General features: G+C 45.3%; 2 protein-coding genes across 7 annotated transcripts; one reads left to right on the top strand and one right to left on the bottom strand.

Moving 5' to 3' along the window:
• Positions 1–8,155: 8,155 nt before the first annotated feature.
• Positions 8,156–43,777, top strand: PIWIL1 (piwi like RNA-mediated gene silencing 1). The gene is made up of 20 exons (XM_068989999.1): positions 8,156–8,233; positions 8,574–8,685; positions 17,826–17,951; positions 18,454–18,668; positions 19,036–19,157; positions 20,205–20,285; positions 21,489–21,686; positions 22,180–22,291; positions 28,417–28,543; positions 28,766–28,883; positions 29,808–29,922; positions 31,193–31,380; positions 31,747–31,819; positions 33,565–33,765; positions 33,871–33,974; positions 35,665–35,735; positions 35,913–36,066; positions 41,092–41,217; positions 43,350–43,497; positions 43,661–43,777. Exons 1-20 carry the CDS (start codon positions 8,156–8,158, stop codon positions 43,775–43,777), a joined length of 2,586 nt encoding a protein of 861 aa, XP_068846100.1.
• Positions 43,778–57,228: 13,451 nt separating this feature from the next.
• RIMBP2 (RIMS binding protein 2) lies at positions 57,229–134,970 on the bottom strand. 6 transcript variants are annotated; one of them, XM_068989945.1, is made up of 19 exons: positions 134,869–134,970; positions 127,167–127,217; positions 113,570–113,774; positions 108,726–108,871; positions 106,884–106,960; positions 101,575–101,684; positions 97,918–98,730; positions 92,895–93,046; positions 91,461–91,922; positions 90,300–90,443; positions 87,135–87,293; positions 83,633–84,340; positions 81,981–82,098; positions 78,436–78,617; positions 77,130–77,298; positions 70,836–70,939; positions 67,038–67,109; positions 59,617–59,751; positions 57,313–57,501 (listed from the first exon to the last, which is right to left on the bottom strand). In XM_068989945.1, exons 1-19 carry the CDS (start codon positions 134,968–134,970, stop codon positions 57,313–57,315), a joined length of 4,098 nt encoding a protein of 1,365 aa, XP_068846046.1. The 6 variants fall into 6 exon arrangements, with proteins under 6 accessions (XP_068846050.1, XP_068846046.1, XP_068846048.1 ...); XM_068989946.1 differs by lacking the exon at positions 57,313–57,501 and adding an exon at positions 59,096–59,122; XM_068989949.1 differs by lacking the exons at positions 57,313–57,501; positions 83,633–84,340 and adding an exon at positions 57,229–57,255.
• Positions 134,971–144,179: the final 9,209 nt, after the last annotated feature.

The raw sequence follows: 144,179 nt of genomic DNA, 5'->3' as shown, positions 1-144,179 counted from the left end.
ATCAAAACATGTATGCTACCATATGTGAAATAGATGATTAGTCCAAGTTTGACATATGAAACAGGGCACTCAAAGTCGGTGCACTGGGACAACCCTGAGAGATGGGATGGGGAAGGAGGTGGGAGGGGGCTTCAGGATGGGGGACACGTACATCCATGGCTTATTCATGTCAATGTATGGCAAAAACCATTACAATATTGAAAAGTAATTAGCCTCCAATTAAAATTAATTAATTAATTTAAAAAAGAGCCTGCATGTTGCAACTAAGACCCAACATGGATAAACAAATATTTTTCAAAGTTATGCTTAAATAAACTCAATCTTCACCCATCGCCCTTACCTTTCAACAAACATTCGGAAGTATTCAATGTGTGTGTGTGTGTGTGTGTGTGTGTGTGTGTGTGTGTGTGTATCTTGGGACACACATCCACTTTTCCATTCTGCACCTCTGATTAGATCAGTATTTAAGGAGATGGGGAGAAGCTGGATAGCTCTGTAGGAAAACAGAAATAGAAAACCAAGGTAAATATGAAGCATGAGATAACTGATTTAGGAAATTACAATTAAGGAATACATGGTAACTTACTCTGCATTTTTTTTTTCTTTTTCAAAGGCTTCATCCATTGCTTTACCTACAAAACTTGGATTAAGATTTTAAAGAGGTTTTATAATCTTGGAATGAAAGGAACTAGGTCAAAATGTGCTCTGATTATTTGGTTTCCAGGTTTAAAATTTTCAGAAGCTGATGGGTTACAGAGTATGATCAAAACTCATCCATGAAGGATTCTGAACTCTCGATGATTGGGCAACTTTCCTCTCCAGCCAGCAGCTCCTACCACCACCTACTAAGACCATGTTACCTAAACTAGTTTTAGGTTAGTTTTGTACCTAAACGAACTTGAGATTTTTTTTCCTTCATTGTGTTTCCTTCCACTGGAAAGCTCTTCAGAGCAACTGTCATGAACTCAATGGCTATGGACTGAACAGAAATCCACAAAGGTTCCTGTTTCTCTGTAAAAACATTAGACACATCCTTTGGTGGATGAAAGGATTAAAAAAAAAAAGGTCTGTCTGTACTACAGAATACTATTCAGCCATTAAAAGGAAGTAAGCTCTGACATGTGTTACAATGTACATGGGTGAACCTTGAAAACAGCTGCTGAGTGAAAGAAGCCAGACACAAAGGACCGCGTATGATTCCATTTATATGGAATGAACTAACTAGATAAATAGATTGAAACAGAAAGTAGATTTGTGCCGGTCAGGAGTTCGGAAGATGGAGGGGAGGAATGGGGAGTCATTGCTTAATAGGAATGGGACTTAATTTTGGGGTGATGAAAATGTTCCAGAACTAGATAGAGGGGGCGGTTTCCCAGCACTGTGAATGTACAAAATGCCAGTCAATTCTTTGCTGTGAAATGGTCAACTTTACGTTATGTGTATTTCCTTTTAGTGAAACAAAACAAGCAACCACAGTGAATCTGGGACCTCATTCCGCTTGGTAAGGACAGCCTGGGACCCAGAAGTCACTGACCTTTTCAGGTATGGTGTTTACGCTCCTGTTTGCCGAAGCATCGGCTTCTCTTCCTATTTGGTGATCGGCCCACTTCTGCAGTCTAGCTGGCCTGGGCTTAGTATCAACAATAAGAGGATAGAGTATATTGTATTCATAGCAGCTAGCAGGGTGCATTGACCACTGAGGACGTTTGGTTTTTATTGTCACTCAACGTCTAGAGCCTGGTCTGTCCCTTCAGCTGTCCCTCCTCTACGTGTCCCATCACTTCTGCTGGCCCAACTGCAATTCCCTGCCCAGGCCCTGTCCATGTTTTGCAAACTCCATTCAAGGCTTTAACAGCAAAATTTCCCTAAGGCATCTCCCAAACCACCCTCCCTCCAACACTCAGATCACTTTCCCCACCCTATTCACTTTCAGTGTTGGTTTGCCCCTCCTTGACCCAGTTCCTGGAATGAGAATGTACATCCACGTGGTTTCCAGTCTCCAGAGTCAGGCACATATATCATCGCTCCCCAAAACTGATGCCACTGGGGCCCTGATCCTGTGGTCAACACAGGAACTTAAAACAATGTTTCCCTGACCTCTCTCTCTTAGTAGCTTTTCTTTCCAAATTGTAGGTAAGATTTGTGAGATGTGATGTTTGAGACATCAGAAGAAAGACGGGTTTTGCCCCCGTCCCGCTGTATCACAGCTTTTTTAGAAACCAATTACATTGCACATGCCAAGATGCTCGGTGATATTTCAGGCAAACACTGTATCTTCAGAAGTTCCAAGGACGGACTTCCCTGGTGGCACAGTGGTTAAAAAAAAACCCACCTTGCAATGCAGGGAAAGTGAGTTCAATCCCTGGTCAGGGAACTAAGGTTCCACATGCTGTGGAGCAACTAAGCACACGAGCTGCAACTACTGAAGCGGGCACCCTCTTGAATCCATGCGACACAACCAGAGAGTCCCTGCACCACAACAAAGATCCCATGTGCTGCAACTATGACCCAGTGCGGCCAAACAAATATAAATAAATAAGAATAGTTTAAAAACTATGAAAAAAAAAGTTCCAAGGCATACCAGGTATATAGAGACTTATACCCTCTAATGTTAGTTTGTGATATTTTTCTACCCTACCTTGAGTTGATGCTCTAAAGATAGATTTCTTGTTCTATTGCTCCATCTGCTGGCAAAATTTCACAGAACAGCTTTCTACTAACATTTTAAGTCTTTCCTAGGAAAGGAGAAGGGCATGACAAAGGATGAGATGGTTGGATGGCATCACCGACTCAACGGACGTGGGTTTGGGTGGACTCCGGGAGTCGGTGATGGACACGGAGGCCTGGTGTGCTGCTGTTTATGGGGTTTCAAAGAGTCGGACATGGCTGAGCGATTGAACTGACCTGAGTAAAGTTCAAATTCATACTGTATTCCAAATTGAGCCATAAAAAAATAAAAGCGAAAACCTTTAAAGGCTATTTTCCCCCAAACTGCTTCTCACTTCAAGTGCCTTTCTCATGAATTATTTAACTGTGGGAGATGTCAAGATCACAGATCTTTTTTCAAATTTTTCAAACTCCTCTGAGCATAAGAATCACCTGGTGTCACTTGTTGAAAGAAAATTCCTTGCTTCCATCCCAGGAAGCAAGATTCCTGGGCTCTTGACTCTACAGAATCAAGATTACCTGGGAATGTGTGTTTTCTGAACCACCACCACTGCCCCCCAGTGAATTTTTACAATTAAGCTACCATGAGAAACATTGAAATCTAGCCTGTTCCTTTCAGTGCACAGATGAAGCTGTGGGGCTGTGGACTTGGGGAGGTGGCCTGGGGAGACTGCAGCCTTCTCCAACCCCCATCCCGACTCTGACGGAAGTATACATTCTTGAGAAGGAATAAGAAAGTGTTTATTGTATAAAAGTCCCATTAAAGCCAGTCCCTAGAAGCACTCCCCTTTGTTTTTGTTCAATTAAGTCATGTCCAACTCTTTGCGACCCCATGGACTGCAACATGCCAGGCTTCCCTGTCCTTCACTGTCTCCCAGAGTTTGCTCAAACTCATATCCATTGAGTCAGTGATGCCATCCAACCATCTCATCCTCTGTTGCTTCCTTCTCCTCCTGCCCTCAATCTTTCTAGGGTCTTTTCCAGTGAGTTGGCTCTTCAAATCAGGTGGTCAAAATATTGGAGCTTCAGCATAAGTCCTTCCACTGAATATTCAGGGTTGATTTCCTTAAAGATGGACTGGTTTGATCTTGCTGTCCAAGGGACTCTCACAAGTCCCTCTACACCCCACTATAAGGAAGTTACGGAATTGATACTGGACTTAACTAGTCACATGGTCACCATCCGTCTCACTTTCCAGCCTGACAAATAATTCCACTCTATTTTACAACATGTAGTTTTAACTGTTTTAGTTTTGTCCAGTGAGGAAATGAATTTCTATTGAGGGCATGGAGCTCACTGTCTCTGCTATCAATGCAGACATTGGACCAGTTATATGAACATGTTCTGCAATTTGTCAGGCATGTAAATTAGTGGGTCCCACCTATGAACCTACAGATCCGGAAGCTCTAGTGGTGGGAGCAGTGCGATCCGTGGTTTTAACCAGCTCTCCAGGTGACCCTGATGCAGAACAAGTTTGAGAACCACTCTCCTCCATGGGAACACGCATGCACTCAGCACCCAAGTTGTTGATCTGGAATGTTATATGTGTAGGTACACAGCCAGCCACCTGGCGTTCCAGCTCGAGAATGCAGTTTTATCTCTTTGGAGGCAAAATTCAAATCTCATTTATTTGATAAATGAAATAGCTTATTTTAAGAGACCAACCCAAGAGTAAATTTCTTCTTCTTTTTTTTAACAGCAGGGCGCTCAAAACACACCTGGTTACAATTTCAGTTTCTCAGTGGCATGTTGAGTGCACAGCCCGGCTTCACGAGCAGGAATAAATCAAGACCACTGCAATCTTTGCTAACTGCTCATCACAGGTGTTATAGGTACAACTCAGGCAAGGTGTGGGCGGGGTCTGGGCGGGGCTTGTCTGGCCCAGCCTCCTTCTGCACCCTGCCGAAACTGCCATTCCCTGGCAGCCAATCAGTACCTAGCACGGGCCGCTGCCCGCCATGCCGTTAGCTCGGTTGCCACGTGCAGAGCAATTTACTTCTTGAAGTCAGTGTCCATCCGCCCTGAAAAAAGAGGACCCTTCCCATTCCCATTGGCTCCCAGGCCCTTCAATCGCCCAGAGTGGACATCGAGGTAAGAGCAAACCCAGCAGCTCTGCGGGGTCGAGAGGCACAGGGGTCCGTCTGGGCCGGCATCGTGACTCGAAGTCCCAAGTCCCGGCGCGGAGGAATCTGATGTGAGAAAACCGTTGCCTGCGCCGCGGTAACTGTTAGTGAGGCGCAGGCGTCCGCTAGCTTGGGGAGGTTGCGAGTGCGTAGCTGCAGACCAGCACCGCACGGTTTTTAGCCTCGGGCTCCAGCCTGCGTGCCTGTGGCAAGGCACCCTCCACCGCGGTCCTTTAGCCTGTGCTGAGTCCTGTATTGAGGTGTCCTCTGCCGTCAGTGGGCGCGGGTGGGGGCGGGGAAGACAGCGGGATCGGGAGAAGGACTGGGGACCGCGGCGGGCAGCCTTGGGGCACGGGAGGATCGGCTGCATGTTTGGGGTAGACACTAGTGTCTTTGCCCCTGGGGTGGGTATCCACTTGACCTGGATGTCCTTTGTAGCTGGTGGGTGCCTTTGAGCACCAGCTCAGTTTCTCACCTCCAGGTGATGGGAGTGGCTTGTGGTCCAGCCTGGGGGATGTTGAAGTGGGGAGGACACAGCTGAGTCCAGCTCATATGCAGTGGACCCGGGTGTGGGATTGACCCGCGCTGTCTGGCTTTGACGCTGTGGGTAATGGGCTCCAGGGCCCTCAGGCTCAGCTATCATCAGAACCACCTGCAGTGAACAGGGTTTCTGTCTGGGGACTGGAAGTGGGACCCCCATTCCAATCTGCATTTCAATAGGGTGCTAGGTGTTGCCAGTCCAGGAGTACGCTCTGAGAACTACTGCAGTAATTTTTTTAAAAAAATCCCTTATTGGGGGTGGCAGTTCAGCTTATTACTAGGTTTTTACGACATACGCACATAGACACTGCTGGGTTGCCATGCTTTGGGCTTAGGTGCAAAGGACTAGACTGATTAGCAGCCGTGTCTAGAGGAGCTCTTGAATAGTGTGTGTGAGAGGGAGGAGGAACTGCTTACCCATGAGATGTGGTAGTTGCTGTAATACACATGCAACAACTTGGTACAGGAAGGTGGAAGAGATGGCCTTTGGGCTGATCCTTAAAGGATAAGCTGAATTCTTCCATTTCAGAGAGGAGAGTAAGGTGCTTTAGCAAAGGATGTGTGTGCCCTGGGACAGAGTGCATCAAGGAATTTATCATAGCTGGTGCGTGGAGGAAAGTAGTGTTTGCTGGAGTCTAAAGCAGAGATCTCCAGATTTGATTCAGTTGACCATCAGTAAGAGACTTGGGCATATATGCCTGTGTGCTCCATGCGTGAGTTATGTATGTATGCGTGCATGCTTAGCTGCTCAATCATGTCAGACTCTGCGACCCCATGGACTGTAGCCCACCAGGTTCTTCTGCCGGGATTATCCCGGCTAGAATACTGAAGTGGGTTGCCATTTCGTCCTCTAGGGGATTTTCCTGACCCAGGGATCAAACCCACGTCTCCTGGGGCTCCTGCATTGGCAGGCGAATTCTTCACTGCTGAGCCACCTGGGAAGGCCCAAGTTATGTATGTATAACAATTATCATAATATACATAACGTAAATTCAGAATACTTTATAATGGCATTAAAATTAGTTCTAATATGCTGGTTTCTCAGCAGATTATATTGTGTAACCTGCTTTGGACATTGCTGATTAGATCATTAAAGTTTTTACAGACACGTGAGCTAATGTATTTTTAGTCCTTTAGTGTTTGATAAAGAGGTCTTTAAAAGTGTAGTGTCATTAGATTTGTCTTCCTAGGAAGATTTCCATGGAACAAAAATGTTTAGAAGCTGAGAAAACTCAGAAAAGGCTTATCCTGACTTAAAGCGGAATGATTTAATTGTAAATAGTGTCATAATCTGCCTCTCTTTAGAACCTTAGGTAGTCTCTGTGAATTGAATGTCAAATCCAAGCTCATTACCCTTCAGTCACAATGGGCGTCTTTTAGTCCTGCAGACGAGCCAAGCTCTCAACACATAGTCACGAGCTATTCACTCTTGTCTAAAGAGTGGTCCCAATGCTGCTGCTAAGTCACTTCAGTCGTATCCGACTTTGTGCGACCCCATAGGCAGCCCACCAGGCTCCCCCATCCCTGGGATTCTCCAGGCAAGAACACTGGAATGGGTTGCCATTTCCTTCTCCAATGCATGACAGTGAAAAGTGAAAGTGAAGTCGCTCAGTTGTGTCTGACCCTCAGTGACCCCATGGACTGCAGCCTTCCAGGCTCCTCTGTCCATGGGATTTTCCAGGCAAGAGTACTGGAGTGGGATGCCATTGCTTTCTCCAAGTGGTCCCACCTAACGTTCCTATTCCGAGTCCTCCTGCATCTCAGTTTAAATGTTAGCTTTGTTGCAGACAGACCTCTTCAGTATGTAAATTAGTTCCTGCTCTCCTCTTTGTAAGAACATTCTTCTTTGTTCCTCGTTAAACTTCAATATTTGTAGTTGTGATTTTTTTTCTGCCGTTTCCACAAGGGTTCACATGTGTTGAATGCTCATGGTATGCCAGGCACTTTGTGCTCTATGTGTGTTCGCATTGAGTTGTTCTCAGTTGACCTGTGTGGTATAGGTTGTTATTGGCTATTTTACAAATAAAGACATGAGTCACAGGTTACGTGATTTGCTTCACAGATTATGTGAAGAAGAGCCAGTCTGGCTCTGACAATAACCTGATGATACTGCTTTCTATGCTATAGTTGGGAGTGACTTGGTGGAGAATCTTTTATACATGTTAATATATTTGATGCCTGACAGATCCTGGCTTACATTAGGTACTCATTTGCAGGGTGCTGTTGAAAAAATGTGGGGGAATTGTTGATCATATGTGGTAGGAGCAGTAAAGGAGTAGTTTGGAGATGAATGACTCTGTTTCCTTAGAGACAGAGTGGATGCCACGCATCAAGAATGAAATTATGGGACATAAATGATGTGGTTTAAAAAAAAAGATTAAGCTACATGCAATTGTGGAATGATCCAGGAAGACATAGTAGTGTATGTATGTATAATAATTACTTAAAGGGCCTGGCATAAAGTTTACCATAAGAGTCCTCTTTCATAGATTACATATCTAGATGTGAAAGAACTATTCACCAATATCTTAAGACTTTTTATAATTAATTCAATTGAAAGATGACATATTACATGAAAATAAGTCTTCTACTTCAGTGCTGTCACCTAGCACAGGAGCACTTAAGTTTTGCTGAAGGTGGGGATATTGTCTTAAGAGGCAATATTGGATAGTGCTTTAAGAGGCTAGGAAACTCTGTGATTACCCAGGAGCTTATTTTAGAATCTTAACCAAATCAGTTTAAAGATAGTGTTGTAGAAACACTCAAATATAATTGCAAACATTGAATGTTGTCTTCATGATTATTTCCTCTTAAGAAAAAGGAAAATGACTGGGAGAGCCAGAGCCAGAGCAAGAGGAAGGGCTCGTGGTCAGGAGATGGTGCAGCATGTGGGCGCCTCTGCGGTGAGTGTGCCACTCTTTTCTAACTGCAGGGAGAGTCCTTGAGAAACAAACTGGCTAAGGCTTCAACAGCTTAGGCTGTCAAATTAAATTTAAAATCTGTGTCCTGTGAAGGAGGTAGGAACTGAACAAGGAAAATCGTGTTCTATGTCCTGAGGGGTATTGGAAGCTGGTTCTTGACTTCACTTGGTAACCCTTTTTGAAGAAATTTCTTCATGATATTTGATTAATTTAGATCAGTTTTGGTTGAATGCCTTAGATTTGTTTGACTAGTTATTTCCTCTGATGTCTGTGACCTCTTGACACAAAAAGAATGCTGTTCTTTATTTGCATATAACTGCAGAGTCAGCAGCCTGGTTACATTCAGCCTCGATCTCAGCAGCCACCAGCAGAGGGGGAATTAGTTGGCCGTGGACGACAGAGAGGAACAGTAGGAGCAACAGCGAAGTCACAAGGTGAGGGGAGAGGGAAAGGGCTTCTGTGTGTGTGTCTGTGCGCTTGTAGCAATAGATGGGGAGCAATTACCAAAATTCTGTTTAAAGAAAAAGGAGTCCCAGCATCTCCCTGAGGCTGTGCAGCCTGCCATTGATTGCAGTGCCTCAGGATTTCTTTTCTTGGCAACAAAAAAGAGCAAACACTAGAGCCCCACACGAGCTTTTACAAAGCAGGTAAATTCTAAAATGATTATAAATGTGCTTATTATGCATTAATCAATTTAGAACATTCTCTTGGCTTCTTTAGTGGTTTTATCAAAGCTGTTTGTAACTTTGACTTAATAAAATATATTTTCACGTGTGTGGTATTGGTTCATCCTGTTTCTCAGATGGAGAAACTGAGGTCAAAGTTGTGGCAGCCAGTAGAGTCAGAACACTGGTTCTGATTCCAAAAATTGTGCTTTTTCCCTGCATCATTGCAAAAGCTAATTTTTTTGGATGCTTGGTATAAGATTTTAATAGTTACTAAGTTTGGTTTTAGAATTGGAAAATAAAACAAACTCATATATATACGTAGAGAATTAATGTGTTAACAGTGGCTTTTAAAACCCTGGGATTGCCATGGGAAATGGGCAATAAAAGTGTTGATGCAAATGGAAAACTTGAGAACAAAGTTGGTTCCTTGCTTTATGCCTTGCAACACAATATGACCAAATATTTAGTCATCACAGATGAAACCCATGAAATTTAGAAAACATAGATAAATCTAAGATGAACTTGAAGTGGTACGAATTGAACTCTGACAGATACTATCAGTGTCAAGAGACAACTTGGAAACTTACTGAAATTAGAGAACAGCTCATCTTTCTGATACACAGAGCAGTCTTATGAATCTGTGATGGGAAAGTGGACAAAGGAAAGCACAAATCATTGAGAAGTGCAAAGGGCAGTGAAAATGCTAAGCCTTACCATTAAGTTTAAATTGAACTGGAGCATTTTTTAATCTGGTTATTCTCCATTTTATTTTTTGCCAGTTGTGGCAATTTTAAAACGGGAACTTGTGCTCCATGGAGGATTGTACTAAATTTTGGATGGTGTTTGTAATGTGCGGCAGCATTACACTTTTAGTAGCAGTTATGTTCGTGGTAATTTATCCAGACACTGAATAAGTACATGATTGTGTAAGACTGTTAACTACATTCAAGACCTCAACACTGGAAAAACCTATTCGGTAAGGGTAAAACCCTCTGTACTTTAATAACAATGGAGTACCAATTAGCCATTTTCAAGAATGTAAAAACTTGACTGAAATGAAAACAAGTTGTAAAACAGCTTTGTATTTTTAGTAAATATGTGTTATTGTTGGTCAGTTGCTAAGTTGTGTTTGACTCTTTTTGACCCCATGGACTATAGCCCGCAGGCTCTTCGGTCAACAGGATTTTTCAGGCAAGAATACTGGAGTGGGTTGCTGTTTCAGGGATTGAACCCGCTTTTCCTGCATTTCCTGTATTGCAGGCAGATTCTGAGCCACTGGGGAAGCCCCAGTGGGCTACATGATGTTTTAATTTTTAAGGTCCTTGATTACAGTTCATTCATGGGAATCTCCGACTCAGTGGACATGGGTTTGGGTGAACTCTGGGAGTTGGTAATGGACAGGGAGGCCTGACGTGCTGCGGTTCATGGGGTTGCAGAGTCGGACATGACTGAGCGGCTGAACTGAACTGATTGAATCACTTTCCTCAATCTTTTTTTAAAAAATTACCTATTTAATCCAAAAAGTGAACAGGGAGATATAATCTATTCTATTAGAATAAATATGTCACATTAAATTATAAATGTTTCTGATAATAGAAACATAAGGTTGCATGAGTTTCAAATATATAAGCCAAGTAAGAATTCGGTATCCAGCATTATAGCAGGATATATCTCCTCCAACTAAATACCTGTAATGTGCTATATTTTTAAAATACCTTTTGAAATTATCTGATCTGGCAAGATAGTTGGAAAATCTTCAGAGGCCAAAAATGACAAGACTGGGAATCAGTCTTCCCAATCCAGAGTGGGAATCAAGTGCTGAAACCAGTGACTCCAAAAAACACCTCCAGGTCACTTGCTATTTTCCCTAAACATTCTCTGTATTGATCTTCACTAATACATTTTTTTTTTTAACAATGACTCATGAATTTAAATTTAATTCTATGAAACTCAGTTCCCTACCTATATAAAGGTATATGCTTTTAAAGATAAGGGCCATTTTGAGGACTCAGTGATACTCAGGGTAATGCAAAGCCCTGTTTTACCATCTTTCCCAGCTCTTGTAAGTATTACATCTGAGAAGTGCTTCTCACAGTAAACATTCAAGTATCCACTGTGTTTTAGAAATTAAAATGACAGCCTTAACAGATTTACCACTAACGAGACATTGAGACCTTGAGTTTTCACTCTGTAAAGTGGGATATGGTGACATGAGAGGACTCTTAAATAGCATGTCCTGATTTGTGTTTTTAATAAATCATTCTGGCAGCTGCATGGAAGGGGAGCAAAGTTTCCAGTTGTATCCCTTTTTTAAAAAGTTATTTATTTAATTAGAGGCTAATTACAATATTGTGGTTTTTACCATACATTGACATGAATCAAGCTCTATACAGTCAGCAAAAACAAGATTGGGAGCTAACTGTGGCTCAGATCATGAGCTCCTTATTGCCAAGTTCAGACTTAAATGGAAGAAAGTAGGGAAAACCACTAGACCATTCAGGTATGACCTAAATCAAATTCCTTATGATTATACAGTGGAAGTGAGAAATAGATTTAAGGGACTAGATCTGATAGATAGAGTGCCTGATGAACTATGGTTGGAGGTTCGTGACATTGTACAAGAGACAGGAATCAAGACCATCCCCATGTAAAAGAAATGCAAAAAAGCAAAATAGCTGTCTGGAGAGGCCTTACAAATAGCTGTGAAAAGAAGAGAAGTGAGAAGCAAAGGAGAAAAGGAAAGATATAAGCATCTGAATGCAGAGTTCCAAAGAATAGCAAGAAGAGATAAGAAAGCCTTCCTCAGTGATCAGTGCAAAGAAATAGAGGAAAACAACAGAATGGGGAAGACTAAAGATCTCTTCCAAGAAAATCAGAGATACCAAGGGAACATTTCATGCAAAGATGGGCTCGATAAAGGACAGAAATGGTATGGACCTAACAGAAGCAGAAGATATTAAGAAGAGGTGGCAAGAATACACAGAAGAACTGTACAAAAAAGATCTTCATGACCAAGATAATCACGATGGTGTAATCACTCACCTAGAGCCAGACATCCTGGAATGTGAAGTCAAGTGGGCCTTAGAAAGCATCACTACGAACAGAGCTAGTGGAGGTGATGGAATTCAGTTGAGCTATTTCAAATCCTGAAAGATGATGCTGTGAAAGTGCTGCACTCAATATGCCAACAAATTTGGAAAACTCAGCAGTGGCCACAGGACTGGTAATGGTCAGTTTTAATTCCAGTCCCAAAGAAAGGCAGTGCCAAAGAATGCTCAAACTACGGCACAATTGCACTCATCTCACATGCTAGTAAAGTGATGCTCAAAATTCTCCAAGCCAGGCTTCAGCAATACATGAACCGTGAACTTCCAGATGTTCAAGCTGGATTTAGAAAAGGCAGAGGAACCAGAGATCAAATTGCCAACATCCGCTGGATCATCGAAAAAGCAAGAGAGTTCCAGAAAAACATCTATTTCTGCTTTATTGACTATGCCAAAGCCTTTGACTGTGTGGATCACAATAAACTGTGGAAAATTCTGAAAGAGATGGGAATACCAGACCACCTGACCTCCCTCTTGAGAAACCTATATGTAGGTCAGGAAGCAACAGTTAGAACTGGACATGGAACAACCGACTTGTTCCAAATAGGAAAAGGAGTACATCAAGGCTGTATATTGTCACCCTGCTTCTTTAACTTCTATGCAGAGTACATCATGAGAAATGCTGGGCTGGAAGAAGCACAAGCTAGAATCAAGATTACTGGAAGAAATATCAATAACCTCAGATATGCAGATGACACTACCCTTATGGCAGAAAGTGAAGAGGAACTAAAAAGCCTCTTGATGAAAGTGAAAGAGGAGAGTGAAAAAGTTGGCTTAAAGCTCAACATTCAGAAAACGAAGATCATGGCATCTGGTCCCATCACTTCATGGGAAATAGATGGGGAAACAGTGGAAACAGTGTCAGACTTAATTTTTTTGGGCTCCAAAATCACTGCAGATGGTGACTGCAGCCATGAAATTAAAAGACGCTTACTCCTTGGAAGGAAAGTTATGACCAACCTAGATAGCATATTCAAAAGCAGAGACATTACTTTGCCAACAAAGGTCCGTCTAGTCAAGGCTGTGGTTTTTCCAGTGGTCATGTATGGATGTGAGAGTTGGACTGTGAAGAAGGCTGAGCGCCGAAGAATTGATGCTTTTGAACTGTGGTGTTGGAAAAGACTCTTGAGAGTCCAAGGGAGATCCAACCAGTCCGTTCGGAAGGAGATCAGCCCTGGGATTTCTTTGGAAGGAATGATGCTAAAGCTGAAACTCCAATACTTTGGCCATCTCATGCGAAGAGTTGAGTCATTAGAAAAGACTGATGCTGGGAGGGATTGGGGGCAGGAGGAGAAGGGGACGACAGAGGATGAGATGGCTGGATGGCATCACTGACTCGATGGACGTGAGTCTGAGTGAACTCCAGGAGTTGGTGATGGACAGGGAGGCCTGGTGTGCTGTGATTCATGGGGTCACAGTGTCAGACACAGCTGAGCAACTGAACTGAACTGAACTGACATGAATCAGCCACGGGTGCACATGTGCCCCCCAGTCCAAAACCCCTTCCCACATCCTTCCACATCCCATCCCTCTGGGTTGTCGTGGTGCCCCAACTTTGAGTGCCCTGTTTCATGCATTGAAGTTGGACTTGTCATCTTTTTCACATATGGTAATATACATGTTTCAATGCTGTTTTCTCAAATCATCCCACCCTCACCTTCTCCCACAGAGTCCAAAAATCTGTTCTTTACATCTGTCTCTTTCGCTGTCTTGCATATAGGGTTGTTGTTACCATCTTTCTAAATTCCATATATATGTGTTTATATACTCTATTGGTGTTTTTCTTTCTGACTTACTTCACTGTGTAATAGGTTCCAGTTTCATCCACCTCATTAGAACTTACTCAGATATATTCTTTTTTTTTAATAGCTGAGTAATATTCCATTGTGTTTGTGTACCACAACTTTCTTATCTATTCGTCTACTGATGGACATCTAGGTTGCTTCCATGTCCCAGCTATTATAAACGGTGCTGTGATGAACATTGGGGTACACATGTCTCTTTCAATTCTGGTTTCCTTGGTGTGTATGCCCAGCAGTGGGATTGCTGGGTCCTATGGCAGTTCTTTTTCCAGTTTTTTAAGGAATCTCCACACTGTTCTCCATAGTGGCTGTACTAGTTTGCATTCCCACCAACAGTGTAAGAGGGTTTCCTTTTCTTCACCCTCTCCAGCATTTATTGTTTGTAGACTTTTTGAAGGTAGCCATTCTGACTGGGGTGTGATGAGACCTCATTGTCGTTTTGATTTGCATTTCTCTGATAATGAGTGATGTTGAGCATCTTTTCATGTGTTTGTTAGCCATCTGTCTTCTTTGGAGAAATGTCTGTTTAGTTCTTTGGCCCATTTTATGATTGGGTCATTTATTTTTCTGGTATTGAGCTGCATAAACTGCTTGTATATTTTTGAGATTCTTTGTCAGTTTCGTTTCCTATTCTTCCATTCTGAAGGCTGCCTTTTCACCTTGCTTATAGTTTCCTTCATTGTGAAAAAGCTTTTAATTTAATTCGTTCCCATTTGTTTATTTTGCTTTTATTTCCATTACTCTGGGAGGAGGGCCCTAGAGGATCTTGCTGTGATTTATGTCAGAGTGTGTTCTGTTTCTGTTTTCCTCTAGTTTTATAGTTTCTGGTCTTATATTTAGATCTTTAATCCATTTTGAGTTTATTTTTGTCTATGATGTTAGAAAATGTTCCAGTTTCATTCTTTTACAGGTGGTTGACCAGTTTTCCCAGCACCAGTTGTTAAAGAGATTGTCTTTTTTCCAGTTGTTAAAAAGATTGTCTTTTTTTCATTGTATATTTTTGCCTCCTTTGTCAAAGATAAGGTGTCCATAGGTGGGTGGATTCATCTCTGGACTTTCTGTTTTATTCCATTGATCTGTATATCTGTTTTTCTGCCAGTACCACACTGCCTTGATGGCTGTAGCTTTGTAGTGCAGTCCAGTCAGGCAGGTTGATTGCTCCAGTTCCATTCTTCTTTCTGCAGTTGTATCCCCATTTAAAACAGCTTTTAGATTGACAGTTAATCACCATTTGACTAAAGTGTTAGTGTAGCAGTATTGTATGTGGAGAGGGGAGCAGACTTCATTATTGTTTATTTTCAGAAACTTGCAGTTAGGTTTTCATATCCATAACTACTATTTTTTCAAGAGAAACTCAAAATTTTCAGGGAAGGATTCAAATTAAGCATTTATGACCAGTTGTTGCTATCAGTTTAAATTCAGTATACCTGACCTTTGTTAGTGTGGACACCTTAAGCTGAAAGTCTTTAGTATAAAAAGTTCACCAGGGGTTTATTCAGTGGCTGAGTCATGTCTGACTCTTTTGCAACCCCAGGAACTGTAGCCTGCCAGGTTCCTCTGTCCATATAATTTCCCAGGCAAGAATACTGGAGTGGGTTGCCATTTCCTTCTCCAGGGGATCTTCCTGATCTGTCTCACGCATTGGCAGGTGGATTCTTTACCACTGAACCACCAGGGAAGCCCCCAGATACTGAAAGATTTTTAAATGTAGAGACACAGAACAAACAAATAGACACTAAGGGGGGTATAGGGGGATGGGGCTGGGGGTGGGATAAACTGTGAGATTGAGATTGACATATACACACTACTATGTATAACATAGACAATGAGAAATGAGAACCTACTGTACAGCACTGGGAACTCAGTGCTCTGTGGTGACAAAGAGGGGATATATGTATAGCTGGTTCACTTTTCTGTACAGCAGAAACTAACACAACATTGTAAAGCAACTAAATTCCAATTAAAACAAAAACTAAGATAAAAAGACTTCAAAATAGAGCCCCTGAAAACCTTGAGGCACGAGAACCAGCATATTTAGCAGTACTTGTAAAGTGCTTTATAAATGCAGTTCTTACTTAAACCTTACGACACTCCAGTAAAAATCTGTTATAATCAATTTTTCAGGTGTAGAAATTGAAGCTCATATTAAAATAACTTGTTTACAAGATATATCGGGAACCGATATATTTTGTTTAAGCTACATTACTTCTCTTTGAGAAGCTGGCAATTCTGAGCTAATTTTAGCATTTGTGATTAGAAGAGGACTGGTCTCCCTTATCTTTTTGTTCTCCCAAGTCCATGACTTCTGTCACTAAGACTTAAGTTTTGCTCAGAATGTCTGCTTGGGCTCCCTCTTGCCATCACATCCAGATTCTAGGCAAGCCTGGCAGCTAGGGGCGTGGAGAATATAAAAGCCAGCTATTAATGCCCTTAAGGTGCTTTCTCAAAAATTTCATCCAATAATTTCTGCAAAAGTCTCTTAGGCCATCCTTACGTACAAGGAAGGTAGAAATTTTAGTCTATTAGGTATGTGTGTGCACTCAGTCACTCAGTTGTGTTCAACTTTTCATGAGCACATGTACTGTAGCCTACCAGGTTCCTCTGTCCACAGAATTTCCCAAGCAAGAATACTGGAGAGGTTGCCATTTCCTGCTTCAGGGGATCTTTGCAACTTAGCGCTCAAACCCTTGCCTCCTGCATTGTCAGGCAGATTCTTTACCATTATGCCACCTGGGAATCCCCTATTAGGTGTGTTACTTCCTAAATAAACTTTTAAAATAAGAATGAAATATTGTTTATTGTGTAGTCAGTAGTCTCTGCTACACAAGGTAACATGCATGTTGACTGCAAGCTAGAGTTTAACACTTGTCTATATAGCTTGTATTTGTTCTTTGGTTCACATCATACTAGTTATATGAAGTGTTCGGTTCAGTCGCTCAGTCGTGTCTGACTCTTTGCGATCCCATGAACCGCAGCATGCCAGGCCTCCCTGTCCATCACCAACTCCCCGAGTCCACCCAAACCCATGTCCATTAAGTTGGTGATGCCATCCAACCACCTCATCCTCTGTCGTTTCCTTCCCTGCCCTCAATCTTTCCCAGCATCAGGGTCTTTTCAAGTGAGTCATCTCTTCGCATCAGGTGGCCAAAGTATTGGAGTTCAGCTTCAACATCAGTCCTTCCAATGAACACCCAGAACTGATTTCATTTAGGATGGACTGGTTGGATCTCCTTGCAGTCCAAGGAACTCTCAAGAGTCTTCTCCAATGCCACCATTCAAAAGCATCAATTCTTTAGCACTCAGCCTTCTTGACAGTCCAACTCTCATATCCATACATGACCACTGGAAAAATTTTATACAAATTAAAAGACTTAATAATTTGGATATTTTAACCACAGTTTTTGCAAGTAACTATGTACTGATAGTTAACCTACCCCAGTAGATGTGTATCATGGTCACAGGATATGCACACGCTCATCCCATCCATTCTGCTGGTTTTTAAGGGAATTGGTGAGGAAATTACATTTTAAACTTCAACATTTTCTAATTCAGGTAGCACATTTAAATTTTATAAACTGCCAGTTCTTACAGCTATAATTACATCATAAAAGTTGTGAAAATACTGATATTAAGGCCCTTAGGTGGTATTATACCTACAGACAGAAAAATAATTACCCAATCAGCAAATGTATTTTTCCAAGTTCTTGAATCAGTCCAGTCATCTTGATCTTGTAAAAGTATATATGTCCTGTGAGGGAGCTGAGTTTGCCTAGGGTGGTGACAGGAAGGGCTTCATGGAAGAAGTTCTAGCTGAGAAGTTACTTCTTTCTTTGGTTGGCAGATACCTAAAACATCCTAGCAGGATTGTTACACACTATGTATAGCACCACAGGAGCCTTTGGATTTCATGCCGTAGTGTACTTTGGGAATTGCATTGTCATGTTGCGTATTACTTAGATGTATTTTTTCTTTGTTATTCTTTTTTTTTTTTTAAAAAAAGAACTCCAGATATCTGCTGGATTCCAGGAGTTATCATTAGCAGAGAGAGGAGGTCGTCGTAGAGACTTTCATGATCTTGGTGTGAATACAAGACAGAACCTAGATCATGTGAAAGAATCAAAAACAGGTAGGTTAATCATTAAGTTTCATGAGATTACTTTTCAAGTACACAGGACAGTAAATTGAAGCACTTTCACTTAGGTATTTATTTGTATGATGAATTGCTCGGGTGAAAGAGTATGTTTGTTCAAAGACTGCATGGATACTTTTTCCATTTTCCTCTCCTTTTTTTGGTTTTGAAATAGGTCATAGATGTTTTCAGCTGCACTGAAATATTTTGATACATATTGCATAGATCACTTTTCTCTTTTAAAGCTTTTTGCTATAAAGATTTCATTGGTTCAGTTGTAAATTACTTTAGTCTAGGGATAATTGTTTTCTAAATGGATGCTTCCAGTAATTTATGTAAATAGACTAGTAGTCCCCAAAGTCAGATGTCTGAGAACTTGTGTTTTCTGTTGCTCTTAGCCCTTTGCTTACAGAACTGCATCTGCCTTGGCATGACAGTGAAGATTTCAAGGAAGCATACACTTGATATATCATTAATTGAATGTGACTTACTTTTACAGGTTCTTCAGGTATTATCGTAAGGCTAAGCACTAACCATTTCCGATTGACATCCCGTCCCCAGTGGGCCTTATATCAGTATCACATTGACTATAATCCATTGATGGAAGCCAGAAGACTCCGCTCAGCTCTTCTTTTTCAACATGAGGATTTAATTGGAAGGTGTCATGCTTTTGATGGAACGATATTATTTTTACCTAAAAGACTACAGCACAAGGTTATTTCAGTTGTTGGAATGGGGAGAGGGAAATGGGGCTTTCTACCTCGAAGCCAAACTGAAACATTCTAGGGTGTCTTCAGAGAAACCCGAATCTGTTAGGATCCTGTCTGTTAGGATTTATAATGCCCCCAAAGGGTGTTCTGGCATAATTGTATCATTCTCAGATCTACCTGAGTGACTTAATCATTATAATCATGTAATAATAAAGCACTTAAAATCATTGTCTCATACCCATTTTTTTTTTTAAACTTTTCTAAATTTTCATGAGCTTGATCTTGATGGCTCAGATTGTTGCCTTATTCAACAGGCTTATGTATTGGGCTTATTTTAACAAAAGTTTGGTTTTCCACCACTCTGGCTTCAGGTTACTGAAGTTTTTAGTCAGACTAGAAATGGAGAGCATGTGAGGATAACAATCACCCTGACAAATGAACTCCCACCTACGTCACCAACTTGTTTGCAGTTCTATAATATTATTTTCAGGAGGTATGTTAGTGTTTTTCTTTTAACATTTTAATAAATTTTAAACATAATCTAAAGTTGAACGGCATGTATAGTAAGTACTTGTATACTTAGTACCTAGATTTGACAGTGATTGGTTAAGATCATTGGGTTACTCTTGAGTTTTAATCATTTTTAGGTGTGATATACTGATATAAATCTCATTTATTTGCTTTGAGCAAGTGTCATATCTTTCACTTCCTTATTTGTGTTGAGATTAGATCTTTTAAATCCTATTTGAGCTCATATTAAGAACACACAGTCTCTCAGAGGTCTGTCACTAACCTTATATTCCTTCTTTCCCACAGTGGATACCAATTCAGAAAACAGGGCAGGATTTAGGCCTATTCAGATTTATTTCTTCCATCATAGGACTTATACTGCATGCTCTATAATTTGCTTTCAGTGTGGATGCTCTTTTTTTCTAAATCCAAAATTAGGACACATGTTTTATGAAGACTGCCCTCTATCCCCCTGCTGAGTGGGAAGCAATCTGGATGAGACTGAAATTGGTATGAGAATAGTGAGACATAATACTGGGGTTTGTAATTTACCCTTTTAAGGTGGTCATAAGATATCTGCTACTGATTAATCTTGATAGATATTTACTTGAATTAATGCAATAGGAGATTTACTTTTTTGTAAATGATGGATTGGCAAACTTTTCTTTTTTTTTGCAAAGGGCCAGATGTATCTCAACCATTCTACTTTGCTGTTGAAGCAGAAAAGCAGTCATTGAGCATGTATGATCATGGCTGTGTTCCAATGATGGACACTTTACTGATGGACACTGAAACTTGAATTTCATATAATTCATGCATCTTTATGCATATTATAGTTTTGATTTTTTTCTAGACCTTTAAAAGCTGTTTAAAAAAAATAGCTCTTAGGCCATATGAAAACCAGCAGGTAGGCTGGATTTGGCCCACCTACAAGCCATAGTTTGCCAACCTCTGCTGTAAGCAATATGCCATTCTAATTGTAGTATGGGATACTTATCAGTAGTCATTATTCTGACTTTTCAAATTCTAGGCTTTTGAAGATCATGAATTTGCAACAAATTGGACGGAATTACTATAACCCAAGTGACCCGATTGATATTCCAAATCATAGGTTTGTATAAATTGGGAAGTTTCTTTAATCACAGACTTTGAAAGTGATGCTCTATTTTGAAATGATCAGATTTACTGTGGCTGTTAAATGGCACCCATCACATTAAATGAACATTTAACTTGGTTTGAACAATAAAGGAGACATCCCAGAATACCTGGATCTTTAAAGATCATGTGATATTTACTAGTCACAGGGAAAAAGCATAGCATTTTCCAGCACAAAGTTTATATTTGCTCTTTAGTTGCTCAGTCATGTCCGACTCTTTGCAACCCCATAGACTGCAGTACGTGAGGCTTCCTTGTCCATCACCAGCTCCTGGAGCTTGCTCAAACTCATGTCCATTGAGTCGGTAATGCCATCCAACCATCTCATCCTCTGTTGTCCCCTTCTCCTCCTGCCTTCAATTTTCCCAGCATCATGGTCTTTTCCAGTGAATCAGCTCTTCACATCAGGTGGCCAAAGTATTGGAGCTTCAGTTTCAGCATCAGTCCTTACAATGAATATTCTAGACCGATTTCCTTTAGCGTTGACTGGTTTGATCTCCTTGCAGTCCAAGGGACTCTCAAAAGTCTTCTCCAACACCACAGTTCAAAAGCATCAGTTCTTCAGCACTCAGCTTTCTTTATGGTCCATCTCTTATATCCATACATGCTTACACATCCATGTGAATGTGAAGTTGCTCAGTTGTGTCCGACTCTTTGCGACCCCATGGACTGTAGCCTACCAGGCTCCTCAGTCCATGGGATTTTCCAGGCAAGAATACTGGAGTGGGATGCCACTTCCACATCCATACATACACATATTTGCTCATCACCTAAACTCATCATAAAAACTCATCACCTAATTATGATTGCTTCAAAAGTTACTGCAGTGTATCAGGATATACATTCAAATGGTTTAGGTTTATTTATAATAATTGTAGATATTTTCAATTAGACTTTTCAAGTTTTTAGATCAATATAAAAATTTAGTAAAGTTAGTGTATTAATTTAAAATGGAAATTATAATGTTATTATAAAATAACATTCATTGTTGGAGATCTTAAAAAGATCAGTATTTATCTGAAAAAGATAAAAATAAGTAAATTTACTAAAAGACTTATCCTTTTGACCTAGCTAATAAAGGTAAAAAACAACTTGTTACATACAAAGCATATTGGGATATTCATAGGAGTTACTTCATGGCTTTCATTCCGTTTGACAGATTGGTGATTTGGCCTGGCTTCACTACTTCTATTCTTCAGTATGAAAATAACATCATGCTCTGCACTGATGTCAGTCATAAAGTTCTTCGAAGTGAAACTGTTTTAGATTTCATGTTCAACTTGTTTCATCAAACCGAAGAACACAAATTTCAAGAACAAGTGTCTAAGGAACTGATTGGTTTAATTGTTCTCACCAAGTAAGACTTTTAAGAATGCAAACTAAGTTTACAAGTCTTAAGATGTTTCGGCTTTCTAGCCCTAAAATGTTAGTTGGAAAGTAGGGTTTAAGATTGAGAGGGGAGAGTAGCACAGAAATGGGAGGGAAACTTACAACCTCTCTTGAGTTAAAAGTTTGGGGGGAATATAATTATCTGAAAAGGAGAAATACCCAATTATTTCTATCCTTTTTAGTTATAATTTTATTTTCTAATATTAATTTGGTTACATCCACATCCATCTAGCATCAGTTCAGTTGCTCAGTCATGTCCAACTCTGTAACCCCACAGACTGTAGCATACCAGGCTTCACAGCTGTTAAGAAATTTGTTTCCTGTTCTTGCTATACTATTGCACATTACCAACTGATTTGAAATTTTATTTTCTATAAAGTGTATGTTGTCTAGTTTTTTCTTTTTTCTTTAACATTTCTATGTGTTTTAATCAAATATTGACAAATCTCAACTGGTCATAGGTATAACAACAAAACATACAGAGTAGATGATATTGACTGGGACCAGAATCCAAAGAGTACCTTTAAAAAAGCAGATGGCTCTGAAGTCAGTTTCTTAGAGTACTACAGGAAGGTAAGACATTAATATTGATTTTTATCTTTTTAATGTGAATTGCTTAGACCTTAGGAGAAATCTGAAATACCTTCAGTAGAATTTTCTAATAGCTAATGAATTTTCTAATACATATGGAACAAGTGGCTCTTAAAGCTGTATATAAATATGTTTATCAAGCCAGTCACAGCATAGTTAGCTCATAAGCAAGTGAGATGTGCTCTTTCCTGGTTCTTTTTCTGAAGTGGATTCAGGATTACGTTTGAGCTTAACCCTGTAGAGGACAAATAGATAATAGACGATAAAAAATACAAGTTAACAGCTTACCATACTGTCTTTCTGTAACTAGCACTTCTTCAAAAACTTCATCTGGCAATGGCAGCTCAAGGTCTTTGAACCCTTAGCATCAGTTGTGATAAATCTGCAAATGGGTTAACTCTTAATCTTTGTCTAACATGTTGATAGAATTCAGACAAACTTGTTTCATGGAGATTAGATAGTAAGTTCAGTGGTTGATCTTCTAGCACCAGTTTGTAAAAGATGATTCTAGCTTTTGGCACAGTGATAACTAAATTGAAAAAGACACCAGAGGCAAGTAATATTAAGTTTGTACAAAAGTAATTTGTGGCTTTGGACCATGAATTTCAAGTCATCATCAGTTCAGTTCAGTTGATCAGTCATGTCTGACTCTCTGCGACCCCGTGGACTGCAACACGCCAGGCTTTCCTGTCCATCACCAACTCCTGGAGCTTCCTCAAACTCGTGTCCATCAAGTCGGTGATGCCATTCAACCATCTCATCCTCTGTTGTCCCCTTCCCCTCCTGCCTTCAATCTTTCCCAGCACCAGGGTCTTTTCCAGTGAGTCAGTTCTTTGCATCAGGTGGCCAAAGTACTAGAACTTCAGCATCAGTCCTTCTAATGAATGCTCAGGACTGATTTCCTTTAGGATTGACTGGTTTGATCTCCTTGCTGTTCAGGGGACTCTCAAGAGTCTTCTCCAACAGCACAGTTCAAAAGCATTAATTCTTTGGCACTCAACTTTATTTATGGTCCATCTCTCACATCCATACATGACTATTGGAAAAACCATAGCTTTGACTGAACAGACCTTTGTCAGTAATGTCTCTGCTTTTTAATATTCTGTCTAAGTTTGTCATAGCTTTTCTTCCAAGGAGCAAGCGCCTTTTAATTTCATGGCTGCAGTCACCATCTGCAGTGATTTTGGAGCCCAAGAAAATAAAAGTCTGCTACTGTTTCCATTGTTTCCCCATCTCTTTGCCATGAAGTTATGGGACTGGGTGCCATGATCTTCGTTTTCTGAATGCTGAGTTTTAAGCCAACTTTTTCACTCTCCTCTTTCACTTTCATCAAGAGGCTCTTTAGTTTGTCTTTGCTTTCTGCCATAAGGGTGGTGTCATCTGCATATCTGAGCTTATTGGTATTTCTCCTGGCAATCTTGATTCCAGCTTATGCTTAATCTAGCCCAGCATTTCGCATGATGTACTCTGCATATGCATGGTGACAATATACAGCCTTGACATACTCCTTTCCCGATTTGGAACCAGTCTGTTGTTCCATGTCTAGTTCTGACCGTTGCTTCTTGACCTGCATATGGATTTCTCAGGAGGAGGGTCAGGTGGTCTAGTATTCCCATCTTTTTCAGAATCTTTCAGTATGTTCTTGAGCCACACAGTCAAAGGCTTTAGTGTCAAGGAAGCAGAATTAGATGTTTTTCTGTGATTCTCTTGCTTTTTCTATGATCCAGTGGATGCTGGCAGTTTGATCTCTGGTTCCTCTACCTTTTCTAAATCCACCTTGTACATCTGAAAGTTCTTGGTTCACGTACTGTTGAAGCCTTAACTTGGAGAATTTTGAGCATTACTTTGCTAGTGTGGAAGATGAGTGCAATTTTGCGGTAATTTAAACATTCTTTGGCATAGCCTTTCTTTGGGATTAGAATGAAAACTGACCGTTTCCAGTCCTGTGGCCACTGCTGAGTTTTCCAAATTTGCTGGCATATTGAGTGCAGCACTTTAACAGTATCATCTTTTAGGATTTGAAATAGCTCAGCTGGAATTCCATCACCTCCACTAGCTTTGTTCAAAGTGATGCTTCCTCAGGCCTATTTGACTTTGCACTCCAGGATATCTTGCTCTTGGTGAGTGATCACACCATCATGGTTATCTGGGTCATTAAGATCTTTTTTGTACCATTCTTCTGTGTATTCTTCCCACCTCTTCTTCTTCTTTTTTTTTTTTTTTCCTGCTTCTATTAGGTCCATACTGTTTCTTTCCTTTATTGTGCCCATCTTTGCATGAAATGTTCCCTTGGTATCTGTAATTTTCTTGAAGAGATCTCTAGTCTTTCATAACTAGGATCCAACATATCTTTATTAACCAAAATAGGGAGCATTCAAATCAACACATTTTTGCCAATGAGAAATAAGTTTGTTTATTCCTATAGTGTAAAAATCTGTGCTTCAGGATTAGATGAACTCTTGGAAAGCATTTGCTGCCTTCTGCTGGTTGTGGAAGCATTTTGCCTATAGAAAGTTGTCGAGATACTTGAAAAAGTGGTAGTCAGTTGGCACAAGGTCAGGTGAATATGGCAGATGAGGCAAAACCTTGTAGCCCAATTGTTTCAACTTTTGAAGCGTTGATTATGTGATGTGAGGTTAGGCATTGTTGTGGAGAAGTGGGCCTGTTTTGTTGACTAATACTGGCTGCAGGCTTGCAGTTTTTGGTGCGTCTCATCAATTTGCTGAGCATACCTTTCATATGTAATGTTTTCGCTGGGATTCAGAAAACTGTAGTGGATCATACGAGCATCAGATGGCCAGAAAAATATTTTTTGGCGCAAGTTTGTCTTTGGGAAGTGCTTTGGAGCTGCTTCTCGGTCTAACCACTGAGCTGGTTGTCGCCAGTTGTATAAAATCCACTTTTGATATTGTGCATAGAATAATAAGACAGTTCAAAACTAGTGTTTTGGTTTGTGGTCAGCTTGTGAGGCACCCATTTGTGGAACTTTTTCACCTTTCCAGTTTGCTTCAAATGCAGAATGACCGTAGAATGGTTGACGATGAGTTCTGCAGCAGCGTCTGGTATAACTGTAAGAGGGTCAGGTTCAGTGATGCTCTCAGTTGGTCGTTGTCCATTTCTGACGCCCGGCCGCTGTTTTCCTCATCTTCACATCTCTTGTGTCTTTTGTAAAACTTCTGCAGTGTACATTTGTTAGCAGTTCCTAGGCCACATGTATTGTTGTAAGTTGTCTCTGCTGCTTTATGATCCATTTTGGACTGAAAAAAATATTGCTTGAATTTGCTTTTTGTGTAACATTTCTATGCTGCTGCTGCTAAGTTGCTTTAGTTGTGTCCGACTCTGTGCGACCCCAGAGACGGCAGCCCACCAGGCTCCCCTGTCCCTGAGATTCTCCTGGCAAGAACACTGGAGTGGGTTGCCATTTCCTTCTCCAGTGCATGAAAGTGAAAAGTGAAAGTGAAGTCGCTCAGTCGTTTCCGATTGTTCGTGACCACATGGACTGCAGCCCACCAGGCTCTTCCGCCCATGGGATTTTCCAGGCAAGAGTACTGGAGTGGGGTGCCATTGCCTTCTCCAACATTTCTATAGTCTAAAATAAATATAAGCAGCAAGTAATAAGTCATTAGCAAAAAAACATAAAGCAAGAAATGTACATTAACATGATGTATAACCACATTTATTTAAGAATGTATTCCAATATCAAATGGCAAAGTTCAACAGTGTAAAACTGCAGTTACTTTTGCACCTACCTAATAGAAAGAACAGCTACTGACTAGAAGAAAAAATAAAATGTTTCTGTAGGAAGGCATCAAATGTTGTAGTGGTCAGAGATGAGCAGATCTGCCTCCTAAATCCTTAGAAGTCACTTCCCATTTGATGGGCTCTGTCAGAAGTGCAGGAAAACACATCAATTAAAATTTAAAGCTTGTTTTTGAAGTGCTAAAATTTATATAACTTTTTTCTACTTTCTGTAGATTATTTCTTTTTTCTAATAAGTAGAATAAATGAACTATTATGTGTGTGTGTGTATATATATATAATGTCAAAAGTATTCATCTGACTGGTGATCTTTGAAATGTCTTTTTGCTGAAAAATCCATTGCTGCCTGATCTTCAGCTGCTCTCCTGTGAATGAGAAGATCAGATGCCACTCTGGAGGGAAATGATGCCCTAAGAAGTTGCATTAAGAACTGGTCTTACTCTGGCAAAATGAAAACAGGCCAAGGGTCATCTCAGCTTGATTTCCCTACTGCTGTTTTTAACCTCTGAAAATTCCTTGTGGACTTGAACCATGTTTGACCTAGATTCTTCTGAGTGTCAGAGGTTACTGTGACAAACGAGTTCTGGCATTTTTCTGTAGTTCATTTGAATAATCACGATCAGGGATGGGAAGAGTTGGTATACATCAGTAGCAAATACAGAGAGGACACAGTTGAAAGTTGATTTAAACCTGAAGCAAGATCAAGGAAAATTCTCCCCTTCTCTGACTAGTACCGAATCTTACATGCCTGCTTGTTCTTCCACAAGTGACCTTTTAAATGTTGACATACTTCAGGGTTCTGCCTCAGGTCCCCAGTTGCTATATATTTACTCTTGAGGTGATCTCCAGTCTGTGCAAAGACTTCAGATATAATATGTTAACAGTTGGGTGGATTTGAAATATGTGAAAGAAATAAGGCATTCTTAAAACTTCTTAGTGGAAATTCAGTTTTAGTAATAAGTGATGGCTTAGATATTATATGTTGAAGAGAATATCTAGGAAATACCCAGGGTGGGAGAGAAGGGCCTTTGGAAGGGAAGATCATGGTCAATAACTTTAAAAATCTAATATTAAACAGAAATGAAAGTGCTAGTTCTTCAGATGTAGGGGGAAGTGTTAAAAGAACTGACAGGCTTTCTTTTACGTACTAAGAGTGTAAGAGGAAAATCCCACGGCTCTGTAATTAAGAATTATGCGTTTTAAGGCCCTTTGGTGAAATAGAGAAATAGGAATACTTCTGAAATCACTACGCAGCTTGTGTGTATACCCAAGTGAATGGTGTGTAAGCAGGGTGACTGTTAATAGACCCCTAATAAAAATAGTATGATAAATAATACAGATAAGTGGAGCAGAGGTCATACATGCATGTTCTACTTAGAATTTTTTTTTGCCTGGATGATTGGTAAAGAGATGAGTGTAGGACAGAGTCAATGCAAGCTAAAATTCGTGGTCTCTTACTTCATGATGGTAGGTGGCCAGGACCTTGATTGTATGCCAGGAAGAAGGAATGGGCAGGTGGAATAGTCTTCTGGAGAGAGCAACACTCATGAAATGGCTGTGATGGTACTACTGTCTTGTATGCTTACTGCAGATGTGATTTTATTTGAGAATAAAGTTAGAGCTAAATTAACCAGGATAGCGATGCTAGAAGAGGATACAGGAAATGATAGGTCTTCAGGAGACAGGGCCAGAAGCGCTTAGTGAAGGGAACGCAAGAGGTCTGCTGTGGTCTAGAACTGTAGCGCTGACCTGGAGGCCAGAGGCCTGTCTCACACATGTTAGATCCTAGACATCAACATGTTTGATCTCTTTACATATTATAAATCTAATCTTAGACAGTGATTGCATGTGGGCAATCTTAAAAGATGGGGAACCTTAATACTGCTCAGTTGAAATTCAACTGCAAAGTAAACTTTCAACTTTCCCTGATTAACACTGTTCCATAGAGTATACACATTTTCCCTCCCCCCTTTATTCTTAGCGTGAGACTTCTTTCATGAGCTCATCCTTACTATGAGTAGTTTTAGAGGAATTATGCTGTTAGTTACACAGACTACTGCTTCTGAACCAAGAAGTCAAAAAAATGAAGTAAATAGAAATGTAACAAAAAGTCAAAACTTAGAGCCTTACCATCCTTGACCATTTAAGTTTTTAGGAGAAAAGATGAGTCTATAAATCACAACCTATTTTAGTAGGACCAGAAAGACAGTGTGTTTTACTTGGAAACAGATACTAGCCTTGCTATTAGCATATATGCTTAGTTTTAAAAAGTGAAACTTTTTTTTGTCCCTTAACATGTTACTAAAGGCATTTACTGTGAACAGCGATATCTTTCTTCCCTTAAATAGCAATATAACCAGGAAATCACTGACTTGAAACAGCCAGTTTTGGTCAGTCAACCTAAGAGAAGGAGAGGCCCCGGCGGCACATTACCAGGCCCAGCCATGCTTATCCCTGAGCTCTGCTACCTCACAGGTATGCTGACTTGTCTTCATCGGATGAAGCCACTGCGTAGCTCCCCTTCAGTTCTAGAAGCCATTTAAACATTCCTTTACCGCACCCATCCTCCCCACCACTAGCCCGACCCTTAAAACTGGTTTGCCTCCTGGGAGTTCTTTCACTCATCACCACCCTACATTCCATATAGTTAGACACGATTCTTGTTTCTTTAACTGTATAGTTTTACTCTGTTTAAAGGTTTAACTGATAAAATGCGTAATGATTTTAATGTGATGAAAGACTTGGCTGTTCATACAAGACTAACTCCAGAGCAAAGGCAGCGTGAAGTAGGAAGACTGATTGATTATATTCATAAGTAAGTCATCTATGCTTTCCTGGGGTATGTTTTCAGTTCTTTATTTTACGTGGGTTTGGAGGAGTGACTTTCTCAGGGGAATGACAGAAAGTAATTTTGTTTTTTATGTGTATTTTCAGTATTCAGGGTGGGTTCTTCATGTTTCAAAGTGAGGCTGCTGTTTGTCAGGGGATAATTAGCTCAGTTGGTGAAGAATCACCTGCAGTGCAGGAGATCTGGGTTCAGTTCCTGGGTCGGGAAGATCTGCTGGAGAAGGGATAGGTTTACCCACTCCAGTATTCTTGGGCTTCCCTTGTGGCTCAGCTGGTCAAGAATCTGCCTGCAATGTGGGAGACCTGGGTTCGATCCCTGGGTTGGGAAGATCCCCTGGAGAAGGCAAAGGCTGCTGGAGAAGGGATAGGCTACCCACTCCAGTATTCTTGGGCTTCCCTTGTGGCTCAGCTGGTAAAGAATCTGCCTGCAATGCGGGAGACCTGGGTTCAACCCCTGGGTTGGGAATATCCCCTGGAGAAGGCAAAGGCTATGCCCTCCAGTATTCTGGCCTGGAGAATTCCATGGACTGTACATGGGGTTGTAAAGAGTCAGACGTGACTGAGTGACTTTCATGTTAAGTTAAACCATGGTATTCCTAATTCTGTTAGAAAAAGAGAATAAAATAGAAAGTGAAATTGTGACAGCATTGTGTTTACTTTGAGGAGGAGATAGTTTGGGCATCAGAATTTTAAATGAAAGGATATTGTGAAGGGAAACATAGACATAATAAGAGAAAAACATTTCTGTGTTTCCTAGCATTCTCACCAGTATTTCAATCCTGAAAGAAACATTGACATTTGTTATAGGCTGCAGTGGGTCTCTATTTGCTTGTGTATATTAGTTTTTGCTGTTTCCTTACATTTAGTGATAAGCAATATGTTAAATTTACAGAGATGATAATGTGCAGAGGGAACTTCGAGACTGGGGTTTGAGCTTTGACTCCAACTTACTGTCCTTCTCAGGAAGAATTTTGCAAGCAGAAAAGATTCATCAAGGTGGAAAAACAGTAAGGCAGTTCTTTAAAGTTGTCAGTGAAATCAGGTTTGGTTCAGATTCACAATAAAGCAAGCACAAATAACCTAATTGCATGCCAGTGTAGTCCTTTCCTCTTTTCCCTGACCCACAGCCTCTCTTTGTCCACCAATCTGAATACAGGAGGAGGAAGTGTTGGAAACACTCAAGAAAGCAAAGCCTGTTGCTTCTCTTCAAAACCATCTGTGAGACTGAGATAATAGGTGGCTTAATTTTTTAAATAACCTGAATTTTTTAAATTGAGGTATAGTGGAAGTCTCTTAAGTATCTAATTGGGTTGATATTTTGTCTACCACTACAGTGAACTTTTACGTGGAAAACTCCCTGTTTATTTAGCTTCATTTTTTTCCTGGACCATTTGTTTGTTGCTGCTGCTGCTGCTGCTAAGTCGCTTCAGTCGTATCTGACTTTGTTTGTTAGGGATATATATATTTGCACACATACACACGTATATGGAGATATATATATATATATATATATATATATATATATATATATATATATGAAATATTGTGATACCTTTTATATCTTATCTCCAGAAAAGGAAAGCAAGTATTCTAAAATATGTTTTTGTGTAATCAAAACACTACAAGTACCAAAATTTAAAAAATCCCTTTATAAAAAGCTGTGCTCTTCTGTTTTTGAAATGTTCTATGGATAACAACCTAATCATGTAGCTTAATATTTTAATTACTATTTCTTTATTATCCTTTGTAGTAAATATATATTCTTGTATAAGAGTTGCTCAGGAGGTGGGTAGGACATGTAAAAAGCAGGCTTTTCCCTCTGTGATATAGGGCACTGTACTTTGAGTTATGTGTTAGCTTTCTGCCTTACTGTCAGATGTTTTCATAGCTTGCTCTCAGTTTCTGACACCTCAGTCATAAAGTCACTTAACTTTCAAGGCCTTGTTTTTTTATATCTTTATCAGAAGGTAAATAGTATCTATCCTTGTAAGATTTTATAAAAGATTTAAAAAAGGGCTATAGCTTAAGATACTGTTATAGGCAGGTGAGCACTTGAGTGGCAGCTGTTAATATGAGTGTATTTTAAATAAAATTGCTGTAATCCTTTAAATATATTTTTCTTTTTCCTCACTTAAACCATTGTTTATGACTGCAGTTCACATTAAAAAGTAGTACTTTGAGATTTACACTATGCCATGGTAGAATTACTGAAGAATTTTTGGCTTTATCCCCGAGAACTTACAATGGAATTTACAATGTCTCTGAACTTTCTTCTAGTTTGATTACAATCCACAATTTGCAGATTGGTCAAAAGAAACAAGAGGTGCACCATTAATTAGTGTTAAGCCACTAGATAACTGGTTGTTGATCTATACTCGAAGAAATTATGAAGCAGCCAATTCGTTGATACAAAATCTATTTAAAGTTACACCAGCCATGGGCATACAAATGAAAAAAGCAATAATGTAAGTTTATCAAGTCATTTCTACTCTGAAAATTGACTCATAGTCATTTGGAAGGTGGGAACTCAAACTGTTAAAACTATTAAAAATATTAAATTATCTTAAAGATCTGATAAAGTTCCTCGTATGGTGGACACAGAAATGTGTTCGAGTCACTAAGAATGAGTGGGACAAAAAAAGGACTATTTCTCAGACAGTTGCCGTTGAGTGTGTTAGAATTCCTTTTGACTACATGGCTGCTCCTGATGTTCTATTTAATATTTCACCCAGAAGTGTTGCTTGTGTTACAATCTGTGGGAACCTTTTAACATGTAGTACATTTTTTTGGTTAACTTTTTCTGAATGTTGAATTACGTATTTCCATTCTAGGATTGAAGTGGATGATAGAACTGAAGCCTATTTAAGAGTCTTACAGCAAAAGGTTACGTCAGATACCCAGATAGTAAGTAGCTAGTTGATATGTAGGCAGTTGACCTGGAATCAGTTGTTTTAAATGGGACATTGGTAATCCTTTGAACTTGAGTTCTGTGTTAAAAATGTTACAATTAGGTTCCCAAACCAGTCACAAAATACATATTTTACCTTCCTAAGATTAATGCCAGTTAATGCTGGCTTTAGTTGGGTGCCTAGGAGCTTGTGTGCTGCAGATGGTAAGGAAGGGATGGAAGAAAACAAAGCCATCTTAAATTTACCCAGACTCAAATGCTCTAATTCTAGAAAATTTCAGAGAGGGAGTAAGGAGGAGAAAAGGCACAAGGGTAGAAATCAGTACTTGTCCAGCACATGTGGTATAATTAGTATATTTGTAGTTACACTTAGTATAATTAATAAGATGGCGAAGACAAATTTAATGAAACACAATCCACCTGTATTGCTTTAAACCTAAGAAATGAGTTGGTTTCTTCTAATGGATTCCTTTTAGTCCTTTGTCTCATACTTAAATGCCACAGGCAGAGTTCTATTAAGTTGTCTTGAATAATAGAGACACCAAGGGTAGGAAAATTATTTTACTGGGGACTATGGCAGAAAAATAAAATCTGGGACTATAAATTGGGGAATACAGCAGTAAGTTGGAGTTGGATTCAGCTTCAGAACTTGAATCCTCAGAATTTGGGCAAATATAGGTGGCTTAGTTGCTTGGTTAATTTTCCAGCCTTTTTATGATGTAATTGACATTTAACATTGTGTGAGTTTAAAATGCACAGTGTGATGATTTGATATATTGTGAAATGATGACCACAGCACGTTAGTTAATACCTCCATCATCTCACGTAATTGCAATTCTTCTTTGTATATGTGGTAATAACCTTTAAGATCACTCTGTTAGCAGCTTTCAAGTATATAATGTATGTATAACTGTGATCACCATGCTATACACTAGATTCTCAAAACTTACTTTTTAACTGGAAATGTGTATCCTTTGACTAACCTCCATTTGGGACAGGCGTCTGTTTAGATCAGTCATTTCAGTTTCCCTAGAATTGCCCATGAACTTCTAGGAAACTTCATAGTGTGATCATACTCCCAAGCCAGAGCTTTGAGAGTTTAAAAGCCGTGATTCTAGGTAGGGCATGAGTAAATGAAAATTGTAAGCATTTTAGAAATGCTTTTATTTGTCCACCTGTAAGTTATCACTAACTTATTTTGCCCTATTCCCTACTTGTAAATTTTTCCAAGCTGATAACAGACCATGTTTAACTAACTTCTCAAGTTTTAATGATACTCGGTTTTAAATTGTTTGCTTAACTTGATTTCATGCTTAGTATATATTACTTAGTTGAATGTAATGAGCGTTATGGGCGTTCCTGATGGCTCAGCGGTAAAGAACCTGCCTGCAGTGCAAGAGACATAAGAGGCACAGGAAGATCCCTGGAGGAGGAAATGGCAACCCACTCCAGTATATTCTTGCCTGAAAAATCCCATGGACAGAGGATCCTGGTGGGCTACAGTCCAAAGGGTTGCAAAGAGTTGGACATGACTGAGCACCCAGTTACTCTCAGTGAGCATTATGTAAATGTTAATGTCATACTTACTAGCTCTGTGGCAGAGATGGATAGTAAAGTATTAATATCAGTAAATGATTATGTGTTTATGAATCACGGGTGGGTTTAGTTTCCTCTCTTCTTCTTTGAATTTCATTATCAGTTTCCTAATTGTTTGTAATGAGGACATTTTGTTTGTTTTTAGGTTGTTTGTCTGTTATCAAGTAATCGGAAAGACAAATATGATGCTATTAAAAAATACTTATGTACAGATTGCCCTACTCCAAGTCAGTGTGTGGTGGCCCGAACCTTAGGCAAGCAACAGACTGTCATGGCCATTGCTACAAAGATTGCGCTGCAGATGAACTGCAAGATGGGAGGAGAGCTCTGGAGGGTTGATATGCCTGTAAGTTTGATTTAATTGCTAGATATAAGTTTTTTTATTTAAAAAAATGTATTTTTATTGTATTGGCATTCCATTGTATCTAAAATTACGATGTTCTTGTTAAAGCTGAAGCTAGCGATGATAGTTGGCATTGATTGTTACCATGATACCACAGCTGGACGGAGGTCAATTGCAGGATTTGTGGCAAGCATCAATGAAGGGATGACTCGGTAAGTGGGCTTTGATAGCCGTAGATTAAGTGCTGAACATAGGCAAATAGGACATGAGTGCAGGGGCCAGTGTCTGGGGAGTACCAGAATTGTGTTAATTTTTTAACTTGGTTTCTTTTACATTCAGTTCAGTTCAGTCGCTCAGTCATGTCCGACTCTTTGTGACCCCATGAATGGCAGGACACCAGGCCTCCCTGTCCATCACCAACTCCCAGATTTCACTCAGACTCACGTCCATCGAGTCGATGATGCCATCCAGCCATTCCATCCTCTGTCATCCCCTTTTCCTCCTGCTCCCAATCCCTCCCAGCATCAGGGTCTTTTCCAATGAGTCAATTCTTTGCATGAGATGGCCAAAGTACTGGAGTTTCAGCTTTAGCATCATTCCTTCCAAAGAAATCCCAGGGCAGATCTCCTTCAGAATACACTGGTTGGATCTCCTTGCAGTGCAAGGGACTCTCAAGAGTCTTCTCCAACACCACAGTTCAAAAGCATCAATTCTTCGGTGCTCAGCTTTCTTCACAGTCCAACTCTCACATCCATTGATGACTACTGGAAGAACCATAGCCTTGACAAGATAGACCTTTGTTGGCAAAGTAATGTCTCTGCTTTTGAATATGCTATCTAGGTTGGTCATAACTTTCCTTCCAAGGAATAAGCGTCTTTTAATTTCAGGGCTGCAGTCACCATCTGCAGGGATTTTGGAGCCCCAAAAAATAAAGTCAGCCACTGTTTTCCACTGTTTCCCCATGTATTTGCCATGAAGTGATGGGACCGGATGCCATGATCTTTGTTTTCTGAATGTTGAGCTTTAAGCCAACATTTTTACTCTCCTCTTTCACTTTCATTAAGAGGCTTTTTAGTTCCTCTTCACTTTCTGCCATAAGGGTGGTATCATCTGCATATCTGAGGTTATTGATGTTTCTCCCGGCAATCTTGATTCCAGCTTGTGCTTCTTCCAGCCCAGCGTTTATTGGATCTTTTACATTAGATCCAATAAAATAGTTAGGAAAGAAACCAGTTATTAGCTGCTCTAACCATTTTTAATGTCCTTCACTGGCCCTTAATCTGTAGTGGTCAGACTACATTCTAGGTTATTTTATTATTTGTACTTGGTGAGAGGACGCATCTCTTTAAATGTGACAATCTCTAAAAGCTTCTTTAATAAATTTATTATTTTGAATGTAATTTCAAGTTTCCATGTTAACTTTATTTTGGAAAACCCACTCAAAGTTTACCCAGTCACTTGTATATCAACATAGTGAAATTATTTTTCAGTGCTTTTCTTAAAACTAATAGAATTGCCAAGAAGAATGAAAATTGAAGCACTGATGTGTTGGCATTACTGGTACTTGGGCGTATTTCAAGGTATTTTATCTTTTAGAAGACTGTCTTTTACCAGGAGTATAGTATTAGTATGCGTCTATGTATATTGAGGTGTAAACCTAGAGGCATATCTGGCTATTACAACTTACATTTATTTCTTCCTCAGTGATGGAATTATGGGATTGATTTATAATGGGAAAAAAAAAAAGCTTTGTCTATGAGCGATTTCCTATATCTTGTTACCTCCGTTTAAGATTTCATCAAGGAAGTTAAAGATAATAAATTGCATAGATATAGAAAAATTGAAAAGTGAAAACGTTCTGTGTGGCTGTATTCTCACCTCAGCCATGTTTTCTCTGAATAGCTGGTTCTCTCGCTGTGTGTTTCAAGACAGAGGACAAGAGCTAGTAGACGGGCTGAAGGTGTGCTTACAAGGTAAGCCACCTGTTGTGTGTCAGTCTGGCCTCCAAACTCGTCTTCCAGAAGCTATCTTAAAGCTGTGATTCTGGGAAAACAAAAACAAAAACCTGTGCCTGGAGTTTGGTAGAAGCACATTTTTTTTGTTCTGTGTTAATGTATTAGGTATTTAAAACTTTTCTGGCTTTCTTTCAGCTGCTCTAAGGGCTTGGAATAGCTGCAATGAATACATGCCTAGTCGAATTATTGTGTATCGGGATGGCGTAGGAGACGGTCAGCTTAAAACATTGGTGAACTATGAAGTACCACAGTTTTTGGATTGCCTGAAATCTGTTGGTAGAGGTTACAAGTAAGCATATGACATGTAAAGTGTTTTCCTTTTTATAAAACTGCATTTTGTATCTTTGAAAATAACATCACAAGGTGGAAAGGTAAGTGAGAAATTAACTTTATAGGCGCAATAGGACTTGAGGTAATGGAAGGGGTTGGGGGGTGGGTGTCTCATGGAGACTGTTTTGTAGAGGAGAGGCTAGAAATGGAGAGTGGAAGTTCCTTCAATGAATGACACATGGAAACACCTTCACTGACCAGCCGCTGCCACTTTTCTCTCCTGCAGCCTTGAAGTATGAGGGTCTGATTATCCCAATGCAGCCGTAGGCGTCCACAGCATTGGTTGAAATAAACCTTCCAGATAGTCTTAACGTACTCTTTCTCTACCTCCTTGAACAACAAATACTTGTTTAATTTCTTTGAACTCAGCTGGACTGGTTTTTGATGGTTTGATGATTGGCATGTGTTTGGTGTCCTAGGAGGAGACCGTTAACGTCTGTCCTTTGAGGCAGTCTTCGCAGCCAAGGGGAGCTGTACTCATAACTGAATGCTTCTCGGGCTCTCCTTTGAGACCTACATTGGTTTTTGCTTTGCTCTCCTACCAAGGTCATTTGTTGGTGCTCTCTGGCAGTAAATTGCATGCCATCTCAAGATAGCTGTTCTAATAAGTTACATTGTTTAACTTTTCGCTGTTTTCTTTCTCATATTGTAAGCAAGTTGAGATCAGGGACTGTTGAATATGAAGGGCTCAGTGCATAATATATTTTGTGGAGTTGATTTTTGAAGATGCTTAGAATATCCAGGAGGTATCTTTGTATGTGCTTGCATATGCATATTGTTCAGTTTCTAGATCATGTTTGATGCTTTGTGACCCTATGGACTGCAGCACACCAGCCTTCCCTGTCTTTGACTATATCCTAGAGTTTACTCAGACTCATGTCAATTGAGTTGATGATGCCATCCAACCATCTCATTCTCTGTCACCCCCTTCTCTTCTTGCCCTCAGTCTTTCCCAGCATCAGGGTCGTTTCCAATATGTTGGCTCTTCGAATCAAGTGGCTGGAGTATTGGAGCTTCAACTTCAGCACCAGTCCTTCCAATGAATATTCAGGGTTGATTTCCTTCGATTGATTGACTTGATCTCCTTGCTGTGTCCATGGGACTCTCAAGAATCTCCAGCACCACTGTTTGAAAGCATCAATTCTTTGGCACTCAGCCTTTTTAAAAAAAAAAAAAATATTTATTTTAATTGGAGGCTAATTACTTTACAATATTGTATTGGTTTTGCCATACATCAACATGAATCCACCACAGGTATACACGTGTTCCCCATCCTGAACTCCCCTCCCTCCTCCCTCCCCAACTCTCACATCCATACATGACTACTGGAAAAACCATAGCTTTGAATATATGGACCTTTGTCAGCAAAGTAATGTCTCTGCTTTTTAATATGCTTTCTAGGTTTGTCATAGCTTTGCTTCCAAGGAGCAAGCAACTTAGTTTTGTGACTGCAGTCACCATCCACAGTGATTTTGGAGCCCAAGAAAATAAAATCTGACACTATTTCCACATCTTTTTGCCATGAAGTGATGGGAGTGGATTCTATGATCTTTATTTTTTGAATGTTGATTTTCAAGTCAGATTTTTCACTCTCCTCTTTCACCTTCATCTAAAGACTCTTCAGTTCCTCTTCACTTTCTACCATTAAAGTGGTATCATCTACATATCTGAGGTTGTTTGTATTTCTCCCGGCAATCTAAATTCCAGCTTGGGAGTCATCCAGCCCAGTATTTCTCATGATGTAAACTGCATATAAGTTAAATAAGCAGGGTGAACAATATACAGCCTTGATGTACTCTTTCCCAGTTTGGGACCAGTCTGTTTTTCCATGTCCAGTTCTAACTGTTGCTTCCTGACCTGCATACAGGTTTCTCAGGAGGTAGGTAAGGTAGTCTGATATTCCCATATCTTTAAGACCGTTCCACAGTTTGTTTTGATCCACACAGTCAGAGGTTTTTGCGTAGTCAATGAAGCAGAAGTAGATTTTTTTTTTTTAATTGCCTTGCTTTTTCTTTAAGCCAGAGGATCTCTGGATCCAGTTTGATCTCTGGTTCCTCTACCTTTTCTAAATCCAGCTTATACATCTGGAAGTTCTCAGTTCATGTACTGTTGAAGCCTAGCTTGAAGGATTTTGAGCATAATCTTGCTAGCATGTGAAATGAATGCAGTTGTATGATAATTTGAGTATTCCTTGTCATTGCCTTTCTTTGGGTTTGGAATGAAAACTGACCTTTTCCAGTCCTGTGGTCACTGCTGAGTTTTTAAAATTTGCTGGCATATTGAGTGAAGCACTTTCACAGCATCATCTTGTAGGACTGAAATAGCTCTGGAATTCCATCACCTCCATGAGCTTTGTTCACAGTAATGCTTCCTAAGGCCCAGTTTACTTCACACTCCAAGATGTCTGGCTCTAGGTGAGTGACTACACCATCATGGTTATCTGGGTCATTAAGAGCTTTTTGTACAGCTCTTTTGTGTATTCTTGTCACCTCTTCTTAATATCTGCTTCTGCTTCATGCAGAAGACTGATTATTTTTGCCAAACCTTTTCAGCAGCATTTGTTATCATTATAGAAAATGAGGGTCTTGAAAGTCGTTTGACAGTATCTGGGCTCCATGTGATTTATGTGGCCCATGGGATGAGCATTAAGGACTTATTTCTAGCTAAATTGAAGGGGGCTTCCAAGTCTTTTTTGGCCGATTTCTGAAAGAACCCCTCTGAGTGTTACACGCTTCTTAAAATGTGATCCTTATGCCAGTAAGTTCTCAGGGCAAGTCAGGGATGTTTTTATCTCTTTTGAAGTAATTGAGGTTCAGATTAAAATGCCAATAGCATTTAAAAATATTTTTTAAATGAAAGTTAATGTTCTTTCCTATCTTAAAATTCTTAATGCTTATATTTTTCATTGGTATTTTGTTCTACTTTGTAAAGTTTTGTAAGTTTTAATTTGTTTTCTCCCTTAGAAAAAGAAAAGTTGCAGGGAGGGAGGATTTAAATTGATTGCCTGTGCTGGTGCATAACAGGCCACTGCGTGCAGTAGATTTCACATTGTCAATTGTGCTGTTCTTTGGGGGCTGCGGAAATTAGTGAGCAAGACAACATGTCTTAGAATTAGTTAGGTTGATCCCAGCTTCGCCTTCATCTGTGAAACGGGATGCACCTCACCAAGGCTGCTGAAAGAAATGCCGGAATGTTCAGTGTACTTCATAAAATACCCAGTAGGCTCTCAATATATAGTAGGTACTTCATCTAAAAAAAAGTTTTGAGTTGCATATAAAGTAAAATAATATCCAAGAATTACCGCTTACTTTTAAGACACAGAGTTTGGATTTTAACATTTGCTGTTATCTTATTTGTTTGTTATCAGTATTTGTTTTTGAATTGAAATGTTGATAATTAGCGTTTTATAAAGATGTGTCATGGATTAGCTGATTTAGGATGTTTGGTTAAGAACAAATCAAAAAGTCACTTCAACATAGTTGTGACTTTCTTTCTATCACCACATTTGCAAAATCATTTCTTGAGATGTCCCAGGACTAAAATCTACTTTGTCTTTTGGTTCCTGAGACGGTGGCTTTGTAATATGCAGATCTCTTGTTGCTGGGCAGCAGTGGCTCTACTGTGGAAACAGTGATATTTCTAAAAATGTCCTCTGTTTACTGAAGTAAAATCATTTTCCTACCCCTTGTATATTTGCTTACTGCTACCATGAAGCAGCACAAGTTAGGTTTAGCAATGAGTGGAGGTTCCCAATTTGGAATCTTCTGGACCATCAGTCTAGACAGTATACTGTGAACTACCTACTTGAGTCAAACATTACCAGGCAGGTCCATACGGCATGTGAGGTCCTCTGCTTTCCAGTTTTTAGAATAAAGTATATTTGTGCTCTTAAGGAACTAATTTTGTAGCTAGAAAAAGAGCAGAGGAAAGTTAAGGTATTGAAAATCATAATTTTTATCAAATGCTTATTATATGATAGCACTAAGTGCTTAATATGTTATAATGCATTTATTCCCAAATGCACATGTGTATACAGTGTGATTGTATCAGGCAATGAATTTGAAATAAACCTTTAAGGGATGGTTGGAAAGGGTATTCAAGCTCAGTATGACCTGCCAGTTAAAGGGCTGTCCTCAGAAGAGCCAAGAAGCTTGTTAGAGGCGGTGAATCTAATGTGACACAGAGCTGAAAGCTCACTAGGGGAGAGGAGTGGTCTTGACACAGGAAAGAAGCCACCTGAATGGGGTTTGGAAGGGACAGGGTGACAGAGAATGTTCTTGTATCGCTAAGGATCAACTGAGGAGTGATTGAGTGTGAGAGACAGACAGATACAGAGATCCTCTGATACACTGTCAACTAGTCATTTTGAAAAGCAGATTAGATTTTGAGACTACTCAAATTAGCTTACTTGTCAAAGATTTTACTTTCCACGGGCTTCCCAGGCGGTGCTTGCTAGTGGTAGAGAATCTGCCTGCCACTGCAGGAAAAGCAAGAGACGTGGGTTTGATCCCTGGGTGGGGAAGGTCCCCTGGAGTAGGAAATGGCGCCCTATTCCAGCATTCTTGCCTGGAGAATCCCATGGACAGAGGAGCCTGTCAGGCTACAGTCCATGGGGCCTCAGAGTCAGACACGACTGGGCACACTTACTTTCCATGTAGTAGGAAGTGTCCACTGAAAAGGGTCTCAGACTGTGAACTTTAAAGCCATGCTGGGTTTAACATTTTAGTGTGCTAGGTATGTTATATGCTTGGTTTACTAATTAAAAAACTACATAACCTTGCCATTTTATTTTCTACTCACAGTTTATTCCTGGTCCAAACTCCAGGTCCTTACAAGTTGTGGAATCTTCCTTCACAACTTGGATAAATAATATACCCAAGAGGGAGATGCATTTCTTTTTTAATGGAGTGTATGAATGTATGAATGATTCAGTGCCCTGAAAGTATGACTGACTAAATGTAGCTACGTTCATCACCATCTTAAGCCCAAGACTAACAGTCATTGTGGTGAAGAAACGTGTCAACGCCAGATTTTTTGCTCAGTCTGGAGGAAGACTTCAGAATCCACTCCCTGGAACAGTTATTGATGTAGAGGTTACAAGACCAGAATGGTAAGTTCCGTATTAGATAAAGATTGGTTTCTGCTTTGTCTTTTAGCATAATCTCTATGCCTTATTACCTTTTACCATATTTACTTTTTAGTTCTTATACTTTATTTCTTATAAATACTAATACTTGTCATTAGTTTGCCCTAATAATGCCTATGATGTATGAACTTAGTGTCTGACATGGTGAGCAGAGGTTTCTGTGCAGTTTCTCTCTGAGGGAAGAGGGTTATCATTTATGACCTTAGTTATATGTACAGAGTTTAAGAACTGCTGCTGTAGATTGCTGTGGCTTTTTTTTTTTTTAACATATGTAACCTCATTCATAGATTATTGTTTTCCAATCAAAATTTTTAGATCCATTAATGTACTTGGTTATCCACAGGTTAGAAAATTCCATCTAAAGACACAGCTGCAGATGAGAAAAGTGACTTCTGAGTAAACATTAGGGACTTCTAGGTGGCACAGTGGTAAAAATCCACCTGCCAATGCAAGATACGCAAGAGAAGATGGGTTCGCTCTCTGGGTCAGGGAGATCCCCTGGAGCAGAAAATGGCAACCCACTCCAGTATTCTTGGCTGGAAAATTGCATGGTCAGAGGAGCCTGGCAGGCCACAGTCCATGGGGTCACAAAGAGTCAAACATGACTCAGCAACTAAGCACGCATGAGTAAACACTATGTACCTGTGAGCTGCACTCTGCCATGAGAAAGCCACCTAGAACATTCAGGGGCAAATGCTCATGCTCTCAGCACACAGCAGTTCAACTGCAAAGTCATGAAACTTGGGTCCTCAAGTTTCATTTTGTGGGGGATGGTGCTCAGTGCACTAAGTCACCTTCCTGATGGCAAGTGATTGGTCAGTCCACAGTAACACCCTCCTCACGAGAGTGAATAGGACAGTTTCTGTTTTTATACATAAATTAGTGGAGTCTTTAAAAAAGGGCAGCTTTAATCAAGGTAAAGTGTCAGCCTAGGGGGCAAAGTTTAAATGTGTAGCACGTCTCCTGCAGGTAAATGAGGCATTACTATACTTAAATTTATGTAGACAAATGATAATACAGATTTTAGATCTACTTAGTCCTGTTAGCTGACAGCATATAGAAATACTTATTTCAAGATTCTTTGTCTTAGATTGTGTCTTTTTCTCAGGCAGGCAATAGTTGTCAGAAGGATTCTAACCTGTTGGGAAAAATCACTGAGGGAGGACAAAATGGCTAAGATAATTGACAGTTTCATTTCCTGTAGGACTCTCTTTAATCATTCAGAACGACCTCACAATGCTTTCTAACATTACTGCTACTCTGACGACCAAAGCTTAGGTATAGCATTGACCTGAAGACAACTTTTTAAAACAATCAGAGTAAAATCCAAGTTGGATTTTAAAGTATCAAAAAACTTGATTACTTTTTACTCAATGTTCTTTAACACTTAATAGCTACTAGTCTACTGAAATACTTGGAGAAGTCTACTTTGAATGATAAGGTGCTTAAGTTGGGAACTAACGTTTTGATTCTAGTTCTGTTACGATTTCACTGTTCTTTTGGGCACATCATTTAGTGATTCTGAAAGCCTCATTTTTCCAGATGGCTATAATCTGTTGTAGATCAATTCTGATTTTATAATTTGTCTCATTTTAAGGGACATAATCAATTTCTTAATATCTTTATCAGGCTGGATTACAGCATTTCTGAATTGATACTTAATTGGTACCTCAAAAAAACCAAAGAAACAAAAACTGACATCTATTCCTTTATGTTTGCGCTACTTGGTTCTTGATTCTAGAGCCTATTCCCACTCGGCTGTCTCCCTCAGATGTGGAGTGGAAACAGTGGCCTGTTGTACAGCGTGCACTGTCATAATTAGCAGCCAGGTCCAACATTCGTTAATGCCCTTAGGCATCAATGATAGGTATTTAAAATATAAAACAAAGTAGTATCTTAAACCTCTTTCACACATAAGCATTCCCAAACGGCTCATGAATAGCAAGTTCTGAATTCAAGGAAGCACACGTTTGGAAAAGATTAGGTTACATTAGTATACAGGATCTTTCTACTGTAAGAAACTTGAATCATCTTAACTTTAGCTTTGAAAAAGATAAGCCTCATACCCATGTGGTTTTTTTCTTATGTAATTCCAGGTATGATTTTTTTATCGTGAGCCAGGCAGTGAGAAGTGGTAGTGTTTCTCCCACACATTATAATGTCATCTATGACAGCAGTGGCCTGAAGCCAGACCACATACAGAGGTTAACTTACAAGCTATGTCACATCTATTACAACTGGCCAGTAAGTATTTTTTTATTAATTGATATTTATCCACATCAGTGAGATTCACTTTTCAAAATGGAATTGCTGTGTTTTCAAAGGCTTTTACTGTTAATACTGAGATTTGTAACTTAGAGAAGTTACTTTTAAAGTAATAGAACCTTTTTTTTTTCTTCCACTAAAGGGTGTCATTCGTGTTCCTGCTCCCTGCCAGTATGCCCACAAACTGGCTTTCCTTGTTGGCCAGAGTATTCATAGAGAACCAAATCTGTCACTGTCAAATCGTCTTTACTACCTCTAACCTACAGAAGACGACAAGATGTGGCTGCGTTTTTCCTTTTGAAATTATATCTTCGGGATTTTTTTTAAGCTCTTATTTTTTTAACTGTTATCTTACTAGATGAAACTTGGGAAGGAAAACTAGGAAATCTAGAGTCATTTCTAACTTTGCTATTAATTGACTTATTTTATAGGTTAAGAATTAGGATTTACTCTTTTATCTTGTTCTCATAAACGTGAGGATTTTTTTGTTTTGAAAAAGTGTGGAGAAGATGCTTTGTACTATAAGCAGAATCTCTTAAACTATTTGAAAAGTAGGGATTTACTTGATGAAAATGTTCTCAGGGGTGAGCAAGTCCTACTTGTAAAGCTACAGTGGCCTTGTTTTTGAAATACTTAGTTTGAATTTAAAGGAGAGAAAAGGAATAAAGTGGAGGGCTCACTACAATCATAAGGTAGGATTTTACTTGAGTATCTGATGATCTCATTTTACAGGAAAAGCTGCCATTAAATAACCTATACAAGGTATAGGAAAAGTGTGAGAGTATGGAGAAGTATGCTTACTTTTTATTTCATTTTGGGGGCTAGGTATTATGGGGGTTAAAAAAGATAGTTGAAAATTTTAAATTTCTGTCCAAAGAAACATTTTAATACTGTTTAATAAAAGAGACCAGTAGTCTATTACTATTTTTTTTTTTGCAACTGGGACATAATTCCATTTGTTATAAAATAAAATTATAATGATTGTCATCTTATTTGAATAATAGTGGAGTTTTTATTTTTACTGAAAGCATATGCATTTTCTTTCCATGTATTTTTTAAACTAATGAGTACACTCAAAGGGTATGATTCCATTTATTAAAGCTCATTTGGTGTCACTTAATGAATCTGAAACTGAAAACTCAAGTAAAACTCTGTCAGGAAATGCTGCAACCTCAAACTTAACAGTGTAAGACCAGAAATCCATAACTTGAAAGAAAATGCAGACTAAGAAGTCTGTGTATTGTGAAGTTGATAATTGTAATTATTCACATCTATATATGTATAGGAATTTTCAAGGAATTTTGCAAAGAGCAGGCTTGAAGTTAATGAGTAATTATATGCCGTGAGGACACCTTTAAACGTTGGTTACAAGTGTAATGAATGTAAATGTTAGTGGCCATACACAGGCCATAGGAACCATGATTTAAACTAATGCCATTCAGTAAAGTTGCTTGTCTTAGAATTTTTGTACTTGTTTTCAAATAATTACATTTTGGATTTAGCCTTACATATTGTGCATGAAAACCATTTTATTTTCCTTTTAGTTCTGTGAGCTAATAACTGTTGTTAACATTGTTCTTGGCTATTAGCAAAGGTTCCTTAACCTATTTGGTTTCTAAATGTTAGAAGAAACACAGGAGATTGCGAAGTTGCAGAAGAATGCTAAAGACAATAAAATCAATGAAAGTTGCTAAACAGTGTCACAGTATTAAGGAATATAAGTAAGTCTAGTTATACAACTGTAAAAGACTTAATTTGAGGCATTTTTTAACATGGATTTTTATGACTAATCAGTAACTCAAGTCATTAAAGTCTCATACTTAGCAGGTTTTACACTGTCCTTTAAAGTTAAAAAGCTTTGTAATATCTTTAAAAACCATGAAAAATCAGTAAATGTGTTAATTCCAGAAAAGTTGCAGTATTCAGAAGACCTTCACTTTCTCATAAAGACTGTTTTTTGCAAGAGACCAAAAAAGTCTCAGTTTAAGCCAAAAAGAGTATTGATTGGCTTTCCTAGTCATCCTACACAGTGGTTCCCAAATGGAATGTTAAACATGACCTCATTGCCTTTGTAATAACACAGGCTACTGGGCTCCAGACCAGACCTAGGAGTCAGAACTTGTAGCAGGGAGACTGGGTGAACTTTTAGATGCATCTCAGATTGTTTGGGGATTTTGGCAAACACCAGTTGAGAAGGTATGTATAGAACCTAGTTGGTGAAATGATATTAGGGATCTGTCTCTTGCTCTGCTTTTTCTGGGTTCTAATCAGATGGGGTTACAAAGATGGTTACAAAGTCTAGATCTATGTCTCAGCCTCACTCCAATGAAAAGAACATCTCTTCCACAATAGTTGTAGCAAAACTCTGGCTGTTTACACATCCTTGAGTCCCTTGAACACACTACCCTGATAGACTTGGAGTTGTTACATAAGATGAGGTTCATACAGAAATGAGTAGAGGAATGGTTCCTCAGAGGAAAATTCGGGTGCTGCAGCGAGGAGACTGAATGGACAAATGAACATAGTGGATGCTACCGGGTGTCTACTCTGCTTTTTCAGCTGCAGGTTGGCTTGTGATGGAAATAGCAGTTGCTCTTGTCGCTTGAAGGACAAGTGCAGCCAAGCACCTATAAGAGAACTGACTGCAGCACTTCCAAAGGATAAAACCCAAAACTCTGAAATCCAGGTTTTTGCCTTAAAAGAGGAACATGCACACCTGAGTTCTACTAAAAGCTTTAGCATTAAAGACACTTTCAGTTCACTTCAGTCGCTCAGTCGTGTCCGACTCTTTGCGACCCCATGAATTGCAGCACGCCAGGCCTCCCTGTCCATCACCAACTCTCGGAGTTCACTCAGACTCACATCCATCGAGTCAGTGATGCCATCCAGCCATCTCATCCTCTGTCATCCCCTTCTCCTCCTGCCCCCAATCCCTCCCAGCATCAGAGTCTTTTCCAATGAGTCAACTCTTCTCATGAGGTGGCCAAAGTACTGGAGTCTCAGCTTCAGCATCATTCCTTCCAAAGAAATCGCAGGGCTGATCTCCTTCAGAATGGACTGGTTGGATCTCCTTGCAGTCCAAGGGACTCTCAAGAGTCTTCTCCAACACCACAGTTCAAAAGCATCAATTCTTCAGCGCTCAGCCTTCTTCACAGTCCCAACTCTCACATCCATACATGACCACAGGAAAAACCATAGCCTTGACTAGACGGACTTTAGTCGGCAAAGTACTGTCTCTGCTTTTGAATATGCTATCTAGGTTGGTCATAACTTTTCTTCCAAGGAGTAAGCGTCCTTTAATTTCATGGCTGCAGTCACCATCTGCGGTGATTTTGGAGCCCAAAAAAATAAAGTCTAACACTGTCTGTTTCCCCAATTAGGTCCTCCCTTTCCAGTATCTTGTCTGATCCATTAAACATGGTCGTTCCTTTGGTTACCAGGCATTTGGGGGGATGCTTCAGAAGTGCCTTGTAATAGGTAATCTGCCTGTTTTTTCTGAGTACACGGGTTTTTTTCCCTCAAAACTCCAAAAACTTGTCCCTGATTGCAGCTCTGTTTCACATGGTATTCCCTAGAGCTCATAGGAATCTTGTCTGTGTTCTGAAATTTCTGTTGGTACATACTGTCTCTGTTCTCTATGGGTCAAATAGTCTGTTTTCAACATCATTTTCAGAAATTTGTATGTTTTTAAGGTTTAATTCATTTATGACTGTAATACTGTCATTCGGATACAATATTTCAAGGGCTGGATTTAGTCCTGTTTGCATTCATCATTCCAGCCCAGTTAAATCATTTAAAAGGTCAGGTGAGAAATAAAGAAATTCCAAACTCTTGAAATTATCAAGTCAGTGGTGAGTCCATGTGCTCTGTAAGATGGCTCTTGGCTGCATTGCTTCTGCTGCGGTTTACATTTCCCTGCCCAGCACCCTGTCCTGCCATTAGGAGTCCAGTGGGGACTCGAGACCTCTGCCTGTGAGACCTCCCGTCCTTCCCCCGACTCCGCAGTCAGGGCCTCCCCCCGTACCCGACTGAGAACCACTGGGATGAATGGCGTGCACCTCATCCCTGAGGTTTTACCAGTCTTAAAGGAGCTCCTTGCTGCTGCCGCTAAGTCACTTCAGTCATGTCCGACTCTGTGCAACCCCACAGACGGCAGCCCACCAGGCTCCCCCATCCCTGGGATTCTCTAGGCAAGAACCCTGGAGTGGGTTGCCATTTCCTTCTCCAATGCATGAAAGTGAAAAGTGAAAGGGAAGTTGCTCAGTCGTGTCCGACTCTTCGCCACCCCATGGACTGCAGCCTACCAGACTCTTCCATCCATGGGACTTTTCCAGGCAAGAGTACTGGAGTGGGTTGCTATTGCCTTCTCTGAAAGGAGCTCCTTAAGTTGGATTTTCTGACACTCTCCCAGGCACACTCAGAGCTTTTCATTGTGTCTTCTGGAACTGATGGTCGGTCACGTGTCAGCAGTCCCTCACTTGAGAAATTTCTCTGCTTCCACACACCTAGCCCTTCCCCAGGACAGACACTACTGCCTTTGAATAACACTGTCTCACACCTCTTGAGTCTAGAGGTGGGGTTGGTGTTTCTTTGCCCTCAGTCTTAGCTTTCAGATCCCTCCCCACTGCAAACACACTCAGCTTTGAATGTCTTTTCATCAGGTATATCCACTCCCTCCTCCCTCTTGTCCTGTAATATCAGCTGGGCTCAGACAACTCAGTTTTAGTCCCTGGCTTGCCCACATTTTCCAATGGCACTTTCTTCTGAATCCTGGTTAAAACAGTTAAATCTAACCATTTGTCTACTTGCCCATTCTCATACAGATGAACGTGGCTGGGGACAGACACCATTATTTTATATCCTGCAAGTCTAGCTCATTTTGTTCCTGGATCTCAGATGTCTTTCATACTTTCTCCCTTTCATGTCAACCTCCAGCACCACGTGAACCCTCACCCTAAAGATAACCCTGGTTTTTAGTGCACTGAAAACTCGAGCGGTCGTGAGAGCTTCACACACCCTCACATCACCCCAGCAACCTATAGCCAGCTGCATCGCAGTACTGGGGAGCTCTCTGCTTCAGGCTGAAGCTAAAGCCACCCACTTGAGCATAATATGTCTATTCAAGGACACTGCTCTCGAGTCACATCTTGTTCTGCATCACTTTTCCTTATTCATGCCTAGAAGCCTGAAAAACTGGTATTGTTCCTTTCATCCTCCTCCCCCCAAAGAAGCCGTCTTGGGCCCTCTGTCCCCAGTAGCTCATTTCTCTTTTCCCCTTTAAAGCAAAAGTCCGCTATTGCCTTTGATGCCCTTCCTCTCCATCCTCTCTCAATCCGGTACTCTTGTCAAGATCCTCCATGATTTCCATGTTGCTCATTGGTTAATTCCTGGCCCTCATCAGCAAACCTACTGGCATATCTGACACCGATGTCCCTTCTCCTTGAAACACTGCCTGGCTTCTGGGGTCCCATACTCTGTTGGCTCCTTGCAGCTGACTGTTCCTTCTCAGTCTCTTGCTGGTTCTTCCTGGTCTCCCTGACTTTAAATGTTGCAGTGCCTCCAGGCTTAAAAGTAGGATCTCTGAGAACTAAGAAAAGAGTTTGTTTCTACCCTTCCTTCACATGGTAATCCCATTCAGTTTGCTAACTCATTTCTGTGAAAATGCTTCCGACTTACACCTCCAGCCCTGTCTCCTACGATCAACTGTCTCCAAGTGAGTAATGGAGTGGTTCTCAGATTCTTTGGTCTTGGAACTGTCTTACCCTCTTAAATCGCTGAGGACCCGGAGTGTTTTTATGTGGATTATATTTATTGATAATAGTGCATTAGAAACTATATTTTGTAAACAATGTGGAAACCCACATTCCATTCACTGTTAGAATGATGATGTCATCATGTCATGAAGTTATGGGAAATACTTTATGAGAGAATAAGAATGAAAAAGGCAAATCACCTCTTAAAGTGTTACCAAAATTAGATTCTGTTGACCCCAGCTCTGGTGCTGGTCCAGCTGAGACACTGCCTTGTTAGGAAAGTTCTTTTGCATTAGGGTTCACACAGCCAGAAATGAAACTGACACTGAGATCAGTGCAGCACAAGCTTTATTTAACGGCCAAAGAATTGAGAAGGGAGAACTTAAGTTCACAAATAAATTTTCACCCACCTGGCAAGAGAGATTTGATGTTAAAGAGTAAAGACAACACAGAGAGGAGTGAGGCTGATGGTAGGAAGGCATTTGCATTGTTCTTCTGGGGAACGGGATGGGGTTTCCCCCAAATAGGTCACCACCTTTTTCTGTCCTTTTTTGGTCTGCAACTTCCAGTCATGGCTGCTGTCATTTAGTAGCTGATGTAGTAAAATCACTGCAGATGAGACTCTAGGGGTCAGCTGAAGGTCAGATTCATTGACATCTTGGTTCCAGCTGGTTCTGTTTTTTGTTTTTATATCACTTCTTTTCTTTGTCTCTGGATCCTGTGACTTAAAGAGAGATGTTAGTTCCTGTTCAAGGGAGGGGTTGATGGGTTTTGAGCAAGGATCTGTTGTCAGCTCTGGTAACAGTGGAAGTAAGATAGTTTTGACCAAAGAACCCTGATAGAGCCTTAGGGAGCCACAGGGGTCCCCAGACTACACTTTGAGAACCTCTGGTTGAATAATTTAACATACCTGGAACTGAACTGTGATTTCCTTCAGACCTGCTCCAGTTCAGTTAATTGGAATTCCATTTTTCCATATGGTTCAGAACAAAACCATTGGTCTCCTCCTTGAGTCTTCTCATGTCACAATTTGGGTTCCTCAGTAAATCCTATAGGCTCTGCCTTCAAAATATGAATATTGAAGCCACTGTTCCTATCCTCTGTTTCAACCACCATCTCTGAATTACTAGAGAAGCTTCCTAAACTGGTCTTTGTGCAACAAAGTGAAGTCAAACATTTGCCCAAATCTTGCCAACGACTATCTCAGGGCATAGCATTTTGTTATCTTGCTCCTCGTAGACTGCCCAGGTGCCCTCATCCTGCCCAAGGACCTTTGCTGGTGCTCCAAACCCAGATTTCCACATGCTCCTTGAGGTCAGCTAAGATGTCACCAGCAGAGGGACCACCTTCTAAATTTTTTTGCATCTCACAAGCCTAGACATAACCTTCTTGTTCTCTCCAGCTTTGCTGATATCAGTAGCATATTATTGTTGTACTTTTTTCACTCTGTTCCACCACTAGAGTGCAAATGATTCTTGGAATCCCGGAGGGCAGTCATCACTGTCTTGTCCACTGTGGTCTCTCTAGCATCTTTATTGGTGTCTGACACATAGCAGGTTCTCAAATATTTATTGAAAGGATAAATCACTAATATAAACCTTAACTTGGGCTTCCGTGGTGCCCCAGTGGTAAAGAATCTGCCTGCCAGTGCAGGAGACAGGTTCAGTCCCTAGATCCAGGAGACCCCCTGGAGAAGGAAATGGCAACCCACTCCAGTATTCTTGCCTGGGAAATCCCACAGACAGAGGAGCCTGGCAGGCTACAATCCGGTCACAAAAGAGTTAGACACGACTTAATGACTAAACAACTCAACTCAGTCAACCAGTCCCTGTATTTATGCATAGGAATATCAAAGGACCCCTCTCTACAGTCGTTCTCAGCCCAGGCTGTATGTTCTGGTCATCAGAGGGCTTTGAAAACGCCTGATGGTAGTCCCCCATCCAGTTATCTTGGCTTGGGACCTGGACATAGGGACACTCAGAAATCTTAGCAACAGGTGGAATAAAATTGTACAAGGCAGAAAAGTGAAATCATCTATGTGGGCAACAATGAACCAGGCTGCCTAGAAACCTAGATCCTAAGTCCCAGCCTCTGGCCACACCTCAGCACTAGAAGTTCTGCCATCCTTCATGGGTACCTAGAAAAGAAGGCCCTGCCCAGTTCATCCTTGCCCATGCTCCCCACCCACCTGACCTAAGTCCAGTGCAAGGGTTGATTGGGTGTGACTCGAAGGAACCCTTTAGAGGGGGGCCATATGGCCTTAGCTGTGGTGTGGCAGGGCTGCCTCAGCACAGGCAGGCACTTGGCTCCTGGCCCTAGTAATCAGAGATTGCACTGCCCAGGAACCCACCAGGCCATAAAGGGTTGTTGTTTCCCACAAAGCACCTGATATAGGAATTTGCATGCTTTCACCCTATTAGAGGCCAGCCTCTTCCCATCTGACCTCAGGGGCCTGTGAGGTTGGGGCATGGGGCAGTATATATACTTCTCTTCTAGATAACACAAGAATCTTTGGGCACTCTAATCCTGTTCCCTCTTATCTTAATTTATATGCCATTGTTTTAAATCAACTTCATTGTAATTTACATGTGAGTGCAACTTGCTGAGTTTTGACAAATTTATACTCTCCAGTATCTCTGCCACCGTCAAGATTTAGAAAACTGTCTGTTCCCTCTCACACAAAGTTCCTTCTTGCTTCTTTGCAAACAGTCTTTCCCACCTTGACCCCAAGCAACAATGATCTGCCTTTGACCTACTCTAGAATTTCATGTAAGTGGAATCATATAGTATGTACTCCTTTGTATCTGGCTTCTTTTGCTCAGAGTGCTTCAAAAATTAACCCATTTTATTGCCCAACTGATTTGTTTGTTAAGCAGTATTCCATTGTATGATTATATTTCACATTGTCTATTCACCATTGACAGATGGATATTTTGGATGTTTCTTATTTAGGGCTATTTTAAATTCTAAAAAAAAATTCTGTTCAAGCCTCTATGTGGAAATAGTTTTTACTTATTTTGGGTAAGTATATAGAATTGTGGGATTTACATGCCAAGTGTCTGATTTTATAATAAGTTGGCAAATGATTTTATCCTATTCTGTTCTCCCCTCCAGTGCCTAAGAATTCCAGTTCCCCCCTCACCTACTTTTGATGATGTCAGCCTTTTCATTCTAGTGGGTGTGTAATGTTATCTCATTTGCATTATTAATTGCATTTCCTTCCTGGCTAATGATATTGAGCATTTTTGTGTGTGCACATTAGCCATTCTCACAGCTTCTATGAAGTATCTGTTCAAATCATTTGCATATATCTTTTAAATTGGTCGGCCTTACTGAATTGTAAATTTGCTTTAGGTATTCTGGATAAAAATCTTTTGTCATATTCATATGTGCACTATGAATGTTTTCCCTGTTTCTGGCTTTCTGTTTTGCTTTCTTAAATATCAAAGAGAAGATGTCTTTAAATTTGATGAAGTCCAATTATCAGGGTTTCTTTTCTCTTATAATTTGTGCTTATTGTGTCCTATACATCTTCCCAACCAAATTTCTATTGTGTTTTCTTCTAGAAGTTTTATAGTTTTAACTTTTTCATTTAATTCTATATTTTGAGTTAAATTTTTTGTATCATGTAAGATAAGGGTCACTTTTCTCCCCTATTAATCCCCCTTCTTTCTGCAGAATTTTCTGGAAGAGACCATATTTCCCCCATTAAAATGTCCTGGCACCTTTGTTGAAAATGAACTTACTATATATTATGCATTTATGTGTTCCACTGATTTATATGTCTATATTTTACACAAAACAACAGTCTTGATTACTGTTCAGTTCAGTTCAGTTGTTCAGTCGTGTCTGACTCTTTGTGACCCCATGAATCGCAGCATCCCAGGCCTCCCTGTCCATCACCAACTCCCAGAGTTCACTCAAACTCATGTCCTTGAGTCGGTGATGCCATGCAGCCATCTCATCCTCTGTCGTCCCCTCTCCTCCTGCCCCCAATCCCTCCCAGCATCAAGGTCTTTTCCAATGAGTCAACTCTTCACGTGAGGGGGCCAAAGGACTGGAGTTTCGGCTTTACCATTAGTCCTTCCAATGAACACCCAGGACTGATCTCCTTCAGAATGGACTGGTTGGATCTCCTTGCAGTCCAAGGGACTCTCAAGAGTTTTCAACACCACAGTTCAAAAGCACCAATTCTTCGGTGCTCTAGCATTATAATAAGTCTCAAAATTAGGCAGTGTCACCCTTTTAACTTTGTTCATCTTTTTCAAAATGGTTTTGACCATCTTCGGTCATTTGCATTTCTGTATAACTTTTTAATCAGTGTATCAGTTTCTAGAATAAGCCTGCTGGAACCTTGACCAGTATTTCACAAAATCAGAACATCTACTTGGAGAGAAATTGGCAGTTTAACAATACTGACTCTTCTAAACCATAAACATATTATGTATCTGTGTTTTGGAGTTTTTTCATAGTCTCTCAGCAATGTTTTACAGGCTTAGTATACAAGTCTTGTTTGTGTGCTGTGCTGTCATTTCAGTCATGTCTGACTTCTTGCCATTCTATGGACTGGGCCCCACCAGGCTCCTCTATCCAGGGGATTTTCCAGGCTAGAATGCTGGAGCGGGTTGCCATGCCCTCCTCCAGGGGATCTTTCTAATGCAGGGATTGAACCCATGTCTCTTACGTCTCCTGCATTGGCAGGCAGGTTCTTGTGTGTATTTTGTTAAATTTGTCCCTAAAAATTCCATGTTGTGGTGCTACACAACTAATTCTATTATTTTATTTCACATATCTATATTTTAATTTCTGTCTAATTGGTCCCTGTTGGGGAAATTTATAGGAAATATGCAGCTTATTGTTGTTTAGTTGCTAAGTCGTGTCCAATCCTTTGCAACACCATGGACTGCAACACGCCAGGCTTCCCTGTCCTCCACTATCTCCCAGAGTTTGTTCAGGGTCACGTCCACTGAGTCAGTGATACTAACCATTGGATCCTCTGCTCCCTCTTCTCTTACAAAACTACAGCTGATTTTTGTATGTTGACCTTGTACCCTGTCATCTTGCCAGGTTCACTTTATTAGTACTCATGGCCTTTTGTAGATCCCTTAACATTTTCTGCATGAAAAATCATGTCACCTGCAAATAAAGACCATTTTACTCTTTCTTTTAAAAGCATGTAACTTTCTTTTCCTTTTCTTTCCTTATTGTTCTGGCTAGAAGCTCCAGTGCAGTGTTGTAGTCGGTGTAGTCAAACAGATATCTTTGTGTTGTTTTTTGACAGAAAGGGGGAGTGGGCAGTCTTTCACCATTACATATGTTGGCTGTTAACTTTATCAAGCTAAGGTAAATTCCTTTCTTTCCCTAGTTTCCTGAATGGGTGTTGATTTCTTCCAGTGCTTTCCTCACATCTATTGCAATGACTAAGTACTCTTTTCTCTTTTGTTCTGTTAATACAGTGAAACACATAGATTTTTCTTCAGCATGTGCAACCAACCTTCATTCCTGGGATGAACCACAGTTGGGTATATCATCTTTTTATATATTGTTGAATTCAATCTGCTAATATTTTGTTAAGGAATTTTTAAAATTTATATTCATGATGCTATTGGTCTGTAGTTTTATTACAGTGTCTTTGTCTAATTTTGGTAACAGGATAATGCTGGCCTTGTGAGTGTGGGCATTTTTCTTTCTTCTCTCTTCTCTGGAAGAAGTTGTATACAGTTGGCCTTGTGTATTCCTTAAATGTTTGGTAGTGTTCATCAAAGCTGAGTCCAGCTCAGGATCACTTTGGGTTTGCCTACATTTTCACATTTTAGGAAACTTGTAGATGTGTTCAAAAGATTTAATCCTGGCTCTACTTTTACTTTTTTTTTTTTTTAAAGAATTGTTATCGATTTCTTTTTATTGTGGTAAAATATTTATAACAACATTTACCATTTCAATCACTTTTAAGTTTATAGTTGCATTAAAGACATTCACACTGTTGTATAGACTTTAATTTCTTATACTGGTATTTCTCAGACTGAAAAATTTTTTAAGACACTCCATTTAATCTAGCATTTTAGCTTGTTTTTAAACATTAAATTTCCAGAAACTTCATATCCTTTGACCAACACCTTCCCATTTCCCCCACTCTCAGCCCCTGGCAGCCACCATCCTACCTTCTGCTTGTAAGTGTTTAACTGTTTTAGGTTCCACGTGTAAGCAAGATCATTCAGTATTTCTCTGTCATCAATTAGTCCAACATAACCTTTTCTGTTAATGCAGTAGGTGAAAACATTTGGAATGGCATTATGATAAGTTATAATTTTACATGTTCATACATAGTTTCATAAAGTTATGAATTTGAATTATATTTTCATCTTGCATGTTGTTAGAATAAATCCTATTATTTGGAGGATTTTAAAATAAGGTTTTTAGGAAAATGCTTTGAAAAGTAGTATTTTATTGTATTTAGTTGGTGTAGCTCTGTATTAAGATCATTTGAATTCCAGAGTTGCCAAAGGGAGGGAGATGTTATGAATATGGTTTGAACTCACTCTCCACGTCTTTGCTGCTCATGAGTATTTCACGAGAGTATGCCTCAGCGCTAATTACATTTTTTTTGCCACTGAGTGGACTGTCACCAATAATGCGAGGGTGAGAGCATTTTGTAAGTGACTCTCCACACATAGGTCAGAATTATTTTAGAAAAACAGTAGTGCCTAAAAGGTAATGTTATAGAGTTTTTCTTGTCCATACAGGAGAAAAGAATTCAGTTATGCTGCTATTATTTTAAAAAGTGTTTAAAACAAACATACAGAATAAATGGCATTGTATAAAATAACAAATTTTATTTCTATAAAATATTTTACACTAGCTGTACACATGCACACACCCACGCAGAACTTAACCACACATAGAGTAATTTCCTTTTAATAAATCTACCACATACTATTATATTACAATTTACAATATAGTTTTTGAAGACACAATGGGGGAAGCTTTGTCATTCATTTATAAACCTTCCATAAATTACAAAAGAAAGGCAGTCTGAAAAGTATGTATAAAGAGTAAAAACAATTTACAAGTGGACAAGAATTACAAAATAGTAACCATCAAATACATCTGCCAACAACTTTGTAAATCTGTTTTTTGTTCAAGTGCCAATGGTGAAGATTGGTATGGAATAATTTAGAAGAGACTTAAATTTAGGATGTTTTTGGTGTGGCTTATGCATTATGTGGATTGCTTTACGTGTGTGCTGTTCATTGTTGACTGTGTATGGCATTTTGACAAATAATGAAAGTAACGTAAATCCATATGCCACAAAATGTAACACTGAAAGCAACGAATACTACCAGGTTTCTGGCAGGTTGGAGAAGTGTGGTACTTTACCAAAGCTATCTCCTCTCCTCTTTTTTGAATGATTTGAATAGGTAAACATTTCCTGTGTGTTGCCTGGCTTGCTTTAAAAGCTGAAAAGCCAGGATCTGAAATTGCGCAGCCTGCACAACTTGGTTTCCAACCACTGTGTCTGTGAGGATGAGAGCACTGAATGCACGACACATACCAAGTGTACACCGTAGTTTTTATTAGACAGTACAAATCATTGTGCATTTATAAGGCAGAACATCAAGGCGATTAAACTAGGAATTTCAAGACCAGAGTTAAAGTGAGAGTTATGCATTATGAGGCAAGCATTTGGAAAAGGGAGGGAGGTTGAAATCATTCCTTTAAGGGCAGATGACAAATGCACAAAGACTGGAATCCCAGGTAGGGAGTGAGCTACAAAGAGCTACTGGCTCCCTGCACGTTCACGAGACAGCCCAGCTCCCGCCAGAGCCCGGGCACTAATAAGAGCGGTGGGCGGAGGCGGGTGGGAGCACCAGCAGCTCTTTGTCCTGGCGCTGGGCTTAAAGTGGATGGTAGTGCAAAGAGCATTTCTCTACTGGTGTCAGGGGAGAAGATTGTTTTTTTAGGAAGTACTTGAGTCATGAAAGCCCTAGTTTGGAATTAAAGAAAATTACATAGATTTGGAAGTTGTCCGGAAGCACATGAATCATTTCACTGCACCCAGCTTTTTCAGCAGTTTCTTGCCTTTGGAAAGCAGCCCCTTTTTCTTTTTCGAGGACATTTCCCTGCCTCTCCCAGGACTACCAGTACCCATAGATGACGTAGGTGACCCCGAATGGAGATGTACTGTGGGGGATGGCGCTCTCCTTGCTGTACCTGAACCCTCAGGAGGAACCTAGTAGGTACATTGTTACAGTTTATTGAGTGCGCGAGCGCCAACAACATCCATCCGCTCACTCGGTAACATCAGAAACACCACACTGCCCCGTTTCCCACCAGGAAAGGTAAGGGTGGATCATTTCTTCTTTCAAGGGTTAAAGTATGCCATGAGAGGCTCACACCTCTCCCAGGGCATATCTCTTACAGGGGTCTAGCCATCAATGCTGGGTTTTCAGTTTCTTTGTCTCCGGGGAGGGGGTGGCCATTGCTTTGGCAAAACAAAGCTAGGTAATAATTTACTTTGTAAACTAAGACCAAGAGCAGGAAAAAAAAGAGTTATTTTGAATTAGGTTGAGAGTAGTATTGGCCAAGTACCCATCTTAAACACAAAAGTAATCTTAAACACAAAAGTTCTTAAAGTTTTGTTGTATATGAAAACTACTTGGGTATATAAAACCCTGACATTGTTGAGTGCATTCCTGGATTAGTTAGTATACTGTAGAAACATTGGAGATGGCACACCGGTTGAAAGAAAAAAAAACTAAAATGAACCTTAATTACAATCAAAGAAAGCTTAAAGGCCCTTATTGTTTGCTTTTGTTATTTCCAAGATATTAAAGATGTCTTTTTGTCAATATAGAGCACATGGTAGGCCTTTGTACACATCAGTGCTTAATGCTGCTTTGCAAGAGCAGAACGATATGGGAGGCATGACAACTGGCCTCACCCACGTTTCTGGTCCTGGGCATGCCTGAATTCCTCTTACTCCCTTACCTCACCAGAGCAAACCTCTATCTAATATGAGTGTTCATTATTCAACAGGCAAATGATATGAGCCAAGGGGCTTCAAGCTTACTTGGATTTAAAATCAAGGTCTAATTCTAATGGAAAACACCTAGTAAAGCATCCCAAAGTACACCTGAAGATACCATCTATTCCATCTAATGCAATCGTTTGAGCTGCATGTTTCATTAAACTTAGTATTGCATTGGTATACCAACAGAGCAGTCTTCCACCAAACGCTTTTGTGTTCAGGACACTCACTTGTGCTTTGAGGAGAAGCACCAGCTCTCCTGTAAGGTAGAGGGGTGGTCACTTAAGAAAAAGCCGTCTGCTGCTCAAGCCAGCATGGGAAGTGTTCAGTGCCAACTCTAGATCACCTCTTGTTCACTACTCAGCTCGATCTCGAGTTGCATTTATTTTAAAGTAAAATTTCCATAGTAAACATTTATTAGGTTGTGCTTTTTCCAAGAGTGGCTAACAATGCAATATGCAGCTTTAATTATGAGTAGACACTGGAACACTCTGTGTAAACAAACAATTAGCCTGTTAAGAAATATGTTCCCAATGTTGGCCTTTCAAATATTCTTAATGTAAATCATAGGAAATAATTATTAAAGATGATTTATTTCACTGCAAATTCAGTTGCTTTACAACTGAGACCAAGTAATACTTTAGGTCCAATGGGTTTTTGAGACATATTTCTTTTTTTTTTTTTAACCCCACAGTGAAGCCTTAAGACTACCACATTGGTCCAGTTAAGGTAGCTTAAGCTGGTATCTTTATAGGTATCTTCAGTTGCTCACTTACGTGAAGGCTACATTGCCTGATTAAGGTGTGAAATGAACACTCTTCTTCTGTTTCCAAGCAGATGAGCAAAGAAATAAAAATATATATATATAAAAATATAATATATAAAAACTCGCAGTGATGAAATAAAAATAAAAATGAGACACTAAACATGAATGTCATCTAATAGTTATATATGGTTGAGAAGTTCTCTGACCTTTGTTCAGAGGATCTGTTAAAGTCCTAACAGGGCAAACGATCATTACTGCCACCGAATCTATGGACTAGCCATCCCCTCCTCACTCTTGATCAAACTGAAATGTGCACTTAGGATGTAGGATGGGAAGTTCCTTTGTGAGTAAAGCAGGCTGATGAAAGGGTCATTTTTGTGGAACAAATAAACGTGGTTAGAATTTTGGGGCACAATCCCCATGGAAGGGCAGAGAAAAAACTCAGGGTCTATGCTTTTCGGCCTAAGATATAAAAGAGCAACGCACAGGCTGTATTAGACCATCTACGGCAGAGCGGGAGGGGGTCAAACATGCTGAGTGCTTGTGCTTACCCTTTTCGTCTTGGAGCGCATTGGCATGTCCTGCGAGTAGTGGGATGGCGCGTCGGAAAGGTAGACTTCTACATCGTCAGGCACTTCTTCTAGGAAGTTGGAAGGTACAAGCCCTTTCTGCCCATTAAGCTCCCCCTAGAAACACAGAGATGAGAAAGAAGAATGACTGACCCTTGTTCCGAGAAACCCACTTCTTGCTTTTGCTAAAGAGATATAGCTCAGAGTAGTGAGTTTATCATGTTTCAAAAGTGGTAGAGCTCGGGACGCCAGTGTTTCCTAACTCCCCTGGTCACAAGAATGACCTTGGCCATGTGCTTGAAGTGCAGGGTCATGCCCATCTCCCCCCTTCCCCCTCCCCACCCCAAGTCTCAATTTGGTCTATGGTGGAGCCGAAGAGTCTGTTCCAGCCAAGAGGCCTGGGTGAGTCTTAGGATCAGCAATGCTTAGAAACACTCCTCGAGAGCATCTCACTTCATAGTTCTCAGCTCTGGCTGACCTCTGAGTCCCTAGGGAACTTGTAAAAATACTATTGCTCAGGTACATTGAGAGAGGGGAGCTGGGGGGTGTGGGGGTAGAGGCAGGATTGAAGGGACAGCCAGTTCCCCCTTGTATGGTTCATCCTATGCTTTACTACAGTCTCACTATAAGGATCCACACAATAGAGGAAGATGAAACTGTCGATACCTCCTTAGAGGTGACTGCTTCAGTTGATACCTTTCTACTCAGTAACATGCCTATGCATGTGTGGGGAGAGAGTTAATTAGCCAAGATGGCGGGTTCAGGCTCTCTTGTTCCACATAGTGTAAATAGTGACGATGTAACAGCTGAGATCATCTGTAGCACTGCGCACGGGCGTCATGAGGTACTCGCTTGGTCAGGGGCTATTTTGTGCAGTACACCTGTATGAGCACCACCTAAAGAAAGCAGGCGCGTTACTGGTGCATCACGGCTGTGTCAGCTGTGGGAGGAGAGAGTACAGCGTGTCTACTGCTACGACTACTGCGTCAGCCAGGAGAGAATACTGCTGTGGCTGCTGCGTCAGCCAGCAGAGAGGTTGTGTTGTCTTAGGTTATGCTGTGGCTGCTGCGAGAGCAGGGAGGGCATAAACGTGTCTGCAGTTCCTATGGCTCCTCAGGTCTTCTTCCAGCTTTACTACTCACACCTTGTCTACCATGGGTTCATCGAACAGTGCAGACTGTGAACAGCAAGACAACGGGCACTGTCAGCAGGACCAGCAATACAGCATGTAAGGCCTAGACCAGCTGCGCACCAGGCGTATCAAGAGGTTCACGGCCCACGTGGCAGTCCCCACCCAGGGCCAACTGCCCCGCTGAACCCAAAACCAAGTTCAAAACTGGCCCCAGATAACATGGGAGTCTGTTTCTCTGTTCAATAGGTCTAGGAAATGACAATTTGAAAGTGACAGCTCACAACATCAAAATTAAAAATACGCATCCAAGGGCATGACCAACAGAGTGTGAAGCAAACCTACACGATGGGAGAAAATACTTGCAAGTCATTATCTAATGAGGTTATACAGGATATATAAAGAAATTCTACAGCTTTACAAAACAATTCACCCAGTTAAAAAGTGGGCAAAGAACCTGATTAGGTATTTCTCACAAAAAGACGTACAAAGGGTTAACAAGCACATAAAAGATGCTCAGCATCACTATTTATTAGGGAAACAAAAATCAAAACCGCATTAGGATGGCAATACTGGTGTAGATACAGAGAAATTGGAACACTTGCATGCTATTGGTAGGACTGTAAAACGGTACAGCCACTATGGAAAAACAGTATGCTGGTTCCTCAAAAAATTAAAATTACTGTATGATCCAACAATTCCACTTCTGGGTATTTACTTGAATTAAAAGCAGAGTCTTGAAGAGATTCTGGTATGCCTGTATTCACAGCACTCTTCACAATAGCCAGAAGATGGAGTCACCCTAACTGTGCGTTAGTGGATGAATGGATAAACAATGTGTGGCTCAATGCAGTATTATTCAGCCTTAAGGAAGGAAAATCTGAGCTATGCTACCACAGTGATGAACCTTGAGGATATCACGCTAGGTGAATCGTCAAAAGAAGACGCACTGAATGATTCCACTTCCATGAGGTTCCTGGAGTAGTCAGAGTCATAGACACAGGAGAACGGTGGGTGCTGGGGACAGTGTTAACTTTGCAAGATGAAAAGAGTTCTAGAGGTGGATGGTTGTGATGGTTATGCAACAATATGAGTGTACTTAACACCAGTGAACTATACACTAATGAGTGATTAAACTGTTTTATACGTTTTATCACAATTAAAATGAGTTTTTAAAAAAGAGGCAGGTCCAGGTACTGCCCATGTTTTCCTATGCAGTAATCCCTCCTGAGCCCCAAATCCACCTGCCCAGTTCAGCTATCACCTGCCTTCTGCTTTGACCTTGAAGATTCCAGTCTTCAGGTCTGTTCACAGTCTCTTCACCTGTGACAGCTTCAACCCTTCTTCCTCAGGCTCTCCTGTTAGCTTATTTTTCTCTGTTGGTGTTATTCTAGGACACCTTTATCTTTTATTGTGCATGTGTCCCTGGTGATTTCTTCCACATCAAAGGTTGCAGACAACGTCAATACACAGACACTGGAATCTCTATACAGTCCAGACCTCCCAGTAACTCTTTAACAGCCAGCTTTTTTTTCCTCCAGCATCAGAAAATGACTTTCTTTGGGCGAGCACCAGATGGAGTAGTTGGCTCATGATTGAGGACTACGTCCTGTGGAAACACAGCTTTACACACAAACCCCCATCAGTACGGTGCTCACAGCACAGCAGGCACCTGTGTGGCCAGAGATCGATACCCTCCTGCCTGTTCAGGCTTCCAGGCTGAACCCTGCCCTGGGCTCACTGAATGGAGCGTGGGGTACTGTCTCTACAGTGCTCCCTCTCTTTTCTCCTGAGCCTCCCTCATACAGCTCTGTTAAATCACGTGTCAGGAGTGCATGTGACGCCAACGTCAGATGTGATCACTAGAACATTCCAGGGGCGTGAGTGCTCCTCCATCTTGGAGAGGCTCTGTAGCCTCAAGCTCAGTATTTCATGTTTCCCTCTCAATAGTGTCCTTATTCCTGTTTTACCCAGGGCACCCATCAGCTAAGGCAGAACCTTGAGATCTTCTTGGAAGATGTCCCAACTAACCATCTGAGCCCTCGGTGTCTGTCTGTCTCAGTTACCATTTCAGTTCAGGCCCTTGTTCCTCACCTGGGTCATTCCATAGCTTGTACCCTGGACTCTTGGTGACACGTCACCAAGCCCCCTGGGGCTCCCACTTCCCTTCAACAGTCCATTTGCAGAACCCTTGACTATAACTTTCTCTAAGAGAAACCTAACATTTCTCCCTCTTGTACACCCTTCACACTCAGATCTTCCTCTTTGAGCCTCATTTCTATGTTTGAGGCCAAATACAAACTGTCTCAAGACCTTACATTCAAACAGAATTGGATTATGTTAGGCTAAATGGCAGTAAACATTACAACTGCCCCATTTTCTTCATGCACAGTCAGCACGAAGCCCAGTCATGCTTGCATAGTTCTCCTTCTTTGCTGGCTTTAATGCTTTTAGACTGCTACTGTGCAGCCAATTTCCTTCTGACCTATCACAGTACATGACTTAAGAGTCTGGGTGTAGAAACACTGCACCATGCAAGCACCTGGTTAACACGGGCTAAGTAAGGGTGGAAGCATAATAGGGTGCTGGAAGTCTCAAGTGATTGACTTCACTGTGGATACTATGGATTCTGGAGGGGAAGGCCCAGGTGGACAACAGAGGTCCCTCCATCTACTCTCTGTTCCTTATGGGATATTTGGAACTGAAGAGACAGACTGGGAAGAGATCACAGGAGTATATCCCAGAAAAAGTTAGCTCTTATGAGAGCTTTCAAGATTGCATGCAATGTCAGACAACACAAGTTTGGTGAAGCTTGAGATTTTTGGTATCAAGTTAGATATCCCCAGTTCTCATTTATCAAATAAGAAGTAATTGAAAATAAGTGGACTGGGCAGTCTACTCAGCAAATCAGACCAACAAAATAACACTAAAGCCATTTGGTGGAGATATAAATAAAAAGTGTACATTTCATATCAATTTAGATCTGATTCCTACTATCATGCAAAATTTAGGTAGGCTAGCCAAGAAAACAAAGAGATAAAACATAACATAGCAATGGAAACATGCAGCTCATAGTAGAAAAATATTTTATTAGATAATACTACGTCCAGTTTTGTCTAGATGTTTGAAAATCTAAATGAAAGGTCTGGCCTTCTAAATATACATAGAATCTAAAAAAATTGACTCAATAAGAATATAATCATTTAAGCAAATGAAAACTTTTGTACAACTGCATCCTAAAAAAGACAATGAACCTAAAAGATCTTTTAGACATAATCTTCACATAGTTATAAGACCTAACTGTGTCATTTTAGCTGTCCAGATCATGAAAAATACTGGAAGCTTACCAGTTCATTCACAATTCTAGCATAATCCTGATACCAAAAGCCATATAAGAGATATTCCAAAAATTATATTCCAATATAATTTCTGGAACATAAATATAATTCTGAATAAAATGTTAGCAAATCAAATACAGCTCTTTAAAAATAATTGTAAAAAATAGTGGTATACCATGGTCAATTATTTACTGAGAAAAAAATAAGCTTACCAAGTGAAAACAGGATACTTAACACTATAAAGACCATCTCTCTATTGATAGTCTAGCCTAACACATAACAGTGTAAAGATTAGTAATATTCCTACTAAAATACATAATGTCAAGGATCCCCTATCCTCACTATTCATAACTGTTCTCAATGATGCAGTTAAGACAGGAAGAAGAGATGACTGATAAATATTAAAAAAAGACAAAATGTCTTGACTCAGGGAACCCAAGAGAACCAACTGATGACAGTGGATATAAATGCATCCAGAAGAAAGATTTGTAGGGGAATATAAACATGCATGCAGGTAAATAGGCACAGAGAGCACACACATACATACACATAAAATCCGCAATGCCCCCACACACACACGTACACACATTCATATGTGTTTGCATGTATGCATATATGCACACATACATGTGTGTTGCATACATATACACAAAACAGATACAGACATACATATGTATACACACATTTCCAAGATGTTTTCTAAATAACCAGTAAAATATATACCAGAAAAATCATAATAGCAAGACTATAAGAATGAACTGTAAAAGATATATAAGGATGTGTAAGAATATTCATGAACAGATGAAAGGAAAAACTTAGAAAAAGTCAGACACACCTATGTTGGAGTTGAAAGACAATGTCATGTTATCTAAAAACTCCCCAGTTTCCTCTAAAAACTAAATGCGCCTCTAAATAAAGTACTATGGCTTTGTTGTGGGGTAGAATCCTAGTGAAGAGATCCCTCCCAAATATGAAAATGAATTATAAAAACACAATAATTGAGAGAATCAAGTAGCATGAGATATGGATACAGTCTAGGTCCTGTGTACCTGAGAGTGTCCTACACATTCTGTGTACTAGGAGTGTAGTACACAGAAGAAGGGTGGGATTTTTAAACAGTAGGAAAGGATGGATTATTTAATAAGTGTCATGGGGACATTAGTTTCTCTAGTTAGAAATAAAGTTAGACACTTGAGATTTACATGTGAAAATGAAGCTATCAAAGTGAAAAGCCAAGATAAAATGATTATTTCTATCACCTGGAAGGACTTTTAAGCATGCCTCCCAAGGGCTGAAAAACAAAAATTTACATAAAAATTTTAAACTTCTGCTTCATAAAAGAAAAGACAACAAAACCACACACAAAAAGGAAAATTTAAAAAGCAGATGATTACCTAGAAAAAGAAATATTTGTAACATAGGGACAAAGTATTGAGACAGGCTTGGACCTGGAACCTGGGACCTTTTGCTGCAGTGTTTGCACCTGGTGAAACATTTCCTCCAGCATCAAAACACAAAGAAGCTAGAAGGAACTAAAACTAACTGCATGCAAGGGGTCAGTTAGGGCAAACTATGGACACCGAGGTACAAAGAGAGCAAAAAACCCAACTGCCACTTCTGAAGAGCCCAGAGTAAAAGCAGAGGTTTGAGAGCAAAAGCAGGGTACCTCGCATGCCCCCTGCACATACCACCACCTAAGGGGTGGGCAAACCACCTAAGCTACCCTTCCGGTCTGACCCATGGACACACCTCTACCCTCAACCCATGTAAGGAACACGCTCGTCCCCCTCATCTGAGAGCAAGCAAGCAAACCTGTCGTTTGTTCTGGCTCCCCGCTGTGCACCAGGGGCCCCAGTAAAGCCTTACCTGAATTTTTTGTCTGACCTCTGATCAATTTCTATTGGTTGGGGAAGGCCAAGAACCCTGGTTGGTAACAGCATGAACAGTCTCACTAAAAACTATTCTCTTAAAAATCAGAAACTGCAGCAGAGGAGCTTTGAAATACCACGTGTGCCTAATGTTGTAAAATCCATTTGACCCCAAGAGAAATCTGCCTTGTCAGGACTTGAGAGTTTCTTGATTAATTTTATTATTTTTAAAAAAACCAGAAAGAGGAGGAAAGTGGGATGCAAGATGATGACCCCATTCCTAAGGCAAGGAACAGCAGTAGGTGTCTGGCTGGGGAGGCGCTACTAAGATGACCACCCAACATGCCTGCCTTCTCTTCTTCACGGATATCAGGAGATCCGCTCCGCTGGCCCAAGGCAGAGCCTGGACTCCCCCATCCCTCTCCCAGAGGCGGCGTCCAAAGGGCTGTAAGAGGGAGGAGCTTGAGATTCTGTTGGTTTGAATTAATTTTGCTTCTTTGTATTTCTTCCTCTCACCTTTTGAAAATGTATTACCTATGCACTAAATGGGGCTTCCAAGGTGGCACTAGTGGTAAAGAACCCGCCTGCCAATGCAGGAGACATAAGGGACTCGGGTTCCATCCTTGGACTGGGGAAGATCCCCAGAGGAGGAAATGGCAATTCACCCAGTATTCTCGCCTGGAGAATCCCATGGACAGAGGAGCCTGGCAGGCTACAGTCCATAGGGCTGCAAAGAGTCGGACACGACTGAAGTGACTTAGCACGCTCGCAGGCACTAAGTAATCCAGAAAATTACACTGCTTGGTAAATGTTTGGATGAAAGAAATAGTTAATGTGAGCATGTGACTACCCTTACTTTGTCAACAGCTCATATGCATTGAAAATGTCCCTTTTAAAGAGAAGTAACAGTGAAGATCACAGAACTGCCTTCCCATATCTTATGTGCTCAGCGAGGAGGACAAGCACATTAGCCATCCTTTCAGCAAGCCAGGTAAAGTTCACACACAATTTTAGGAGACAGAATAGACAAGCAAAAATATTTATATATTTGATGCTTCAAAAACTTACATAATAAAATCCATCTTCATCAATTTCGCCAAAAACAGTAATAATATCTCCTGTGCAAAATGTAAGTTCAGCCTGTAGAGACAGAGTATAAAGTTAATAGTGTTTTCCTAGATATAGAAATTGCCTTAAAAAAAATCTTCATGATTTCTGGTATGATTTCTCTTTTCTTTCTTATTGTTTTGGTATGAACCTACCCTTTCAGTCAGATAAGGAAGAAGGGCACATATCAGATGAATGAATGCCTGTGTTCCCAGTCTCTTAGAGAGTAAGGACAATTCAAAATGAGGCCAAGTCTCCAACAGAAGGGCTGCCATGCTCCAATTCTCAGCCAGAATTAAGATCATCCCCAGGTTCTGCTGGTGGTTCATCTTTACAGCTAGTTAAATAGTTAACTTAAAAACCACAGAGCCTTCAGATGCGCCCTGCAGTGTAGGGACCATTGCACAAATATCCTTTCACTGAATATTTATAAAAACATTGTATTTAAATGTCATTTAGTAAAAGTCTACTACGTGTCACGCTCCAGGTTAGAGGTGGGTGCATTGACTCCAACAGAGGATACCAGAAAAAAATTGCATTTTTATCTTTAGATATGAAAACAGGGGACTAAAGTTCATTTCTAAGAGCCATTAGGCATCATATATACATTAAGCCAGGCTTCCCAGGTGGCTCTAGTGGTAAAGAACCTGCCTGCCAATACAGGAGACACAGGAAACATGAGTTCAGTCCCTGGGTCTGGAAGATCTCCTGCAGGAGGGCATGGCAACCCACTTCAGTATACTTGCCTCGAGAATCCCACGGAGAGGAGCCTGGTGGGCTACAGTTCATAGCATCGCGAAGAGTCACACATGATTGAAGCGACTTAGCATGCATGCACACATTCATCAAGCCAATACAGAAATTTGAATCCACCTAAGCTCTGAATCTGAACCACAAACTGGTCACCCATCGGGTACAACAGAAATACCTAGGACCAGGGATTTGTATACATCTTGTCTAGAGCCTGACTTTATTTTTGGGGGCTCCAAAATCACTGCAGATGGTGACTGCAGCCATGAAATTAAAACACGCTTACTCCTTGGAAGGAAAGTTATGACCAACCTAGATAGCATATTGAAAAGTAACGACATTACTTTGCCAACAAAGGTCCATCTCGTCAACGCTATGGTTTTTCCAGTGGTCATGTATGGATGTGAGAGTTGGACTGTGAAGAAAGCTGAGCACCGAAGAATTGATGCTTTTGAAATGTGGTGTTGGAGAAGACTCTTGAGAGTCCCTTGGACTGCAAGGAAATCCAACCAGGGTGTTCTTTGGAAGGAATGATGCTAAAGCTGAAACTCCAGTACTTTGGCCACCTCATGCAAAGAGTTGACTCATTGGAAAAGACTGATGCTGGGAGGGATTGGGGGAAGGAGGAAAGGAGACAACAGAGGATAAGCATCACCTCTGGCTGGATGGCATCCCTGACTCGATGGACATGAGGTTGAATGAACTCCGGGAGTTGGTGATGGACAGGGAGGCCTGGCATGCTGCAATTCATGGGGTTGTAAAGAGTTGGACACGACTGAGTGACTGAACTGAACTGAACTGTCTAGAGCCAAACATCCTGGAATATGAAGTCAAGTGGGCCTTAGGAAGCATCACTACGAACAAAACTAGTGGAGGTGATGGAATTCCAATTAAGCTATTTCAAATCCTGAAGATGATGGTGTGAAAGTGCTGCACTCAATATGCCAGCAAATTTGGAAAACTCAGCAGGGGCCACAGGACTGGAAAAAGTCAGTTTTCATTCCAATCGCAATGAAAGGCAATGCCAAAGAATGCTCAAACTACTGCACAATTGCACTCATCTCACATGCTAGTAAAGTGATGCTCATAATTCTCCAAGCCAGGCTTCAGCAATACGTGAACCGTGAACTTCCAGATGTTCAAGCTGGTTTTAGAAAAGGCAGAGGAACCAGAGATCAAATTGCCAACATCCGCTGGATCATCGAAAAAACAAGAGAGTTCCAGAAAAATTTCTATTTCTGCTTTATTGACTATGCCAAAGCCTTTGACTGTGTGGATCACAATAAACTGTGGAAAATTCTGAAAGAGATAGGAATACCAGACCACCTGACCTGCCTCTTGAGAAATCTGTATGCAGGTCAGGAAGCAACAGTTAGAACTGGACATGGAACAACAGACTGGTTCCAAATAGGAAAAGGAGTACGTCAAGACTGTATATTGTCACCCTGCTTATTTAACTTATATACAGAGTATATCATGAAAAATGCTGGGCTGGAGGGAGCACAAGCTGGAATCAAGATTACTGGGAGAAATATCAATAACCTCAGATATGCAGATGACACCACCCTTATGGCAGAAAGTGAAGAAGAACTAAAGAGCCTCTTGGTGAAAGTGAAAGAGGAGAGTGAAAAAGTTGGCTTAAAGCTCAACATTCAGAAAACTAAGATCATGGCATCCAGTCCCATCACTTCATGTCAAATAGATGGGGAAACAGTGGAAACAATGGCTGACTTCATTTTTCTGGGCTCCAAAATCACTGCAGATGGTGATTGTAGCCATGAAAAAGATGCTTACTCCTTGGAAGAAAAGTTATGACCAACCTAGATAGCATATTGAAAAGCAGAGACATTACTTTGCCAACAAAGGTCCATCTAGTCAAGGCTATCGTTTTTCCAGTAGTCATGTATGAATGTGAGGGTTGGACTATAAGGAAAGCTGAGCGCCAAAGAACTGATGCTTTTGAACTGTGGTGTTGGAGAAGACTCTTGAGAGTCCCTTGGACTGCAAGGATATCCAACCAGTTAATCCTAAAGGAAATCAGTCCTGAATATGTTCATTGGAAGGACTGATGCTGAAGTTGAAACTCCAATACTTTGGCCACCTGATGCAAACAACTGACTCACTGGAAAAGACCCTGATGCTGGGAAAGATTGAAGGCAGGAGGAGAAGGGGACAACAGAGGATGAGATGGTTGGATGGCATCACTGACTCTAAGGACATGAGTTTGAGTAAGCTCTGGGAGTTGTGGTGTTGGAGAAGACTCTTGAGAGTCCCTTGGACTGCAAGGAGATCCAACCAGTCCATCTTAAAGGAGATCAGTCCTGGGTGTTCATTGGAAGGACTGATGTTGAAGCTGAAACTCCAACACTTTGGCCACCTGATGCGAAGAGCTGACTCATTTGAAAAGACCCTGATGCTGGGAAAGATTGGGGGCAGGAGGAGAAGGGGACGACAGAGGATAAGATGGCTGAATGGCATCACCGACTCAATAAATGGGTTTGGGTGGACTCCAGGAGTTGGTGATGGACAAGGAGGCCTGGCGTGCTGCAGTTCATGGGGTCGCAGAGTCAGACACAACTGAGTGACTGAACTGAACTGAACTGAACTGTCTTAAAAAAACAGCTCCAAAGAGTGGAAATATAATCCTTCTGAAGGCAAATGCTTGTCAGTTTTCACAGTGTTCCTAGGATACCAAGCCTATGTACACAGAGAACATCCAGCTTTTCTGCTCGATTTTCCTTGAGTGTGTGTGTGTGGTGGGTGGGGGGGCTGTCATTGGCTACATGTCAGAGGTTTTGCTTTCTCTCTCCAGGATGACCTATCACCGCAGGTATGGGTCATAGGGTGCTGGTCCAGGGAAACCCTATGACAGTGGCTGCCAGTGCCCTGAGTGTGTCACCAGGCTCGCGACCTCTCTCCTGACCTCCTGGCTCTCTCATTCCTGGTTGAGTAGCCCTTCCCATGTAGGTTCCAGGGAAAGGAGGGAGTGGGTGTTGTGGGCAGAGGTACCTCGACATCAATGTTGGGCGAGCTCTCCCTCGGGTCATAGTCGTACAGGGCCACCATCCTTCGTGTCGACACCGAGTGCTGTCTGCCGCTTCTTCTGTTTCTCTCTGTTCACATCACAAGAACACCATCATGAAGTGATTTCAAAGCCAGTGGCATTCCCTCTCCCTTGACTCGGTTGGTGGAGCCAGGTCACATGCGGCCAGTGTGGCTGAGATGACTGCTGGGCTCTACTGCTGGCCAAGCCGGGGAAGCCCCCAGGCTCCCTACACTCACACTGAAGTCCAGTCTAGCCCTACTCCTTTCTCTCTGTGTACAGGAACAGGGGAGACTTAGAGCAGGGAATTCACTCCAATAGTCAATCTAAAGGGCTTGGAGTGGCACGAGGTGCATGTGAGGGGGGCGGGGGCAAGTTGTGACCCAGCTCAGAGGAACCCCATAAACACCAGGTCAAAAACGCTGCCCATGTGGCTGCTATGCAAATGATTCTCACTCAGATTATTCTCGCTCAGACCAGAGGCACAGCCACCAGTCTGTCATCAGAAGCAAGAGTCTCTAGAACAGGTACCCTCTCTACCCATCTCAGAGGTTCCTTCCCCTCTGTCTCCTCTAGTGCCCTCCCTGTACTTTTAACAGCTGCCCCTGAAATGATGCCACTTGAGGAGGCTCTAGGGGAGGTCCCCTCCTGCTGCCTGGCTGCGATCTGCCCTAGGTGGAGCCCTGGGCTCTATATCAGCGTAAGAGGGGAGGAAAGAGGAAAACCCCACACAGAGCATCTGCAAAAACTCCGAAAACAGCCATCTGTAAGAAGGGCCAATGAAGAACCATGGGATCTGGCCCAAATCGTCAAACTCCCTGGCAAACCTCCGTTGTTGGGTTCCTAAATGACGTTTCTCCTGGAGAAAGTTGGCATTGAGACCTTTCTCCCAAACACAGCCATCTTTTGCCTAGGATTGATTTTTGGAATTCAACGCACAGAAATGAAAACTCCTAAAGACAAATGTTTTGAAAGCATCTAAAGTGAATTAAGCAGTTTTTCAGGGGTCTGTGGCAGGCATAGGGCTCGTCGTGCGCATGTGCAAAATTCAACCCTCAGCTCCTGGTCAAGAATCACTGCTTTTATTTGAAATAAGCAAGCATACCTTTGCAGGACCTGCATGTATGTTTCCTGGATCAAACTACAGTGGTAACCAGAGGTTAATTACAGTGTTGCTAAACTGCTCATTTCACAGGGGAACCCTATGTCAGTGGCATTAAGACTATACATGTACTGCATTGAGGTGTAATTTACATACAATATGACTCAGTCTGGTGTTCATTCACTTTAGTGAGTTTTGCTAAACTCTACGGTCACAAACCCCCCACAACCATCAAGATATTGAACAGTTATGTCACCATCCCCCCAATTCCTTCATGCCCATTTGTCACCTCCAACCTAGGTAACCACTGAGCTGTTTTCTATCCCAATAGTTCTGCCTGTTTTAGAATATTGTTTAAATGGCATCTCACGGATGTAGCTTTTGGGGACTGGCTTCTTTCCTTTGGACAGTGCATCTGAGATTCAGTCTCGTTATTGCATGGATCAATAATTTGTTCTCTTATTGGTGAGTAGTATCCCATTGTATTGATGTACCATAGTTCCTTTATCCATTTACCAGCCAGGAAACATGAGTTCTTTCTGGTTATTGGTAATTTTTAAAATTTATTTTTGGTTCTGCTGGGACTTTGTTGTGCGTGCAGGCTTTCTCTAGTTGAGGCAGGTGGGGGCTGCTCTTTGCAGTGCAAGGGCTTCTCCTTGGGGTGGCTTTTCTAGTTTTGGAGCATGGGCTCTCGGGTGCATGGGCTCAGTAGTTCAGGTGCACAGGCTTAGTTGCCCTGTGACACGTGGGATCTTAGTTCCTGGACCAGAGATCAAATCCATGTCCCCTGCACTGGCAGGCAGATTCTTAACCACTGGATCGCTGGGGAAGTCCCACTCAGAAATAGTTAATTTTGATGACATCTGACACAATTTTCCCCCATCTATTTCCCATGAAGTGAAAGGGAAATAGATGGGGAAACAGTGGAAACAGTGTCAGACTCTATTTTTTGGGCTCCAAAATCACTGCAGATGGTGACTGCAGCCATGAAATTAAAACACGCTTACTCCTTGGAAGAAAAGTTATGACCAACCTAGATAGCATATTCAAAAGCAGAGACATTACTTTGCCAACAAAGGTCCGTTTAGTCAAGGCTATGGTTTTTCCAGTGGTTACGTATGGATGTGAGAGTTGGACTGTGAAGAAAGCTGAGCGCTGAAGAATTGATGCTTTTGAAATGTAGTGTTGGAGAAGACTCTTGAGAGTCCCTTGGACTGCAAGGAGATCCAACCAGTCCATTCTGAAGGAGATCAGCCCTGGGATTTCTTTGGAGGGAATGATGCTGAAGCTGAAACTCCAGTACTTTGGCCACCTCATGCGAAGAGTTGACTCCTTGGAAAAGACTCTGATGCTGGGAAGGATTGGGGGCAGGAGGAGAAGGGGACGACAGGATGAGATGCCTGGATATCATCACTGACTCAATGGACGTGAGTCTGAGTGAACTCTGGGAGTTGGTGATGGACAGGGAAGCCTGGCGTGCTGCACTTCATGGGGTTGCAAAGAGTCGGACACGACTGAGCGACTGAACTGAACTGAACACAATTTTTTAAATATATAGAAACAATTGTTGCCTGATCATTACAGAGTTTTTCTGCTTTGTTTTCTTCTATAAGTTTTATAGTCTTCATTTTTATATTAAAGACAGTGTCCATCTTGAGTTAAGTTTTTCACTACAGTGAGAATATGGCTTGAGATTCACTTTTTGCCTGTGGGACTACCTTTTCTCAATTGAATTGCATTTTTACCTCTGTCAAAAATCAGTTGATCGTGGATATGTTGATCAGTTTGGGGGGGTCCGTTCTATCCAGTTCCTCTATGTGACTGTCCTTTCTCCAATATCACATGGTCTTAATCAGTTTGCCTTTATAGTGAGTCTTAAAATCAAGTTACATGAGTCTTTCACATTTTTCTTTTAAAAACTGTTTCAGTGATTTTTAGTTTCTCTGACTTTCATATACATGAAAGATTTAGCTTATTGATTCTATATAATGCTTTGCACGGACCTTGACTGCTGTTCTGATGACTGTATAGGTCGGTTTGGGGATATCTGACATCTTAATATCTTAGCAATATTAAGTCTATGAACATTCCGTCTCTATTTACTCAGGGATTCTTTGATTTCTTTCATCAGTGTTTTAACATTTTCAACATACGGATACTGCATGTATTTTGTTAGACTTAACCATATTGCACATCTTTGTTGTGTTATTGTACACAGTATTACTTTTTCAATTTAAATCTCAAATTTTTCATTGCTAACCTATGGAAATGCAATTGCTTTTGTATCCATTGACCTTACTAGTCTCACTTGTATTCTAGGAACTGTATAGATTCTCTGAGATTTCCAAAGTAGGTTTCCATGTGACCTTTCCATTCTGTGTACCATTGCTCCCTGGCTTTCCTTGTACTGCACATTCTAGCATGCAGCTGGAAAGGAGAGAGGAGCGTGGACATTGTAGCCTTACTCCCAGTCTCAGCATGAAAGCTTCCCGTCTTTCACCATGAGAAATATTGCCTCAACATAAAAGGGCAAGCGGGTATCTCAGCTTGGTTCCCTCAACTAGTCTAGGGACTACTGAATAAAAAGACATTTAATCCAAGTGATCATGCAAATCAAGTTTCTTTTTTTAGCAGACTGTTCCTAGACTCTCTGGGTCTGTGGTGCACGAGCCCATTCCCTCTTTGAAGAGGCACTGTCGACTTCAGGAAAGGGGGCAGCAATGCAAGGGAATGGATGGTGTGAAGGCTCAGAGAGCTGTGGTCTCGGGGATTTAATCTGGGCAGTTTATTCATATGAAACCTCGACTATTAGACATGGATCTTGACTTGAGACAATGAACTCATTAACACCAAAAAAGCTGAGATATTTGATTTTGTGTTTGTCCGTAAAATCATGCATCTTACTTGAGCCACTGAACTTTGTCTGGAGTGTGATTTAGAAGTGAATCCAGCGGAGGCAGTGGGGTGGACTGGGAGCTTGGGATTAGCAGATGCAAACAATTACATATGGGCTTCCCTGGTGGCTCGGTGGTAAGGGATCCACCTGCCAATCCAGGAGACACAGGTTTGATCCCTGGGTTAAGAAGATGCCCTGGAGGAAGAAATGGCAACCCACTCCAGGATTCTTGCCTGGAAAGACCCATGGACAGAGGAGAGCCTGGCGGGCTACAATCCATGGGGTTGCAAAAGAGTCAGACATGACTGAGCACGCACGCAATGCATGGCAAATTATTACATATAGGACAGGTAAATAACAAGGTCCTACTGTATAGCACAGGGAACTATATTCAACATCCTGTAATAAACATAATGGAAGAGAATATAAAAAAGAATGTATATATGTGTATAATTGATTCACTTTGCTATACAGAAGAGATTGGCACAACATTGTACATCAACTATAAGCCAATAAAAATAAATTTAGAAAAAGGTTAAACAATAAAAAGAAGTGAATGTAATGTTTTGAAGTATTAAAACTTTAAATATGAATGCCATGAGTCTTTCTGTCTACAGTTACTTAGAAAAAGTAGAGGCCTTTTGAATGAGTAGATTCTCCTTGCACGTGGAAAAATTAAAGATCATAAATGTAATGTTGCTGAAAACAGTTTTACTGTTTGCTCAGTGGTTCTAGATAAACAAAAGAATTTAGTATCCAAATTAAAGGGTAAAAATCTTTTATGCCTTTGGATAAGCAGAATTTACCTGAAGAATGGAAAGCATACGACTACCCAATCATCCTTTGAAATTTATCATAGATAGTCAACGTGCAAAGTAGTACCAGTGTCCTGGTGGTCCAGTGGCTAAGACTGCGCTCCCAAAGCATGGGGCCCAGGTTCAGTCCCTGGAGGGCAAAGTAGATCCCACAGGCTGCAACTAAAGATCCCGCATGCTACAATGAAGACATGGAGCAGCCAAGTAAATAAATATTAAAACAAACAAAACCCAAAGTATATTACCAGTATCAGTCCATTCATGCTGAGATAACAAAGTGCCACAGACTGGGGGCTGAGACAACAAACATTCATTTCTCACAGTCCTGGGGTGGGGAAGTCCAAGATCAAGGTGCTGGCTGACTTGGTGTCTGGTGAAGACCTGCTTCCTTCCTTCCTGGTTCACAGATGACTTCCTGCTCCTTGTGTCCTCACGTGATGGAAGGGGGAAGGGGCTCTCTGGGGTCTCTTTTATAAGGGCGCTAACCCCATCCATAAGGGCTCCACCCTCATGACCAGATCACTCCCAAAGGCCCTACCTCCTAATAAACCATGACACTGCAGATTAAAGTTTCACCAAATGAATTTTAGGGGGACACAAGCATTTCATCCACAACAACCCAAAAATGTTTACTTTCGAAATGTGACAGACTCTTAGTAAGCAAGGCCATACTTCATCGTTCATGAGAAGGTCATCTGTGTTTTCATAAATATTTAGATGCCTGTATGTCTGTATCTCGGGACGATTAAAACCTTGGTTTACAGAATGGGTTTTGCCCAAGAAAATCTGATGGTTAACACTCAGATTTTGGGGACTTCCCTGGTGGTTCAGTGTTTAGGACTCTGCACTTTCAATGCATGGGGCACAGGTTCAGTCCCTGGTCTGGGAACTAAGATCCCACATGCCTGGTGTGGCCAAAAGATAAAATGGTTAAGTGACAAGGATTTACTGTGTAGCACAGGGAACTATATGAAATATCTTTAAAAAAAAACCAAAGCATTCATTCCTCTGATCAGCACTGCCTCCTGCTGAGTTGGTGGGCTTTTTTTTTTTTTTGTAGTTTAAAAAATATACATATTTTTAATTTTTGGCTTGATCATCGCAGTGATCTGGGGCTACTCTCTAGTTGCAGGACTCAGGCATCTCATTGCGATGGCTTCTCTTGTTGTAAAGCACGGGCTCTAGGGGGTGTGCGCATCAGTAGTTGTGGCTCCTGGACTCCAGAGCACAGGCTCAATAGTTGTGGTGCGTGAGCTCAGTTGCTCCAAGGCATGTGGGGTCTTCCTGGTAGAGGGGTGGAACCTGTGTCCCCTGAATTGGCACGTGGACTCTCTACCACTGAGCCACCAGGGAAGCCCTGGGCTGGTGTTTTGTGCTACAAAACCCTGGAGAAGGCAGGCGCCACCTGGCCTGCAGGTTCACAGGTGAGCAGGGCGTGGCCTCTTACCTATTTTCTCCACAGGTGTGTTCAGAGGGAGGAAGCCTTGTCTGAGAAGCTGGTCCATCATCTCTTCATCATCTGCCTGGATTTCAGAGACCATGTTACAGGGAATAAGGCCAAGCCGGGCACAGGTTTCCCCGCGGTAGAATCCATCAGCGTCTTTGTCACCATACACCTGGAGTCATGGGAAGAAGGCAAGATGTTGGGGTGGCTGGTTCAGAAACAGATCAGCTCTGTTCACCTAGAGTCACAGTTAGTCAGACACTGACTTGAAGAACACGGAAAATCGCTGCTTGTGGGCATAAGCGTGTACACATAGCCCTCATCCTAAAAATCTGTATGTCTAAGAACCTGTTTCTCCTCCAGGGTTTGGATAGCCTCTGGAGCTCCCATTGACCAGGGGGCTGCCAGGTGAGGCCAGGGCTCTGCTAGCTGAGTGCATGTGTGTGAACGCACACATGTTAAACACCCACCATACACACACATGCAGGTGCAGTGTAACAAATGACTCCTCCGTAAGGAGACAGCGCCACTGTCTGGCATTCTGGAAGTGAAAACCTCAACTCACAAAGGGGTTCTGTGCATACTATTCTGCGGGGTAAGCATCACCATCCTTTAGAGTCCGTTTTAGTTAGCGACCTCTTTCAAAGGTTATTGTCAGTGGCCTTTCAGAAATTTGCAAACTGAGGGTTCAAGGCCCTTTCCCCTCTCCTAGGGAGCATCCCTTGTCTCCCTTCTGACTCCACACTCAGGCTCCTCCTCTACTACTGATAGGAGGCTGAATGTCAAATACAAGAGAAAGTAGCCTGTCGTTTTGAGGTGTTAGGGTTAGGGTTTCGTGGAAGACAATTTTTCCCTGGATTGGGGGTGGCGGTGGTTTCCGGATGATTCAAGCACTGCAGGGTTTGTACTCCTATGAGAATCTAATGCTGCCACTGATCTGACAGGAGATGGAAGTCAGGTGGTAATGTGAGTGATGGGGAGCGGCTGTAAATACAGACGAAGCTTTGCTTGCTCACCCGCCACTCACCTCCTGCTGTGCAATCCAGTTCCTAACAGGCCACAGACCCATACTGGTCCATGGCCCGAGGGTTGGGGACCCGTGTTAAGGAACTTGGGTCTGGGGAGCACTCCCTCCCCAGCCTCCCCGCCACCTGTGCCCCCGGGCCATGCCCCCACCTTGGGTCTGGGGAGCACCCCTCCCCAGCCTCCCCGCCACCTGTGCCCCCCGGGCCATGCCCCCACCTTGGGTCTGGGGAGCACCCCCTCCCCAGCCTCCCCTGCCACCTGTGCCCCCGGGCCATGCCCTCACCTTGATGACCTGCCCTTCTTTAAAGGGAAGCTCCTCTTCTGCAGCGTCTGGGTTCGGGGACATGGTAAGGGGGTCGTAGTCAAAAAGGGCCACAAAGATGCGGGCTGGGAGCTCTTCCGCCCCAGGGTCTGTCTCTGACTCTTCGTAGAAGTCCGGAGAAAGCTGGTCCCGCCCGTACTCATCTGGGAGTGCATGGGATAAAGCACAGGGTCTAAGTGATTCCCACCAGCCATTCTGCCTGCTTTACCCAGAAAGGTGAGCTGTTATACAAAGTGTGGTTTTGGAAAACGAAGAGGGAGACGAGTCTCCTTTCTAGAGAGTCAAGCTTTATTTATTTAGTTAAGTCATTTTAACTTTTCCCATCAGGATATAGAGAAAATGTGTTGCATTTCCTTGTTATGTAAGCTCAGTGGCCAAAATAGCCTGGAAAATGGGAGGGAAATGGAGATTTTCACAGTCAACTAGTAAGAGCAGAATGCTCTCGGGTGGGATATTTCTTTTTCAGATGGGTACACCCTTGGGCCTTTTCATCTGTCAGGTAAATAACTAGATAAACGCAAAGACCAAAAATTACACAGGAGAAACCAAACCCAATGAAATCCTTGTTTGGGGTCATTGATTAAGGTTATGAGGCCTTTGTTATGTTAATTATATGACTTAGAATTTACTAGATATGGAACTACATAATTTTTATCTTTTTAAATCAGAGGGGGCATTGTTTTCTTAATTGAGGAAATCCAGAGTATATTTAAAGTATAATATATTTTAGCTGTGAAGGCATTGCTTATTAAAAAATATATGTAGGAAGTATACAGTCTATAGACTTGAGTTTCTCCATAAAAGAAAAGGATATTTTAGGAGCTGGGAGATTTCTAAAGTATTAATTACTGGTATTGGCACAAGAAAAATATAACTAAATAAACAGAGACTAGAGGAAAACAGCCTATTCACATGTCACTGACCATTCACTTCCTAGAGTTTTGGGCATGATTCTCCTCGTCTTTGAGTCACTTTTGTCTTTTGAAAATATAATAGGTTCTTTGGTCTGTGAATATATGTATATGAACATATAAAGTGATTGACACTAATTATGCTTTATAATTATGCTTTCTTGCCTTGCTCCATGCTAAGAGATCAGGTACAATGAAAGAAATTCTATCATGGATTTATTTAACACTTTTTTGGGTTCTACTATTGAGGCTTTTTTTTTTTTTCTTTGTGAAGGTGTTACCACAGCATTACTCTCTTTCTAACTTGAAGTGAAGTGAAAGTCAATCTGTCACGTCCAACTCTTTGAGTTGGAATTCTCTAGGCCAGAAAACTAGAGTGGGCAGCTGTTCCCTTCTCCAGGGGATCTTCCAAACCAGGGATCAAACCCAGGTCTCCCGCATTGCAGGCACATTCTTTACCATCTGAGCCACCAGAGAAGCCCAAGAATACTGGTGTGGGTCGCCTATCCCTTCTCCAGGGGAATCTTCCCAACCCAGGGTCTCCTACATTGCAGGCAGATTCTTTACCAGGGAAGCTGCCAGGGAAGCCCTCTACTAACTTAGCTAGTGTCTCACTAAAATTAAGACATGTGCAGCCTTTTGCATTCTTTCCCTTAAGACAAATCCACCTGAAGGATTGTCCAAGACTCTGATGGGGAGACTGTGGGTCCACTTATGTTTTCCTTTACTTCCTTGCCCAGTTGGCAATTTGTAGCACCATAATTTTCAGCCCTGTAGACCTTTCTTCTCTGTCCTAGGAGACTGGAGTGGGAGACCCATGAGGCCTCTTCCAGAGGACACCCCTTCTCGGGGCCAAGCCATTAAACTTCCACCACAGAAAAAGTGGCGGTTCGTGTAATGAACATTCACTCGTTAAAGTCACAATCGAATGAGCACTTAGGAACCAAATTCAACAGGAAGAACGGCCTTGAACTGGTCCTCACGTCCTTCCTCAGGACTCTTATTTACAAATCATTTATTTTGCAAGCCAGGAGATCCTACTTAACCTCAGTAATTGTTACGGGGCAATTATACACAAATTAAAAGAAGATCTGAGTGATGTAGCACTAGTTTGCAACACTCAAAAATAATGTAGGCTTAATATACACAAGGGCTTCCCTGGTGGCTCAGATACTAAAGAATCCGACTGCAATGCCGGAGACCTGGGTTCAGTCCCTGGGTTGGGAAGATCCCCTGGAGGAGGGCATGGCAACCCGCTCTGGTGTTCTTGCCTGGGGAATCCCCATAGACAGAAGAGCCTGGTGGGCTACAGTCTATGGGGTCGTGAAGAGTCGGACACGACTGAGCGACTAAGCACCGTACAGCATATACAGAATTCTGCTAGTGGGTCTGTAATATGTGAAACCAGTGTTTTCCAACTGATTTTTCAGCTTATTTTATTAATTTTTAGCCTAACTGAAAACAGTCTGTTGTTTTAAAGGTCCTTTAACATTCTATACAATTTTTCACTGATAAAAATAAAAACATTCTAAAAACTGTAAAGATGGAAAAAGAAACTTTTTTACCCTACTGTTTGGGTTCTACGGGAAAGAAACATCTAGAAGGAGGAGAAAACTTCAGGGGATCTGTATTGACTCATAAAGTTTTTAATTATTTTTGGCTGATGTGAACAAAGCCCAATTGTCTCCTAGACTTTAGCTATTTAAACGGACTGGGGCTGTGTTTCCAGGTGTCTGGACTGTCCAAGGGTTGTTTCCTGGAGCCCTGTCTCACCAGATCAATGTTTTTCTCTCCTCGACTTCTGTGCCATGAATGGGTCTCTTGCTTTGTTTCGTTTGTGTGTGTGGGTTGTCACAAAAAGCTAGTTTATTTGTGCTGATGACCAGATTCCATTATCTTGTGCAGAATACTTTTTGGAACTGTTATGCCGGGGTTCATTCCAGTAATAGAAAGGTTCCCATCTGACCTTCAGCCACGCTCCCCCTCTTAGTGGATTGATGAGAGTGACTACAATGACAGCTTTCAGCACGGCTGGCTGAATTCCAAAAAGTAATTAAGAGAATGGAATTGGATGCCGGAGGATGACTCATGCACGAGGAGGTGGCCAGATGGACAGGGTCAACACACAGTTCAGGGCACACATTCAGGCCTCCTGCTGTTTTTTCATAACTTTCAACCCCAGTTGCCCAAGTGTTTCATGCATACAGATAACTCTCCACTGGCTGGGGGCTCGTTTGGAGTTCAGTCACCCATCCCTGTCTGCTGCTCTGACCACGAGCATTTCAGGAGAGCATGAACTAGGTGGGGAGATGGCCCATTATCATCTCTTCCATGCTTAGGATGGCAGCCTTTGCAGTTCAAAAAAAAAAAAAAAAGGTAGGGAGAAGATTGACCTCAAAGGTCAATATATTTTGAGAATACTTAAATTTAGGTTCCATCTATTTGGTTCTGTTTCTGCCTTCTTTTGCCATAAATAACCAAGAGTCTTCTGTATTTAGTTGAAAATGCTATTCGTAATAATTTTTTAAATGTTTAGATTGAGCCATGTGCTCTGCGGTTAAAAGAAAGATGGAGGCCTCCATCCGGTTCACTAACCCGCAGCATGGACCATCATTGGCCGGGACCTGTGGGAACCAGCACTGCCGTGGGAAAACCTCCGGCCCACGTGATCCGCCCGATCAGCCCGTCCTGCGGTCACCGGGTTTCCTAAAATCTAAAGACAAAACAATGACACGGTCATCAGTCTTGCCAGCCGTGGGAAGAAAAGAATTAAGTCAGCCAAATCAATTCAACTTAGAAGCAGAAGCTCTAAAGGCAACTAAACTTAGCTTTTAACTGAAAGGTTAGCTGAATAACCTGGAAGAGAAAAAGAGTGCTCACCCCAGGCACCCCGTCTTCTACAGCACACTTGCTTTTCCAGGCGGGGGCGAGAGAGAGAACCCCTCGGGAGGCATCTTTTTGTTGCTGGTACTGCCGCTGAAGCCAAATATTTTGAGCCACAGTGAGAGTGGCTTAGATAAGACTCGTCACGCCTTTGGTAACTCTTTTCTAGTCTCAGCACAGTCTGCCCTCCTCCAGTGATCACAAACGTGGGAAAAACTCTGCATTTCCCAAATGTCCTGCTTGGGCAAAGTTGTGTGCGAGGTTACTGAAAACTCAAAGACAAGTTTCTGTGCGTTATCAGCTCTGAAACTCGTGGCGCCCTCTTGAACGCTAATCCAAAGACTTCCAAACCTTCACATTTCAGGGCTAACCCGAACTATTTTCCTTTATGGATAAGTTTTGCCTCTGATTCGTACTAAAGGCTCGCATCCTATGCGAGAATCAGAGCAAAACCTCCAGCTCACTGGTGACTTAGGAAGTTTTCAGGAACACGGAATGGATCAGGGCTGGGAGCTTCAGAAATGAGTTTGAACAGGAAGTAGGCTGCAGTTGCTGGTGAGTCGGTAAACTGTGGGTCGGCGCCCTCTAGTGGACATGTCACAAACTGCACCGGCTCAAGCCCAAGGCCTGGCGCCCTGGGATGTCTCACCTGTGTTTTCATGGAAAAGTTCAGCATGACAGGAGCAAATGTTCTGAAAAGAGGACACAATATAGAGATGAATGAAGCCTTGAAGGAATCCCTACGCTTGAAATGCACTCACAAGCCTGGAAGACAAGGCCCGGGGATGTGTCTAGAGCTGATGATGGAAAATTCATTCAGAAAACTGCTCTCAGGAAAGAAACGTTGGGGGTGGTGGTGGGGGGGGGGGGACCTTTGGAAACAACTGCAAAGGTGGATCTCTTCAAGAATTGTTCTCCTTTTTTTTTTCCAGTTATGGACGAACTGGAAAACCAACCACAACCCAAACCCAAAACCACCACCAGAGAAAAACCCTAGTAAGTAATACCAGTCAGTCATAAATACATCCCCACGACTCATTTTGAAAAGTACGTGTTGCCAAACTGGGAGAATCAGAGTTCAGCTAACCCTTAATTAAAATTTAGATTCAGTTGTCCTTTAATTAAAGCAGCCATAATCATCACTGATTTGGAGGTGGGGAAGGGATCATTATTCTAAAGCAAAGTAAAGAAATCATCAGCATGTGAAAAGATTGGGAAGCTTCATAAATCAAAAATGCATGGAAAAACGAGAGAGCCAGCAGAGATAGTGCCCAGGACGGACACCAAAAGAAAGAAAGAAGGTGAAAGAATGAAAACGGATTGGTTTGGCAAGCGGATGTGAGCAGGAGGTTTACTTCACACACCAAAGGGCCATCTGCAACCCGGGGAGGAGGCTGGGCCTGTCGGGCAATGGCCCTACTGTCGGGCATTTTTATGCTTTTCTTCCAGGCATCTCGGAAATCCTCGTGGCCCGTGGGCTCATCCCAGCCGTAGTTGCTGGGGGTGGACCTCTCTGGGCTCGGGTGGGGTTCATCGCTCCTGACGACGTCGCCGGGCTCCACTGGCTCCCCAAAATCCTCTTCGATGCTGCTCTGCCGGGTCAGCGTCCGGCGCCGGGCCAGCAGGGGCCTCAGGCTCCTCCTACAAGGACAGTGCCCGGGGCCGGGGCTGCACTGGGCAGTGGGGCTTCGGAAACTAAATCGCATCTCCTCCTCTTCACTGCCGCAGTCCAGGCCGCTGTCCGGGCTCCTGGTGGCCGAGCGGCTGAATCGACAGCCTCTGTCTTCGAATACGAAGTCCTCGGCCTGGGGGCCCCTGGGTTTCGCGGGGTACCAGGAGCTGTGGAGGGCCTCGTGCCCCCGGCAGGGCCTGGAGGGCCTGGGCTCTCTGGCCAGCCCGGTCCTGACCCTGGAGGAGGACCCTAAGCCCTGCTTGTGCAGGAACTCACAAGGCTCTCCGTCCTCCTCGGCTACTTCGGGGATACTGAAAAGTCTCTTACTGTGGTGGGTCTGTTGGGGATACTCGGGCAACTCTGAGAAAGCACGTTCAGTGGCCCTATTCTTAGAGCACTCCTTAAGGGGCGGGGGTGTTAGCACAGGTGCCGGGAGCCAGTGTATGATTGCATATGAAGGGGGGCAGAGGGAAGGAAAGAAAATACAGAGAGAATTAGTCTCCGAGGCCATGAGGGACAGAGAGCATGCTTGTACTCGTGGTGGGGCAGGGGGTGGGGGGTGGGGGCAGATGGCATGCTCTGGCCGGGGCTCTGGAATGAAAACAGAATGGGTTAGATGGATGCGGCCGGAGCCGGGGGGCCGAGCGCACGCAGAGCGTCCTGACGCCGTCAGGACTAGCCATGCAGCCAAACCAAGGAAAGAGAGGCAGCTGGGCCGCAGGTGTGGGGAGGACGGAGGCAGGAGGCTTCACACTGACCGAGGTGCTAGGGTCTGTGACATGGCTGTGCCCAGAGGTCAGGGACATCCGAGTTCACTGGCGGCTGGCTGCACCCTGAGAAACTCTCAAGGCAGCTGCCCGGGGATGCCGGTGAGTGGAGACCATTCGCAACACAGGGCCCTCCCTGCTGCCACCCCCCAGCCACGCCACTCCACTCTGCTTGTCCCTGAAAGCACTCAGCATCCTGTGAAACCTGTCCGTGCTCTCTTACTTATGCCTCTCTCCCGGCTCAAGTGGAAGGGTGTGAAACCCAGGGGACCTCGACCCAAAGTCATTTGCTTGGCCTGTGTCTGCAAAGGCTTGGGGGCCTGTCAGTCTCTCCTCCAGACCCCAGACCTCAAGGCTGGGAGAGAGGAGCCGAGTCCCCAGCAGTATGGGCAGCAGGGACTCAGGGCTGGCCCACCCAGACGGAGGCCTAGGGTGGACACCCCACGCTCCCTGTCCTGGCGTATGGTTCTCTCTCCAGGAATGGCCGGCAGGCCCATCCTCTGCTCCAGCTGGGCCAGCCCATTGGGCATACCTCCTGGAACACCTCGCTGACTCCAGGAAGCCTTGCGCCCACCTTTCCTTCCATGGGCCTCCGGGCATGCGCATTAGGGTTGAGCTGCAGAGGAATATCAGAATTTGCTGCCCTGCCCTCATCCCCCTACCGCCTTGCGGTGTGTCCCAGGCACAAGGGGACATGGTGGGTTTACCCAGCGCAGCGTCTTTAGCAGGCTTAGAGCCCACGAGAGAGCCAAACGAGGAGCATGGTGCACGCTTTGATCGTTTGCTATTAAGACCCTGAGGTTTGGGAACACTGGGGTGAAGGGCAGTGAGGAAGCAGGGATCCAGCCCCGGGAGCCGGGCGGGAATGCACGGGGGTTCGTGGGACTCCTGCAAGGGGAGGTGAGCCCGGGCGGCCCAGATCAGCCTGTAAAGTCTCCTGACTTAAAAAAAAAGTCAGAACCCTGTGGATGAAGTAAAGTGAGCCTCAGCCCCGCTGCCTGAAGATCCTATTGTCCCTGCGGCTGCTCTAAGGAGAGCCGGGCTGGTGGGGGAAGGACGTAGGTGATTTTATGAACTAGCCCTTTTCCCTGGGAAAGACAAGGTGACCTTCGGTTTCTTTGCTAACAATTGGCAGGAAGGAGCATCCCAGAAGCTTCCTCCAAAAGGAGAAGTGGGGAAGCTGCCGGGGGCGGTGGGAGGCAGGGGCAGACACCTGCCTCCTCACAGCGCCCAGCGATAGAGAAGTGTGGGGCGGCAGGGGCGGTCAGGCTGGACCACGGGCAGCGACTTTGGGTCACTGTGAATCCTGCTGGACACTGGCTCAGGGGAGCAGCGAGGGGGTCAGCCAGTGGAGGTAGCAGGGGCTGCAACCATGCGGGGTTTGCATAGGGATCTGGCATGTTCTTTGGTGACAGTGTCTCCAAGGCCCTGCCGGGCGCCTTCGCTGGGAGAACATAAGTCAGTCTGCTCTATGCAAGTGGGCACTGAGTTGGCAGCCAGATTTGGATGTTGCTTTCTGTCCACCATTCAAACTGCGTGGCTCTGTGTTCCCCAGAGAAAGGCCAGGCTCAGGCACTGTATCCCCCGGTGGGACTTCCCTCTCCAAGGCCCTTTTCATTTGAAAACCCCCACAAAGGCCCAACCTGTCTCTCTGGCTAGGCCTGCAGCTGCTGGAGCTCGGGGGCCACGTCTGTTCTCACCCCCCCAGCCTAGTGGAGGGTCTGGTGCTCAGAGTGACCAGCTTGTGCCGAGTGAACAGAAGCCCAGCTGGAGCTCTCCAGACAAGGAAGGGGGCGCACCCCAGGGATGAGGTCTATGGGGGCCTCGAGCTCAATCTCCATCAAGGTGACCCCCATCAAACCCCTCGCCGAAGGCCACATCAGAAGCAGAGGCATAAGATCTCAGAATCCCTGGTGGGAGGTGTCTGAGAAAGGGTCGACTGACCCTCCTCCGACCTCCTCTGAGGTCCCCTCTCCCTGGCTCTCCAGCCATCCAGCAGGGTCCACCTCGGTAGATTCCACTAAAGAATCTCTTCCCGACTCCCCAGCTGCCCATCTCCAGTCTGACTCAGAGACAGGCTCCTGCCCCCCTAGTGCCTGCCGCTCTGCAGATGGACACGCGGCCAGGCGTTTGGGGCTGGGGGTGGAAGCTTCTCCATTCTATTCTTTCTGACTGGGTTCTTAGTACAGAGCTGGGTGACCCAGGGATGCCCAGTGGATTTCCCCAGACTCCTTCACCCAGACTTTTGGTCAAGAGGAGGGATGGGAGACCCCGAGCGCAGATTCAATAGCAAGAGAAGCCCATCCAAATCTGGGGACCGTGCCTGCCAGGCGAGGCCCCTCTGGAGCCAGCTGCACAGGCCCCCAAAGGAACAGGGATAGGGGACGGTGGGGACGGCGGTGAGGGGGGCAGCGCCCCCGCACTGACCTTGAGGGCATTGTGGGACGTGCCGCTCGGCCGCCTCCTGCCCCCATCCTCCAGCTGCATTTCAGAGTACAGCTCCTCCTCGTCCTCCTCCATGATGTCCGAGAGGTCAGACCCCCGGCTGCTCTCCGTGTGGTATTCGTCTCCATGGCAACAGTGAGGCTGGGGCAGGAGAAGGGGACGTGAATGGAGGGGCGACTCCAACACACGGAGTCCCACACTCTCCCCTGCTCTGCCCACTCTCGAGCTCAGGGACGTGTCTGTGTGTCTGGGTGAGAACCGCTCACTCCGGAGGGGAGGGAATCACAGTCCCCGAGCTCATGGGGAGCCGGGATGGCAGAGAGAGGACCAGACCGGGCGTTCCTACTCCAAGTCCGGACGGGGGCAGGCAGAGACCCTCCTGGGCTCCGGGCAGGACAGAATACACATGGGAAGATGTCACTTTTTCGGGTACCGGCAGCCTCTTCAACTTAGTGGCTGGACAAAGGCTCAAGTGAGAGGTTGTAAATGCGGGGCTCAGGGACATGCATGTATGTTGCATCTAGGGTCGTGCAGCAGACAGTGGTGGGTAGTGGGCAAACAGGGGCATATGCACCAACAAGTGTGTCTAAGAGTTTTAAGAAAAACATGGAGTCTGAAATTCACACATGTGCACACTGGGTTGTTGGTGAACAGCCTGGTCTGGGTGGGGTGGGACCCCCTGTGTGGTGTGCCCACTCTGCGGCCAGTCTGGCCACCCACACTGGAAAAGACTTGCCACGGGGGCTGTGGCGAAAAGCCTGGGTACAGAGAAAAGGGTCAACAGAAGAGCAAGTAAAAGTAAGCTTGCTAACTAACGCGTAAATTGAGCCACCAGCCGTCCTGATGGGGTTTGGGATGAGGGGCGGGTCCAACTCAGCAGCCCCTTCCCATCCACAAAGCAAGTGCCTCCCTCAGAAGCTCCAGCAGCTCACAGAGCACACCTTATGAGCTCCGATTTATGAGCCCCAAACATGCATAGGGGGCTTCCCCAGTGGCTCAGGCAGTAAAGAATCTGCCTGCAATGCAGGAGACTGGGATTCGATTCCTGGGCTGGGAAGATTCCCTAGAGGAGGGAACGGCAACCCACTCCAGTATTCCTGCCTGGAGAATGCCACGGGCAGAGGAGCCTGACGGGCTACAGTCCGTGGGGTCTCAAAGAGCCGGACCCCACTCAACGACTAACACTTTGACTTTTGACTTTTGACTTTGAAACACACACAAAGCTATTCTGTTTCTGCTGGACAGTGTTGATGAAGATCGATTTCTTTATTCTCCTGGTGGGCGACAAGACAAGTGTATTTAATAGCATCCTGTGACATGTTTATTTAAAACATCCAGCTTAGGGGCTTCCCTATCAGTTCAGTAGTTAAGATGCTGCACTTCCATGGCAGGGGACAGAGGTTTGAACACTGGCTGGGGAACTAAGATTCCCATATGCCATGTGGCACAGCCAAAAAATAGGGGTTGGGGGGGGGACTGCCCATTTGTGAAACAAATAAAACTTTAAAAAACGGTTTCAATTGTTCCTCTATATAAAGACATGGGGAAGCAGTGTGAGTGCCCAGTGAGGGGGTGTCCCACCCCAGCTGAGCCCTCAGATTGGTGGCCTGGATATTCTCAGTCTGAGAAGTCTGTGCAGCATCATTTGACCTGCTCCAGCCCTATTTCTTTCAATCAAGTGCCTTGGAGAAGACATAAAAGTGAATTGGTTTTAAATGAATAAACCAACATCAGGTTGGTTTGAATGAGGGCTTCCCAAAGCAAATGGGAAGGAACTCCTCTAGAGAACAAGGTCTCATTCAAACCCAATGATGAGTTAGTAATAAACTCATGGGATGGAAGTGTCTATTGTTTGCCAGATTTATCATGGATAAGACATTCGTAGGAATCTCTTGGTGGTGGGCACATGACCCTGGTCTACCCAGTGAGATAAGAAGTCTGATGGAGCTTCTGGAAAATGTTTTTCTACCAGTTAAGAGAGATGTGCCTGAGGAGAAAACCCCCTCCCTCCTTCCTTCTTTCCATCCTTCTTGGGATGCTGGCATATGAGTGTGATGACTGGAGCTATGGCATTCACTTCGTAACCATGAGAGAAAGGTCAAAAGACTGGAAGATTAAGAACCCAGAGCATGTTGAGGTTTGATAGAAAACAACAAAATTCTGTAAAGCAATTATCCTTCAATTGAAAAAAAAAAAAGAACACAGAGCTGGAACACAATTGAACAACTGAATCAACTTTGCAGCCTCCTACTTGAGGCTTCCTGTGATATGGGAGAATGAAATGTCTTTGTTACCTTAGTCATTATTAGTTGGGCATTCTGTTTCTTGTGTTTACATGAATGCAAATAGAATTATTTTAATCTTTTAGATAAAGAACCTGATAATTGGAGAAGCTGAGTCACTTGCCTGCTAGCAGTGGCAGAGCCAGGAAGTGACCCCAAATCTATGAGATTCCAAGGCCTTCTTCTCATGGAAGTAGTGACACTGCCTTGCTGTAGAGCTATGTGTTGAGGGGACTGAGGATCTGATAACTGAGAGGACTTCACTCTCTGCTGTCTCAAGATCTGAGGACTCTCCAGGCCCCACCCTTCCCTGTTGCCCAGGACTGGGGCTTGACACCATTTAAGGACATTTTCATTAGAATATGCATGATCAGAAATTGGAGACAGAACCCATCTTGGATGGATTTGTCACTTGTGAGCCTTGTCTGAGAGGAGAAGCCCTGACATTTCCTCCCTCCAAGGATGGGATATGGACCTTTCCATTTCTGAATCTCCCATGATGCTTAGCACCTAGCCAATGCACATCACACATCTGCCTGATGAACAAAAGTAAAGAAACAAATGGTAGGTTTTGCCTACATTGAGACCAAGTGGTCAGCTGGAGACTCAGCTGATGCACAAAATCAGCCCATGAACGGATCCTCAGGGCAGTTGGGAGGGCAAAAGGCTCGCATACAGACTTTTGAAATTGTCCCCCAGTGCGGTCACAAATGCACAGGCACCATTCAGTCTAAACTCTCCAAACTGACTGTGATTGTTGTCACCCACAAGATAAAGGTCTGTATTCCTTTATCTTTCTCACAGACCCGGGACCTGAACCCCTCCCAGCGGGAGCCCATGGTGGGAGGGGGTGGGCAGCACTCACCGGTTTGCCCAGCTCCGAGCCTTTCAGGAACTCATCCACAGATGCGCCCCTCCTCTTGACGTCCGGGGACTCATAGCCGTCCTCCTCGTCCGAGTTTGCATACTGTCCGCCGCTCCTCTCCAGGAAGACGCTCCTTTTCTCTAACTTGGGAGAGGAGAGGGGAGGCGTCAGGGCAGAGGCCACCTCACCCTGGCGCCCTGACCTCCGGCTTGGAGCAGATGAACTGGGCACCCTGGTAGCCGGATTCACCCAAGGAAGAGAGAGGCAGGAGGAGGGCGTGGCCTAGTTCAGCTCCACCTCTGCTCGCCTGCATCCCTTCACGGGCGTTTCCCACGACTTCCCATCTCATCGCACATTTCACCTGGGACGTGGTGCCCCTGTCAACCAAATACTCCCCCTCCCCAGGACCCAGGCAGTTCTGAGTGGCAGGCAGGCAAATATATAAACGTGCCTGCACTTCCACATGTAGGTGTGTGTGTATTCCTGTGTTAGTCACTCGGTCGTGTCCGACTCTTTGCTACCCCGTGGACTGTAGCCTCTGTCCATGGAATTCTCCAGGCAAGATTACTGGAGTGGGTTGCTACTCCCTTCTCCAGGGGAACTTCCCAACCCAGGGATTGAATCCGAGTCTCCCACATCGCAGGCAGGTTCTTCACTATCTGAGCCACCAGGGAAACACATATGTATGTATACATATGTGTACATAAGTGTCTCTCTGTGCGTATGTATGTCTGTGTATGTATACACAGACACAGCTAGAAGTCTGAAGTGAGTGAGCCAGAAGGTGACCCTTGTTTAGGAAGATGGGTCCCCAAGCCGACTCCCAGGAGGCACCTCTCAGATCCCTGGAGAGAGACCACTTGGATAGTGGGTTGTGGCCCGTTTGCTAAGCCAGGCTGGTAGATAACCATTTCCTCTAGTTTTGTAGGTCCATATCTATGAAACGGATCCTGATTCCATCAGGATAAGACCTAAGATGCAGTCAGATAAACAGGGCATTATTCTTCCCAAGTCAAGGCAGCCATTCTTGGGGGCTGGGTGTTTGGGGCACTTCTCCCTGCACACTCGGGGTGCGGATGGGAGATTCCATCCCAGCTGGGCTGTGGGGATGAACCACATTCTGTGGGCAGCTGAACCAGTGATGAAAACACTTGGCCTTACCCTGCTGCTCTCGGCCACCCTCTGCGCGGCTTCCCGGGCCATGGCCTTGGCGACGGAGGTGGAGACCGGGGCGCCCTGCGGCTGTGGGAGGATGCGACTGGGCGAGGGTGACCGCCGCCCGGGGCCCGAGCCCTGCAGGCCGGGCGGCTCCAGTAGGTGCCCGTGGGCTGGGGCAGGTGCCCGGCCATGTTCCCAGGCCTCGTCCACCGCGGCGTGGGGACCCGCGTGCTCATCTTTGGTTTCGGGAGCTCCGGCACTTGCTAATGGCTTCGGTGTGGGAGCAGTTCTCGGGTGGGGGGTTGGAGGCACCAGGAGGTCGGGGGGAATGGCAGCGACGGCAGAGTCCACAGACTCGCCCTGGGCAGAGAGGGTCCGCACAGTCACGCCCTTGGCTTCCAGGCTGCGCAAGCGCACCAGCTCCACGGCTGTGCAGTCTGCTGTGGGCGAGATGATCTCAGCGACCTGCGCACAGAGAAAGACGGCTCGGCTGGGCGATTTCCCGCGCCCCAGGCCCCTCAGATTCCTCCCGGGCCTCCCATGGACATCCAACTCAGACAGCGCTGCACAGCTTACAAATCAGATCCTTCTGGAGCCCCCATTCCCGCCCAGATGTTGGCGGTTTGGAGGGACAGCTGAACACACGCTTTTCTCCCATGTCTAGAACCAACCTAGAAACAGATGTGGGGGCCACAGAGGAATCAGAGCACTAGGCTCAAAGCTTGGCTCAAGGAAGATGCCACAGGGAGGCCACGACAGACGGGCTTCCAGCTGTGGTGGAGACATGTCTGTGGCCCCCTCTGGGGAGGGGAGCAGGGATCAGAGAGGGAGCCTTCAGCCTGCAGCAGCCACTCTCACGGAACGAGCTCACTCACGTGCATCTGATACACCACCTCCTAGCCGTATGGGGAAACGGGGTGGGGAGGGTGGGGAACGGACAGAAGCTTGCTCAGGCCCCGCCCCCCCAAAGCAGCCCTGTCTGTTTCATGTGCGGACAGGGATGGGGGCTGAGATTAGGGGCTGCCCGATGGTGACCATTAAGGAAGGATCCTGCAGAGTTCCCGAGGCGTTTGGACAAGACTACATCTCGCCAAGAATAGGTCTGGTGGAATCTGCAAGCCCATCATCTATTGAGGGGGCCCTGATGTCCTGAGACTCAAGAGAAATGAATTTTTGGTACCCAGGGGAGAACAAGAAAGGGGTCTACCAGCAGAGTGGGGCAGGAGGGAGGCAGAGAACATTCTAGAAAGAGGATGGAGCAAAAAAGGATGGAGGTTCTCTGTGTTCTGCAACTGGGTCTGGGGTGACAGTGTAGGGGATGCTTAGTAACTGCTGGTGGGTCTTGCGGCTTGAGGAGAGAGGGAGGGTCATCCCTCGCTGAGTGGTGAGCGGTGGCCAGGGGGCCTGGATGTGAGCACCGCCCCGATAAAAACTCACCCTCTGCCCTTTTGCATACACGCCGTAGCCGGTGACATTGGCTCCATTGGATAGCCCAGTGGCCGTCAGAGCAGGTGGCCTCCAGGAGACCTGGACGGTGGCTGGGGTGGCCCCAGCTTGGACGGCAACATCTTGTGGGGGTGCTGGAGGACCTGGGGGACAGAGGCAGAGAAGCTTTCACGACATGACCCCTTGGCAGGCAAGCTGCTACCATGCCTGACTAGCCAGTGGCACCTGGGAACTAGATCTTTCATTACAGCCTCCAGGAGACAATGGGAGAATCCGAAGTGTGACAGTGGAGCAAGAGGGCCAGGAAGTAGCAGCTCCCAGATGCACTCAGGGTCCTCTTGGAACCGGTTCCTGGTGCTCGGTCCCCAGGCCAACCTGCAACTCTTGCCTCGCCAGTCGGTCACAAGGTCCCAGCACTTGCAGAGGCAAGAGACCCTCACCACCTCTCTCTGTTCCCTCCTCCCTCCGGTTCCCTCCATCCCTCCTTCTCTCTCTCCATCGGACTTGGGAGCAGCAAACTGGACCACACAGCACCCATCTCGCCACCTTGAGAGAGAGGATGGAACCTGAAGCTGGAGAGAGGCAGCTCTGATGAAGCCACCAGGATGCCAACTCCACACACACACTACCCGGCCAACTAGTTGAGATGCTCGCTTTGAAAGTCCTGAGCGGCTACTTCAAGCAACAAGGAGACAGGTGTCACATCACTGGTCCTTCCCAGTGGCTCCTGGTGACAGCAGGGCTGCCCGTCTGCCCTACAACCCTCGGGCAGCTCCCTTGCCTCCAGGTCTGGTGCAGAAGTCCTGTGTCGTCGTCGTCGTTGAATTGTTAAGTCATGTCTGACTCTTTGTGACCCCATGGACTGTAGCCCACCAGGCTCCTTGTCCATGAATTTCCCAGGTAAGAATACTGGAGTTGGGTTGCCATTTTCTTTTCCAGGGGATCTTTCCCATCCAGGGATCGAACTTGAGTTTCCTTTGTCTCCTGCATTGGCAGGCGGATTCTTTACCACTGAGCCACCTGAGAAGCCCCAAAGGTCCTATAACTATAGCATTATATTTGGAAAGAAATGTGCAACTTCTAGGAAGAAGGCTGTGAGCCTCCTCTTCTGAGACTGTGCTGCAGCCCCGTGGATTTCTGCATAAGGGAGGAAGGGCTCTTTGCTGAAGCTTTTCTACTTGCTGCTCATTCTGCTACTCACTTTGGACACCTGACATCACTTGATTCTCACAACAGTCCTGTAAGTTTAGCGCGTTTGCAAATGAGGAAATTAAGGTTCGAGGGAAGCTGCTCAGCTGTCATGTGTTGGAAGCCTGGCTGGCCTTGCAGTTTATAATGCGACTCCACCCTCAATGTGCTGTGATGCGAGGCTTCCGAACTGCCGAGCAACTGGGTTCAGAAATTAGATCTTACCTGGATGGTCTGCTCCAATGTGATGACAGCTCATTATTCTTAAGGGTGTAGTCAAGAACTGAAACTGGTCTGGGGGGTTGCTGGACGCCTGCTTCTCCTAGCACAGCAATGACAGTGGAGCGCCAGAGTTTTGTGAGTGGGGAAGACTTGAGTATCTGTGACCTGCCAGCTCCACCCCATCCATCCATTGGCCCAGAAGTGGCTGTCTGTCACGTGGCGGCGTTTAGTCCAACCACACACCTCATGCCGGTCACCTATGTCATTTCCACGACTGAAACTCCCCTCCTTCTGGGCAGGCAAAGGAGCTAGTCTGCTATGGACTGACTGGACATTTGTGTCCCCCCAAATGCATATGGCATTCACAGAAGGCAGCTGTGGGAGGTGATCAGGTCTCGAGGCTGGAGGTCCCATGAACAGGATCCATGCCCTTATTAACAAGGTGCCATCTACCAGGAGAGGATGCGGAGGAGACGCCATCTATGAACCAGTAAGTGGGTTCACCAGACACTGAGTCTGCCCAGGTCCTGATCATGGACTTCCATCCTCCAGGGCTATGAGAAATAAGTGTCTGTTGTTGATAAGCCACTCAGTTTATGGTACTTTGTTATATCAGCCCAAGCTAACTAGGACACCCAGGAATTGGGTGTGGACCTATAGGATCCTGCCCTGGGCTCAGTATTTCCTCTTGATCCTCATGTCTCTCCATCTCAGGGAGCTTCTCCACGAAACCTTTCCTGGTTGTCCTAACGGATGTGCTTCTCACCTCTCCTTGGAGCCCCTGGGGTCCCCAGATTTGGTGTTTCTCACTTCTTTACCCCCAGCACCGACAATAAGACGTCATGGTGGGAATCAATGAATAGCTCCAGTCTGCACAGTACACCTACATACAAACGAGCTCTGTTCTGAGCGCACGTTCACAAGTCCAGTTTGTTCTTAAGTCCAACAAAGTTAGCCTAGGTACCCAACTAATGCAGTCAGCTATGTAGTACTATACTGTACTAAGTTTATAATACATTTCATACAAATAATACATAAAAATAACAAACACAAAAAATAAAGAAAGCATTTTAATCTTACAGTACAGTACCTTGAATAGTACAGTAGTACTGTATAGCAGCTGGCATCAGGTGGACAGACAAGAAGAGTTACTGACTGGAGGAGGGAGAGGAGGTGGGAGATAGTAGAGCTGAAGGATTGTCAGCAATAGGAGATGGCGGGCAAGCTATCTTTTCACCTCAATTCACACTTTCAATTTTTCTCACTTTTGTTTCCACTGTTACCACTTAGCACTTCTTAGCAGTACCAGCTATGTCGCCGCTGCTTTTAAGCTTGGTTCCAGACATCCTGGACTTGAAATAAAGACACTGTACTACTGTCCTGTATGTAGTACTTGTAAAGTACACAAAAGTACCACCATCTGTAGCGGATGCACGCATTTGACAATGTGTGCCAGACACCAGACTAACTTACATGATTGGACATTTGAACTCACATTCACATCTTTGAACGTGCACAACTTGAAGGCTCAAAGGTAGGGGACTTACTGTATCTGCAATTAACATCCTCATAGGCAGGCAATCAAACATCACCTTATAAGATGAATGAATGGACCGTTCATAAATCAGTTCCTGCTCAGACCCACTTTCTCCTTGAAACAGTGTCTGTCCCAACTGCCCCTGACCTTGCTTCTTTGTAGGTTATATTACTCTAGGCTTTCCAGGTGGTGCAGTGGTCAAGAATCCACCTGCCAGTGCAGGAGACACAAGAGATGCTAGTTTGATCCCTGAGTTGGGAAGATCCCCTGGAGGAGGGCATGGCAACCCACTCTAGTATTCTTACCTGGAAAATGCCATGGACAGAGGAGCCTGCTGAGCTAGTCTATGGTGTTACAAAAGAGTTGGACGCAACTGAATGACTGAGCCTATATGCACAGGTCAGACTCTAGTTGATGGATTTCAAAAAGAGTGGAGAGCAACATCCAATAAAAAGCAAATCCATTGCAAAATGGAGGGCCCATCTTACATTAGATGTTAGGCTTTCTGCAGCTGGTAGAAATGATCCTGGAGAACCACTGAACTGTTTGTAAAACCGGCCTGACAACTGAAGTTGGGCAGAGCTGGATTAATTAATCTCAGAAGACAAATCCAAGGAAAGTATCCAGACAGACGTTTCGAGGGAATTCTGTGAATATCACAGGACTAAGAAAGGCCATTGAGAAATCAAAATAGCCCTCGAATGTTTTTGCAGACATGACCTTCTTTGCTCCAGGAAGGCTGCTCTTCCCAAGTGTTCAGGGTCCCACCCTAGGCCCAGCTCAGAAGGGCTGCCTGTTTTTGGTTGTGCCAGAATGTTCGTTAAGATTTTATGGAAAACCCCAAGTGAACTTTCTGGCCAACCTAATATGTGCATCCCAGACAAGATGAGCACAATGGAACTTTATGGAAGTGACCCTTAACAGCTGTAGGATCCGAATAAATCACATGATGGGAAGACCCCACAGGCTCATCCATTTCATCCTACCTGTTTATGGTTTCCCTGGGGGGAGTAGGTGGGGGACTGGAAAGGGGAGCACCCGTCCTGTTACAGCTGGGAAGTCAGGGAGGAAGGTGGGGTTTCCCCAGCAGACAGAGGTGTCCGGAACCCCAAACTGTATCCACAATGGAACTTCATGTCTTCTACAGTCATATATATATCAAAAGAAAAAATGAGGGACTTCCCTGGTGATCCAGTGATTGCCAGTGCAGGGGGCCAGGTTCCATACCGAGCCCAGGAACTAGATCCCACATGCTGCAACTATGACATGGCACAGCCAAATAGATAATGTGTGTGTGTGTGTCCATGATCAGTCATGTCTGACTCTTTGCGGCCCCATGGACTGTAGCCTGCCAGGCTCCTCTGTCCATGGGATATTTCCAGGTTAGAATCCTGGAGCAGGTTGCCATTTCCTTCTCCAGGGGGTTTTCCTGACCTAGGGATTGAATCCTCATTTCTTACATCTCCTGCATTGGCAGGCAGATTCTTTACCACTAGCACCACCTGGGAAGCCCATAAATAAATACATACATACATAAATGTTTTTTTTAAAAACGAAGATGAAAAGAAAAAAATGAGCGTGAGAGAACAATTGTGAGAGCGCTACAGGCACCCCCTTTCTACAGGCACCCCTTTCTACAGGCACCCCCTTCTACAGGCACCCCCTTTCTACAGGCACCCCCTTTCTCTGTTCCTCTCAGCAAGCACGTGTTCAGGAGTCGGTGGCCCCAGGAAGACAGACCTTCCCGCCGCCCCCTAGGATCCTCCTGTTGCTTCCTGTCTGTAGGGTGAGGCTTTTACAGATGCAAGCATCAAATACGTCCAACAACACAGCCCCTAAACAGAATCAGAGTTCTCTCTCCCTCTCCCTCCGTCTCTCTCTGTCTCACACACACATACATGGCCCATGCGTGCATTTCATGCTTCCCAGCTGATTCAAGGATGCTCCAGGACAGTACTGGCTGTCTGCAGCTCCCCTCCTGCTCCCCACTCCTGCCCCTCCACTTGCACAGGGTGACATCCTGGTGTCCCCTCCCATGAGGGGCCCCCTCCCAGAAAGATGGCTCACCTGCAGGCAGCGTGGAGAACTCCACGAAGGCCTCCTTCCTCTCCCTCTGCTCCAGGGGCAGCTGCCAGGGCATCTGATGGGGCTTGGCCAGGACCTTCACCTTGTAAGCCATGTTGGGCCTGAGGTTGCAGAACTGGTACTTGTACCTGGCGGCCCTGACGACATCCAACTCCTGCTCGTTGAGGAAGATGACATGGCTGTAGTTGCTGTTGGTGGGCAGCCAGGACAGCTGGGCAGAGATCTGGGTGATGTTGTCCACGCGCAGGTGGGAGGGAGCCACCACCACGTCCTTGCCCACCAGCAGCGTGCACCGCAGCTCGTCTGAGCTGCCCCGGCTGGTGACACACTGCACGGAGATGCGGTAGGTGCAGGCTGCCATGTTCAGCTTCTCTACCAGGGCCTTGGTCCTGCCGCCCAGCGCCAGGCTCAGGCGCGTCTCCGCATCCACCAGCACGTTGTAGCTGTTCACAGTCCCCCAGCCAGGGGGCACTGCCGGGGGCTCCCAGCCCACAATGACACTTTTGGCGAGTTGTTTGATGAGGGTGATTTTCCGAGGGTAAGGCACGATGTCTTCTCCGATGTCGTCGATGTTCACGTCCAGCGTCCCTGCTCCGTGGTCGGCGAGGCTGGAGTCCGTGAGTGTCGGAGAGTGGAGGTCCAGAATGTTCTCCCCTTCCGAGCCGACGCCCACGTGGTTGATGAAGTTCTGATCCTGGTCATTCCCCAGCGTGCTGGCCAGTCGAGATTCATTGTCCTGGATGAAATCCACGAAGTTGGAGGGCACCAGGCCCCGCTGCCCATCCAGAAGCTCCCCTGTGGGGCCAGGGACAGGGTTAACACTCGAGCATCCCGTGGGGGCACCCAACATCCTGCTGTGGAGTCTGCACCTCCCCCCCGAGGGGACCATATGGAAAGCAATGCGGTTACAGTGGATTCCTCAGTTCTTTCCAGGAACCTCTTCAACATCACCTCGTCAGGAACGCCCTCTCCTGTGTCTGTACCCCACACCTGCCATCTGCCCCCCCAGCAGTCATGCTGTCTTTTCCCCACAGTGCCTACCACACCACGATCATCCCCTGTGTAAACCTCTCCCAATCAGGATGAAGGTCCGGGAAGGCAAGGACCTGTTCTTTTTTTAATTGAAGTATAATTACTTTACAACTTTGTATCAGTTTCTGCTGTACAATAACACGGATCAACAATATGTACACATATATCCCCTCCCTCTTGACCCTCCCTCCCATTCACCCCCCACCCCACCCCTCTAGGTCAACACAGAGCATCGAACTGAGGTCCCTGCGCTATACAGCGACTTCTAATGAATGGGTAAAGAACATGTGGTACAAATGTAAAATGGAATATCACTTGGCCATAAAAAGGAACAAAGTTGGGTCATTTGTAGTGATGTGGATGGACCCAGAGTCTGTCATTCCGAGTGAAATAAGTCAGAAAGAGAAAAACAAATAATACCTTAGTGCATGTGTGTGGAATCGAGAGAAATGGTACTGACGGAGCTATCTGCAGGGCAGGACTAGAGATACAGACATAGAGAACAGACTTGCAGACACTGCGGGGGAAGGAGGGGGTGGGACAAATTGTGGGAGGACAGGGACCTTTGTTCCCCGCTAGCCCTAGAGCGACATCTGGCACACAGTAGGTGTTCAGTAAGTGTTTATCACAAGAATGAACAGTGTGTGAAATATGTGGGTTCACAGGCTATTACACATCTTACTCTGAGTTTTGATTGTATGATGACACAAATGACAATTAAAAGGTGACTTTCCCCCTCCTTGCAAAGCAGTATGTCCATCTTAGCAAAAGTCCCCAAACGTGTCCATTTGATGGGAAACAGAGACGATCTGTCTGGTGCCAGAGCCACCCGTAGGCTGAGTAGCCAAAAAATGCCACCAAACTAGCTCTTGTGGCCACAGGCGATCCCAGCGGGGATCGCTTTTTGTTTCAGGAAATAGTCTCATTTCTGTGTGTTCTCTTTATTCATGGGGCATGAGAGCCCGCTGAGAGCAGAGCCCTGGAAAACCGTGAAGTGTTTTGAAGATCTTCAAAGATGACACAGTTTGGATAATCTTGCAATACCAGCAGGCAAGGGCTGTTTGTTTCCCTGATTTGTCGCAGAAAAGGCTTGACTAGGGGTCCCGGGGTCTGGGAGGCTCGGAGTACATGAAACGAACAGTGGGTTCTGCTCCCAAAAGACCCTCCCTCTACTCAGGGGATATGCGATGGGCCCAGGAGAAGGAGGCTGGCCACTGAACTGGTCCTGATTCTCCCAGAATCAATGAGAGTCTGAATCTGCTCCTGTCCTCAGCTGGGGGCGGGGCGGGTGGGCCTTGAGATGTCAATCTTTGCCTTGAGGATGCTCTGAAAACACAGCCTTCATTCGACACAAGGGAAGAAGGAGGCGGGGGATGGGAGTGACAGCAAGTCCTATGTACCAGGCCCCCACTTCAGACCCCACACCTTCTTCCTTATTTATCCTCACAGCCACCCCTCAAGTTGGGAACTGTGACCCTCTATCTGCACAGTGAGGGGCGATACTTCTCCCCTGTCACGTGGACAGAGAACTGAGCCTTGCCGCCTGCCTTTAACCCAACCTCCAGAAAGTCTACATGGGCACCGTGCTGGTGCAAATATTCTAGAGTATTCCAGCGAGGGTTTTCTGGCAGCCACCCTGGGCACACGGGCCACCCTGGGCACACAGTTCTCCCTCAGTGTGCACCTCGGTGATGGCAACATGAATTTATGTTAAGAGCTCAAACTGTTTTGCCACTAGTCCTGGTGAAATTCCTTGAGTGGTACAGTCACAGCCATGCCTCTGTTCCCCTGGTAGCAAACGGAAAGCAGGAATTTCAAGGATCTCAGATTCTAGCATCTTCCCAGACAGAAAACCAGCTAAGGCTGGGCTGCTGACCTCAGGCTACCAGACCTCAGGCCAAGACATCAACACCAAGAGCCGAGAGTGTGGCCAAAAACTCCAAGGAAACTTCATGAGCTCGTGAAAGAGAAATCGGCTTGTTTAGTAAGAAATAGTTTTTTCCTGCTCAGAGGAAACCAAGACTCTTCTATTAAGGCAACAGAGAAGTTTAGGGAACCGAGAAATCTGGACCTATGAAGCGGCTGGGGATGTTACATGCTCATCCTCTAGCTACGAAAGTGACCAAGAGTATGAGTTTTGGGTGGAAGAGTTTGAGATTCCTGATTTTACACCGTGGCAAGTGCCCATAAAGGAAGTGGTCAGGCAGGATATGAGGCCAGACCACCCAAGGTTAACAATAGAGCCTGAAGGTCAATGGGAGCGCTGTTAACCAGGTGAGGTCACCTGAAAGGAGGCTTGGCCCTGCTGTGGAGAAGGTGCTGTGCATTAAGACGGGGACAGTGTGGAGAGACACTTGTCTGTCAGCCCCACGTGTCTGCAGCAGCTCCTGGGAAGCTCCGTGGACGTGAGATGGTGTCCACTACATGTCAGAGGGTTGCTTGGGGTTAAAAATAGGAAACCCCACTCAGTCAGCCAAAAGGAGAACAGACACTTCGTGATTCTGGAGGGCAGGAGGGTCAGAGAGGAGACTGGGGCGGCCAGAGGTGATGGGGGCCCGGCCCTGACCTGGCTTGCATGTGCCCACCGCCCACCAGGCTCTCACTGACCTTCATAGAAGCCGTCCTCATCCATGTCTCCATAGACGTAGAGATACTTCCCTGCTGTGAGGGGCAGCTCAGCCTCTGGGTTCTCATTGGGCCCATCGAAGGGGTTATAACTAGAGGGAGAGACAAACCCACTAGGTGAGGCTCTGGGCGGAGACTGACACCAGCCCATCCCTTCCAGAGTGCGGAGACCTCCTGTCTGCTCCTCCTGTCTGCTGTCACCTGGATATTTTCTTTTTCTTTCTTTTGCCTGTATATTTTAGACCCATACAATGGTTTGGTACCTGTGAGTTGTCTGTGCTCTGAAAACTCAGACCACTAATGTCTCAGCTCACACAGATTTAAAGCTAAATGGTAATTCTGCAACCAAGCTGTATACTCAGGGTCCTTCGTATCAGATGTCATTTGTGTGTGTACACATGTGCTCAGTGTGGAATCATATAATTCCAAATTATATTGTGACTCCCTGAACTGCAGCCCACCAGGCTCTTCTGTCCATGGAATTTTCCCAACAAGAATACTGGAGTGAGTTGCCATTTTCCGCCTCCAGGGGATCGTCCGAATTCAGGGATCAAACCCATGGCCCTTGGGTCTCCTGCATTGGCAGATGAATTCTTTACCACTAGCGCCACCTGGGAAGCCCAGAAGATGTTTAAACGATTCCATATTATATGTTTTAATAAGCTTCTAAGTTGGTAAGCAAATGTAAAAGCTACTAAGGACTTCCCTGGTGGTCCAGGGGCTAAGACTCCAGGCTCCCAGTGCAGGGGGCCTGAGTTCAATCCCTGGTCGGGAAACCAGGTCCTACTTCCTGAAACTAACACTGGCACAGGCAAATAAAATAAAAAGTAATTAACTCTATAATGTTTCAATACATTTTATTGAGGGAAGGTAGAATTGTATGACATATACTGTTCAGTTATCTGTGTACCTTTTAGGCTTTGCAATATGACATAATTATCTTTTCCCTCATGAAAGACTCTATCATATCCATTTTAATGGTTATATAATATTCCACTGGGTAGACTAACATTCTTTAATTGATCCCATGTTGGGCATGGACATTTCTTCAAACGTTTGGCTGATATAATCAGTGCTACATCCAATGTCCTTATCAACATATCTTTGCTCACTTGCCCACTTTCTTCCTAAAGATGAGTCCCCAGGAAGCATATTTATTTGGCCAAAGTCATGCACATTTTAAAGGTCTTGGGTATGTTCAGCAAAATATACTGAAAATGATGCACATTTTATCTTCCCCTCTCTACCAGGACTATAAAAATGCCCACCTTTTCAGGTCCTCAAGATATTGGAATTCACCTTTTAAAAAATCACCTCCAACTTGCAAAAAGAACTTGTGACATTAATTTTTAATTTTCTAATTAAAAGATTGATTAATTAAAATAACAAGAAAGGCCTCATCAAGAAAAAGAAAATGTGACATGACTGATCATGGCAGATGGCTGGGTAAACAAAAGAACAGAGTTCCACTCATTGTCCTATCACACAGGGGGTGTAGCCCCTAGGGCCACCCAGGGACAGTGTGCCCTTGAAGGATTCAGGATGGAGCAAATGGAATAAGGCTTCTGTGGTTTCAGTAAGATGGGCATCTTAAGAAAGACTTTCAGTGACTCCAGGTTCTGGCATCCTCCCAGACATACAAAAGCACTAAGCTCATTAACTTGAGAAATGTGTTCTTTGTGATCAGTAGGGCCTCCCTGGTGGCTCAGAGGGTAAAGCGTCTGCCTGCAATGCGGGAGGCCTGGGTTCGATCCCTGGGTCGGGAAGATCCCCAGAGAAGGAAATGGCAACCCACTCTGGTACTCTTGCCTGGAAAATCCCATGGACAGAGAAGCCTGGTGGGCTACAGTCCATGGGGTCACAGAGTCGGACACGACTGAGCTACTTCACTTTCACTTCAGTAATATTTTAATGCTTGACTACATGAATTTCCCAGCCAAAAAAATTCATGTAAGTCCTGGTTCCTCCCCTAACTCTTCAGAGTAGTTTCTCAGAGCTACCAAGGGCTGTCTCTTAAGCCACAGTCCTTGTGATGCCCTGAATAAAACGTAACTCACAGCTTTCACGTCATGCATTTTTTCTTCAGTCAGCAGGAGTCTTTCGCTGTAACTAATCATGGTGATGTGATGATGGTTACATACCAGCAGCCCCTTGAGTTACCAGCACTTTCCTCTCCGTGTTTTATTTGATCCCCATTAATGCCCGGTGAGGATTGCAGAGATGATATTAATATTATTATTCCCAAAGTTCATGGCCAATTGTTATGACTTATCCAAAGTCATAAGTTCATTAAGAGGTGGGTGTGGAACCAGAGGGCTTCCCAGGTGGGCTAGCAGGTAAAGAACCCACCTGTCAGTGAAGGAGACATAAGAGACATGTGTTCGATCCCTGGGTGGGGAAGATCCCCTGGAGGAGGGCATGGCAACCCACTCCAGTATTCTTGCCTGGAGAATCCCATGGACAGTGTAGCCTGGTGGGCTACAGTCCATAGGGTCGCAAAGAGTCGGACATGACCAAAGTGACGAAGGCGGCAGGCAGCTGGAACCAGAATGAAGGCCTTCTGATCTTCATCCTGTGAAGTTTTAACTATACCAAGCCACCCATTCCCTCAGAGCCCAGAGGTCCAGGAACATCATCCAGCGCTCTGAGGGTTTTCCTGCGTCAGTAACTTCCCTGGGGCATCTGCATCAGGAAGACAGCACAGTTTACAAGGTGGTCCCTCTGGTTGGGGGTGGGGTGGGGTGGTAAATACACCACCAGGAAAACACAGAGGATGGAAATGGAGCTTGCTGAGCACCCTGGCTCTGGCTGGTGACCTCGTGTTGGAAGCACACGAGTTGACCACATGTACTTTCTCTTTGCCTGGTTTCACGCTGGCTGTGAATCCAGACTCTGGGTGCCTTGGCTCTTGGGCACCTTCCCCGGAATGAGGTCTCGTCTCTCCAGGAAAGTGAAGGGAAGGTGAGTCTGGCGGGCAGGCGGCCCCTGCAGCCTTGAGGGACCAGGCTCATCTCTGGGAAGGGAAACAAAACTGGCGAGGAAAACAAACCTGGAAGCCAGCTCGGCATCCCGGCCATGACTCCAGCTCACTGGCCTGGAGGGTGTGTTGTGCTGAGCAGCTGCGCTCAGCCCGGCTCCACACACACACAGGAAGAACCATCCTCCAGTCAGACACAGGGTAGGTGTGAGCCCTTCTTCCCAGGTCCCCAGACTGGTGTCCTCAAAGCTCTCCCCAGCACTGTGGCAATGTCCCCACAGACCATGTGAAGGATGCTCGTGGGTGCAGTCGGCATTCAGATGGGGGACCCTCCTCAGGGGCTGTCTGGCATCCTCACCCAGGACTCTCCAGCCCAAGGTGGCTTCTCCAAAGGCTTCCATCATCTGAATGTCAGAAGTGGGTGTGCACTGGTAAAATTAGCGGATCAGCAGAAAATAATTTACTGATCAGCAGATCAGTTATTCAAGATGATTCTCACTGGAGGAAGCAAAAGGCTTTGAAGGTATATGGATAGCTCACACCCACCACCTCTGCTTGAACAAAGTCTAAGCATCTCATGCAGAGGCATCCACACCATTGGTGATAGCTCCTGAAGTCTGATTTCTAAGCAGTTCTGTGCACAGCCCTGAGGCGGGACTCTGGTGCCTGATGCCAACTGAGAGGGCAGCGGCGTCTGCCTTGCCTGCTCTGGCCAGCCTGGCCTGTAGAGGGTCACTGGAGCGTCAGGGAAGACCAAAGCCCGGGTCTTTACTGAGCATAAAGAACTGGAAGTCTGACTTCTGTATCTGCTTTTTGTGACTATTTGATTCATTCGTGTCTGTACGCATGGCTGACTTTGGGTGGAGGCTTATTGCATTATAACCAGGTAGGGAAGTTGCGGCCAGGTGGCTAACCCTCACCCATCTCAAAGTTTTCAGTGGCGACCACCAGGAATCTGAGAGTCATCCATGACCAGATTGGCTCACTGGACATGGACACACGGGTCCTCCAATGAGAGCTCAGCTCCCGGGCCATGACGGCTGTGTGATACGGCCCAGGCACTGGACAGACAGGGAAGACGCTGGAAAGGTGCTGAGCAGGGTGTTCTGGGCAAGGGTAACACTTTTTGAGTTTCAGCTTGCTGCCTGTTATGCAGTGAATTGCATCCCCCAAAAAAGATGTTCGGATCCTACATCCTGGCCCCTGTGGAGGTGAGGTTATTTGGAAAAAGGGTCTTTGCAGGTGTGATCAAGTTGGGATGGGGTCGTACTGGAGTAGGGAGGGCCCTAAGCCAATGGCAGGGGTCCTTGTAAAAGGAGGAGGGAGCACACCGAGGGAGAGGGAAAGAGAGCACACGAGGATGGGGCAGAGTGGAGTGGGGCGTCTCAGCTGAGGAACCTCAAGGATGCTGACAGCCAACTGGGAGAGACAGGATGGTCCTCCTCTGGGGGCTTCAGAGAGCACAGTCCCACCCACACCTCAACTTCCCACCTCTGGCTTCCAGAACTGGGAGAGAATGGATTTCTATGGTTTTAAGCCATCCAATCAGTGATAGTTTTGAATGGCAGCCCTGGGAAACTAACACACTATACAAACTCTTTCTATCAGAACAGAGAAACTCTTTGTTTTGTTCACTCACTAAGTCACGTCCGACTCTTTGCGACCCCATGGACTGCAGTACGCCAAGTTTCCCTGTCCTTCACTATCTCCTGGAGTTTGCTCAGACTCATGTCCATTGACTTGATGATGCCATCCAACTACCTCATCCTCTGTCGCCCCCTTCTCCTCTTGCCCTCAGTCTTTCTCAGCATCAGGGTCTTTTCCAATGAGTTGGCTCTTCTCATCAGGTGGTCAAAGTATTAGAGCTTCAGCTTCAGCATCAGCCCTTCCAATGAATATTCAGGGTTGATTTCCTTTAGGATTGACTGGTTTGATCTCCTTGCAGTTTCGGGACTCTCAAGAGTCTTCTCCAGCACCACAATTCAAAGTATCAATTCTTCGGTGCTCAGCCTTCTTTGTGGACTAACTCTCATATTCATATATGACTACTGTAAAAACCATAGCTTTGACTATGTGGACCTTTGTTGGCAAAGTGATGTCTCTGCTTTTTAATACTCTGTCTAGGTTTGTCATAACTTTTCTCCCAAAGACAATCTCTTGGCATTCTCCAAAGCCTGGCTGAACTCCCACCTCTTCTCAGTGCCGCGGAAGGGACCTATCAGCTCATGGAGCGTCCTACCCATCACCCCACCTGCCCCGAGGCCGCCCACCCTCACAGATGTTCAGAGGATGCAGAGAGGAGCATTGCTCTTACCTGTAGCGAGCGACACACAAGTGGACCTTCCCCGAGTACCTCTGCTTGGCGGTGTTGGAATTCCGATCATTATCCATCTATTAAAGACAATGGGTGTGTGGGTTATTGACACCAAAGGCTTCACATTTCACGCTGGAAACACACAGGAAATCTCTTCCACAGTCTCCCCAGGGTTTTCAGCCTCATGTGGTGAGGACCCTGCCCACCAAGAGATTCTGCCATACCTGGGTTCTCAGTTTTGGGCATGACCCAGAAACAGGGCAGGCTCCTGGGTCACACAGAGAACATTTATGAAGGACTCATCTCCCCTAATACTGTCTGATGTCACTTCTATGTGGAATCTAACAAATAACACAAATGAAGGAATATGCAAAACAGATAGACTCACAGACAAACTTAGGTTACCAAAAGTGGGGAGGGATAAATTAGGGGTGTGGGATTAACAGATATGCCCTACTGTATACAAAATAGATGAACAACAAGGATACACTGTATAGCACAGGGAATCAGAATCATCATCTTGAAATAATCTATACTGGAGTATAATCTACAACAATACTGAATCACTATGCTGTATACCTGAAATTAACATAATATTGTAAATCAACTATGTGCAGCATATGCATGCTAAGTCTTTGCAGCTCTATGGACTGTAGCCTGCCAGGCCCCTCTGTCCATGGGATTCTCCAGGCAAGAATACTGGAGTGGGTTGCCATGCCCTCCTCCAGGGGATCTTCCCAACCCAGGGACTGAACTCTCATCTCTTACGTCTCCTGCATTGGCAGGCGGGGTCTTTACCACTATTGCCACTATAATATTGTAAATCAAATATACATCAATATAAACAACAACAACAACAAAACAAATAGAGAGCTACTTTAAAAAAGATCTCATCTTCTCTCACAGAGTGGTGAGCACTGTGATTTAAGGCCTGAGACGGTCACTGCTCCAGAGCCTGCCAGGCTCCTTGGAGGACAAAGTTAGCCCAAGCTCTGTGTCCTCAGCCCTCGAGGACTCCATACAGGGAGGGGAGTGCTCGCACATGGATGGTGCCTGGTGCTCCTGGGAATCCTGCGTGGAGGAGGCAACACAGAGCTCCTTTCTCCCAGTCCCCCCGCCCGCCCTACTCCTCTCTGCCCATGGGGGCTACAACCATCTTGGGGTTGTGGGGAGGGTAGGACAGGGCCCCAGGCTGGAGGAGTGGGTGGTTTTTCTCCCAGGGGAGGGTGGGAGTGACTGTGACTTGTCATGTGTAGCCTCCTCCCCTCGCCCCCACCCCAGGAGAAAAAGGCCCGGGGCTTCTGCCTGCTCCCTCCCCACAACACACTCCCACCCCTCCCCTCTGGAGTGGGCTCCCCAGGAGTCAGGCCACATCACTCCGGTCTCAGGACCTTTCAGTGGTTTCACCCTGGACTGAGCCAAAATTTTAGAGCTCGCTTGAGGTTTCAACTCGCCTCCCACTCCACCCTCCAAGCTCCTCTCTGGCCCAGCGGGCTTCCCCTGGGCTCCTGCTCATAGATACAGACCAGAAATGGTCCATGGCCGGTCTGAGAAGGGCCACCCTGTCCTCTGCCTCATCCCTGCTTGTTGGGTTCAGGACATTCACTGTCAGCCGATTTTTAGACGTTGACTCGTTTATGGTCATTCTGCCCATGAGAGCAGGGACTCCCTTGTCTGCACACTGGGCCCTCACACCCTGGTATAGAGTAGGTGGTCAATGAAGATGAGTTAACGGGAGTGAAGGCAGGGAGGGAACTAGGGAGAGAGGGTGGGAGGGCCACCCACAGCCACAGCCCACATCGTGGGTAGCAGGGCAGCTGGCCGAGGCCAGGAAGGACTCACGTCTGATTCAAATCTGCATCTTGGGCCACCGGATCTTGACAGGAAGGTAGGCTTGACGGACAGAGGTTCCGGCTTGTCACCCGGGAGCGGGAGGGGCCGGATATATTCACCGATCACAGTGCGGCTTCCAAGGGCGCTCTCCTGACCTGGACACGAACATTGGAATGGTTTGAAAGAAGGTACAAAGGAAATAACCAAAGCACGCCGGACATTTGCCTTCCCCGTGGGTCTTTCCTGTCTTTGGCGTCAGCCTTTGAGCTTCATTTCAGAACCCACCCGTCTCCCACTCTTCATCTACACCCTCTGCTCGAGGCCATCCATCTGGCAGAGTCCATTCCTGGCTACACTGATTGTTTGGTGGAGATAGTGTTGCACGCAAGATGGGACGGTCCCATCAGAGAGAACTTCGTGGGAGTCATGAGCAAAGAGGCTCTCCTTTTCCCCAGCTTAAAACAGAAAGGAAATGAGATTTAGTAGTACAGCGGCCACACTGTCCCCAGGAGGAAATTCCATCCGAGAATGGAGCCTGCTCATAGAAGGAGGAGCTGGAAGACGGCGAGGCAGGAATCAGGTCCAGATGGCATGGTTAGAGCCCTTGAATCCACCTGTGTGTTCATATGCTCAGTCGTGTCCAGCTCTTTGTGCCCATGGACTCTGCCACACCAGGCTTCTCTGTCCTTCACTATCTCTGGGGGTTTGCTCAAATTCATCTCCATTGAGTTGGTGATGCTATCTAACCATTGCAGCTGTACCTGAAGCTAAGCCATCTTCATCTACTCTACATGATAAATAAATTCCTTTTTGCTCACACTAGTGTCTGTCAGCTTTCCTGTCACTTATTATTAATAATACAACCTGAACAGTCCTGACATACACAAAGTGGCCAATGGTCAGGTTTACAGCTGAAAAACACTTTTGATAAGAGATTCACTAGGGCCAAGCAGATCTCTACCCATCCTGTCCTCGTGTGGTTGCTGGGCCCTGTCCCAGGCACAGCTGGGGGGAGGTGGGGCGGGCAGGGAAGAATCGAGTCCCTCGACCAGTGCTGGCCCAGACTGTCAGATTAAAGTCAGCAGTGTATTTTTAGGATCAGACATGAATTACAGAAGTAACTTTTTCCCCTTCCCCGAGTTCTTGCTGCCCAGTGGGCTGCAGACACCATTCCCTGGATTTGTCTAGCCTCTGGCTATGGCTCTCCCATCATGGGGACTGCTTCACAGAGGAAGATGACTCACTGAGCCCAAACTAGGAGAAAAAAAAAACACTGTAAGAAGTGTTCCCACAAAGACTGCATGGAAGTCACCCCCTCAGTCCCAGTCTGATTAACAAAACGGTGGCAAAGCATCACTGCCGCAGAGGATTGACGCTGAAGTAGACCCCAGGTGCTGCGAGGAAGCCACATCCCAGGGAGCAGCAGGATGGCCCTGGTCACTGCCCAGGATCCCTAATGCCCACAGCAGCGCTCGGCATTCAGCAGGCGCAAAGTCCATATTTACTCAGTGAATCGACTCTCAAATCCTGCAGCCTCAGGAAGTCAGCTGAGGACGCGGCCTGATGCTTCAGGGCTGCAGTGGAAGGGTGTTACTCTGACATGGGACTCACCCAGGTCAATGACCTGTGAGTGGAAGTGACGGGTCCTGCTTCAGGGTGGAAGCCCTTTTGAGCCAGTGTCTAATTTGCTACGCCTCCTTTCCCCTGAGATGGAACATTCCAGACAGAGGAGGCTCAGCACTCCTCAGTGAAGACAGTGTGGAACCCATTCCTTGATTCGGTTTGAGGTGGACATGCAGCAAGATCAAAAGAGAGAGAAACTTGTGCTATTTTAAGCCCCTGAGATTTGAGGATGTTTGTTACTGCAGCTGAACCTAGCCTGTCCTGACTGATACACTGTTGCTGGGATTAACAAGGAGTGACATCACCAGAAAAGGTGAAATGACTAGACTTGCCTCCTATTTACATTTAAGTTAAACAAATCCAGTTCTCTAGAGAAAAATAATCTTGATGCCTGCGGCATGTTTTACCTGCCCTTCTGCTCTTTCAGTGAATGTGAGATTAGACACAAAATCATGTTGTGCCCTCAGTTGCACATTCCTTCATGATCTGCATGCCTCAGGATACATATTTTTTGGAAAATATGGCCACTGAGCCCCAAACAATGACTTTATCTGGGGTTTCACCAAAACTCAGCTCCAATACTGGAAGGAAACTGGCAATGGAGGGGTGGCCCTGCAAGATGACATGCCCCCTTCCTAGCAGACGTCCAGGGATCATTCTGTTCCTGTGTGGTTCCCGCCTTGCTGGTTGTAGGTGACTCTACTGCACAGAAGGTGAGTCTCGACCCCACCAGGGGCTCACAATCAGGTGGTCCTGTCCTCCTCACCCTCAGGCTGACCCAGCCTCTGGCTGGAGGACCCCGACAGGACGTGCAGCACACCGGCCTGGCCCTGCTCTGATTCTGCACTGGCCCTGCCCACTCCTTCCATCCCCCACCCTCCCCTCCTGCATAAGGAGGACAGGCCAGCCCAGCAGGGAGTTTCCTCATTACCCTCACTCTCCAAGTGGCCCCTGCCATCTGCCAACAAAGAACGACCTTGAGGAGGACTTCAGGGTTGCACAAGGAAGCCCCCTTGCAGGCATTCCTCCCATGGCCCCTGATGCCAGCATAGCAAGGATGCTCTAAGGATGCTGCCAAGTATGCCTGGCTAAGGAGCTGGTCATTGAGCACAATGGCTCTTCCAAACGGCTAAACAGAAGCCTTGGTGCAAACCTAGTCTTGTACCAGGATCTAGAACTCCCTTAATAGAGATACAGCCCTGTTTTGGTTTTGTTTGTTTTGTTCTTAGTCAGCATCCATTTTCCTCCATCACAAATCAGATTGGTTTTTCCAGATGAATCTGGACGCCAAATGACTCAGGTCAATCACTGCTCCCCCTCCAGTGACCCATGAGCTCGCCCTGGATCTTGCCCTGGACTAACACGTTCTCATGCTGTGCAGAAAGGAATTCACATGGAGGGAAGCCTGGGGCTGCTACTTTAAGAAGGGTCTGCTGACAAGTCAGGCTGCACCGCGACCGGGAACGCAGTTTCTAAACCTTTCCCTATGCCAGTGGGACAGGCTCCCTAGGTGAGAGGGCCATTTCCCTGTAACTAGACTGTGGGCCCATCCTGGTTTGTGCTGAGTGCCTGCCTAGCTCAAGCAGTCTGGAATTCTGGCGTGTGCTGGGCAGAGGTGCCTGCATGACCAGTGCCCAACAGATCCTGTATGCTGTATCTACTCAGTGTCCTTGGACATCATCCCTGCATGCATATAGCTGCATTTTGTTGTTGTTGTTGCATAGTGGGCACTTCAGGTGGTCTTCCTGGGGGAGAAGGGCATAGGATGTCTGCACATGGATTCTTCAGACACCCCATCTCTTTGCCCTCAGGACCCACTCTGTGCTCGTCCTGTGTTTCTGTAACAGGTCTGAGCCAGGAGGACAACTCTTTTTACTGAGTCCTGGACTCATGAACCATGCTGGGGACCTGGGGACCCTGCAAATCGTGCATGACTGAGCTCATGTGAGCCCTGAGCCACAAACCTTCCCATCCAGTGGGGACTGGAGAAGTTGTTTCATCTTCAGGGCTCATGACTCAAACTCTTTTTCCAGGAAGCAGTCTTCTCTGATCATCCTAAGTGGCCCTGGGTCACCTGCTCTCGTCACCTGACTGCTCGTGTCTGCCTGAGCGAGCAGCTCCCTACTCACTCATGTGTGCCCCTGTGTCTTGTCTGTGTCCCCGTACCCAGCGGGGCTCCACATAGGGCCTGCCATCTGCACAGCATCGCAGCCTCCGTACCTGAACACGGCCTGGGGAGTACCCTGTGCTCAGAGCTTGGTGGTGGTGGTGGGGGGGGGGACCTCCCTTTCCCTATCTGGTGTTTCATGGCCTCTTTGCATTCTCCCAATGCATGTACAGGATGGCAAGGGAGCGGGAAGGGGGGATAAGCCAAGAAACATTGTTCAAGATACATGCTGCAGCACCTCATTTTAATAATAAAAAGCACCCAGAAGAACTTATCCTATGTTCTGACAAAAATTTGGAGAAATCTGGAAATTCCCTCCCTTTCGTGGAATTCTAAAGTAGGGTTCTGGCACACATGTCCCCTAAAATTTAAAAAAAAAAATCAACTGCTTTACAGGAGAAAACTGGGCCTGTGACCTGTTTAACCTTCACTGAAGAGAAAGTTCCGTAACCAAGCAGGGTACTTCATTGTCTACACTGGGAACTTCCCCTGAGGTTACATTAAATGGCTCTGTGATTAGAAGTGATCCCTCAGAACCACGCAGAGTGAAGTCTCCCTGCTCTCCACTCTGCTTCCTGAACACAAATGTGATGGGAACGCATTAACATTCACCGCGGGTACTACTGTTGCCTTTGTTGGAACAAAAGTTCCAAGTACATCACAATGTCATCGAGAGGTCGCTGGATGAGAAGGGAAACAAGCGAAGTTGAGCAGCCTGCCTGGCAGATCCAATGCAGACCCCAGAGCCAGGTCCCTGGGTCCGAGTCCCAGCTCGCTGCTTGACTGGCTGATCCTCCAGGCACCTTGGCCAGCGTCATGTGCAGAACAGGGCTCAGAGCAGGTGGGAGGGAGCTTACACCGATTCACACCCATCAAGGGTGGTGCATCGAGTATGCGTGGGAAGCGCCGGCCGCCCCTGTACCATCCCAAGTCCTGCTATGCTGGTCACTCCCTCGGTGCTGTGAGAGGCTCTGTCACACACCCCTGGCTGTGCCCAGCTGTTCCCAGCTTGCTGGCTGCACCTTCTTCTCCATCATGGCCGAGGCGGGAGGGAGGCACTTACCTTTTCCGATGGAGGGAGCCAGTCCGTTCATGAACCTTGGGAAAGACTTGCTGGGGGACGAGGGGACGTCCAGGGAGGCCACGGTGCTGCTGCCCAGCAGGTCGATCTTGCCAGCGTGCTGGCGAAATTGTTCCAGATCCCGGGACAGCAGGCTGAACTGCTCACTCTGCGTCCGGCATTTCTCCTCCAGCTCCCGCACCTTGCACTGCGCACGGAGACCCAGACTCGCGGTTAGGGGATGGCCTGGGCTTCTGGGGACCCGTGTGTCCGCACACAAGTGTGTGTCTGTGCATGTCTGTGCATTGCACGTGTGTGCACAAGGCTGAGTGTTGTGTGTGCATGTGTGGATGACAGTGTGTGTGTGTGCATATGAAAGTGTATGGCCTGAGTGTGTTTGCACACGTGTGTGCATGTGTGTGGTGGTGGTGGTGGTGGGGCTGCCTCCTGCCTCCACGTGAGAATGGTGGCTGAGCAAATCAAGCTTCCTGTCAGTTGGAAGCTTGGCCGTCAGCCAGGTTCTCTCGTAGGGCAAACGTGGGAAAGCACAGGTGCCAAGAAACCCTGCAAACACTCAGATCTCAGCCAACCGCGGATTGTTCTCGGCTCTGTGTGCAGCCCAGGCACTTTGTGGTTGGCACGCCTCACTGTAGCTGCTTGAAATTTGGAGCAGGAGGTGGTGAGAGCCCAGGTTGGGGACGGCTCAGTTGCTAACTCCACGGATGCAGTTTTCTGGTGGAGGCCTCTGCCCCTAAACTGCAGAACCCCAGGGCACCCTGCTTTAGCATTAAACGGAATTGCTACCTGCTTGCTTGGGTTGGCAACATCACTGCCATCTGCAGACACCGGGGATATTTAGGGAGGCGGGAGTGTCCCTGGGTACACATGGCAGGGAGGGAACCATGGGCAGCACCCCCATACACCCCCATCTTTGCCTGCTTCTGGTTCTCAGTTGGGTGGGCGTGATCCCGCCATACTCCCCTTCCTGGGGAACCGAGATCCATACTCCCTACACTTCCTCCCTTGGTGCAAAAGCAAAACTCTGTTTCCTGCAACAAGAATTCCCTGCACCAGTCCACAGATGGACACCCACCTGAGAAGAGGCACGTGGAGGGTCCACTTTGCCTCCTCCCCTGCTGTTCCCTTCGTGCCACCCCCCCCCATTCTAATAGCTCCTTGATTATTTCTCGTCTCTCTCTTAGATCATTTAAGCACCAAGCTTGTGCTTTCTGGTCTCCTGACACATCTTCAATGCTTTGCATAATACTGGCACATCCTAGGTGCTTTTTGCTGAAGCGATGAGGAGAGAGGGCTCCCTGATTTGCAGGCATCATGCTCCTCGTGGCAGTGGCTTGTTCCATCTGCGTGGTGGTCCTGCCTCGTCTCCCTTCCTTTGTGATAAGTGGACAGCGTCATCTGCTGTATTATTAACTGTGCGCATCGTCTGACTTCTTCCACTAAAATGTCAGCTCCGTGAGGGCAGGAATTTCTGTCTCCTTTCTCACTCAGCACTCAAACTAGAGCTTGGTACCAAGTTGGGGCTTGAGAGATGTCTGGATTCATGTAGGTGAGCAGACAGGGATGTGGACAGTGGTAGACCAATGCTGTCTTCCTCCCCCTTCTCCCTCCTTCCTCCTCCCTCTCCCCCTCCCACTGGTATTAAGCGTTCAGCTCCTTAGGCCAGAGTGAAGTGCTATTTATGTCTGAGATCATGGAATTCTGAAAATAGACCTAACAAATCCCAAACCTATAATTAATTTCTTTGATACATTAAAATAATTGGCAAGATTCTTTTAAAAGGCTGAATGAGCTTGGGCGTGATGGCTGTCTCCACTGAGGAAGACACAGAGGAGACACTGGGCTCCTCCGGGCACAGGTGTGGACAGGGAGCAATCTGCCTCCTGCCTGGGTCGCCCATCGCGAAGATGCAGGACCTGCCAGGAAGCAGCTCTGACCCCAGGATGGCAACTGCCAACGCCTCAAGGCCAAGCACTGTGGTTTTCTGGGCTCAGTCCTGAAGAAGAGACTTTTGTTCCAAGGTCCTCAGGTGGGGAAAAGCAGCTGCCAACAGCCTCAGGTTAGAAAGGCACTAGAAGAGCCCTGAGATTGCCTGTTTATCCAGGTGTGCCACCAGCTGCCATGGTAGTGCATGTGTGTGTTGTGGAGGGGTGGGGGTGGGGGTGTGAAGAGATTGTGGAAGGATACAGCACTATTTAAATAGCCACATTCTCATTTTAATGTGCATGAGAAAAATGCAACCGGCCATCAGATCCTTCATGTGTATATCCTCTGTGTGTATGTGAAACTAACCTAACTCAAAAAACAGATTATTCTTTGATGCAACTTTTGTGAAATAATAAAATTAAGGTGATGGAGAACTGATCAGTGGTTGTCAGGGTCTGGAGTTGGGGGAAGGGTCTGACTTTTAAGAAGTAACATTTCCCTGGTGGTCCAGTGGATAAGAATCTGCTGGCTAATACAGAAGACACGGGGTCAATCCCTGGTCCAGGAGGATTCCACATGCCGTGGTGCAACTAAGCCTGTGAGCCACAATTATTGAGGCTGTGCTCTAGAGTCCATGATCCACAATAAAAGAAATCACCATAATGAGAGGCCTGTGCATGACAACGAAGAATAGCCCCCACTCACCACAACTAGAGAAAGCCTGCACACAGCAACGAAGACCCAGGGCACCCACAAAAAAAAAAAAGAAAGTAACATGAAGGTGTGACTTTGGTGGGGTGGAAAGTACTCCGGATGGTGGTATATGAATCTATATGCACCATCAAATCCCATGGAATTTATCACCAGAGGAAGGACAAAGAATGACTGTTTGTATGTAGTCTGGCTGCTGACACTGTGCCCACATCAATTGCCCGGTTTCAACAGTGAGCTCCAGTCACCTACGATGCTATCCATGGGGAGCTGGGTGAAATTATGCAGCAACCATCTGTGCTATTTTTGTAACTTCTTGTGAATCTCACATTATTTCAAAATAGAATTTTAGAAAGTGTGCAGATTTAAAGAAAATATGAAAAAATCGTGTAGGTGGCAGGCAGATACAGAGAAAACCTCAAAGGTGCTGGATGAACAGCTGGTGTGTGGAGACATCAGATTAGGGGCCTAGAGGGCTAAGAGCGGCCAAGGTCTCAGGAGCCCACATGGAGGTCAGGCATCCGAGGCACCTGGAAACAGCCCAGGGCAGGAGCTGATACCGAGTAGGGCCCTGTGGGGCTCCTGGACACAAAGCCTTTCTGTGTCCCCCGTTTCTTTGATTATAGGAAATAATCTTCATTCAGCCTCCATGACCATCAGTGAGTCTCAAGAGGCAGATCTCAGTTTTTAATTAGGGAAGGGAGGGATTGAAAGACCAGGGAGAAACAGCCAAGAAAAACAATAGTGCAGCCTTGGGGCAGGGTCCTGGTTCCCCGTCAATGGATATAAACAATATCTTTGAGCTATTTTGCAGATACTGAACTCCCTCCAGGTGGAAGAAGCTAAGGATTAATGATGGATAATGGTAGGCTGCCCACAAGCAGCCCCCAGACCAGTTGGACCTGAGGTTGATGATGCTGACTCCCCCTTATCTCAGCACCAACCCACCAGAAGAATGTCCATGAGCTCATCATGCCCTCTTCGAACTATTACTATAAAACTTCTCACTACCCTCTCCGAGTGGGGGACACGTGGTATTTCGAGGCGTGAGCCCACTGTATCCCCCTTTGCCTGGCAAAGCAATAAAGCTATCATTTTTTACTTCACCCAAAACTCTGTCTCCAAGATGTGATTCAGCAGCAGTGCACAGAGAAGCTAAACTGGGCATCAGAGCTCCTGACTTGCTTTGCTGGGGGAAGGTGGGCACGGGGATGGCAGAGGGGAGACTGTGTGCTCCCAGAAGGCCCTGGGGGACTCAGACAAAGCCAGGGAGAGAGGCTGGGGCTCACGCAGAGGCGATGGACCACTGCACATTTAGGTACTACTGTGAACTCCACCTCCTGGGTACCACCACTTTGCCAGTCCAGAACCCGAGCTCTCGGAGGGTCTCCTTCCAAGGAGCAAATCTTTGTTCAGGGTCCTCTTCACTGGTGGGGACTGTGGTGGGCGATTTCCCCTGGCAGCTGCCATGGGGTATGCCTGTAGAAAGGAGGGTTGGCTCTGATGTGAGTGATGAGGGGAAGGTCCTGGGAGGAGGTGGATCAGAGGTGATGTCAAACCATTGCTATAAATTGAACATCCACAGAGGTGGTGGGGAATGCTCATGAGAGGAGGGGAGCAGGGCAAACCCATAGGATCTTTGGGGACCATGGTGAACCAGAGCATGTTCATTTTGTCTAGGAATGTCTACTTCTTAGCATCGGGCCAGACCCACCCTGGGCAAAACTTCCAGTTTTCCGAGAGGCAAAGAATCTTCATGTTAATGTTAAAAAAAAAAAAATCTCTCAGTCATTAATAGTTGGAGGGTATGTCGAGGCTTACTGTCCAACACGGCTCCTGTAGAGATAGACACGGCTCCTGTAGAGATGGACATGGCCAGGGGGCCGCCACTTTGTGATTTTACTTAATGTGACCACATGGGTAGCAGTGCCAGCGCCAGGTTGGGTTGGATGGGCCTCATGGCCCTGTGCACGGACTCCGCTGCACCCACCCAAGTCTGAGACACACAGAACGATCCCCACAGAATCTGGGGCCTGGTGGCTCTGGCATTTATAGTTTACAGTTCTCCTGGATGGAGAGCATATGCCCAGGGACTGGAACTTCATTTTGGCGCACCCGGTGCCAGAAATGAGAATCCCACCCCAGTGTGGTCAATGCAGATGTTAGGAAGGCTGTGCACCAGAGGCAGCTGCCCCAAAGCTATCCAACACCTGTATCTCCCTCCAGCTCTAGGCACGCCCACTTAGTATGAGCAATGTCAGAAGAAAATTGGTAAATGGTGGGCTTTTACCTAGGCCTGAAGCAGGGGAGACGTGGACATTCAATGAAAGGTACTCAAAATATGGGGTATGTTAGTGCTACCCCACCCTTGAATGATTAGTGCATAAGGCTAGTATACTTTGGGGGCTTCCCAAGTGGCGCCGTGGTAAAGAATCTGCCTGCCAATGCAGGAGATGCAAGAGATGCTGGTTCGATCCCTGTGTCGGGAAGATCCCCTGGAGAAGGACATGGCAACCCACTCCAGTGTTCTTGGCTGGAAAATTCCATGGACAGAGGAGCCTGGTGGGCTACAGTCCATGAGGTCGCCAAGAGTCAGACATGACTGAGCAACATAAGCAAACACTGGTATACTTCAGGAAATGGACCCCAAGGCTGGGTCTAGAAATGGTCCTCTGTGTGGATACTGATTCAGCAGATTTCTGGTGCCCGAGGCCACCAGAACCACGGTCTTCTCCTCAGTTTCCGCAGGCGCTGGTGGAGGAGGTGCCCAAGGGGGCAGAGAAGAAGGAAGTGCTGCTTTGTGCCTGCTCATCAACAAGCGCTTTGTAATATGCGTCTGCACACGTGTGACAGTGTGGTCTGAGACTTGCTTCCATGCGACCTGCCAGTGAAGTTGTAGGGCTAACCCCCTCTCACCTCCCATTTCTACCCCAAAGATTCTAAGAGTCCTGCATGATCACACCTAATTGTTTATCCCTCTTTTCAATTCCTTGTTTTGTTTCTCCTCTGGGTATCTGAGGACATGGCTTCAAGGCAATAAGGATGCTGGTTCCTAAAAGTCAGGCAGCTGCCAGATGCCTTTTCTAATTTCAGGGGGAGAAGGTCTGAATGGCTAATGGATGAGACATAGGGACCCAGGAAACCCGAAGAACGTCTCATAAGTGAGCGTTTCCTCTGGAGACTTCCCCAGGCTTTCCTGATGTTTCCCTCTTCCAGGAAGGAGGCAGGTTTTCCTCCAGAGCCTCCTCTGCATACACACTCAGGGCCTGGAGGCAGCTGGTCTCTGATGCTGAGCCTGGCAGCTGAGGCAGAGTCCCTCCCATGACCCCGAGCTGCTACCAGAAGGAACCAGTTCCAAGTGATGGAGAAAGAAAACAGCAACCCCACTGACCAGCCCTGGCCGACTTATTGGGATGTCAATACTGACCTCAGGATGCAGGGCACCATCCCTCCAGCTTGGGTGGCAAGGCTGGCGGGGCAGAACCACGCCCACATGAGTTAACCCGGCTGCTTGCGTGTCCCCATTCCCGGCTCCGCTCCCCCTACCCCAGAGACCCGCCACCTGCAGCATCAGGAGCGGAGGGCGGCTGTGTTTCTGACCACAGCAGGAACAGACGGCACAGTCATCGGGCAAGTAAACTCTAATTGGGATAAACAGCGGAGACTTGCAAATTTGGCTGTGGGTATTTATAAAGATGAAGGAAAATACATCCAAAGACGTGCCTGCTAGCACTCCCAAGGTCCTCCACTCTGGGTTTCTCATCTGAAAAACTTTTAGGGTTTGTAAAAGACAGCAAATGAGTAGGGGATAGTGCCCTCTAATGTGTCCAAATCAGGACTGTTTTGAGAATCCAGGGACATGGTGAACTCTCAATACTTAACACAGCAAAGTCGGGGATCGGGGGCGTCTCGGCAGGGCTGGGTTGCTGTGTAGCAATGATTTGGGAGTAAGCTGTTCCGTGTAGTATCTTTATGTGTAAACAAGTTTTGTGATGCTATTTATTATTTACTGAAAACCTGCTATGTGCTGGGTCCTGCTGGGGGCTTTCTATGCATGATTGCTGATGGCCAGAGAGACTCCGAGGGTAAGTTGATGGAGCCCGTTGTATGAATAAGAAAAACAAGGCCAGATGGACTAAAGACCAAGGTCACATCCCCAGGAAGTGGCAGGACAGATGCAAGCCTGTCTGACTCCAGGATCTGGGCAGTATCTAGATCGCTGACCTCCCTCTCACTCACTCAGGGGACCTGGAGGCAAGTCACATAAGCTCATTGGGCCTCAGTCTCTTCATCTGTAAAATGGGGGAGAAACTTGCCTTCCAGGACAATAACATATTATTAAGTCCAGACTCTCGCAGGCACGGTAGGGGTTCCATAAGTAGAAGCTAAGATCTTTTGTCCTCTATGGGCAAAGGACACTCAGTTCAGTTCAGCTCGTTCAGTCGCTCAGTCGTGTCCGACTCTTTGAGACCCCATGAATCACAGCACGCCGGGCCTCCCTGTCCATCACCAACTCCCGGAGTTCACTCAGACTCATGTCCATCGAGTCGGTGATGCCATCCAGCCATCTCATCCTCTGTTGTCCCCTTCTCCTCCTGCCCCCAATCCTTCCCAGCCTCAGGGTCTTTTCCAGTGAGTCAGCTCTTCGCATGAGGTGGTCAAAGTACTGGAGTTTCAGCTTCAGCATCAGTCCTTCCAATGAACACCCAGGGCTGATCTCCTTTAGGATGGACTGGTTGGATCTCCTTGCAGTCCAAGGGACTCTCAAGAGTCTTCTCCAACACCACAGTTCAAAAGCATCAATTCTTCAGTGCTCAGCTTTCTTCATAGTCCAACTCTCACATCCATACATGACCACAGGAAAAACCATAGCCTTGACTAGATGGACCTTTGTTGGCAAAGTAATAACTCTGCTTTTGAATATGCTATCTAGGTTGGTCATAACTTTCCTTCCAAGGAGTAAGCATCTTTTAATTTCATGGCTGCAGTGATTTTGGAGCCCCCAAAATAAAGTCTGACACTGTTTCCACTTTTTCCCCATCTATTTCCCATGAAGTGATTGGACCAGATGCCATGATCTTAGTTTTCTGAATGTTGAGCTTTAAGCCAACTTTTTCACTCTCCTCTTTCACTTTCATCAAGTCAATTAACTAGTGACTCAATCACCCTTGCTTCTCAGATGGCATCATGGTGTGCTACTAAATCTCTTCAATTGTATCTGATTCTTTGAGACCCTCTGGACTGTAGCCCACCAGGCTCCTCTGTCCATGGAATTCTCCAGGCAAGAATACTGGAGTGGGTAGCCATGCCCTCCTCCAGGGGATTTTCCTGGCTCAGGGATCAAACCCACGTCTCTTCTGCCTTCTGCATGGGCAGATGAGTTCTTTACCACTAGCGCCACCTGGGAAGCCCTCTTTCGTGGTGATGTCCAGTTAAGAAATACCCTCCACTGCCAGTTTCACACCTACGCCTGTACCAGCTCTTGCAGCTACATGTACACAGACAAACCCCATCAATTCATCTAAACTGGCTCTGGATTCCAGGACAAGTGACTGCTCTGAACTCTAGAATCTTTACAGGATGATGTCATGTTGATCCTAAAATGTAACAAAGTAATAACCAAAGGGAGACTCTGGTGAAGATGACTCTAATGCTTTGTATCCTATAATGTGTATTGATTCAGCATTATTAAAACACAAGTGTCTTAAACATTTGTTTTAGTTCACATGATGAATGCCTTTATCAAATCCAACTAAAACGTAGTGAATTCTGCACTGGTGGGTCTGGATCATTGGAGTCTTTTGCTTCTGTACAGACATGCTTTTGGCACAGAGATGTCCTGTGTGCAGATAAATAGATTTCACGGGTGGGACCTCAGAACCCAGGGCTGCCTGTTGAGTGTAGCTTTTGCCCTCAAGGTACCAACTGTGGTGAGATGGGGAGCATTAGGGAGATGAAGCTGGTGTCAGAAGGTGAGCCCCCAAATACCTGAGCATCCAGGTTTCTTTGTTCCTAACAACCTCGTTCTCCAGCTAAGACTCATGGGTACAGGGTTGCCAAGGTTATTCCCAGAAGGCAGAGAACCCATGCCCACCAGAATTACTGGGCGAAAGACAATTCTTAAGAGATTTAAATGCAAAGCATTAAGTTTAAGCTTCTTTATCTGAGCACTTCTCAGATTCTCAACTTGGCCAATACTGTCACACTTTAGTAGCAAAATTGCACTGCCTTATAAAGACTCCAGAATTCAGATGTGGCAGAGCCATGCCACAGGGCCCCCACTCAGGGTGACTGCTCTTCGAGCCTCTCCTGTAGGTCGTTAGCTCTGGCTGGTGACCCAGAAACAGAGGTGACACCTGTTGCCTCTATAGCTGAGACATAGAAGAGCTCTCCCTGCCACCACAGTGATCAGGAAGCCATATACTCTGGCTGGCACAGCCTCAAGATCCCTGAGTTACCATGTGGAGGGGAGCTGCATGGAGGATTCACATATCTGCAGTGGCAAGAAATGAACCCTTGTGCTGAGTGCAAGATTTTGGTGTTTGTTACTACAACACACCTGCGCCTAACCTGACTTACACCAAGAGACCAAGAGATCAGAGACTAAGGTCATCTGTTTGATGGGACAAAACAGATTTGTTTAACCACAAGGACACTCCCTTGCCAGATGATCACAGAGCATCTTAACACAAGACACGCAGCAGCATGGAATCTGAGGCCTTGTTTAGGGACCCGTGGGAAAGTTTTCATTTTAATTTTGTCTAAAAGCAGGGGAAAATGAATATAATAATGAATCCAAGCTGGATTACATTTATCTTTGTACCCAAGCAGATATAAAATATAAATTTTAATATCTTAAGGGAAGAAGGGTCCCATGAAAGCAAAAGGATCCCAGGACCCATAAAAGTCACTGGGCAGCCCAGATGCTGACCCCCACCTTGAGATTCAGGGCCCTATCTGCTCTTGGATGAGACTTGAGGATGAATGGAACCCGTTCAGGTTCTTTCTGGCATCACCTGCAGGTGGACGCCTTGGTCCAGGAAGTGGCCAACAAGCTCTGGGAGCCCTGAATAATTAGCCGCAAACAAACAAGGCGCACACACAAAGCCCTCAGTACTGACACACAGGTGGGTACCAGCTCATCACGGGTGAAGATGCCCCCTGCAATGGATCCCGGAGCTCACTGCCTCCCAGCCCAACAGGTGTTATGATTTATCAGCCCTACAGTCATGGACCATTTCTTCTTTGCACTTGACTTTCTCAGCAACTTGATATGGTGTTACCTGTGAATCCTCAGGGACTTCTCTGGTAGCCCAGACGGTAAAGCGTCTGTCTACAACGCGGGAGATCTGGGTTCAATCCCTGGGTTGGGAAGATCCTCTGGAGAAGGAAATGGCAATCCACTCCAGTACTATTGCCTGGAAAATCCCATCGACAGAGGAGCCTGGTAGGCTACAGTCCATGGGGTCACAAAGAGCTCTGCTCTTAGGAGCTGTGTGTCCTTGGCAGGGGGCTCAGCATCTCTGTGCTTCAGTTGTCTCCTTAGTGAAATGAGGAGGATGCTATCAACCACTCTGGGTGGTATTAAAAGGATTAAATTCCATCACACTTGTCACTCGTGACCACACGATGTGCACTCCTGTCTCTGCTGATGCCCAGAGGTCAGAGTGAGCTGCCTGCCCACTGTTTCTGAGTCTGGCTGCTGCAGGAGCTGGGCCATCTTTTGGTGGCAGGAGAGCTGACCCTGCTTTGCAGGGAGGTCAGGATTCCTAGGTCAGAGGATGTTGCCATGCAGTGGTGGAGATTTTGGATTCTGGCGCCAAACTCCTGGGGTTGGTATCCAGACTCTGCCCCTGGCTCTCTGCCCCTGAGGCTTTGGGAAGTCATTTCTCTGGACCATGCCTCAATTCCCCTGGTTGTCATGGATATAAGAGGGACAATATTTCTGTCATCTCCTAGGTAACCCACAGATGCATTCTGAACAATGCCCAGTTGAGAAGGATTCAATAAACACTGCTATTGGCACTGTTGTAGTTACAGCTATTTTCTTTTGCTTCTTTGTCCTGAACTAACTTTATAAAGTGTCAAGGAAGCTACGTAACTAGCACCTGCTCTTAGACTGTTAGGTTTTCAAGCAGAGCTCTCCATTCTAACTCTGAAAAGGTGTTTTCAGTTGACTCTTGATCCTTGTCTTTGCTCAGCCTGCCAAGTCAGCCTGGACCAGTCCTCAGGTGTCCTGACCAGGAATAAAGACACCTCCTCTCACCCACAAACATCCTGGCTGCTCGCTCATCAGAAAACAGGACTGAGACGTCCACAGAACCAGATGTGTGCATGTGAGTGTTTCAAGGGGTTTTAACCTAACACTACTTCCAGGGCAGCCCTTCTCTATCACTCTGTGTTATCCCTAGCTGTGCCTTTCTGCTCAGTAGAGGATCTCACTAAAGTCAGGCATGGAAAGCACAAATTTTCAAATGAAAAGTACACTGCCTGCTAAGGATGCTCCTGAGGACCCAGTGGATGGGGACTCGCTCAGGTTGTTCCTGGTCAACACTTCCAGTTACTAAGGCGCTGAGCCAGGATTGGCCAAGATTCCCAGGTGCCCTACTCCTTCAGCTACTTATCCTTCCTGTTACCAGCCTAGCAGACTCTCTAAACAACGCTTCTTAAACTGCCCATGGGGGTTGGTTAAAACGCAGACATCTGTGCCCCATCCTGAATTTCTGCTCTAGCAGGTCGCAGGCAGAAGCTGAGGATCTGTGTTCTAACGAGCTCCCGGGTGATGCCGATACTGAGGGTCCAGAAAGCGTACACTGGGTCTGGGAAGCCCACGTTGAGAACAACCCAAGAGTGAAGAAAGTCGTCATCAGTTCTACAAATTCACGGCCAAACTCAGAGTTTTGGAAAAGGCTCAAAACCCTGTTTGGAGAGACAGTTCATCTCCCTTCTTCTCCAGGTGGCTGCCTGCGAGAAGAACAAGGAAGGGTCCCTCCACTGCTGGAGAAGTCACTGCCCGCCCATGACACAGGATAGCAAGGGGACCACTCAGGTGCAAGGCGTGAATACTGATGACCCACAGAATTCTGGGCTCTCGGCCGTGCAAGCACGCGGCTGGCCCGAGGGCAGAATCATCCTGACAGTTCTCCTCCCCGCGGTCATCTGAATTCACAGAACATCCTTCCAGCCTGAGAATGGAAGCCGGCTTTGCTGGGCTCACTCACCACTCACAGTGGACAGAATCCTGGGCCCCAGTGCCTGGATTAAAGCGTCTCCCTGGGGCAGAACTCCCACGAGCAGCTCCTTGGCTCCCCCCACCCCAGGGAGACCTGGACACCCACGACTGCATCAGAAGCTGCCCATGTTCAGAAGAGGGAGATGGAGCTGGCCCAGGGGCCCATGGCCGGTCCACTTATGGGAAAAAACTTCACCAAGCACATGGGAGGGGAGGACATCACTCGCTAAAATACCTGCATGCTGTCCAGCGTGTTCTGGGTAAAGAGCAAAGCAAAACACAATGACGGAAAGACGTTGTGAATAAAAGAAAACCCAGGTTCTCAGCCCATCTGCGTGGCCTGCTCCGTTTTCCCAACCAAAGCACGTTACACCCGTCCCCCATGTGTCGGGGCCTGCACCCTGCACCAGCGCCCGGCAACGTGGCCTCAGCGGGGCTGTCACAGAGTGGCAGCTCAGAAGGCAGATTTAAACAACACAGACCATTAAATCAATGGGCTTGGGGTGACGAGAAGGAAAGAAACTGGACTTCCAGCCAGGAGACTATGCAAATCAAACTGCGGTGGGCGATCCTGCGAGGGGAATGAAATGCTGTTTCAGGGAGATGTATGGCCATTGGGAGGTCTGTTTCCAATCTCCTGGGTTATATATTTTCCCACCTGCTATTTATCACTCCCAGCCCTCCAGATATTCATTAGCTAATGGACGCTTTCAAAAAAATCAATTTTAATATATATGATGATAATGATGAAACCATTTCCTGGGGGAGGAATAGATTTTAAAAGGCAATGTAAGAGATGCACATATTCTGTTTTAAGTGGTCGTGCAGCTGCCTCGGGGGAAAAGAGACAAGGTCATCTTAAAGAGGACAGGCGCTTCCCATAAGCAGAGACGCAGGCCCAGGGGAGAGGCCCTGCTGGCCTTTCTGGATGGAACAGAACTAGGGGGGAGCGCTTGTGGGGCCGCCCCACGCTGTGCAGGCAGCTCTCCTGCCGTTGTGTCTTGAGTGAGGGGTCAGTAACTGGGAGACCTCTGTCTTCAACAGGGAGATTTCTTATGTCCATTTATTATGCATGAGGCATGCAGACTGCAAAGGCCCCCCGGGGGACCCCAGGAGTTTCCTCCACTCCCGAGGATATGGGAGGCCACCAACCGGGGGCAGAAGAGTGATTCTGACACGTCACCCCCTCCTGCCAAGCCCCCACCATCAGAGCCGGGGAGAAAGGCCTGCAGGTGGCTGGGGAAGGTGACTCCCGCTGTGCTCACGGGGACAGTGCCTGTGGTCGCTCCTCGACCGTGTTCACTGCTGCGATTTCCTTCACTGTCCTTTCTCTAATCTGCAAATGCCTCCCCAGATGCCAGGTACTTCCTCAGGCTTAGCACTATCCCTTAAAATACCCTCATTCACCTGACACCTGTAGGGATGATCCACTTCCCTTTCTCCTGCAAGGAAGCAGGCTCACCCTCCCTGCTTCCCATCCAATCAGAGGAGAGCAGAGCACCTCTGAGACCCACAGTTCTGATGCTGGCTGTGTGGCCACAGGAAAATTGTCTGCTTGCATGGACAACACGGGAGGATGTGTAAACAGCAGGAGTAATGGGTACCCAGTGGGCACTCAGTAAAGGTCGGTTACGACTTCTACAAAGCATTAACACAGCATGCCCTGAGCTCACCCTCCCCCGGGAAGAAAGCCAGCAAGGCCGGCTCACTTACCTCTAGCAGCTGCACCGCACCTTCATGTTCTTTCTTAGCTTCAACCTGAGCCTTTCGGATGATGAAAAAAGACAGAAGAGTGAATGTTTACAGCGGGAAAAAGGCAGCAGAAATAGAGATTAACGCCGAAGTTATCAGGGAGTGTAGGTCACTGATAGTCATTCCTCTAACAAGCCCCAACATTCTCAGGGCCTAAATCAGTTCTCATTTTTTTTCCTTTCCTTTGGGCAAGGTGGAATGGACTGGGGCTGGGTTTGACGCTCTTTGTAAAACCTGAAAAGCACCCCCTCATCTGGCAGAGAATGGAGAGGCTGGTGAGACTGGGCTGCTGCATGAGGTGGTGAAGAGCCCACCTGCCAATACAGGAGATGTAAGAAAAGTGGGTTCGATCCCTGGGTTGGGAAGATCCCCTGGAGGAGGGTGTGGCAACCCACTCCAGTATTCTTGCCTGGAGAATCCCATGGACAGAGGAGCCTGGTGGGTTACAGCCCATGGGGTCGCAAAAGTCAGACTCCACTAAGCACATGACATACAAGACAGAATCCACCTGTTAAACTGAGATTTACATTCAGGATTCTCAGTTCTGGAGGAATATTTTCTCCAGGTGGCTGGAGAATAATAAAGAGAAGAATTGGATATCATAAATAAGCCAGTGAGAGCTGTCTTAACAGCTTCTACTTCTCACTTGAAAACTTCCATTAGTCGGAAAGAGAGAAAGGCTTGGCTTCCCCAGCACGGACTAAAAGCGAGAAGTAGCCTGATATTTCCATAGTGTTCATTCATATGCATTTCATTCTCACATATTTCCAATGAGGCTTTTAAGAGCTAGGGCAGTGAATAGAACCCAGCAAATTAACTCAACCATTCTTGAATCCAGCTCAGTCTTCAAAGGCTCAAAATTGTTCCTTTCAAAGCAAAAACAAGAGCGACAATAAATCATGAAATGGGGTTGGAGGGGGGAGACAAAACAGCTAGAGAACATACAGGGATTATATAAATAACACCACCATTGAGCCACTTGAGTCAAAGATAGTTTTCAACTGGCAGAATGAAAAACAACCAAAAACTCCATCGCAGGCTGTTAAAACACAGCCAAGCTGGCAGTAACAACTTCGTTCCTGGCTTCAAGCACGAATCAGGAGTTCGTTTTCGTAGGCTACTTGCAAGCTGGGCCATTTGGGCAATCAGAATAGATGGCTAAAATTAACAGTTAAAATTGGCAGTGCTGAATTCTTGCAGAATCTAGGCGACAGCTTCAGCGAGGCTCATTTTGGGGGCCACTGCCAACACATGGGGAAGCTGAGACCTTCATGGTTTCCTACAGAACACAGTAGACTTGAGAGGGTCTCTGACTCCTAGGGAGACCCACAGTCCTACAGTCAGAAGAAGGAGCCTGTCATCCAGGGGTGAAATGTCCAGGGGGTGAGTTAACATGCCAGCAAACACATCTATTGCAGGGGGAGGGGTAGCTGTTCAAAAGGGACATAGATTTCCTGCTGCCAAAGCTTTGGACATTTGGCTGGGACAGACCATACATGTAACACTCAGAGTAATAAGCTTCCAGGCACCTTGGTGATGGGGTTGGGAGTATGGATGCTGGGTGGGATGAGATGAGAGTGAGTGGGGGTCATTTACAGGTGCTGTTAATATCAACTCCACAGAAAAGACAGTGAGATTCATGGAACTAAACTATGGCATGTACAGATCCTCAAATCAGGTCCCCGGGTTCCACAGAGCTGAGGAAGCCGTGAGCATCAATCAATATCCCAGGCATGGATCATAGGAGAAATCAAGGCACTGAATGAACTCAGGAGGTCAGCTTGAGATGTCCCTGTTCTCCACACACAACAACTAAATCCAAAACATGCAAGGGAAGCATCTGACATGGAGGGAAAGCAGTTTTATTAGCTGCAGGGTAAGTTTGGTTTCTATTAGCAGTGAGCATGTCAAAATGGCCTTCAGCCTGGGAGCCTTCGTTTCCCACACGGGAGGAATTGAAAACAACAGTGGCATTTGCAGATGAATTTTAAATGTGGACAATTTTGCTCATGCACTGAGATTACAACTGCTACTTGTAATAAGATGAGGATGTAACCCACACAGGAAAAGGAAGCAGTTAGAGCGACTGGACTCTGCTCACCGGTTCCCTAGAGAGACACTAGGGTTCTGGAGTCAGGCCTCCAAGGCACCTGGCCCATGCTGTCTAACCTCAGGTCCTGCATCTGTGAGGGGACCTGCATCCCACAGGTTACAGTGAGAGCTGATTGCTGTCACTGCTCACACATTCAACAGACACTAACCAAGGATGGCCTGGAACTTACCATCAGTTATCCTGGTAATGTTACAGGACCAATTGATGGAGTCTTACTAGGTCTTTCCTGCAGTTATTCATTCATTCATCCATATTCATTCATTCAAGGTTCCTGAGTATCTCTGTTCATTCATTCATTCAAAGTTTCCGAACATCACTTGTTGAGTACCTGCTGTGTCAGGCAATGTCCTGGGAGCGCAGACACTCCACTTGGGATGCAGACAACAGGCAAAAAGGTACAATGAGCAAGTGGCATCACTAAAGGGGGTGAGTGGCAGAGAACGCCAGAGCAGGGGTGATGAAGTCCATTCAGGCAGGGCAGCCAGGAGAGACTCCTATGACAACAATAAGCCAGCTCTGTCATTATTTGGGGGCCAGGCATTCTCAGGGAAGAGCAGAGAGGGGGATGTTTGGGTGACAGAGAGGAGTCCAGTGTGGCTACAGGAAGGGCGACAGGGCAGGAGTCAGAGGTGGGCAGGGGTTTAAATAAGATGACAGATGTCTGCCTAGGACTAGGCCCAGAATATGCTACACTGAAAGCAAATGTTCATGGTGTAGCTTTTATTATCATTGTCATTGTCCATAGCCTATATTCACAGCCTGGCTCACTGCTGTGTTCTTAGCCGTCACAGAGCCAACATGTGATGCTCAAGGACTGTTTGCCAAATGAATGAAAGTGAGGATTCTCAGCCAAGCTCCTGGTTCAGTGATCTCCATGAAGCAGGTGTCCCATGGAAAAGTCCTCGTAGACAGGACTGTATCTGCTTGAAATTCTATTTTTTTTAAGCTTACACCTCCACCAGCTACCAGAAATAAGGGTTGGCCAATGGTCTTATCTCACCTTGATGCCCACTAGAATAGCCTTGGGCAGCTTGATCATTCATCCATTCTTCAGTTCAACAGGTGTTCTCACTTGCCCACTATTTCCCTCACTTCTCCCAATCACCATATTGAGCAGAGGGAAGAGCTGAACTTCCAGGGAGGAGGGGGAGGTTCCCTGAAGAAGGTTCTGGGTCCCTGACATCAGCTGGGCCCCTGAAAGCCTGGACCTTCCTTAGGGTGGCCAAGTCGAGAGGTGAAGCTGAAACCACAAAGCGATCTCCAAGGACTACACAGGGTCGGAAAATCCACTTGCATTTAATGGGAGGATATATCCTTGGCTTCCTTACACACATGCTGTACATATTTCAGGATCTGGGAAGAAGCAAATCCCACAAAGTACAGAGTGGTGTTAAGGGAATTCCTAAGATGATGGTGAAGGGCGTTTCTAGACCCAGTGTAGCATCCGGCTTCTGGGGCAACCAGCCTGGACTGGAAGACGAGGCCAGGCTCCAGGCCAGATGTCTCAGAGGAAAATGGAATGAAAACATCCCCAGAGGAGTCTGGTTGACTTGAGAGAAATTTTAACACTCTGGCAGGAAGTTTGGGAATAAGAGAGTGATGAGCACACAGAAGACTGAGCAAACACACAGAAAGAGGCAATTCACTCCAGGGGGAAAGGAAAGGCTGTGCCGAAAAGGAAACACTGCCCTTTGCAGAGCCTGGCAAGATGTGCAGAGCACGCCTTGCTGAGTCGCTTTGAGATCATCCAAGCTGGACAACCAGCTGGACAAAAGAAGTGGGGTTCAGTGGAATCCAACTTGGAGATCCACATGTGGGAGTTGGCACACAGATGGCATTCACACCTACGGAACCAGACAAAGTCATGAAAGGAGCAGTGGAGGTCAAGAAGAGATGTGGAGGATTCCCGGGTGGCTCAGTGGGAGAGAATCTGCCTGCCAATGCAGGAGACGCGAATTCCATCCCTGATCCGGGAAGATCCCACAGTGCTGCAGAGCACGTAAGCCTGAGCACCACAGTTATTGAGCCCGTGCTCTAGAGCCTGGGAGCCACCACTTCTGAAGCCCATGCACCCTAGAGCTCACGCTCCACAACAGGAGAAGCCACCGTCATGAGAAGTCCAAGCACCGCAACCAGAGCAGCCTCCGCTCACTGCAGCTACAGAAAGCCCTTGTGCAGCAAGGAAGACCCAGCACAACCAAATAAATAAAGAAAAAATTTAAAAGGAGAGACGTGGATGGCAGGCTGAGCCTTGAGGATGCTTAGAGGGCTTCTGTGAGGAAGGAGAAAATTGGAAGAGGGTAGGATCCTGGAAGCCTAGCGTTTGGGGAGTCAGACCCTCTCAAAATGTGCCTCTGGGTCAAAGAGGAGGAGAGCAGGACACTAACCACTGAGCAAGACGTCCACGCACAGGTGACTTAACAAAAACCATGGCATTGGCGAGATGAGGCTGGGTCCCACAGGAGGGCGTTCAAGAAATCCTGTACTGGGATTTGCAGCAACACAGATGCAACTTAGAGATGATCGTGCTGTGTGAAATAAGTCAGACAGAGAAGACAAACACCATATGACAGCACTTACATGTGAAATCTAGACTAGGACACAAACGAACCTACCTATGAAGCAGAAACAAACTCAAGGATGTGGAGAACAGAAGGTGGTTGCCGAGGGAGAAGGGGATTAGGGGAGGGACAGAGTGGGAGTTTGGGGTGAGCAGATGCAAACTACTATGTATACAATGGATAGACAGCGAGGGCCTACTGTAGAGCACAGGGAGCTATAACAATCTCCTGGGATAAACCAAAATGGAAAAGGATATTTTAAAAAGAATATAAATATATGTGTGTGTGTATAACTGAATCACTTTTCTGCACAACAGAAATTAACACATTATAAATCAGCTATGCATGTGTGTACTAAGTCACTTCAGTTGTGTCTCTTTGTGACCCCCTGGACTGTAGCCCAACCAGCTCCTCTGTCCAGGGGATTTTCCAAACATGAGTATTGGAGTAAGTTGCCATGCTCTTCTCCAGGGGATCTTTCTGATCCAGGGGTCAAACTTGCATCTCTTAAGCCTCCTGCGTTGGCAAGCAGGTTCTTTACCACAACGCCACCTGGGAAGGCACAAATCAACTATACTCCAATAAAAATAAATAATAGGACTTGTAGTCAATGGGACTGTAGACAGCTTCTAGGAACTATCTCATGTTGCTGTCTCATGATAATCAAACTGGAACTCAGGGCGCTCTGGTGACTTTTATTATGATAGAGGGACAAGGGCTAGAATTCGGCCTTCCATAGGATATGAGCATTTCTATAACAGGTGTCTGCCACTCATTTCAACTTCACCCCATATAAAGTCATTGTCCTCAGCAATCTTCATTCTGTGTTTCCTTTATGGCATTTCCCTGATCTGAACTTTACTTCCTCATGACTTGTTCACTTACTCTCACTCTGTAAGCCAGAGGTCTTGTCCGACTCTGCACTGCATTCCTGGTTTCCAGAACAATGGCTGAGCAGCCGACACATAGGCAGCAGCCAGCAAACATGTGCTGATGAGTGAATGAGTGAGTGAGTGATCCGGACAGCAAATGTAGCACGAGGACTGTCCGTGCTGGAAATGGAACACAGACGTGAACTCTGGAAAGAACTCACCAATCTTGTTCCACTCAAGTCTCAACCTTTCTAATACTTTTTTATTTTGAAAATCAGAGCTCTACGAAATTACAAGGTTTGTACATTCGTCCTTCATTAGATTCTCTTCCTCTGCTCCCCGCCAGCCACCTCCCGATGAAGCATCAGTGTGTCCAAAATAGAGGCAAGGATGAATTCATGGGGGAAAAAAAAAGCAAAAGCGAAAGAAGTTGGATGATGCTCAAGAGAGACACTGGGAGCTGAATAATGGACTTGGCTCTAGTGCACGTTCCTCGGTATCAAGAGTTTCATAGATAAAACTCCAGGCTAAAGGAGAAGGACACCCTGGTAAGAAAAGCCAACCTGTCACCCTGCTGGACAATATTTGTATTTCTGTCCTGGATGCTCCCAGCCTGGGGACGTGCCTCCCAGGGATGCAGTGAAGGAGTGCAGGTACCAGGCGCCGGAAGGTCCCTCACGCACGGAAAGAGGGAGGAGACAGGAGTAATATCGCCGTCTGCATCCCAGCAATATCCTTTCTGGAGAGCATCTGATGAAATCTTGCTTCTCAGCGTGCCAGCCAACTTATTATGACAGGTAATAAGGACTGTGACAGTCTCTATTGTACCAGCATAATGAAATCTATCCTTAGCACGAGGTCTCCACAGATAATTAGGAAAACAGCACCAGAAGTTATCTGCTTGATGCTACACGCGCTGCTAATAAACCCAGGAGGAGAAAAACACTCCAACAGATAGGGATCTCCGGCCAGATAAGGCGAGCCACTGGGTCCTTTATTTGAGATCAAAGACCTGGAGGGGCTGGAGGTGGGGGTGCCACTGATGGAGGAGGAGGTGTCGGCTGCTCATCCCAGTGAGGGGAGGCGTAACTGGGACCAGCACCTGCGTCAGTGGTCAAGCCGGGTGCTGCCTGGAAGGGCTGGGCTGCCCTCCCATGGATGAGGGACACAGGGCTTCAGGAATGAAACCCAATGAGAAATATACACAGGGACCCCAAGCCCCATGGTTCTGAAGGAGGGGTCCCCAGATTCATCTGGACAGAGACAGGAAGACCAAGGCTGCTGATTAAGGATGCTAACTTTCTTGGTCCCCAAACCACCCAGGTGCCAAGGGGATACACCTTCTGAACTGCTTGGTCCCCTCCGCCCTTCCCCTTCTCCTTCCCTCTGGTTTCTGTCCTTTGTCCTTCCTGCCATCTTTTCTCTCCTTACTCCTCTCCTTTGCTTTCTTCTTTTTGTGTTCCCTGTCTCTCTCTTTCTCCCTCTCTTGTCCTTGGTTCATGAGATCATGCTACATATATTGCCCCAAAACTTGATTTGCTCACTTAATAACACATCATGTAAATCTGATGAGATGGCATCTATAAACCGAATTTCTTCCTCCCAATGTGGTCACGCTGCTCTGTGGTATGGATGCCCCACAGTCCACCCAGCCTCACCCTCGGATGGGCATTGGATTTAATCTTGTTACCTATGCCCACACAGCAGGATCCAAGTCAAACCAAACCAAAACTGGTTGCTGTGTTTCTTACAGGTATAGTCCCAGAACAGAAGGTTGCAGGGCCAAATAGACCTTTAGTTCTCAAGGATGCTGTCAGGTCACTTAGCCCCAGAGATAAAGCAATTCACGCCCCATTTTAATAACCTACAGGCGTGTCCTTTTCCCTACAATCTCGCCAGCATCAACTGTTAGAGCTTTTCCTTTGATTTTTGCAGCTTAGAACATAATCAAAGTTAGCTGAGGAGAAACTAGAGCACACGGGGAATCTTTCCACACCAAGAAGAAGTCATTCCCGAGCGTGTGAGAAAAGGCTCGGGAGAGCAGCCAGCCACCCACGCTCCAGGTCCCCAGTGCATTGCCAGCCTCCTCCCAGGCCCCCAGCCCCAGCCCAGCTCACCTTCTGCAGGAGGTCAATTTCCTGCTGCTTGGCGTTGAGGATGGCCAGGGCTTGTTCATGCTCCAACTCCAGCTGCTGCCGCCGTTCTGCGGCCTCTCGCATGTGCTGGGGAGGCAGGGGGAGACACACAGGTCAGGTCAGCCCAGCGCCCTGCAGGGAGCCATGTCCTGGGTTCCCCCACAGCCAGCCGGCTCCCCGGTCTGACTCACCGCCTGCATCCCCGGCTTCTCCCCAGGGCGGCAGGATCAGCCGGGGAAATCCTCACACCCACAACCCTTCCTCCCGTTTGCACGTTTTCTGTTTTATGTGCCAAGAGCACATGAGCGGAGCTGCAGGTTCCTGTGTGGAGGTGAATCTCTCTTCTCTCTGTTTGAAAAAATCGTCTCTTTCTCCGCCCCCGCCGCCACCCCCAGGTCTTCTGCAAATACCAGCCAAGATGCATGGCTCTCTCCCTAGATAGGGCTACTGCTTCAAGCTTCTTACTACCACGTAACTAATGTCACCCACAATAACCATAGGAGTGAGGTAATGTAACTGGCCCCATTCTACAGATGGGAAAACTGACACACAGTTTTCCTTGTTTGACACACACGGTAAGTGGCCATCGGGCACTCAAATCTGACACTTCTATGGAGCCTCCGAATCTCAGGGTTTGGTCCTGTCTGATCACTCTGGTGAAGTGGGGTGCTCAGCCCCCCATGAGTCCAAATGTCCCTCCATTGATCCCTCTGCCAAGGCAGGGGGTCCCAGGGCTGGACCCTTCCTCTAACCAGAGCATCTTCTCCCTGCTCTGATGACCTCTTCACCCAAAGTCATCCCCCAGAAGAACCCATCAGTGGGCATCAGAGGACACGAGGACCTCCTTAACCCTAACAGTGACCACCTGTGAACCCTGGTGGGAAGGAACCATGAGAAATGACCCCATGCAGGAAAAAGGCACAGGTGGGACCAACTTTCACACAGGCAGAATCTCGTGGAAGATTTCATGGCAAACCATTTGAATTTAGCTTCTTCACCTTCCTTCCCCCTCCCCCTCTCCTCCTCTCTCCTCCATTTCTCCCGCCTTTCCTTCCTTCTCTCCTCTTTCTCTTTTTATAATGAGATCTATGTGTCTCAGCAGTAAAGAATCTGCCTGCCAAGGCAGGAGACGCAGGTTAGATCCCTGGGTCGGGGAGCTTTCCTGGAGGAGGGCATGGCCACCCACTCCTGTATTCTTGCCTGGAGAATCCCATGGACATAGGAGTCTGAGGGGCTGGAGTCCATGGGGTTGTAAAAGAGTCAGACACGACTCAGCGACTCAACAACAATAACGACAACAGATGCCAAAGGTGATTTAGCAGTCAACATTTTAAAAATTGGGATCCTTCACAGAAAGTCCAGATGCCTTCAGAAAGGGAAGATTGAGCTCCACGTCTCCCCTGCAGGAGCTGGCAGAGGCTGGTCCCTTCCTGAGCACGCGCCTCCTGCTTGTCACCATCCCTGCACACCCAGCCTGTCCTTCCAGTGGCCTGACAGATGAGGGTGTGCTCGCGCCATACAGACGGGAGACATCGTAACATAACGGGGCTGTGCTGCGTTTAGTCGTTCAGTCGTGTCCAACTCTGTGATCCCATCCATGGGCTGTAGCCTGTCAGGCTCCTCTGTCCATGGGGGCTCTCCAGGCAAGAACACTGGAGCGGGTTGCCATGCCCTCCTCCAGGGGATCTTCCCAACCCAGGGATCGAACCCAGGTCTCCCGCATTGCAGGCAGACTCTTTACCATCTGAGCCACCAGGGAAGCCTGATACAATGGGGAGGGGACCCTAATGTGCTTTCCTCCTTGGCTTGAATTTGTTGGTGATTGTTATTATTTATTACTTTAAAATTTTACCGTTTTAATTCTTTTGCTTATTTTTATCCCCTAGCCTGGGGAAGGGGGCACAGAGAGATGAGGGCAGAGAGGCAAATTCTATGCTTTTCACCATTTTTCCCATGTCCATTCCACCTGCTACCACCTAAAGCTCTTTTCTTCCAGGAACGATCTTGTCACTCAGCCAGTTTAAACTGTGAATGGGGAAGTTCTGGGGGTTCATGTCCCAAAGTTTTGTGGTTCATTTGTATTAAGAAGTGAAGTCTTCCTGCCTTCCATGCTGCACACATTACACGTGCGGTGACGTCATACGCTGACTTTGTCTCCCATCTTGGGCTAAACAACCTTACAGGCTCTCTGCTGTCTTAGTTTGATGGAAAGCTGCAATTACAGTAAGTCCCCTGAAACGGCAAAGTTGCCAATGTGTCCCTCTGTGCTGGCTGTTATACTGGACGACTGTACTTTTCAAGGTATTGTACTGTAAGATTAAAAATGTTTTCTTTAATTTTTGTTCGCTTTTTAAATGTATTATTGTATGTTAAGTAGTACTATATAGCCGATGGTGTTAGTTGGGTACCTAGGCTAACTTTGTTGGACTTATGAACAAATTGGACTTATAAACATGCTCTCAGAACAGAACTTGTTCGTATATATAAGGGAGTTACTATAGTCAACCCTTCAGCAGAAGAGTGGTGGTTTCACTGTTGCTATGGAAACTCAGGATCCTGGGAAGATAGAACCCCCCCAAATATGAACAAAATTCTCTGAAATGTGGAAATGGGCATGCCTGTTGATGACTATAACCTGCCTGGGTTGGGGCTGGAATGCGTCATTCGTGTCTATTTGTGGACAGGAGGAGAATCAGCACATATCCACCTTCTTGCATGCACTCCAGTCTCCAGCCTTCCTGGTCTCACCAAGTCTCGCCTTCCTTATTTGCCTTGTAGACCCCCAAGAGCCAATGTTGACCATGGCTCTCCTGGCCCTGCGGAGTTCTCTGATTACCAATTTGGGTCCAGAAATTGCTAATGATCTCTAATGACATGCTTGGACCCCACTGTCCACTATCAAGCCACTGATTCCCAAACCAGTGGTACAAGGTACCAGGCATTTTCAGAACACTGAAAAAGACTAACCACCAGAGCCTCTAAAGACATAAGGAATTCTCTGAGCTTCCAAGAAGCTTTGGAAATTCTTCCACAAACACTGCTCACTGACTCAGAGGGATATTACTTTAGTCTGGTATTGGGTTTCTTCTTAAAAGCATCAGAGTTCATTAGCATTTATTCTCTACCAACATCCATGGGATTGTCAAGAGGGTTGATGGGACTGTGTGTGTTACGCTTTTCGTTCTAGAGAGGAACATTTCTTTCCATTCCTCCATTCACTTTCTTCTTCTATGTATTTGTTCATTCAACCAACGTTTATTGGGCAACTATCATGCGCCAAGAAACTAGGCCTACAGAACAACAGGATTCTGCTTTCATGAATGGGCATTCGAATTGGGAGAGTGGATAAGAAAGGGCTTATGCAAGCCAATAAACATAGACATGTCAACAGTAACAAGAAGTGTTAGGCTGAACCACTTAAGTTGACATTGAAGCATCTTTGACTTATAAGACTGTCTATTCACATAGCCTAATCCTATGATGAAATGTCAGTCCAATACTGTAAAGAAAATTCACTCACTCATTCATTCATTTAACAATTACCAAGTATCTGTCATGTGCCAATTGCCACTCTAAGTTCTGAAGGTGATAACAATGAAAACAAACACAAAACCAGCTCTCTTGGAGCTTACACTCTGGAGGGAGAGACAGACTCTATTCACATGCATTAAACAATATGAAGTGTTTCAGGTGGTCCTAAGTGTTACAGAGAAAAATATGGCGTGAGATGGGAGGGCAGGTATGGAGTTGCAAGCATTGCAGAGGCTGGCAGCATTCAGTGAATTGGCTGGAGCCTCACGGAGAAGAAGCAGAGACCATAGCAGGTGATGGAGCTCTGCCCTCGTGGAGGCTGTGGTTGGAAGTGCCCAGGCGCAGGAACATCACGGCACAAGGACATCGCCCATTCACCGCCCATTCCCACTGAGACGAGGCACTGAGCCAAGCTGCTAACAGGACTGTGGGGCTGTGAGGACTGCACTGAGCCCCCAGGAAGCTTCCAGAATGTTCCCTGCTCCATCACTGCTCACTGGTTTGGACAAAGTCCCACAGCAAGGAAAGGGAGACTTTCTTCCCCGCCACTTCAAGGAGGAATGTCTTTCCAGAGAGTGACTGATGACTTCCTATTTGGTCTTGTCAGCCTAAACTGAGCAGATGCCCACAAGGAGGCCAAAACCCCTGGCAGCCCACGGCCTGAGGGGTCTCTGCACCCAGGAGGTGGGTCATGCGCCTTTTCTGCTCAGAACCCCCCAGGGGTCCTCATCGCCCAGAGTAAAACTGTGGTGCTGCCATGGTGGGGGGACTGTGAGACCTGCTCCTTCCTCTCTGATGTCACTGTTGTCCGTCTCACCTGCTCTGCTCCACATGCCTTGATTTTCTGACTCTTTCCAAGGGCCAGGCACCTCAGGGCCTTTGCACATGCTGTTTTCTCTGCCAGTCATATGCTTCCCCCACCTGATATTGGAAGTGCTTGTTCTCTCAAAGTCCAGTCTTTGCCCAAATGCCACCTTCTCAGAGAAGCCATATTTAAAGTGGTAACCACCCCAGAGCATCCTTATTCTCCTCCCTGCTTTATTTCACGCCAGAGCACTTATTGTCATCCAATATATTTTGCACTTTATGAGCCCACTGTCTGCTTCTCCTTCCTAGGATGTCTCAGGCTGTGGTCCTTGCCCCTGGACGGGTACTCAGTAAACAAGCCGTCCTTTGTGATCTGCCCCTGTGACTCCTCAGAGCTCAGCTCTGCCCACTCACCCATCCTGCGCCTGTCACACTGGCCTCCACCAAGTTCCTGGAACTTTCCAAACATTCCCCAGCATGTGCTTGCAGAGACAGTGATGATGGAGGTGTGCTTCCAGAACTTCAGGTCAGAAGAAGGGCAGGGTGCAGTGATCAAGAAGCAGACTGCCTGGGTTCAAATCCCAGCTCTGTTGCCTTCAGCTAGTGACTTAACCTCCCTGGGCTTCATTTTCTTTTTCTGGATTAACTGTTTATTAGCATTTGGATCAATTTTTAGATGGCTGTGCTGTGCTTGGTCCCTCAGTTGTGTCTGACACTTTGCGACTGACCCCCATGGACTGTAGCCCGTCAGGCTCCGCAGTACATGGGGATTCTCCAGGCAAGAATACTGGAGTGGGTTGCCATGCCCTCCTCCAGGGGATCTTCCCAACCCAGGGATCAAATCCAGGTCTCCGACACTGCAGGTGGATTCTTTACCATCTAAGCCACGAGGGAAGCCCAAGAATACTAGAGTGGGTAGCCTATCCCTTCTCCAGGGGAAATTCCTGACCCAGGAATCATATCAGGGTCTCCTGCATTGCAGGCAGATTCTTTACCAGCTGAGCTACCAGGGAAGCCCTTTTAGATAGTTAATTAACAATTAAATAACTAATGTTTATTAGTTAATTATGAATGACCATCTGCTTTGAAGAGGGGTTTTGAATATTACATGAGTTAGGATAGTACCTGGAATCTATTAAGCCTATTATCTTTTACTCTGAATATAAGAAAACCCCTTCTCATCAACCTTGGTGGTTATCATGACCCAGGATTCTGCAATACAGAATTACGTAACAAAGTGTCACGTAAAGCATCATGTGATAAAGTATCGTGTGATAGGGCATCGGATAATGTGGTGTGCTATAATACATCATCATTACATATTACAGTATCATGTAATTTAACATCATGTCATTAACCGTAATGTGATGGTGCTTTAACATAAAACTCAAGGTGCAATGGCGAATGGGATGGTTAAATTTCTCTTTCTGATGTTTCATTGTTAGCATATAGGAATGCAAGGGATTTCTGTCTATTAATTTGGTATCCTGCAACGTTACTACATTCCCTGATTAGCTCTGATAATTTTCCAGTGGCATCTTCAGGGTTTTCTATGTACAGTATCATGTCATCTGCAAATAGTGAGAGTTTTACTTTTTTTCCAATCTGGATTCATTTCTTTTTTCGTCTCTGACTGCTGTGGCTAGGACTTCCAAAAGCTATGTTGAATAATAGTAGCAAGAGTGGGCACCCTTGTCTAAAACTGGTACTGATGAACCTATTTGCAGGGCAGGAATAGAGATGCAGACATAGAGAGCAGATTTGCGGACCCAGTCGGGGAAGAAGAGGGCGGGACAAACAGAGTAGCCTTGAAACATATATGCTGCTGCTGCTGCTGCTAAGTCGCTCAGTTGTGTCCGACTCTGTGAGACCTCGTGGACTGCAGCCCACCAGACTCCTCCATCCATGGGATTTTCCAGGCAAGAGTACTGGAGTGGGGTGCCATTGCCTTCTCCGAACATATATGCTGCCATGTGTAAAATAGCTAGCTAATGGGAAGTTGCTATATAACCCAGGGAGCTCAATGGGGTACTCTGTGACAACCTAGGGAGAAGGCGATGGCACCCCACCCCAGTACTCTTGCCTGGAGAATCCCATGGATGGAGAAGCCTGGTGGGCTGCAGTCCATGGGGTCGCTAGGAGTCGGACACGATTGAGTGACAGTGAGATGGGGTGAGAATAGGGGGGAGGTTCAAGAGAGAGGGGACATATGTACACTTATGGCTGATTCACGTTGTTGTATGGCAGAAGCCAATACAATATTGTAAAGCAATGATCCTCCAATTAAAAATAAATTTAAAAAAAACTCAAGGTGGCGGGGGGTGGGGGTAGAACACATTCTATGACCAAGGACTCTACCAGCAAGGCAATAAGTGATCAAGATGATGGTACTGGTAAGACGATGGTGTTAAAGAAAATGCATGCCATTTAGTAAGCACTTACTAATGCTGTGTACCAGGCACTCTCTCAACTAACACTGAGAGCTGGGCATTGTGATTATGTTTACAATAGGCCACAGATTCATGATGCTAGCGGTAAAGAATCTGCCTGCCGGTGGAGGCAACACAAGAGACACGGGTTCGATCCCTAGATACGGAAGATCCCCTAGAGGAGGAAATGGCAACCCACTCCAGTATTCTTGCCCAGAAAATCCCATGCAGAGAGGAGCCTGGTGGGCTGCGTATGGGGCCTGCAGTCTGCGAGGCCACAAAGAATCTGACACGACGGAGCCACGGAGCACACACACAGCACAGACTCGGGGAAGCTGGGTGCCTTGCTGAAGGGCCCACCAGAGCCTGGAAGCCATCCCAAAACGACAAACCTCAGAGCCAGAGTCCGCCTAACCACTGACCCTTTGTCTCCATGGCCGTCTTCAGTGTGAAACTCTACCAGGGACAGATCCGCATTTTCAGACTTCAGAACAAGCCGATCTGGTTCGGATGAACAATTATGCAGCTGTTTAATGATACTATTGTTCCAGCTAATTTTTGCGCTTCTGTTTATTTTGGAAGCGGGCACTGCCAAATACAGCCTGCGTAATCTTTATTTAGCTTCGGGAAGGAAGTTATTAGTGGAAGGAGGAAACCATTTGCCTTAAAGGATTCATTAGAAACATTAACTGAATATAAAATTCTTCCAGGCGTGCTGCCACAGACATGGGGGTCACTGGAGGATAGAGGGGCCACAGACACCTTAGTGGGCTTCTTGCGTAGAGGCGGAAGGGGAACAGGAGTGTGTGGGTCAGATGGATGGGAACAGCTGAGGTGGAAATAGCTGTTAAGTTTTTCAGACTGATGGACCAAGTCAACATGAAGTGGTTGTCAGAAAAGCAAAATGTGTAAAAATATAAGCCCTTCTGGGTGTTACTGATCAGAGTTCTTGGCCTTCCTTAATCAATAGAAATTGACAAGAGGCCAGACAAGAAATTCAGGCAGGGCTTTACTGGGGCCCCTGCTGCAGCAAGCAGGGAGTGAAAACAAGTAACAGGTTTCCTGGCTTGCTTGCTCCCTGAGGGCATGAGAGCTGGTTCTTTATGTGAGGGTAGGGGTGTGTCCAGGAGTCAGGCTGGGGGAGTGACAGGTGGTCTGCCCACCCCTCTAGTGGTGTTGAGGGCAGGGGGCATGCGCAGTACCCTGCTTTTGTTCCCAACACCCTGGTTTTGCTCCCAGCTCTTTAGCAGTGGCAATTGGAGTTTTGGTCTTTTTGTACTTTTTTGTCCATAATTTGCCCCAACTGCGCATGCAATTATTTTTAGTCCCTTACAATTTCTTTGTATTTTATTGCCCGAGGAAGCATTGTCCAGGCACAAGCACTACAGCAAAGGGTCCCAGGTCCCAGCCTGTCTCAGGGGACATCGTGTTTGAGGTTAACTATAATAAGCTGGGGGATCTTCCCTCATCCTACCTGTCCCTTCAAAGCCACGTTCCCCTCCAGCTGCTGCCCACATATCTGTTTGCTTTTCCAGAAAACTGCTTAGTGTTGTCTGCACCCACTGTCTCCACGACCTCACTCCCCACTCACCCTTCGAGCTTCTTTTCCCTGGCTCACCTCCTACCACTCCGCTAGCAGCCTCCTGCCAAGCTGACCAAGGAGATCCCTACTGTCCAAGCCAGAGGTCACTTCTCTGCCTGATGGAATCATCTCTCAGCAGCATGCGACACCAGGGTCCACCTCCTCATGAAACACCCGCTCTGCTCCTGGCCCAGAACCCCCACATTGGCCCAGGGTCCCCTCTTCTCTGCTCTTCCTCTCCGATTCTGTCTGATCTCTGAAACCTGGACCAGTCACTGCTCTATGGATGTTTTCTTTATGGGGTCTTATCTCACATTACGATTTTAACTCCAATTACACACTCACCTTCCCAAATAAAATGTTTATTTCTACACTCATATTCAACTGCCTATTTCTCATCTCCATGTGGATGTACAGGAGGAAGCTCAAATTCAACCTGTCCAAAAACAGAGTTCTTGACTTTCTTTCTCCAACCACTTCCAACCCCCACTTGCCCCATCTCAGCAATGATCCCACCAGCCCTTCAGATCCTACAGCCAAAAGGCCGGGAGTCATTTTTGCTCCCCTATCCTCCTTGCTCCACATCCAAGTCTTTAGAAAATCTTCCATTTGCACCAAAACTTCCTGGGTTGGCTGTTTTCTCCATCTCCACTTCCATCATCACCGGGCTGGACATTATCATGACTCCGCCAGACAATAACCAGACTTTGGAGTTGGTCTTCCTGCCATCAGTCCTGCTCCCGGAAAGGTCCCCCAGAGCAGCCAGGGTGCTCCCTCCAAAACACAGGCATCTGTGATGGCTAATTTTGTGTCAACTCACCTGAGCTAAGGGATGCCCAGAGAGCTGGGAAGGCATGTCTTCTGGGTGAGTCTGGGAGGCTGTTTCTGGAAGAGATTAGCATTGGAATTGGGGAACTGAGTACAGCAGGTTCTCCCTGGTGTGA

This window comes from Capricornis sumatraensis, chromosome 17, assembly GCF_032405125.1.
Source record: "Capricornis sumatraensis isolate serow.1 chromosome 17, serow.2, whole genome shotgun sequence".
Classification (NCBI taxonomy): domain Eukaryota; kingdom Metazoa; phylum Chordata; class Mammalia; order Artiodactyla; family Bovidae; genus Capricornis; species Capricornis sumatraensis.
The sequence above is the reverse complement of the archived record's forward strand: the minus strand, read 5'-3'. Positions and strand labels throughout refer to the sequence as shown.

Excerpts from the sequence above, each read along its gene's own strand:
- PIWIL1 (XM_068989999.1), top strand. The coding sequence starts at position 8,156 with ATGACTGGGAGAGCCAGAGCCAGAGCAAGAGGAAGGGCTCGTGGTCAG. Across the intron at positions 17,952-18,453 it reads TGTGAAAGAATCAAAAACAG|GTTCTTCAGGTATTATCGTA; the intron begins GTAGGTTAATCA and ends TTACTTTTACAG. Across the intron at positions 33,975-35,664 it reads ATCAATGAAGGGATGACTCG|CTGGTTCTCTCGCTGTGTGT; the intron begins GTAAGTGGGCTT and ends TTCTCTGAATAG.
- RIMBP2 (XM_068989945.1), bottom strand. The coding sequence starts at position 134,970 with ATGCGAGAGGCCGCAGAACGGCGGCAGCAGCTGGAGTTGGAGCATGAA. Across the intron at positions 84,341-87,134 it reads CGTCCCACAATGCCCTCAAG|GAGTGCTCTAAGAATAGGGC; the intron begins GTCAGTGCGGGG and ends CCGCCCCTTAAG. Across the intron at positions 59,752-67,037 it reads ATGAAGATGGATTTTATTAT|GGGGAGCTTAATGGGCAGAA; the intron begins GTAAGTTTTTGA and ends CTGTGTTTCTAG.